The 130,939-nt window shown below is 43.1% G+C and overlaps 1 protein-coding gene across 1 annotated transcript; it reads left to right on the top strand.

Annotated features, from left to right (window-relative positions):
* Positions 1–16,579: 16,579 nt before the first annotated feature.
* FOXO1 (forkhead box O1) lies at positions 16,580–81,543 on the top strand. The gene is made up of 3 exons (XM_048295186.1): positions 16,580–17,467; positions 75,519–76,875; positions 77,266–81,543. Exons 1-2 carry the CDS (start codon positions 16,862–16,864, stop codon positions 76,860–76,862), a joined length of 1,950 nt encoding a protein of 649 aa, XP_048151143.1. The 5' UTR covers positions 16,580–16,861; the 3' UTR covers positions 76,863–76,875; positions 77,266–81,543.
* The last annotated feature ends 49,396 nt before the right edge of the window (positions 81,544–130,939 follow it).

The raw sequence follows: 130,939 nt of genomic DNA, 5'->3' as shown, positions 1-130,939 counted from the left end.
CATCAGTCTGTCTGTTGTCGTTAGAGCTTTATTGCTGCTGGCTGTGATAACATTTTTATCTGTTAACTTCCAAGCTGCTACGAGTAACACCAGCTATTCACAAAATGAGTCAGCTAACTTTCCTTTTAACTGTTTCTTCTGCTCCCTGAAGGTGTTATGAATGTTGTGGTATGACAAGCTGGTCGACACTCATTCCTTTAAAGCTTACGTATCAATTTTACTGTCACAGTAGGCTTTCTAAAAAATGGGTTCAGAGTTTGCAGCAGCTGGGCAAGACGTATTTGCCAGTTCAGTGCAAAGACCTGAGTGAAAACAATTGTTTTGATTTATTTAAAAAGCATCTTATGATGGAAATTGGTGTTACAATATCCAGGCTTTTACTCCCACAGGAACAATTCTTACAGGCTATCTGAATTATCCACAAAGCGCCAAGGCAGATTTCTACTTAAACTGGATTATAAGGAAATACACTGCAAATCACTGCAACAAATCATTATTAATCACAATCAATCGGAGTGATTAAAGCTCTGGAATCTCTCCCGAAGTTGCGTTAATGGATGTGAAATTGCATGCAAATGGAACTGCAGTTCCCAGTACCAGCCCAACGCTGTGCCTCTCATCCCCCCTCTCATGCAGCATGTTGGAAGGTTTTCCCTTGCACCAATGTCCTGATAAACGGCTTTCCCATCCTGGATGATATTTTCACGGGAGGACTGAAGACCTTTATCCCAGAGAAAGAAGGAACACTGTAGATTGTTACACCCTAAAAAGATTTTAACTCCTATAGACTAGCCACACCCTTACTCAGGTAAAATATTTTCAGACTAGCTAACTTTTCGCAAGAAAAATGTCTGTGGTATTCTTCTTCACTTCCTGTGCTTAACTGCTGGGGCTATGGTTGCTACACATGTCAAGAAGCCACATTTTCCCACCCCCAGTGTGTACAGGGAACTCCAGGTTTATGTTTTTTTACACACCTTGCAGAAATATTTTGAAGTCTAAGAAGTCTCTTGGACTATGTTTGTTCAGTGTTTCAATAACCTTCTCGGAAAATACTTACAAAGGATAATTCTTCTTTCTAGTCCACAATATTTTACTTATTCCTCAAGTCAATATTTGCTTCATGCTGATTATAAGGGCCATAACTCCGTGGCACTGAAATGCTTAACTTCCAGAGATCACTTGCTCTCTTTGAGGAGAAAACAAGCAATTACACCTCAGAGGATGTTTCCCAGCTAGGGGGTGGAGACGGCTCTCCTGGGACTGCAGAGGGGGTGACAAGACGTGGCTGTGCCAGAAGCCCACTGTCACCAGCACGATCTGGGAGCAGAGGGTGATGGATGTCCCCTGGTATGTTGCTGACAAATGATGCTGACAGCATCTGAGGAAGGCCCCTAAAATGTAATCCTTAATCCGTCTCCTCAGTAGCCCAGAAAGGCTGGTGTAGTTGGTGGGATACAAGAGAAATTGAGCACTTCAAAACCAGAACAGGACATCTTCCATGCCCACTGGCGCTGGTGTGAATTTGGCCTGCACAATAGAAGCCTTTTACAATGTCCCTATGTCTTATCCTCATCCCACCCCAGCAAAAGAGAGAAAATTAAGTCCCAGATGACCCATCACCCACGTGTCCATGCCCCCTGGGAGATGGATGTGAATGTCTCCCACCCAGGGAGAAGATGTGCCTACAGACATCGGCGTGGGCTCCTGGGAGAGCAGCAGTGTAATTGCTGAGTGTTTGTCGTGTTCTGGAACCCTCCCCCTCCTACACCCACTTTGTGTGCCTCTTTCCTGTTTGGAGGGGAGATTATCTCGGCCCGTGAGCACCCCTGTAGCGAGACAGCTTTGTGTGGCTCTCCCCATGTGGCAGAGGTGATGGTGAGGACCACGGGCATTGTAAGGAAAGCTGTGCACCACAGGAGTGCCCCCCTCCCCCCCCACCCCGGGCTGTTCTGCTTCTAAATGCCCTTTTGAAGTCATCTTCTGCAGCTCCTGTGCTTCAATAAAGGGCATCCACGCTGTGTCTGTGGCACTGAGAGCACCATCAGCTTGGGTGGGGTTTGCAGCTGCTGAAGGAGACCGTGAAGAGGTGCCAACAGTTGCTTTAGGATGTTCCCGCATCCCAGCACAGCAGGAATGTACCTCAAAGGCTCGAGGAGGTGACCCAGATCCGGTGCACCATATCTCCCCAAAGGGTGTTGCTGCAGAGCAGAGCAGCAATTCTTGATGCAATTGCTCCTTCGTGACAGGAATTAGGGAGGTGTGTTTTAATGAAGAGTGGCTTTAGCTTCATCCTGAGTCCCAGCGTGGGAGGATTGCTCTGCTGTGGGTCAGCACTGGGGGTGGCTTCACCCTGCTCCTCTACACAGCCAGTGGCCCCAGGCACTACAAGACCACCCCTCTGGCTCTGGGCGAAAGTCACCTGAAATCTCTCCTTGCTGGTGGTGCTGATGAAGGAAGTGATGATGGTCTGGACTGATCGTCATGCCTCCTGTAGCACAATAGCTAAGCAAACATTTGAGAAGGAAGAAAGCAGTGAGGGCAGAAAAAACCCCTCTATTTCTGTCCTATTTTTGGCTAGGCATTTCTCATGGTATCAGGACACTTGTGCTGGGCTGACAGGCCAATACAAGCTGCAGCTGATTCAAGCCAGAAGATTTTAACAGGGCAAAAGGGTCAGCTGGCCATGGAGGCTGGTCATCTTCCTCCTATTGTAAGTCCTTGGGATGTCTCCCTAGTAGATCTGCTTTGATTTAACACTCTCTGAAAGCACTTGGGAGTGCCTCCACAAGCACTTAATGTACTTAATGCTTCTGGAGCCTACAGTCCATCCCTACAAATGTGCACAAGGTTCTGCATGTGCCAGAATTACAGCTCATGGGGTATCACAGAGCCTCTTCTGCTTCATTTTTTTTCACCGTTTTTGTAAGAATTCCCCATTTTTACCCTCAGCTGGCACTTATTAAGTTGCAGAGGAAACTTATCCCTGGCTTTCATCCCAGGTTACCTGATGGCTGCCTGAGATCCTTCAGGTTTGTTCTTACCTTCATGAGCCCTTGTCCCAGCATATACCTTCCCTAGGAGAAACCTGGCATCTGACCCTAGCACTGCTCCTCTGTCCCTGTGACCATTTCCACGGTTTGCACGTTCAAGGCTGTGTTCTGCTTTTCTATCAAAGAACTCACTGCTGGAATGATCCTCTAAGTCTCAGCTGACCACGAGATGCTCTGTTCAGCAAACGTAGGTCTGCTCTTCCAGACTTTTCATGCTGCCTCTCAGTGCAGCATCGCTTTCTGAATCAGTGTCTCACTTCTAATGGTGAGAGTCACGTTCCTAGTCAAGGTGATGTTTGTGGCACTGGTCACAGCTGTCTCCTGAAAAGTCTCTCCTGGTCCTGTGTAATATTTCTCTTTCTTACTGTGCAGGTTGTACATGCTCCTCTTCTCAGTAAGAACTTGAAGCCCTGGTCTGAAGACTCTTGTGAAAAGGTTTTGTTTCTGTTAAGCGAAACAGATCTTTTGTGAGCCAGACACTGATAGTGTGTGCTTCTTTCCATGCCTTTGACAGACTTCCATGCTGTTTTCTGTAAGTTCATCCTTGGTGCTTCCTGCTGATGTCTCCCTGGACTTTCATTTTGTATCCCCTTTCTGCACACATTACCTTAAAGTAATTCTTCCTACCTTCATGAAAAGACAAAAAATCCTCTCACATTCCCAAGGTGCTTCAACACGCTGGAATCCCTGGTTCCTGCTACAAGGTTCCATCTCTACTCGTTGCCCTGCCTCACCATTGCTCTTTGCCCTGCCTCCACTTCTGATATGAAATCAGCATTCTCTGCTGGTAGGTAAGGTGGGCCCTGCAGAAGAGTGGCTGATGGAAACAAGACTTTGTTAAAATAACAGGTTAGCGGGTGAAGGGAGCAATCTGAGATGGGGGAAACGTACCCCTTGTAGTGCCAGTACCAGCTTACTCCGTCCGCAGCCCTTCCAAACAAGAATATTCTGGTGTTCTAAAGGCCATTGATAATGCTGACTATAATCCATGCAGACTTTAAAGTCACTGTCAATCTTCTCTCCTTTTCCCAGCCCATTTTCAGGTCAACATACTCATTTTTAAATTGCTATTAGGACTGCAACACTGGCATGGCATTTTAAAGTAAATTCAGAGAGGTTGAACAACATTAACAGATTACTAATTTATGTAGCTTTTATCAAAGTGAGGTCCAAAGATGGTTTTGAATCATAGAATGGTTTGGATTGGAGGGGACCTTGAAGATCCTGCAAACTCATAGCTAAATATAAATCTGTGTGTTTGGTAGTACTGTGTAATAATAGTAACGATGGTATTAATAAAATACTACTATTAGTCTTTTATTGTAGGTCAAGGGAGGTGATTCTGCCCCTCTACTTCACTCTCATGAGATCCTACCTGGAGTGCTGCATCCAGCTCTGGGGTTCTCAGCACTAGTAGGATGTTGATCTGTGGGAGTGAGTCCAGAGGATGGTCATGAAGGCGATAAGAGGAGGAGCACCTCTCCTGTGAAGTCAGGCTAAGAGAGTTGGGGTTGTTCAGTCTGGAGAAGAGAAGGCTTCAGGGAGACCTTAGAGCACCTTCCAGTACCTAAAGGGGACTACAGAGGAGCTGGACAGGGACATTGAACAAGGGCATGTGGTGGTAAGAAAAGAGGTAATGGCTTTAAAATGAAATAGGGTAGATTTGGTTTGGATCTTAGAAATTCTTTACTGTGAAGGTAGTGAGGCACTGGAACAGGTTGTCCAGAGAAGCTGTGGATGCCTCATCCCTGGAAGTGTTCAAGACAAGGTTGGATGGGGGTTAGAGCAACCTGGTGTAGTGGAAGGTGTCCCTGCCCACAGCAGGAGGGTTGGAACTAGATGACCTCTAATGTCCTGACCAACCCAGACCATTCCATGATTCTGTGATGTCAAAACAGAGGACCACTCAGCCCTCATGTCTCTCAGGCCAGGCTTTGGGTAAGTGAATTTTCTCTGCCTGCTTTTCTTCCTCAGCTACTAATGGAGTTAAAGGTGATTGACAAGGACCAAAACAGTGAGTTTTAGATGCTTGAGTCATGGCAGGTGAATCTTGCCCAATGCTAAATAAAGCCACACACAGGTTCTTAAACGCTCATCTCCCCAGAAGCCTTGGACAGCAGAAAAAGTACTTGAAAGCTGCTCTTCCACCTTATGACTGGGAAGATTGCAGGTACTTTCCCATTTGCCTGGAGATATTGTTAGAAGGCAGCAGAGGCCCATTTTACTGCCATAACAAGTTAATTAACTCAATTTTCCCCCAACTTAGCTGAGCAAAGGTTTTGTGTAAGCCACATGCACTGTACTGAGAAACAGGGCTTTCCTCCCACATTCTTGCTGTGCCCACAGTGATATGGCTAACAAAAGCTGTTGTCTTCTCAAAAGGAAAATCATACTTCTGAATTGTTTCCAATGGCCTGGGTTGCTCTTTTGGTTTCTAGCTAAACTCACTGCATTAGAAGAAATCCCCATCACGAATTTCCTGCTTCCCCCACCAAACCCTTGTGAATCATCCACAAGGGAACGACACGGCACCGCTACCGTGCTGAGCGTAGCAGCTGCCAGGCTGCTCTCCTCATCTGCTGCAAGACGATGCCCAATGTGAGCATTCAACAGCTCTTGTGGGTCGATAATATGAAATCATATCCAAAATTTTTGACCTATTTGTCATCCCAGTTGATTCAAACAAGATATGCCACCATGGTGTTGCAGAAGAGGTTTCCAGAAACTTTCTCACAGCAGGGCTGCCTATGACAAGAAGTGTAAAAAGTCTCTGCAAATCAGGGAACTTATTCTGTGGTGCAATCTGTGTAGGAAAAAGTTCACTCGCCACTTTTTGCTTGGCTCTGCCAGTGCAGATTCAACATCTTGCAGCTTCGATTCCCATGAAGCACTCTCAAAATATTTGTCACAGTCTGCTTTTGCTTGAAACCTACGGAGCAGAGCAAGCTGTGCAGCACAGCATGCCAGCATGCTTGTGAAAAATCCCTTCTGGATGCCTGTCACTGCTCTGCTTAGCACTTTGCACTCTGTCTCTAGCCATTTTCTTGACCTTGTCTTTACCTCCATGGCACTTACCCACTTCCTTGCTCAGCTGCAGATCTTGTTGGCTGGCTCAGACATTGCTGCACACATGGCAATCTGTCAGCTAGGCCGTAACCCTGCTGAGGGAGAGATGTGCTGATTTCATCTGACATTGGCACACGAATTTGATTAAAATATCAAAGAAAGGATCTAGTGGTGTAGGTGTTTTTGTAGACCCGTTTGCATGACTTCACAGATGTTGCTCAAATAGATGTTTTTTTCTGACCACTGTAAGAAAATCCTGGTCATGGAGGAGGAGTACAACCCATGGTGTAACAATGGTGTGTGGGACGAGGAGTTGTGTAACCAATGTGCTGGTGATCCCCAGCTCATGTTTTGCAAACCACTTATCTAGCCACTGAGATATTCTGGCTGCTGATTTCACACCACCAGCAACCACTGAGTCTCCTTTCTCACCTGCAGCTGGATCAAGCTGAAGACAAAGAGGGGATGAAAATGATCTGGGTGACTCCTTCTGCAGAGGCTTTCTTCTGGGCTATGTTGGGCCACAGAATACTGTCTTGTCCCTGGAGAAACAAGAATTGAAGTGAAAGATTAAAATGCAAATCTGTAATGCTGCAAAACTGCAGGAGGACAAAGACACGTTCCTGAAGACCTGTCAGAAAAGCAAATAAAACCAAGAGATGTTCTGGTGAGTCAGAAATATTTGGTCATCACTGCCTTCAAACTACAACCCTTGATAACCAGTCAGATGCAGAGAAATTCAGTGTACTCAGTGGTGACTTTTACAATCTCTCTGCTCAGCTAACAGATTTTGATAGCTTTTTAGGAACATGATGACATTGTTTTGGGCTTCTTTGCCCTCTTTGTCCTCTCTCTTTCTTGTCTTCTCCTTTTCTTGTCCTTGCCACCCTTCACAGAGACGTCTACAAGATTACTGAAAACCATCTTCTTCACTCTTTCTCCAGCTCTTCAAACTGCCAGATATTCAGTATTGGTTGAAGTTGGTGCCCTGGAGGGGTCTGGATGATGTACCATTCTAGAAGAGGTGTAAAACTCAGTTACTGTCCATCTGTCAGTTTGCAGGGTGAAAAACCTGGACTGTTGGTGGCAATCCAAGTCATCTCCCAGCCTTGGGCTTCTACCTCTGCAGCTTCCTTCTCCACAGCTTTGGGGCTCTGGAGAGGGTAAGTCCTTTCCTCTCCTCTCTGCTTTTTAGCAGGCTCAGGCTTGGAGTCCGGATGGTTTGGAGAACTTTGAATGGGTTATACACTGCTGGGTGGGATTTTGGGTGTTTCTCTGGAGGAGGCTGAAGATCTGCTTCACATCCTGGGTGCCCCTCTGCTAACAGGGGCTTGGGGAGGAAGAGTCTAGACAGGGTCAGACTGGTGCCTGTATTTGCACTCCTGATTTAGTTCCGATGTCAAAAACCCCCCACTCATTCGATTCACATGATGGAGCGGCAAAGAAAGTGTCTATTTATGAAGGCTGAGGAAAATCCACAGAGATGTGGGTTGCAGTTATTTGTCTGAATGGCGCCTCCTGACATCACGAGTGGCTGGAAAGGCTTGCTCAGGAACAACAGAGAACGCAGCTCTGCCTGGCTCTGTTAAAGCCTAAACACTTTCAGCATCTAGAATCACATTTCTTCTTTTTCATTATAGAAGTCTTATTTTGCAGGAAGATGTGTAGAGAGGGTAATGCTTTTTGAGGCTTGTGAGAAAAGTGTGCTTCTTGCTTGTTTGCCAAGTGACTGCACCATAGACATTTTACAGAGAGTAAGATGAGGTGTGCAAGTAAAAAAATAGAAAAGGTTTCATTTAAAAAAAATTATAGAAATATATCAGCTGAAAGGAAAACACATCTGACAGGTCTGGGAAGTAAAAGAGGAGTCCTGCTTTTCTGCACTCAATTTCCTGTAATGTAAAAATGCAATTGTACGACAGAACTATGAAAGGCTCAAGTTTTTAACAAACCCATATATATTAAGGAGTTCTTTAAAATTCAATTTCATCCCTTGTCTATTTTATTTTGAGTCTTAAGTTCTTCTTCAAGTGTGAAACCACATTCAGTGGCCATCTCTGCTGGGTCCTCCTGGGTATATGGCTCGCAAGAATTGCTGAGGGTGCCTTGGCATTTATTCAGGTGGATCAAGGGGAGAGCAGCTGGCTGCCTGATACAACACCTCATCAAGAGCTGTCAGTCCCTGAGCCCCTCAGTCGATGTGCTGTGCCCCGTGCCCAGGATGGAGCATCGCTGGGCAAGGGATCCTTTGTCAGCTCCAGATCTTGCCTCTTCTTGCAGCACTGCCTGACTTTGCTGGAACACCACAGGGAATTGTAGCCTGGGGGTGCTTACTCCCGGCTTGTGAGTGCCGCAGGGACACGTCAGCCATGCCCCAGGATTAAAGGGAAAGGAAATGCTGACCAGATCACGCACGGCAGAAAGCGAGGCAGGACCAGCTGCCCAGCACACACTCAACCATGTGAACTTCACTGCAGTGTAGACTTTGGAAAAGCAAAATTGCTTCTGACTGCACCAAGGGCAGAAGCTGGATCCATTTGCCCACTAAATCACAGTGCACCCTGTGGTGGGCATGTGAATGTGGCCTGGGTGAGCCCTCTGGGGGACACCCATGCAGACCTTCCCTGGACACCTTGGGGAGGTTGCCTATTGTCCCTTGGAGCTCTGGAATTACAGCCCTTCAGCATATTTTAATTTTTTTAGTTTTGTTGGGTTTTTTTGTTTTGCAAAAGTTTCAATTCACGGTGCTCTGATACACATCTTCTTTCTTCATACAATGGACATTTCTCTCCTTGTTCCATGCTCATTTTCCTCCTTTCTGTTTTTTTTTTTTTCCTTTTATTTCTTGATGGTTTTTCCCTCATTGTGACTTATTTTTGTGACTTCCTTATTTCTCCTCCACCCTTTCCTTCTTCCCTTTTTTTCTCTGTTCTCACCCTTTCTCTTCACTATATTTCCCATTCTCCAGTGACTCTGGTACCTATTGGAGAGGACAGAGTATCCCCTGTGAATGCCTCAATGAACGGATCCCCACCCCAGCAAAGAAATACTAGAGAGTCCAGTTTCTGTCTTAGAGTCAGTTTTTATTTGCTTGTGTCTTCTTTTTTTTGAGGTTTTGGATTTTTTTTTTTTTTGTTGTTGCAAGATGCTTCATCAGCCAGCAAGGTTCATAGCCACAATGGGAGTGAAGAGTGAAAGTGGGTGGCTCTCAGGGAGCCACTGCTGAGTTCCATGCAGCTGCAGCAGCATTTCTGTAATGTGTGGGTGGATGGATCTGAATAGCCTCACCTTTTGGTCCTTTGCCCCCCATGCCTTTCTCTGTCTCAATCCCCTCCTAAATCTCATTGGAGATCCCCATCTCCTTTAGGGATAAAAAGAGAAGCCACCAAACTGCTGCCCAGCATGTGCCTTCCCATTACGGATCATGTGGCAGGAACTTGTCTGATGGTGGTTGAGGTTCACTCTTTGGGGCTTCGCATATGTAATTGTAAAATTGAAACTACGTTGCTCTTCTTATCTGTTTGCAGGCCGGCTCGTGGCGTGCCGCTGCCTCTAGGCAGAACCTGCCACTGGGACCGTGCTGCTTTCAGTTTCATCAGTATGTTCTCCTCCCTCACAGGCGAGGCACGAGCAAGGGTGATGCCCCTTCACCAGATCTCAAAGCGCTTACACAGCTAACCATCAGGGTTGCAATGGGTAGACATTTTTTTATACCCATTTTACAGCGAGGTGGAAGAGTGATGCTGTCTGGAGTTGTTGTCCATGGGCTATGGGCATTTACCCTATGGACAGTATTTGTTCTCTACAGACCTTACCCACTGAGTGTCCTGCCCTAGCACTGCCTTCTGGGGTGTGCTAGTCACCAGCAGTATAGGAACAGATGCATGTGTGTCAAAATACTGTCTTACTATTATTGTCTAGGCAAGTTTGCATCTATATAAATCTAGCACAAAATGCTTATAATGTTATCATGCGTATGTATTTGTGTAGCATGTACATAATCACCTCACTGTATGCAAATACAGTTATATCCATAAGTAAATACGCTTTTCAAGCATGAATTGCTTCAACAATGGAAAAAATATTTGCTTTTAAAAGGAAGCCTTTATTATGCCTTCATGCTGATTCTACCTGTGAATTATTTTTCATGTTGATAACAGGTAGCTATCAGTTTTTCAGGGAAACAAAGGAAAAGAAGATGAAATAGTTGTCAAGCATTGCATAGTACCATGCCATGAATTTTCCTTCCTACGGGCTGAAAAGAAACCACTGAATTATATTGTAACTGTCAAGCGTCCTGTTTTTAGTTTGTTGCTCAAACACAATAAAATTATTTAATATACAAAAGCTATCATATGGAGCCCGTCGGTTTTTCCTTCAGCAATATAGAGAGGAAAACAAGGTATGAGAAATGCACCAGAAAATGTTGAAACATTGCAGTAGAGTGTTGGAGAATATTGTAATAAATCATATTTACGACAAAACAGAAACTCAACACCTTGGAAAACACACTTGAACTGTGTTTACTTCCAGGCACATTGGCCTTTGCATAGGGGTGGGCCGGGTGATTCAGCTGAATCTGAAACCTGATAAACTCTTGCCTTCTGTTTTTACATCACAGCCAGTGATTGCACATGACACATTAGGAAGACGTACCGCTATGCAGACACTACCTTTGGTATTTATTGTATTGATCCTGCTACAGATCATTCCTTGGTCATGCTGTACTTCAGTCTTTCCCTTATAAGTGTGTGTATGTAGGTGCCAGAGGATGTATGTTTAAATGGGAGGTCTTGAGCCTGGATTGTGAGTTGAGAGAAGAGCTTGTGTGAAATATTTTCTTCTGTTTAGCTTCTGTTTACAAACTGTGACAGCAGACTCTGGTTCCCAGTAACTTATGCCTCATTTGAGCTCATTCAGTGAATATGCTTTTGTCCAAATGTTAAGAATCATGTTTAATAGAAATTTGAGCTGCTTTAATTGCACCAACCAGTAAAGTTTTCTTGTTATTTCTTCTCTTTGATTGGAAAAACATGCAAGCAATTCTGGCATAAGAGCTAGCATGACAGAATTTAAGTTCTGATTCCTTATAAAATTGCCGCTTAGAAATGGTTCCATGAAACCTTGCCCTCAAATCTTAATTGTTTACATTTTTGCAGATACTGAGAACAAATGAGGTATAAACAACATCAAAGGAAATGGCTCAAAAACACATAGTACATATTTTTGGTATCTATTTTTAGGAAAAAAAATTATTTTAAAAATTCATGTAAATAAATAATTATAGCAGCACTTCTTTTAAGCCAGGGTGGTCCAACGTCAGCAGCCATTAGGTCTGCCCCAAGATCTTGGTAGCCCAACACCCTGCAGCCCCATCTCCTAGCCTGGGAAGCACAACCCCACTTTTGTCCCACTTGACAACTCCTTCTCACCCTTCCTCTTGGCAAGCCCTCTGGCCGCTCTCTGCCACCAAAGCTGCTACAGAGAAACTGGGGGAGGAGGAAGGAGCTGGCTGCGGGTTGTTGCTGTCTGGTCTGAAGACTCACTGTCAACTGCTGGTGGTGAAGAAGAGGAAGAGGAGGAGGAGGAGAAGGAGGGTGAGGAGGAGGAGGGGGATGCAGCAGCAGCTGTGTGAACCTCGGCCACACCAGCCCAGCTCCCTGCAGCAGTCCATGGGGAGATTAAGGTTTGGCTGTTTGGGCAGCTCTGCCATCACCAACCACAGTTCCTCATCTCCTCTGAGAAGAAGGGGTGAGCTGCCTGAAGGCTTTCTGGAGGCTGGAGTTGCACCACATCATGTGAAGATCTGTCAGTTCTCAACGCTGAAATATGTCCAGTGAGGTGGGCAGCCAGTGCAGTCAGCACGTGGCCTCAGTTCCAGCCATGTGGATGTGAAACCAGAAGTGCCTTGCTGCCTCTATGGGAGCATTCAGGATTTTTCCCCGTGTGTAGAAGAAGATGGGCCTAAACCAAGACAACTTCAGACCCCTCACCAGTAAGTACCCTGACAACTCTGTGATGACATGAGGTTTTTTATTTTAAGGACCTGGACAAAAGTTGGTCCCTGCCTATGCATCCTCTGTGAAGTCCTCTGCACATTATGTGAATTCACAGTGAGCAGCTTTCCCCCCTGCAAAGCAGGATGAGTCATTTTGCCTTTGTTTTGCCATCTCTCCGCAGTGCCCTGTCACCCTGAAAGCCTTTGTGTGCACAGCCTTTTCCTCACTGTTGATGCAATGGCAGAGGGGTCAGAGACCATGTATTTTCCATGTACTGTAAAGTGGGATGAATGGGATTTGCTGGCCTAAAGTCATCTAGCTGAAAGCGTGAACAACCTGGAGTAAGAGCCTGGCATCTCAAAGTCTGATCAGCTCCACCATCTGGGGTGGTGAATCACCCACAGGGAGAACATGTTTCTCTCCACTGACCATGGAGTGACCCTAAATGTGACACCCATCTCTCCCTGGGTCAGACAGACCCTGACCTACCTGTGGGTGCTCCTGTCAGAGGCGGGAGGCAAAGGGCAAGTGGAAAGGGAGTGGGCTCACCATGTTGTGGTGAGGGATCGGCAGATCTTTAAATTCCATCTGTGGTTTGTGCTATTGGTGGGGAGAGATGTGCAGCCCCAGGAAGTCACTCACAGCAGTGAAGCTCCTGCTCTGAAATGCCGTGCAAGAAGGACTGCCTTTCTCCAGTGGCTCTGTAAGAAGCCTCAGATGGTTGGGAGAGCATCAGACCCTTTAAACTCGCTTGTCAGGGCAGTGTAAATGCCTTGTTCAGCCAGGACGTGTCCAAACTCTTCTGTGAGGCGCAGCCCTCAGCTGCCCTGGGCTGGGAGGGGATGTGAGTGAGGTGCCATGCCAGCTTTCTGGTAACTTGGGCTGCTCAGAAACACGCACTGCAAATCATGTCCCCTCTGAGGGACAGGGGAGGAAACTGAGGGTGCTGAACTTCCTTATACTTCCTCAGAAAATAAGATGATACCAGACACAACTTGGTATTTCATTGCTGCTTTTTATGCTGTTAAAACATTTGTACTCTCTCACCATGCACATATGTGTAGAAAAAAAGAGCAGTACATAGAGTACGAGTGCTTTCAACTTCATGTAATCTCCTGCTGAATTTGATCAAAACCTCGGAACGTGAATTATACAGACAGTAGTAAAAAGACAGCACAGATCCTTTATTTTGGCTGCTTCAAACCCAGAATATGAATAGAAGGCTCTGCTTTATTTCAGTGATGATAATAGGCAATCTTCAGGTCTTAAATCTGAAAAAAAAATACAAGTTGATGCTAAGGTTGATAGGAGATATTGTATTGTAGAGGAGTAGAAAATGGGAGCAGGAGTAGGAGTAGAGAAATGAAAAGGTGGAGTGTAGGAGGAGGAGGGCGGGAGTAGAAAATGAATTGTGGTGCATCCATCAGCATTTCAGCATTGTGGGAGATGAGATAAACCTAATGCCGTCGATTTTGTAGATGCAGTAAAATTTCTTGTACTGAAACATCACTGTGCTGAGCTGTTTTAGGAGCAGGGAGCTCCCCTCAGCAGCTGAATGGGTGGATTTGTTCACGTGGCATCGCCTAAGGGTGGTCAGCAGTGTTGGAGTGCACTAGGACAGCAGTGCAGACAGGGTTAGACACTTTTATTGTGCATGGCATGTGTTGCTTTGACTCTAAAATCTGTTGATTCAATCTAAATATTTGATGGAGAGAAGAAATTCTAAAAAGAAAAGTGGCAGAGTGCATATGTGTGGACTGGGGCCCTACAGAAGAACTCACTTACCTGGGTGGTTCTGCCAAAGTCAGAGTGAACTACCAAGATTACTCATCCCAGGAAAGTGCACAGCATTGTCTCACTAGCCTTTATCCTTCCTCCAACCCTTAGCAGACGTGGTCCCAGCTGTTGGCATGCAATAGTCAAAATCCCTGCAGCTCAGCTCTGCCTGTTGCGTTGTGAGTCACGGGGGCCCACTTGCTGAGCAAATGCAGCATTTGGAAGCTTCTGGTTTTATCCTCTCCACCTCCATGTCCCTCACAACTCATTGCAAACTGCTGTCTGCACTCTCTGTATACACTGCTAACTTTTGAGCTGCAAGAACATCAGTGACATGGGGCACAAAGGTGGCAGAGCCCTGCCAAGAAGGTGAGGGGAGCGACAGCAATGTCTAGTAGGGCCAAGAAAGGGGAATACAACCTCTATCCTGCAGAATGACCTGGACTGAACTACAAATGCACCAGGGCTTCCTAAAATCCCCCAACAGTAGCTTTCTTCCCCGTTTTCACAGTTGGCATCTGACAAAGAAAGCTTTTTTTTTTCAACATCTGTGTATACCAATAGAGTTCAGGGAATAGCATTTCTACTTCTGACAAAATAGAAGAGCAAGGACTGCAAGATTTAAAAAAACTCCTTAGAAGAAAGCCTGGGTAATAAATCCACTTCCTTTAGCAGAATGGGTGCCAGTCTGTCTCTTAGATCTCTCTTTTTTTTTTTTTTCTCAGACACCAAGGAAAGAAAATGTTTCTGTGTTCTCGAGCACTTCTTTTGTTTTGGCTCCCATTTAAACACATCCATTCGCTGCGCGTCCCTGGCTGCTTCTCACCATTATATAACCTCTGCTTCTCCAAGGCAGGGTGCTCTCCCTTATTGTAGGGCAACTACTGCAGCCGAGTTGTGTAACACTGCCACATAAAGCTGTTCCAAGCTGAAACGTGGCATGCAAGTTATTAGGTTGAACTGGGACTACTTTGCTTTCTTTTCTTTTCTTTTTCTTTCTTTTTAACTGAAAAAAAAACCAATTAAAAAAGGTATTTTCTAAGATCCATGGGCTAAACAATACAAATTTGTGGGTTGAATCCCTTAAAGGATTTACAAAACACAGAAATGACTTAAAGGCAAAGCAACTCTGAAATCTGATGAGCAGACAACCTTTAATAAGGTATATTCACCTTTGGCATTTGGTAAAATAAACATGACAAAACCGGTGCTTTAAAATGTGATCAGTTACTATGCACTTATGCATATTTTGCACAAACTATACAGTTAGGTGTCACCGCCTGTCTTAAAAAGTGTTTTCATAATAGTCAGCATGAGTATCTAGATGTATGATCTGACACCAAATTACATGCCATGGCCTAAATCCAGTCTTGTACTCTCTTGCCTTCATTAATGTTACTCATTTTCACAAAATATTTTTATAGGAACAACGAACTGCATTTAAACAACATTGTTGCAGAGAGGACGGAAGGGTAACAGTAACAGGTTTTCTGGCTCAGCTTTGACAGTTACCCAGCTCTGGTGGCTCTTTGACAGGCAATGTCAAATGCCATGGCTGGTTGTGAATTTTGTGACTTACGAAGCCATGTCTGAAGCATGTTTTTAAAAAGCTCTCCTCCTACTGAAAACAAAACAGATCTTCTAAAATGCAGGGTTTGCCAGTTTGAACAAGGTGTTGAAATGTGTCTCATCCTTGGAATGATTTCCCTTGCTTAAGCAAATGTCTTCTTTTTAAGTTTAAACGGAATAACACTTCTGTGTTAAGTCAAACATTTATCTATATGTATCTTTGTGTATTGATGGGCAGGGGAGGCAGAGGCGATGTGTCCTGTAACTGCTGTCTCTTTGGAAGGGAGGAATACAAGCCTTAATGAATTGAGCAGCCCTGGGGTTTGCCGGGAAAAATATAAAGTATGTCCAATAGTTGACTTAAAATGAAATTATCCCGTGCTTCGTGCCGGCTCACGGAATAAAACCAGCTCACGGAATAAAAACACGCTCAGCCGAAGGGGAGATTTATCACTTCGGGAGGTGCAGACACTTTTTGGCGAGGAGCCGGCCAGGGAAGGAGGGAGGGAGGGAGGGGGGGAGCGAGGCAGGGCAGCTGTCGCAGCCCCCGGTCCGATGTGCGGGGCTGCCAGGGCCCTGCGGGCCGGGCAGCCGGGCGGCAGCAGCGCTCCTCACGGAGCCAGCGATGCCGGGATGCTGGTGGGAACGGGGAGACGCCCCCCGCTCCCGCGCACTCCCCCAGCCGCCCCGCTGCAGCCGAGGGATGCTCCCAGGTCCCCGCTCATCCCCGGCGGCGACACGCACCGGGCCCGTCGATGCGGGCGGCAGGACCCCGCCGGTAGCGACTGAGGCAGAAACCCTCGCGGGGGCATTTTCCGTGGCCATCCCCCCGCGGATGGCCGTGAGAGCACTTACTGCCTTTGGGCAGCCCCGGCCGCGGCGGGCACCGCCGCCTGCCCGCTCGCCGCTTCTCTCCCCGCTGCGCCGCCGGGAAACAAAAACCACCCAGAAGCAGCACGGGGGCACCGGCACCCTCCTGCCAAACCGGCCCCGCGGCGGGAGGCGGGCGGCGGCGCGGCGCTGCCATTGGCGCGGCGCGGGCCGTCCCTCCCCACCGGGAGGAGGAGGAGGAGGAGGAGGGAGGCTGGAGGCGGGCCCGCGCGGGGCGGTCGCTCCAGTCGGTGCGCGCCGGGCGGCCGGGTGGCTGCTGTTGCAGTTGCCGCGCGGAGGGCAGGGATCCAGGAGCCGGGCAGGGGCAGGGTTTAGGGCGGCGGGGCCGGGAGGTCAGGCCGGAGGTTTAGGGCAGCGGGGCCAGGAGAGGTAGTGGTCGCGCCGTCGGGGCCGCGCCGATCCGCGCCCGGAGCCTGCATGGGGCGGCGGCGCTGAGCCCAAGCCGCCCCACTGCTGCCGCCGCCGCCGCCGCCGCCGCCGCCGCCGCGCTCCCGCCCCGGCCCCGCCATGGCCGAAGCACCGCAGCTGGTGGACATCGACCCCGACTTCGAGCCGCTGCCGCGGCCCCGCTCCTGCACCTGGCCTCTGCCGCGGCCGGAGTTCAACCCCCCCAGCTCGGCCACCTCCAGCCCGGCGCCGTCGTGCGGCGGGCAGCCCGATGGGGCGGCCGGAGCCGCGGCCGGGGCCGGGGCCGCTGCCTCGGGAGCGCTGAGCACCGACTTCATCAGCAACCTCAGCCTGCTAGAGGAGAGCGAGGACTTCGCGCCGCTGCCCCCCGCCGCCGCCCCCCCGGAGGCTGCCGCCTGCCGCTGCGGGGACTTCCCGGCGCCCGAGGCCGGCTGCCGCCTCCACCCGCCGGGACCGCCGCCGGTGCCGCCGGTGCCGCCCCCTGTGGCCGGTCTGTCACCGGGCCCCGTGGCCGGGCAGCCCCGCAAGAGCAGCTCGTCGCGGCGCAACGCGTGGGGCAACCTGTCCTACGCGGACCTCATCACCAAGGCCATCGAGAGCTCCCCCGAGAAGCGGCTCACCCTCTCCCAGATCTACGAGTGGATGGTCAAGAGCGTCCCCTACTTCAAGGATAAGGGCGACAGCAACAGCTCAGCCGGCTGGAAGGTAAGAGGCGGGTGGTCGGGGACGCCCCGTCGGAGCGGGGTCCCGGGAGGCTCCGCCGCCCCCGGGCAGGAGCCGCGGCGCTGCAGGCGGCTGGCCACGCCACCCTCCCCGGCTGCATGATGCCCGCCGCGCAGCCTGCAGTGCTCCGGCTCCGCGCTTGCAGTTTAACCTCACATTTCTACTTTTTTTCACCTTTCCAAAGGGAGAACCTCTAAGGCAGAAAAGCGTTCTAGCCCTCCCGCCGGTGGGGCGCTGGAGGAACCGGGGCCGCCCCCCCGCTCTCCGCCCCCCCAGCCCTGCCCCGCCGAAAGCAAAAGTTCACGCGGTGTCACGGCGCCGTCCCTGGGCAAAGCCGGCGGGAGCGCCGCGGCCTCTTGCTCCTACGGGGCGTCCGGCGGGGCCCGGGGTTAGCACCCGTGTGCTGGGAGTGCCGCGGGAGTACCGCGGGAGCTCCGACGCGGCCCCGGCGCTGCCCGGACCTGGGCTGGGAACGGGGGTGGTCCGTGCCGCCGTCCGCCCCGGCGCGGCGGGGCTTTGCCGTCGGGCGGCGGAGCGGGGACAGAGGCAAACAGGGGTGGGGAAAGAGCGGAGGCAGAACAAGGGTTGCAGAAATACGGTGTGTTTAATGAGTAAGCCGCAGTATTTGTCCTGATGGCTTTGTTAAACTTGAGTTGCGGGAGCGTCTTTCTCGTGTTACGTTGTGGGACGGAGCTCCCTCGTTCCCTGCCTCCCGCAGCGCAGTCCCTGCCGGCTCACCGGAGCGGTGGGAGCAACCTGTTGGCGGCCGGGATTTGTGCTCAGCCCCACGCCTGCGGCAGCCGCAGCCGGTGCTGCCCGGAGCCCCGCGGTGGGATCGGCTGCGGCGCTGCCACCCCAGCGCCCGGGGCATCCGCTCGCTTGGTCCCGGGGGACCCGCGGGCACCGGCTGCCTCCCAGACAGCTGCGGGGCGAGCCAGGCGAAGCTGCGCTTGGGGCTGTGTGGCCGGGGTGGCAGCGCCAGGCCCATGGTACCCTCCAGCTTTGCATCCCCGTGGGTGATAAAGGCTTAGCGCTGCTGCGAATAAATTCTCTCTCTCCGAGGCCTTTGTCCAGAAAGTGTCACCCACCCGTGTCCCCGTGCGCGGCGAAGGCTCCGCCGGGTTTCGTGACACTGTTGCGTGAGAGCATTGTCAGAAAGAGCTTGTGCCATCAGCGTGCAGGCAGAGCCTCCTCCGCCCTGTGAGGGATTAAATGATGGCAATAAATGTGTGCGGTGCGCGCACCTAGCGCGGCATCGGCGCGCTGTGGTGTGTTCGGGACTTAGTTCTAGTTAGGGCCAGTCAAAGTATTTGCTTCGCTTTCTAGTATTTGTATTATCTGTCTTTTTCTTTTTTTTTTTTTTTAAGTGTAAACCTAAATCCTGTATTTATGTATTTTTAATTGTACCGCTAGGAATGTTTGTTACATCGGATTTTTGTAAATTTCTGTTTTCCTAGAGGTAGGCAATATCCTGCTAAGGAAATGCAGATTAATCTGTAACGCATTTTCAGCTGAAAGCTTTTAGGGCTTTTAGCAGTAGTTTGTAAGTTTCTATTGATGTGTTGGACTAAAAAATTTAAAGGATAATTGTCTGAAGCCATCTGTCATGAAAAATTTCAATAGGAGTGAAGTAAGTGACTGATAGCTGACAACTTTTAAATAAGGTAACTTGTCACTTGAAAATGCTGGGTTTTTTTCCAGTGGTATTTTAGTCTCCTTAAGTGCCTTTTCAGAATGAGAAGAAGGGAACTAAAATCCAAACAAACCAAAATAAAATTAAAGAGCTCCCAAATTCAAGCGAGCAAATAAGAAACGCTGAAATAAGAAAACTGTGTAACTTACTAGGTGCTTCCTATTTTATTACTGCTCGTCCTGTGGTGCTTCAGCAAGGAAGAAGTCTCGCACACCTCCCTCTAACAGATTGAGCACATCCTATGCCCACATACCTCTGCTGTGACAGGAAGAACCGCTACTGGTGTATTTTTTGGCTGCAGTACTCTCTGGTAGAGTGCAGTGCATACCCTGCCACTGCCGGTGGGTGAATACACATGTACTCTCCTTCCATAATTAAACAGTCACTGTGTTGTGCATCAGGCACGTGTTGCCCCCGTCCCTTTGGCTGCATAACTGCCGCGCTGCTCTGGAAGTAGCAGGCTTGCAGGTTTTACCTTGGCTTGAGCCAAGGAAGAGCAGAGTTTCTTAAGCACACTTTCAAGTTTAGTTAGAGCAGCCACTGGGTGTCAACCCTGTAGCTGACCCGGCTGAGGCGTGCAGCCCGTTTGCCTTGTTTATCACCGATTCTCCGCGGCTCAGCTTGAGTAAGATTACTTTTATTTTTTTCCAGATTGGGAGCTGTTGGTTTGCCCGTGGTCTGGGGACCTGCTGTAGGTGCAGGCGTAGGGCTGGGAGCGAAGCCTGAGTCAGCCGAGGGCCCCGCAGAGGAGGAACATCGCTCCAGAGATGAGCACAGATTAGCGACCGACTTTTCTGCTGACAGAGGCAGTGTGGGTTCGCCTCAGAGCCTGGCACTGGCTTAGGGTTTGGGAGTACATTCGGCACTGCTGACGCAGGCTGAGAAACAGGGGGTAATTTTTTTTCCCCTTAAGTAAAACTTCGAGACACTTGGTCTTGTTGGGGTTTACAAGTGCAATAAAGCACCTTTCAGATTCTTCACAAAGTGTATGAAACACACAAGAACTGAAAAAGAACGTGCACTTTCTGCATAGTGGCAAGGCTGTGTTTCTCAGCCAGAAGTTGAGGGCTAACTGCTCTAATGCTTGTGAATATGTACTGCCCTGATTTAATATGTGATGTCGAGCTGCTTTTTCATTTTTCACTGAAGAAAGTTCAGAGGTGTCAGCATTATCTGTTAGGAGCTCAAAACGGCATGCAAGCTCTTCTGAATAAAAACAGTAAAATAAAAATGGCTTGTAAAATAAGGGTATAAGCCAAAGGTATTAACATTAAATTATCAGTAACATAAAATTATTTAAGTAGATAAAATTGTTCTCAGTTATACATACATAGTAGTTTATTCCAGACTTTCTTGTCACAAACTCTGCTTTATGAACAAATACTGTGTTGAACTCTAAGGGAGCAAAGTCCCCATGACCCCCCATGGGGTGGCTGCCTTGAAAGAAGCCCTTGGGATGTGCTCTGCCAGACTTGCTGCATTGTTGGTTGTGAATGAGTGCTGATAGTGACCGGTGTTGCTCAGAGAAAGTCGAAGCAAGAACAAGATCTGCTTCAGAGATAACAAATTGTTGTGAAGGTTGCAGGGAAGAATGAAACTTCTCTCGTAGTATAGCAGTCAAGTAAAAGCAACATTTTTCCTTACCTGTGATAGTGGAAGACACAAGGCTTAAGACAGAAGAGACAAGAACTCCACCGCAGCTGTAGATAACAATTTTTTGACACAAATATGATTGCTTTTTGGCTAATCATCATATATAAAATAGAAAACATCTCTGTGATGTGCATATTTCATGATGTCTTTGCGTTATGGCAAGTGTTGAGATTTATTGTAAAGGAGCTGTCACAGTTAAGCTTCCTTGAATGGTCTCATCCTTTCAGTCTGCTTTTGAAAATGGGTTCAAATAAAACCCTGTAACTTTCTTGAACAGGAGACATGGAGTTTTGGTGTTACTCATCTGGAGGTGGATGTGTTGTTGATTTTTCTTAGTGGCAAGTGTTAAGGTCCCATGGGCACATATACCTCCTGGACTTCTAGTCCCAAGGAAACTTGTTCGCCTAAATTTACTTGCTACCATTGTAGAAGGAATGAGAATAGATATCTAGCTGGAGAAGGATGAATGGATGTAAGCCTGAAAGCCTGAGGACAAAACAGGCATAGGACAGGTGCTTTGGGTGGCCTTATCATAGGAGTTCTCTGTGGTCAGCACTATTTTGTAATGAATCGGTCTCCATGCCTGAAATGAAATTCTGGGTTGTTCTGATTCTGTTGTATTTGGTTTGAAAATCACAGGTAGTAAAAAATATTAGAAGGACTGAAAAATCAAGAATAATCTTCACAGAAGTTGTTTAAAGCTTTTGAATCTAGATCAGCGAACAGTTTAAGTTGTGGAAATTTAAATTATTTATTTAAAGTGGAATGAGTATATAGAATCACAGAATCATGAAACAGTTTGGATTGGAAGGGGTCTTAAAGATCATCTTTGTGAGGTTTCTATTATGCATTTTTTTAACTTTTTTTTTAGATGGAAAGATCTCAATTGAAGATCGCCTTTAACTCAGAGTGTGTATTCCCTCAGTACTGGTTACATACCTGTGGGCATTTACCTCTGTCCCTTAAGATGCTTCCCCAGGTGATTTGTGGACCCCCAGCATCATGCATTATGTTACACTTTCATACAGCACACACACATGCATATGCAGGTAGAAGTGTGTGTGTTTGGCTTTCTGTCTGTGGATTCTGTCAGGGTAAATGCTGTACAGTCATACCTTTTTACATGTGGCAGATAACCTCAAGAGCTGCAGTAGAGTCTGCTCTGCCATGACACCTGGCTTCAACCCACCCTGTTGTGAGAAAACTATTTAGTGTCTTGCATACCTGCTCACTGCCACCAAAATGCATCTTGTAGCAGTCTACGTTGTCTGTGAGTCACCTTGCATTTTGCTTAGTTTCAGGTGTGAAAGTTCAGCTTAATCTTTGCAGGTGCAAGGTGCTCTCCTCACCTGTGCCTGAATAACTCATGGCGAAGCTGTGTCAGTGGTTTTGAGCTTCCCATCAGGGCCTTGAATTATGTTTTAATTTTATCTTAATTTTCTTTGCCCATTTTCTATTTGCTGTGGTATCTGTTCAGCTACTCGCATGATTATTGTTGCAGTGGGGATACTGCAACATGCATATATCAAACCAGGAGTCCCGTGGAAAGGAAATATATACGGACAGACAGATTCTTGCTAGCTGTTTCAGAGAGATGTTTATTTCTCCAGCTGCATGGCCGGGGCTCTGCCGAGGAACTGTTCCAGTCATGGGACCAAGGGTCCTTCTGCCCGCGCAGGGAACACAAACCAACCAATGGGAACGAGGCTGAGCAGGGGCAGGGAAACCCGGTGTCTGTGCCCTCAGGGCCCCTCTCCCAGGGCTACATGGCAGGGGAGGGACCCCAACACCTCACCCGTTTTATTTTAATAAAAGGAGAATGAAAACAACTGGATAAACATAACAAGAACAGTTTCAAAACAAAACAAGCCACCCTCCTGAGTCTTTAAATGTCCAAACAGATTCTGTGGAACATCTTAGGGCTGACAGAAGGGAGACAGAACTCTCTGAGCATGCTTTGTGGGGAAACTGAGGCAGGAGAGGGTTTAACTTCTTCCCTCCCCCTTTTCATCCCCCACTCGGCATTGGAAAGGGATTTTTGGGGAAACAATTGGCAAAAGCATGGTTTTGTGAGGGAAACCATGGATGAAAAAACGGATTGGGAATACACTGGGGGTAATAGGACATAGGGTAAAAGGGAAAGGTGGGATTAGGAAAGGGAGACTGTAGGGGGGGCTTACAATGGAGATACTGTCTAACATAACTACGATTTTTTGCATATATACTGCCTTTTACAGGAACACCATCAGGCCCAGTGACCTGTGATGCTTGTAACCCTTTTCTACCTTGTATAATTTTGAATTCCACCACCTCTCCATCTCCCAAGCTTGGGATGCATTTTTCAGGGTTATTCTTTTTAATAGCAGTTCTATGCACGAATATGTCTTGCTGGTTGTCACACCTTGTTATAAAACCATAATTTTGCTTAACATTATACCATTTTACTATCCCTAAGATCTTAGTTACTATGATCTTTTCCTTTTTCCGAGTGGCTGCTGTTTTCTGTCTCGCTGCGTCTTTGCTCTCTCTTTCGGTCGCTCCCGTGTTGGAATTGTCGGGGCTGCTCGTGCCTGCGCGCTCTTCCCGGGGTCGCGTTCGGGGCTGCGCGGTCCGGGCCGGGCCGTGCCGCTCAGTTCTCCGTGCGTCGCCTCCTCTGGTCGCAGCTTCGCTGCCGCTGCCAGGCGCTGCACCCACATCTCGGCCGCGCCCCCGAGCGACGACTCCCCCGCGCCCCGCTCCAGCGCGCGTCTCGGCTGGGCACGGCTCCGTTCCACCGCCATCGCCGCCAGCCGCCGCCCGCGCGCCGCCCCTCTCAGTCGGGCGTTCACGGGGCTCGCTCCACCACGCGCTGCGCGGGGCCGGGCGGGCACCGCCGGGTCCTGCTGCTCCTCGCTCTGCCACCGACACTGCGGCTCGCATGGCTCCACCCGCATGCGGGAACTGCCTCGCTGCTGCTTGCAGAGCGCTCGGTGCACGTGGCCTGGGCCGCATGGTCCCTGCACCAGGCTTCCCTTCGCCAGGACACAGCTGACATTGCTCAACAGTCTCGGTAATTAAATAATATTCACGAAAATATTCTTCCATCGGCATATATTTTGACTCCAGTATTAACTGTGTCCAAACGGTTTTCCAAAAGCCCTTGGTAAGAATTAAATCCCAAGAAACATAGAAAAAGTTCTTAAACAACCATGCCAGGAAGTGTTTCAGTTCTTTTTGAGCTTGAATCAAGCTAAAATTTACAAATCGTTGTTCAAGAATCATTTTAAGTTTAAGATAAATGTCCATATGCGGCTCTGAGAGCCAACAGTCTTCCCACGGTTCCTCCATAGTTTAGATATGGAATAGCAAAGCAAAACCAAGAAGAGGAATCCAAAGTTTCCAGGGTTTACTCACACAAATCAGTCACTTAGGGATCGGGGATCGTTCTACTCACAATTCTCCACCGTTATGTTGCAGTGGGGATACTGCAACACGCATATATCAAACCAGGAGTCCCGTGGAAAGGAAATATATACGGACAGACAGATTCTTGCTAGCTGTTTCAGAGAGATGTTTATTTCTCCAGCCTCATGGCCGGGGCTCTGCCGAGGAACTGTTCCAGTCATGGGACCAAGGGTCCTTCTGCCCGCGCAGGGAACACAAACCAACCAATGGGAACGAGGCTGAGCAGGGGCAGGGAAACCCGGTGTCTGTGCCCTCAGGGCCCCTCTCCCAGGGCTACATGGCAGGGGAGGGACCCCAACAGATTATAGGTAAGACTAAACAACAAAACAAAATGTGTGAGTGGCTTTGTATACTGACATAATGAACTAAATTTTCCCGAAGTGCCTGACTTTAAAGAACTTCACTACAAAGACGAGCTAACTGCTCTCTGCTGCCGTATTTTTTATGGCACGCTCAGCTGCCTCCTTATTATCATTATTTTCCTATCACATGGTTTTACAAGTTGTTGGTGAAGTTGGTCATTTGGGGAACTGGAGCTTTTTGCTGCCTGTGATGGAAAGGGGAAGCAGTATGGTGCAAGGAGATAAAGATGTTTGGATAAGGTATGTGAGATTGTTTTCTTTTTCTCTTTTTCCTTTTTTCTTTTTAATACAATGGTCAACAATAATATAGGAAATACTTTTGGTGGTTTGGGTTTTTCAATAAGGCTCCAGAAATTATGTAGTATTGAGTTGTCTGCTGAGATCTTTTCGATTTCCAAAGCATGATGCTGCCTAAATTCGTGTGTCTCTGTTTACCCAACTGGAGAATCATTTTGTAGAATAAGTGCTTGGCTTCTGGAATAAAAATGCAGATTTTGCAGCCACACATTTGTGAAATATGTAGGGCTGTGGCTAGAGAGATTCAACCCTCAACCCCTTCTGTTTTGGGAAAAAGTTCATATATGAAACAAGGATTTCTAATGGAAATGTTTTTAATAACCTTGAGTAATGAATAATAAAGTAAGACATAGTAAAGATAACCTGATGAATAGTTTATTGTTTTCCTCTTTCAGAAATATGTAAAAGATGGATATATTTACTTAATTGTCAGCTCTTGTGAGGAAGGAACTTCAAATCACTGATGCTGGCTGCAGCTAGTCATATTTAAGCATATGGTAGTGCATACTAATATTTTAATGAATTTTGTAGCATTTTGTTTGTCATTCTGGTTGCTAAAATGGGTCTTAAGTATTGGGGAAACACTGCTCTTGGTGATATAGGTTGCACTTCAGAAATTAAGTGCACTGGAAAGAGTCACATTTTGAAGAACAGCATCTCTGCTGTTCCATAGAGAGCTTCAGCATGAATTGAATTGATCTGTGCCGATAAGTGCTATTCACATTTAAGTATTATTTCTAAATCTACTCAGTAAACATTAATCATGTGTGTTCATCAAACAAAGGTGCATCATTCCTGCGCTGTAGTTTGTGATATGCAGATGTCTGAAGTGAGCAGTGCAGCAGCATGAGGTTTCTTGGTTGGTCTCCTTTCCTAACGGAGAAGGAATAAGAACTAAGATGCTTTTACTGGATTGATTTTTATTTTCTAAGAACTTCATTAAGCCTCATGCTTGTTCTGGGTTTCAGTAGTGGGTACCGGTCTTTACTAGATTGCTTAAAATGATACCTAAGGAGGCACATGTGATGAGTTTTGAAGCACTTCTGTAATGAATGGTGAAGGCTTAGCAATGCTTTGTTTTGTGGTACATGGGACCAGAAGTGGCTCTAGCTTTAAAAATATAGTCACTCAAAACCTCCTGGGACTCTTACAGCTGCTGCATCAGACAGAGATTAGGAATTGCTGGAGGAGTGGAGGGCAGCACTCGGTTTGCTTGGACAACTTACTGCGTTGTTAAAGGCATCTTGCATCACTGCACAGTATCAATGATGTTACAGTTCTGTCTGAAAATATGTCTTACTGCAGAGTTAGTTAAAGGTACAAGTCTTCTCTTACTCTAGTCTTAGAAACCCAGTTTATGGGGATGCTAGGAATCCATGCAGCTGGAAGTGCATTCAGTCTTGTTGCTGCTTTAAGACAGCATGCCAGGGATGGCTGTGACTGCATTTCTAAGTAGCCCATGTTTCTCCAAGTGCTTTACTGGTGTGTGCAATGTAGGCTTATGTTGGTGTGAGCATGTGGGACTCCTTGTTAGTTTTGTCAAGGCTGTTGCTACATAGGTCTACAGAGTGTAGATTCTGGGGCCTGGCACATGCATACTTGAGAGACTGTACTGGGGTCATAGTCTCTGAAATAGTACATATTCAGATTTAAATTTGGACTGATTACTAGAAAAGTGCTTGCAAGCAGAGGTGCCTTTAACCATAATATTTGCTGGCTAAGTGATATCTTCTAGCTGTGCTCTGTAATATGCAAGAATTCTTATTTTATTAGCATCTTAATTATTTTTTGGTATCTTTCTCAGAGGCCACTTAGTGCCAGGCCTCCTTGCTGCTTCTGCACCAGGATGTGAAATGATGAAGTGGGCTGCACTCTGCTTGTTGCATGCTGGTGTCTCTCTTAGAAAATGTTACAGATGCCCCTCCTTTAATTCAGTTGCTACCAGAATGAGGTTTTTATCATGCACGGAAATGAGGAAATTAAAACCTTTTTTTAATGAAATGAGCGGTGTATATACATGTCGGAGTGATACGTGTGAGCAGCCTTTGTGCTGTCCATGGAAACTGTGGTTCTGGGGAAAGTTGAAAGTGTATGAGGCAGGAGATGCAGAGGCGGCTGCTTGCTGGTGAGGCTGACCTGCAACTTCCGTAGCCAAGCAGTATTGGTGCCGCTCTCATTCCTCTGTTGATGCTGCAGAAGAGGGTGACAAGTGAGCAAAAGTGCTGTATCTGGGAGAGCCCTACACCACTCCTGCTCACCTGGAGGTGGTTGTAAATTTCCATGCTGGAGCTGGCCCTGTGTGGATGGGCAGCAGCTCCTGGGCAGCCCCACTTGCCAATTCTGCTGGCAGAACCCCCTGCTGATGGTCTCTGCTTTGTGCCCCCCAGCATAGGCAGGACATTGGGCCCTTTAGTCTATATGTGACCTATTGGAATTTATACAGCAAAGGAGGGTCGTTGCTTTTGCTTTTTTTTTTTTTTTTTTTTAAAGGGGAGCTCTGGGGCGTTGGAGTATGGCCATTAATTTTGTAGGAGAAACTCAGAAGTGTGAAGTGCGTGCTTTTTTCCCTTCCTGCATAAGGGGTGTACACATAATTCAGAATGGGGACTCTGTCAATATACTGTTGGCGGTCTCACTTGCCGTGGCAAGGTGGCAACTCCTTCAGTTTTCTTGTGCTTAACTCCTGAAACTGGGACGTGGGTGGGGTTTCACTTACCCATCACTGACTTTTCAAACTGTGCAGTTAGATAAGACTGAAGCAACTTGCTATAAATGTGGTGACTTGTTAAACCGCATTTATTGTGCAAATGAGCTTACATCCTGCAAGATCAGCAGAAATGCTTGGTGTTTGCCTGGATGAAAATTAATTAAAATTTGGCGACTGAAATTAAAGGAATGGATTTGTTGCCCATTGTGTTACACGAATCTGCCTTTCAGTTCCCACAGTGGGAATTAGCACAGTTGCAAGTGGTTTTTTGGCACATGTGAGTTTTAAGTCGGTGCTAAGTTCTGGCATCCGTAGCCGCCTTAGATTTTTACTGCCCTTTAATATGTGTTAAATATATGTGAAGTCACTAATGGGAGTAAGGATACTAACAATCCAAAAATATACTGTTGTGGTGGTGGTGTAGGCTCATTTGCCTGTAGCTTGCATTTGCTTAAAACTGATATGAGTTAATCTGCTAATTTGATTGTAATTGTTAGAATTTAAAAAAAAAAAAAACTACCGGTACCATACATATCTTGGGTATATATCCAGATTTGAATTTTGATTGCCTAAAGCATACTTACAGACTGAGATCTTTAGTGTTTGCCAACTAAATTATATCTTATAGCAATGCTTTGCAATATATAGAAACTCCTAATTAGATATTCAAAAAATGAAGATGCTGTTATTCAGACATGCTTCATAGCAGGCCTCCGCAGTTCTATGCTGTCACGATGTGAAAGGATTATGTACGCTGTGCTCCTGCTCACTGTTAAACGTGTTGATTTCTCTTTCCAAAAATATTCTCTTTAAATCTGAACCTTCAAGTTCAATGTAATTATTTGCCACCCCCCAACCTCTTCTCCCAGAAAACCTGGCTCTCTTAAGGCATCATGGTGGTGCTCTGAGGCAAGAGGGATTCTATGTGCTGTTGTTGTGTACGCCTGGGAAGCCACAATTAGCAGGTGTAATTTGTAAGTGTTTGGTTAGATCTTCTCTTCTTTCCTTGCCCCTTCACACCGTTCCCCTGCAGGACTGCCCTACGAGGCTCCAGTGTCTGAGCACTGTGGGGCTGAGGGCTGCTCCCAAGTGCCCCTGGCCGCCGTCCTCACGGGTGCCAGCTTTGGAAGGTGTAGAGAGGCATGAGCACAAGGCTGCATGGGGAAGCTTGGAGCCTGGCTTCTGCCCCAGTGCTGGCAGGGTGCTGCTGTGCAGATTTCAGGGAGTGTTTGAGCCGTGACCTGGCAGCTGCCTCGCCAGGAGCAGAGCCCACCAGTTGCGTCCTGCTGAAACGCTTCCGTCTCCCAGGCCTGTTTGTGGGTACTTTTCTGCTTACTGCTCAGGTGTGAAGAGGAGGTCAGGGAAAGTAATTATATTTCCTCTTTGCAGTTACCAGAGAAGTTTGTAGTGATTCACTGAATAGATTTCTCACTACTTAGATCAGTTAAGGTACATCCCTTTCCCACTCCAGAGGATACCATGCTGCTGCCTTTGCTCCTCAGTAAGATCTTTCAATGTCTCTGGAGGTTTAGGTGAGGACAGCAATGCTTGTGCTAACATGCAAGATTTAAACTGAAAGAGAGTAGATTTAGATTAGATATTAGGAAGAAATTTTTTACTGTTAGGGTGGTGAAGCACTGGCACAGTTTGCCCAGAGAAGTTGTGGATGTCCTGTCCCTGGGAGTATTCAAGGCCAGGGACTTTGGCCTGGTCTAGTGGAAAGTGTTCCTGCCTGGGGTGGTAGGGTTGGAACATGATTATTTTTAAGGTCCCTTCCATCCCAAACCATTTCATGATTCTACGAAGTGTTGTTTTAAGGTAAATAATGTTTATTGATTGAATTCATTATTATTACTACTCATTATTTTTAGATTGATTATTATTACTACTAATTTTTTAAAACGATGTGGTCTTAAGGAAGGTTAAATTGTCAGAGCCAGGTCAGGCTCATATATTTGCAGCTGCTCCTATGCTTGCCATGCTTCTTTGAGCTGAGCTGATGGGTCTGCAGCTCTAACCAGAAGCTATTTGAAATTCAGGACGAGGATGCAGCCTCATGTGTGATCTGATCAAATTGTGTTACATAAATTAAACATAATTAAAAATGCACTACACATTTCTATCTATCCAGATATATTTAGATTTTGATTAATATCTAGAAATATATAGTGGAGGAAGATATACCAAAAAAACCCCAATTTATTTACTTTTTTTTTTTTTTGGATGTGAAAACCCAGAGTGTGGCTGAATGTTTAACTTAGAGCAGCTTTACTTTTTTATAGTTGTTATGGTATCTTGGTCCTGCCATCATTGGGATGGTGTTAAGGCAGAGCTGGAAGCCACTTCAGTGTTTTAGATGCTTGGAAACCTCAGAGATAGATGGAGATGGCTGAACCAGGAGCTTTCTCTTTTCACTTAGTTTGGGGGATTAATTTTATTGCTTTTTTCTCCTTTTTCCTTGATGAGTATGTGCAGCCTCTGACTGAAACTATGGTGTCAGGTTTTTATGGCTGAGGGTCTACCTTTGTGGTGAGAGCTGAGCATCTCTCCTGGCATTATGTGAGTGTATATTCTGGCTGGTGGGGTTTTAATGCTGATCTAGGGTCTGGTCCCTGGTACTGTTTGTGTTTTGTGTCCTCCTTATGCACAGGTGTGATAAATCCACTAAATGCGGCCTTGAAATACAAACGAGGATGGGAGTTCAGAGCAGTATTTTAAAGTGCAGCCTGTTGCAATTGATTTTGGGAAAAATCAAGAGATGCTATCTTAATGCAGGCTTCTCCATGCTTGTTAGGAAACTTGAGTCACTCTTGAATAATCCAGTTTGTACAGTCTATGAAAACCTGATACTGTGCTCTTGCCTATTTCTTCTTTACAGTTCTGTGGCAATGACATAGTCATAAGCATTAAGAGGAGAAACCATAATCTTCTCTGCTTGCAGCCCAAGCCAACGCTAGTCATCCCCTGATGCTATGAAGTCATTCTTTGCTTTGAGGTTTCTAACTAAAACTCTGTTCCAAATGTCTGCTCTGGGTGAGCAATAGAGGCATTAGGGAAGGAGTCCTGGTGCCCTCCCCACTGCCTTCGACCTCTCTTCAGACCATCCTCCTGTGGCCAAGGAGACCACTCCTGCAAAATCCACGTTTTCCCTTGACAGTGATCCCTCTTTCCCACTTCTGGAGCTCTGGAACAGAAGATGTAAATGAATGTGCAATGATTGCACAACCTGGTTATGCAACGAGGCTGACGTGGTAGCACATACATGTGTAGAAAATGCCTTTTTGAAGAGATGACATTAAGCACAGTTTCACCACCTTCTCCCCAAAGATGAGGGCAACTGCATTACTGGCTTCACCTGGTTAACTTGCATATTAAAGCACACCAAATACTCAGCTTCTGTTGACTGAGGATTATTGTTGATGGAGCAGAAAAATAAATCAGTTCTTGTGAACTGTTTATTTGGGAAAGAGTTTTTTAGCTTGGGGCCCAGAGCCCAGGCGATCAAGACTACTCAGTCCTGGGGCAGTGTGCTGCACTGTAGTGTTTTTTACTGTCAGCATAATCTGAACCACCTAAGAGTGTGGTTTTTTTCCTTTTTTTCAAATGAGTGATGGCATTTCAGTTGGAGGCATCATGTGCTACTCCAATAGGTCGTTGAGCAAGTGCTCAGCATTCCTTGCATCTGGGAACCCAATTCCTTGCTTCCTATAGTTTTTAATTTCTCTGGAAGAAGACATGCAGCACTGCTGACTCTTGTCTTTTGTGTGAAGCAGGGGGACTCATGGCATGGTGCTTTTATTGCATTTTTGAGGCAGGCTGCTTAGTAAGGCTGCCCTAACGCTGAATGTGATGCAGCCATTTGTTTTGTCACTTCCCTGGCAAGTTACTCTGTGTGCCATGTCGGCTGATGGGCATAATTACTGATACCTTGGGGCAAGGACAGACTTCCTGAGGTCCCGTCTTCTGTGTTTTCCACTGAGCAGATTTGCATTCAGCTACTGGGCATGTGGAAAGTTGTTCTCCTAGCTAAGATGTGCGGTCTCTAGAAACCGAATCTCTCCCATCTCACCTGAAATGGCTGAGGCTGTTAACATGATGTCCTGTCACTCTTAGCCTGACTGTGGCTAATACATTTTTACTTATGTGTGGGAAAACAATCCTTCTTGTGCCCCAGTTGCTTCCCTTGCTTCTGCAATAATTCCTGCTAGGTAGAACCAGTAAGTGATGTTATCTTCATGTGTAGTGCTTGTTGCTGATTGAAAGGAAAATTCTGCAAACTAAGCAAGTAGACTGACCTGACGACTCCTCATGACAACTGCCTACTTTTAGTTAACATTCAGAATATTTTTATCCTAGTTTACTCCTTAGAGGCTAATAGAGTGCTGCTAGAGTAATTTTCAGATGAATCATGCCATCTGCCATGCATGCTTTGCTGTTTCAGCAGTAGGGGAGGAGAGAGAAGATATACATACAGTAGTTTGAAACAGTATGTTTGCATTCTCTCTAAAACCAATTTAAGTTTCAAAGGTGTTTTTTTGTTGTTGTTGTGCTTTTTTTTGCTTGTTTGGATTTTTTTTGGGTGTGTGTTTTTGTTTTTGTTTTTTTCCTACCAGGCACTTTATATTTCTTGCTTTGGCTGTGAGTTTAACAGGGGGTTCCAGCACTGATACTGATCTGTTGAGTGGTCAGTGCCAAACTTTGCAGAAGCACTCTAGACATGCTTGATCTGAGTTGCTAGTGAGTTAATGAGGACCATTGCAAAGTCCTTTTTTGAAAATACAGTTCAAATGTTGAGCATTTGGGTTTCCAAATTGAGCCAGCTAGAATTTGCACCCTGCTAAAAACAAAAGATAATAATAAAAAAAATTAGTAAAGCAGTAGAACTTGTGGGTTTAGCCTGGGAGTTTGGAAGGAAAGGTTGCTTGTGGAATAAGTTCTGTGGGGCTCATGTTCTCCTGAGCCAGGGGAGGAGTGTCCCCAGCATGCAGCCATCCTACCTGAGAGAAAGTGCAAACTGGTGCTTGGAACTGAAAGTTCATAACCACATTGGATGTGTCGCGTTCCATGTTGTGTTTTGTCCAGAGGCAATTATTTGGGAGACTAGCCAATCTGTTACTAAGTTTCATGGGTTTGGGTTTGGAGAGGGCTAGAATCATAATCTTGAGGAGTTTGTATGTCAACCCTATGTCATCTTTGAGAACCAGGCTGTGATATTAGATAATGCTTTAACTATAACCAAGCAGAGTAAATTCTTCTGTTCTAATATATTAAAAATCTTCCCTTGCTGGCTGTCCCAAAGATCTTATTTTTTCATAAAATAATTTGGCTGATGAACCATTTGCACTGAAAAGTACTAATAGATTGTGTGCTTTGTTCATGTCTTTAAGATTTTTCCAACTGTTTCAACTCATGTGCTTGGTTTTAGTGCTCTGACAACTGTATTTAAAGAAATTGAGAGCAGAATACTGAAATGTGGAGCAATTAAACTGTTTTCTTCTCTATTCATGAGTTTCACCCCTGCTCCTCAAGGGATTGATACATCTGGTAAACTCCACTTAATTATGTGAGGTCAGTTGAAGGCTTGAGCAATAGCATGCTCTCTTTTTCAGGCGAGAGGGACAATTTTTAAATGCCAGGAATCAAAAGCAAGGACTGCTTGCCAATGGAGAGGAGTTGTTGCACCGAATATCGAGCTGACATGCAAGCAGATCTCTGCTACCCTTAGATGAGGATTAGTTTATGCCCTGAAGCAAACAGATTATTAACTCTTGTAATTTTATTTTAGCATGTTTAACAACAGATACCGTTGCTTATAAAACCCATTTAATCCTTTTTTAATCACTGCAAGTCATTTTTCCAGCAGTTATCCTGCAGCCATGGGTTCCAATGGTTAGTTATTTACTGAGCAAAACATAGTGAATATCTGTTTGCCTGTGTATATTTTAAGTCATTCTTTAATGCCTTGGATTCAAGTTTAAAATAAAAAAGTCAAAGATAAAGAAAAAAAGTTGGGCCTCTATTTCTCTTGCCTTTCCTCCATCTTTATTCCCCAACTCTTCAAATACCTGCATCATCCCCTTTTTTTCCTCTTTACTCTTTGTATGCTCTCTGCTGCATCTTCAATTCCCCTTCAGTTTTCCCTGGCCATTGCTGTTGCTGATGTGAAACAGCAGCATGATGTGAATCAGCAGATAATCCCAGCAGATTTCTATTAGCTTGGGCTTTGCTCTGTGCCTCAAGGCAGTTATTGATAAATAGCAGCCTTGTATTAGGGGATGTCTAAACAGGAGCACGTGACTGCCCTCTGCACTGGATTTGAGAACATAGGAAATAGCAGTGGTGGCGGTGGCATCATGATGCTCTTAAAGGAGGCAGTGCCTTCTCTTAGAGCTAAGGGTGCCATGGGGGAAAGACTGGCAAGCTTTCAGGTGTGCAGGAGGTTCTTCCTGTGTGAAATAAAAGCTGTCAACATCAAAAACTATATGGCCAAGAAGAAATACTTCCATTTCCAAAGATGATGAGAGCAAGAACATCATTGGCAGGTGTAGAGAAGGGACACCAGGGGAGGCAGAAGCCTGAATGGCTTTCCTAAGTGAGAGGGATGAAAGCTGTTGGAGTTTAGAGAGGTTGGTAGGAGCAGAGGAAAAGAAAAACCTGCACAGTTATTGCTATCATTGCTTATCTTTTACCCCTGTTTCCTGCCTACTCCTGGGGCAAGAGCTGGTATTTCCTGTACTTTCCATTGCCAACTAGCTACCGTGCCGTGCAGTGCAGGTGCTCAGCAAAAAAACTGATGCTGCAGCCTGTCCTTCAGTAACCAGGCTGGAGTGAAAGTGCACCAAACCTCTTAATTATCAAGTTATCATACAGGGTGAGACAGAGGTAAGAAGTAACTGACACCAAAAATCGCTTACCAGGTTAGGCGTCTTTAGCTAGGCATGATGTGTAAAAGTACCAGCACATGATGGACGCACGAAATACAATGCGCCCAGAACGAGGGGTGGAGAGCCTCAAGCTTTTTCAGGTTTGTTGCTCAGTCCTGGGATCTTTCAGCATCTTGCAAAAATCTGTCCTCTCCGTGCCAGCCACTGGCATGCAATGTAGCAGTGCTGCCTTGTGTGTGAGGGTAATTTCGTGTTCTGTCTGGTGTGTGTCTGAAATGAGGGTGCGTGTCATAGAAACACAGAATTGTTCAGGCTGGAAAAGACCTTTATGTATATGTATAAAAACCACTTCCTAGTGCAGTGTGAAAGGTTAGGAGTGAGAATGAGACAGTGGTAACATTTATGTGTTTCTGACTGTAGGAGCTTTGTCTCTTGGCTCTGATTAAGCCAGTGTTTAGCCCGTGAAGATATTTTTTCCTTTAACATTGGGAGATCTGCTATTACAAGCGATTTTGCCATCGGGGCCTTGAATACCTGACTGACTTGAAATAATTTGATTAGTCTGTCTTCTGCTGGGAGAATCCCTTGCTCAGGCCTATCCCAGGGATAAATGAATCATGCACAGCAGAAATTGAAATTGCCAATAAAGGCTTTAAGTTTGTTGCTAGTAAGTGACTGTTAAATGAGCTTTGCTGTGGGATATGTGCCTTTTCCTAGAAATGTCTTTAACATGGACTGAATTATACAGAACTATTAAACTTCTTTCCAAATTTAAGGAAAAATCCCAGAGGCTGGAATGCTTTTATAGTCAGAAACTTCTGACCAAGTTTATTGGTAGTGCTGCTGATCTGCTAGACTACCACCTACACTAAATTTTATTATGTGAGGAATAAAGCATATGTCTACTGAATATTCCCTCTCTGCCGTGTAAACCATGTGTTAATGTTCACATAGGCAACACCAATAAGAAAAATAGATTTTGCTTACTGTTTAAGGTTTGACTTCATCTCGTACTGGCAGCCTGGGGGTCACGTGTGTAACTGCTGATGTGAACCAGTTGTGGGAGAGTACAGTAAGGTTCTGAGGTTCCTCTGCAGCAGCAAAGCTTCCCCAACTGATTAGTTGGTGTGGACACCACAGTCCCTTTCTGAACAATGTGTGAGGCTTCCTGCAGGTTCCTTCCAGTTAGGAAGGAACCTTTATTCAAGCGTAGTGCTTCCTATCCATTTGTTGACTTTTGTGATTCGAAGTACCTGTTGGTGTTTCAAGGAAAGCCCTTGGGTAGCTGTAGAAGGGAAAGAAGATAGCTGGGTGTGAAGAGGGTTATGTAGTCTTGCTTTTAGCTTAGAAGGCTGGTCTGTGTGGGATTGGTAGTTGGTGGAGGGGAATAGGTTCCTGTTCTAAGTGTTCACAAGGACGAACTTCATCAGGCAGAGTAATTCCTGAGAAAGGAGGCAGCCCTTGTGACCTTCCATACATAGAGGTCTTTTTAGACTCAAATTTTGAGACACCATTAGCTTAGGGAAGAGGCCAAGGGACAACTTCAAGTGTTGACAAAATAATGTCATCAGATTCAGGCCTGTAGTCCCAAGTGCATGGGACTAAGATGGTATCTTGGACCATGTTGTTTCCAGCTCATGTGCAGATTTTGCGTTTTGACTCCAGAGGGGACTGGCCCAATTTGACATGTTGTCCAGACACTGAGAGTTTAGGAACCTCTGGGTTTTTCTCTGTACAGGCTATAGTTTGGCAAACTGATTTGGAAACCAAGATCTGAGTATCTTCTTGCTCATACCACAGTGGCCACTAAAGGACTGGAAAGAAGGTTCTGTAAGAAGGATTAAAAAAGCAAGTATCTTCTAGTCTGTAGAGAAATCCCAGGTTTCACTTAGGATAGTAACAGTATGCTCCTCCAAGGAGGTAGAAAGGTGACAGCCATACATGGGGTTTAACCCACACCTAACTCCCTGCTTGCCAGCACGGAAGCCTTAACTCTGGTCTCCTAAATACTGAGCACAACCACACAATTCACACACAGCAGAGGTGGTTTTTTTTTCCCAGATAAATGGCGTAACTTCCATGCATATGCGGTCCAAGAGGTTTGTCACCCTTTTCCCTTTTGAAAGCAAGACCAGGGGTACACAGCAGTATGATGTGTCCCAGTTGCATATGATGAGTTACGTTCTTTGAGCCAGAGATGGCCATGACATCCATCAGTCTTGGGCCTGCCTCCTTCCAGGACGGATGTAGGGCATATCCGAACTGCAAGTAGTTCTGTGCTTTCTAGAAAGTCTGCAAAGGCTGGATGGTCTTGATATAGGAACAAAAACTGTAACGTGCTGGTAACCTCAGAGGGTTGCAGAGACATTTTCTCGTGTTTGGGAGTAGTAGAGTTTTGAAAATCAAAGCAAACAAATGTGTTCTGATTGTGGTGTTTGTAAGAAAAGGCAAGAGAGGAAATGAGAAAGACTTTGAAATGAGTTAAATCACGAGTGCCATGAGTTGTTACGTTTTTCTGTTTTTTTTCCTCTGTAAAATCCTGCTTTCTGTCATTGAGGCTTAGTTAGGAAAGTTTTACTTTCTAAAGAGAAGACAATATGTGTCACAAAGAAAAGGAATATCTTAAAGGTATGTAATCTGCAACGTAATGGAAGGGTTTGTTATGGAGAAGATCTGCAACCGTAAGACCTTATAGGATTTCCTATCAGTTCAAAAAAACAATCATTGCCTGGAAGCATGAACTCTTCATTAACATTGTAAATGTTAAAGAATAAAAAAGAACAAAAGAAAAAGATACAGAATTAAATGCATGTCAAAAAGAAGCTGCGATTAATAAGAAAGATAACTTGCTATGAGTTGTATTTCAGGAAGTAAATATACCCATTTAGAAAATTAATAAAAAGAGTTAAAGGAAAAGCTTGTGTAATTCAAAGCTTGTGTGCTTTTTCCAACTTTGTTGTTCAGTACAAGGTATGACAACTGTCTGCAAATCTTGTCTTTAGATAAATATATTCTTTTCTGTGATCTTTGGGTCAGAAGGAAGGATTTTTTTTCTCTTACTGGTACAGGATAGAAAAGAGCAGACTTTTGCTTTCAGAAACAGCGCTGTGTAATGTCACTGAACATATCTGTTCACATCACAAGCCAAAATGGAAATAAAATTTAAAAAGTCCAGAAGCTTAAAATGAACCATTCTTCCTGCATTTTTAAGGGTTGAAGTCCAAAGTGTGAAAGGGATTAAAAATTCTAAATGTATCTGGGGGATATTTATAAACCCCAGTTTCTTACCATTCCAATTGCTGAGCATTTTGTTCTTCTCTGTAGTGTTGTCATCGAAGTTGTTTTGATTTGTAACACTTCCTTGAAGTGTAGCTCTGATGTGAGATGTGGCCCAAAAAATATGGAAACTTTGCTCAGTTTAGAAAAAACCCTTAATGAGTCACAAGGCAGTAACGAATCCAGCTTCTGTGCTCATCACTGGAGTATTCATTATTATGGATGTCATAAAACATCATAAAAAAGAAAAGGTTTGGTTCAAGAGTTAAGTAACCATGCTTGGGTTTGCCTGTTTACTTCCTGGTGGGTAGCAGCTTGCTGGCCAGTCCAAGCTCTTTTATGGACCTGGCGGATGCCCCAAGGAACATTGTTTAGGAGGGGCTGAAGGATGCTGTGGAGTTTGGAGGCCTTTCAGTTGGGGCTTGCAGTATTTGGGGGCTGCTAAAGATAAAGGAGTGAAAGTAGCGAAGTTGGGGATGGGGTACAGATTGTGGGATTGAGGTTATACCCATGGGAAGCTGTGGGTTACATGTTGTGGGGGGGTGATGGTGTGGGTTGATCTGCAGGAGACCATGACATGGTTTGTTGTGCTTGCATAGGTTCACATGCCAATATTTTTACTTATTTTGGCATGCATTTCTGTTGAATGGCAATGGAGAGGAGCAATTGCAAGGGGGACACCTTGAATGTGTCAGAAACCATCACAGAATGGTGTGAAGCCTAGGGACAGGCCCAGGAGGAGAGGGGTTTCAGTGTCCCTGCTGGTGGTGGTGGGGCAGCTGAGGAGGAGCACAGGCCTGGAGCAGTGTGGGGACTGGTGGTGGAACCTGGAACTGAATCTGGGACCATGAGTCAAAGTCCCATGACTCCATTGCAAGATCATTAGCCCTTTTAAGTAGCTGCCAAGAATTAGGGCTGATGGATAGCACCAGAACAGAACTCAAATTATTCGGGGTTTTCAGCTAGAAAACAGCATGGAGTGGAAACCAGCACTGCAGTGTCTCACAGGCAAACTCTGGTGGGGCAAAACGTGCCTAGGATGAAAATGCCTGTCCTGCTGCAGTTGTAGCTCTGCGCCCTGGCCACTGCTACCCACAGGATGTTGGTGTTTTAAAGGTCATAATAAAATTGAGCTACCAAAGCATTCATAAGAAGCTGCAGAAAGGATATGCAAGAAGTGAAAATAGTTCATTTGTACGTTAAAACTGTACATTTAAAAAAATTTCATTCAAGAGACACCACTCTAAAAGTAATTTTATGCTTTAATCTGCAATTTTGGTATAGGATTGGTCATAAATAACTTAGTTATTGATTACCAGTTCATTAGCAGTAGTACTCTGGGAATTAACATTTGTTTTTCCTACTCCAGTCTAAATTATTAATTTATAATTCGTTGTTCTACATATAAAGCAGAAAGATGGGAGGATTTTTTTTCCCCTACGATAAAATGTTGGAGAAATTTTATTTTCTTAGAGCATGTTATTTTAATTCAAAGAATTTTGTGTTCTTTGTGAGTCTAATGTCAATTACTGTGTCTTTCAAATATGCAGAGTCATAGAACTTGCAATCCTTTTGGACAGATATTTCTCTGAAAACAATGAGGGCTGTGTTTGTGATATTCACTCCCATTTTTTTTTCCTTAATAATTTCTGCAAATACTCTCTATTTGTATTTTCTACTATTTTAGGTACTTTTATTTATTTTTTGAGAATGGGTATTACTTAAAAATTTAATAGTTTGCTTATAGATTTTCCTTTATTTTTCTGGTTTTTATATATTATTCTGTTGTTTTAAGTATTCTACATATGTAGGCCACTCTTGTGTGTATAAAAATACATGTGCTCCAAATTTGAGCTTGAAATAATCATCTTAGTGTATCGGTACTTTTTGTCTAAGTCTGTAAAATAAGATGCTTATTTTCTTCCACTTGTTACTGTCCATCCAGTTTGCAAAAAGCTTAAAGGCCTGATTGCACCTTGCTTACAATACTCCTGCTGTTATATATTTCTGTGCTAAGTAAAGGATGAGTTTTTTTGAGTTGCTAGTGTCTCATGGGTCTCTTAACAGCTTTCAAGGGGACGTTTTGTGTGGTTTGTGTGTAGTGTTGGGGCAGACCTGACAGAAGTAGGGCACTGTTTGCTTGCCAACAATGTGCGAAGCAAGAGATGGCATCTTTCCCCTGGAGTTCACAGCTAGAGGTCTTGAGTGTGCAAACACGCCACTTGAGTTGTCAGCATGTTGTGAACACTGGGACCTGACTAAAGACAGCTTTTTGGGAGCAAAAGTGCCTCAAGGTTAGAGCCTAGACCTTTACCTCAGCTCAGGCAACCTGTTGTTTACAGGAGCCAAGTGTTGGAATCACTTTGGCAGAGAGACTATTTGTCACAAATTTTGTGTTCTTCAGCTGTTTGTGCAGTATTTTTTCTTCTGTATTTTTTCCTAAGGTATTGTTTTTGTAGGCCATGTTGAAAACATGCTGTTTTTTCTTTTCTAATTTGATTGTAATAAGGGCTTTGTTAATCAAAAATAAGTGCAATAAGGCAGAATGAGTTGGTTATTTTTACATTTTCCTGTTTAAAAAAAAAGCCTCAGTAAGTGAGCCACAATGAGCCGTGATGTATTTCCTCCATCAGGATGGAGAATAAGCCATTTATTATTTCAGCTCTGACTCACAGTGAACCTGCTGACACCGAGACATTTTATAATCATAAGGAACAGGTTAGGGCAGTAACTTGGACGCCAGGCTGGGGATTACCTACTTATTACACTGTTTTACAACCTGGATACTTTAGGTTTTCTGGCAGAATGTCCTAAACCTCACACTAAACATCACGTTGCTATTGTACAATTACTGCTTGCAGGTCTTGGCTGTAGGTGGTGCCAGCTAGACAGATGCCTTCATTATAATTATCCTTTTTGCTATATATAAAGATTTCATCCCTTTAATCCATGTAAAATTTACTGCTCTTGAAAGTAACACTAATAGTTATACTTCTCACCCTTCCTCCTTGTCCTATGTTGTTCCCAAACTGACTGGGGCTGGGCTTGCTCAATCCAGAAATGGAAGATTTCCAAGGAGAGCCTGGGTTCTGCGGGAAGCAGCGTTGATGATAACAGACGGTGCTGGTGGTCACTGCACAGTCCCCTGACACAGTCTTTGAGAACAGCAGTGCTAACTCCAGTGTCCTGGCCAAACTCCAGCTGAATAATTACTTTCTGGCTGCCTTGAATTCCTCTACAGCTTCAGCTGGAGAAGTTGAGCTTCATTTCCCTTCTTGTAAACAATCCTGTGGTGTTGAAGCGAAGTCGCTGCTTCACCGCACCTCAGAGGTAACTGTTTTGCCATTGGGTGAGTGGCTTTGACCTTGCACTTGTGCATAGCCTGAGAAATGCTTGGGTGCATTTTTGGATGATAAGTCCTGGCTTTCGTTCTTTGCATTCATAAAGGCATCTATCCCATCATCTTCGATGCTTGTGTATGTCCTGGGAATAAAAATAACCAGAATTTGGGTGTTTGATTGGCCAAGCCAGCTCCTAAAATGCTCCTTTTACTGTGACATGTGTGACATCATCTTGTACTCTACTTTTTCAGTAAGAGCCTATTTATTGCATTTACTGATGAATGAGGGCATCTGTGAAGTTTAGAGCCATGTGATAGCTAGGTGTTGAAAGATGACTGGGGAGGGAATACTGAGATCCTCTTTAGCAGATGAGCTAAGACTCCTCCCATGTAGCTATTTAAGCACAGTAGGTGGTCTCTTGCTCTTTGATAAGCAGCACAGTAGGCAACTGGTGGCTGGATGTCTCTAGTCTGCTCAAACCCACAGAGTAAATCAGAGAAGTAGGAAGGTAGGTCAGAAAATCATGTCTACTTTGACAGTCTTCAAAAATAAGAGCGTAGCCAGTGCTCTGCTCTGGGTATTGGTGTTCAGACAGCCTCCTCTCCCCATGCTGGGAGGAAGGCTGGCTTGCTCAGTGAGAGGGACCAGTCCTGCTTGCAGGGGAGTACTGCAGCTCCTTCCACACCCAGGAGCTCTGCCAGTATTTCATTGCTCTTTCCTCAAACAGCAGAGACTTGAGGTCTTGTGCTCCTGAGAGCGGAGGTCACTGGTGATTATATAGGTTGGTTTATGCTGGTGATTTGGTTTAATCTGAAATGTGGCTACATGTTCCCTGAGCTGCGAACTGATAGACCCTTGTGTTGACTTGAGTTTTGTCAGTGAATGACAAATGGAGTGTGATTCAGATACGCCCTTCCACATTTAACACATGTAAAAGTTACTTGCAAGAGACAAACCGCAGGCAGAATGGCTGAAGATCTTGGCCTCTTGTCTCGATTTTCTGTGGGGTGCACAAGAGTTGAATGGGTTTTTTGTGAGGAAGATGGAGAAGTTAACCTCAGAGTTGAGCTTATGATGAGGTTTGCTGTTGAGTTAATCTTTTGTATAATATGTATAATCTTTTTGTTGCCAAATACCGAGTACATGTTTGAGTACAAATACTAAGTCAAGATTCCATGACTCTTACTATACATATAAGAGCTAACTTTTTGCCATTTGTTCTCCCAAAGAAGTTAGGCTTTGCATGATCCACTCTTGAACTGCCCTTTCGATGCGTATTCCCACCTCTTCTTGATGAGGGGACTACTCATCATTGTCTTCTTGAAACCTACTCCTCTGTTCAACGCATATTATGACTGTTTTGTCTCTTCCCTCCCTGGTTGCTCAGAAAGTGCACTGGTGTTGCAGCATTTCTGTCTTGCAATATCACATCTATTCAAAATCTGATACTTGGAGAGTCGGAATAATTGGTTTCTTTACCAATGCAGGTTGCCCATTTAGCTGTGCAGAGTGATTTGAGCAAGGGATCGCAAAAACTGCTTCCAAAAACTGTTTGCATAGCAAATTTTGCTTGGTGTTTTGTTTTTAAATCATGTTTAGGGAGTATGTGTTACTTCATGTGTTGTCACAATCAGGGTGTAAGAAAGCACATGGTTTAAAACTTAGAATCGAGAGTCTGATGGCTTCAGGCTCCTTGGAAATGGCAAAATTGGGTTTACAAGCAGTTCATTGTAGGAGCTCAGGAATTTTACCAGCTGTGCTGAAGCTCCAGTGTGTGTAAAGAATGTATGAGGGCTGAAGGCATAGACCTTCTGGGAAAAAACTCTGATGGTGAACATGCAGTTTTCTTGATAAGTAAATGTTAATGCCAGGCTTCATGACTTGCTGTGTATATATTAAGCTGCATCTTCATAAATCTTTGCATATTTGCATGTAGAAAAACGTAAAGTACTCAACCAGTGTGGTCCTCCTTAAATCATCCAAGGTTCCAAAATTTTACCTGGTTTCCTGTAGGCTTGTCAGCTCTCATGGGTCTGTACAGGTCTTCCAAGACGCAGAGGAAATACAAGATTCTAGGCTAAAATACCAACATATCTAATCTGAAAAGTAACAGTATGTAAAGATGTTGTGCAGAGTACAGAAGTTGTAAGACAATGTAAGGGAGAATTTGCATTATAAACCCCTTATTTATATAGACCATGTTCCTTTAATACTGGTTTTTGTTTTGTTTTTGTTTTTCGTTTCAATCTGGCCTGAACTTGTGTTCAAGGGAAAACTGGAAGGCACAGGTTTTGAACAGACTTTGACTATGTTGTTTGCAGAACCAGAGAGCTCCTCCCAGAACAGGCTTAACATGTGAATGGCCCTGGAGCTCCTGTGGAGAGACAGGTAGCAGGTTTGGAGATAGGATTGTAGTCAATCCGTGCTTTCATTGGGGTCATGTGACTGTGTAAGTAGGAAGAGCTGCCTGATAATTTAAAGTAAGGAATTACCTTTGTATGTCTATCAACAGAGAAAGTACGAGTAGCTGTTCCTTGGGAGTTACAAGGTGGCTTTTTTTAGTGAGATTTTTGTGTTGACAAAATACTTTGTATTTTCTGTGCTGTTGTTGCTTGGTCTGGCGGTAGCACTGCATTAGGTGTTAGTTAACACAAGTCTTTTTCTAGGCAAGCCAGGTCTCCAGCTGAGAGAGTTTTCTGCTTCATACTTTCCTTTAAACTTAAAAAGACTCAGGCAAATAATTATTTATGAAATAGAAAAGATGTTACTGCACATGGGAGAACAAGTGATGAAATAAAAATGAGAGTTGCAGGACTAAAGTCTAGGTACTTACCTCCAGGTTAGTAAAGAAACATATAGTGGTTACATGTCCCCTTAGATGCACAATGCTGAATAATGAGCATCTTAGTAATCATAAACCAGGAATGTACAGATGGTTAACTCTACACATGCCAAGCATCTTTCTGCTACAGTTACTTAGTATTATTAGCTTCACACTTAATATCAAAAACTGGTTTAAGGCTAAGAATGAATTAAATCCTATTAACCCCGTATTTTCATCACTTTATCAAGCTGGATTTGTATTAAGCCCAAGTATGTGTGTCTCCCTTGTCATTTGCTTTATGATAAGAGTTTTTGTTGAAAAAGTCTAACTGGATATATGTGTATATTTTATTCTAAATTTCTGAAGAAAACTTGAGAACATGCACTAGTAAAAATTTGAATTTTTCACGAGCAATATTTGAAGAGCAAGTACTTATAACTGGACGACTTCTAAATTTGCTCTACATACCTAGACGCTAAAAAACTTCTGTGAGAAGTATTAGAGCCTATTTGTGGTAGTTATCCCAAATATTTAATAGCAAGGGTCTTTCTAGGAAGCATGCTATTTCATTTAAAAGATGATAGTAAACTCACACTGCAGAGAAAACCCATTCCCTAGCATGTCAGAAACCATGGTGTGATCCTTACTGCCTTTTGGTCTCCACTCATCTCATTTCTTTGAGTCATTGCCTCCTTTGTGAACCTACCACTACGTATCTGGCCAAGAAACCCCTGCTTCCCAAGGTACTAACCGTGAAAAGTCAGAGAAGGCAGCAAAGAATTTTTAAGCTGTTGCATTGTAGGAAGTAATTAGGTGTGGTTTTGAGTCTTCTTCCTTTCTGGGAGATGGAAAGAATCCTTTTTTTGAAGTGCGTTACCTGCACACAGAGCTTTTCTTGCTCTCCATTGCTTTGTACAACTAGGTCCCATCCTTTTTGTTTTTTTAAATTTTAGAATGGTTTATTCTTCCTTGTTACAGTATTCCTTTTACCTTTCCTCTGTTACAAAATAGCTGCTCCCAGAAAGAGGTTCTGCATGGCATCTAGTGGCTTTTTCTTTACACATACTGGGAATGGACCTTCTAATGATGGTTTCTGCAGAGCTGGGGTGAAAACACCTTCCTGCATCCTTGAACTCCAGCCCTTGTGCATGATCACATGAGGGTGTCGGGGAATGTTATGGTGTGTGTGAAGCTGGCAGGGTGACGGCAGCCAGTGCTGCTTGGACCAGAGGCTGAGATGACTGATGTGGTGCCCAGATGGCTTATTTTAATTCCCCTTCACACAGCCCTCTGCTGCACTGGGAGGAGCAGTCCACACTTTTGTGGGAGGGAAGCTCTCTTCAGCAGCATCAGTCATCATTCTAGCCTTGTAGGACTGTGGGAAAAGAAGAAAGCCCGAGCCTCAGTCCATGTCGTTTTGCCCCATTCCATAGCCTCCTTTCCCCAAGGTGAAGAAACCCCCTGCCTGGTGCTTCCTTCCCTTCTGCAGCAGCCTGAAATTTGCCTGACCACGATTCAGGATCGCGGCTCAACAAGGTGGAGGATTGAGCTTTTGTAGAAGGAATGAGGCTTGGATGGATCTGGTTAGTTGAGTCTGGGTTTGAGAAGATAGAGGATGGGCATGCTGCAGTGGGAGTGTGTGTGAGGTAGAAGGATGGAGGAGGTCATGCTGCAGGGAGTGGAAAACACCTTTTTGGGACTGTTCTCAGCTTCCCACTTACAAACCTGGTAATGCCACCAGATTCAGTTTTGCCTACGCTGTTGAGAAACCTTGAGCTGGTCCTAGGCAAGTATCAGTCACACGTATTTTGTCTGGGTGAGGATTTGATGCCAGAATTGCTAATCGGATCAGGACGTCTGGGTATGCTTTTTTCTACAGCAGTGTGTGGGCAGAATGCTGTGCCTCATGCTCCCGTGGGTGATTGAACTTGCCGGGTTTTATAGCTTTGAGACTTTGGCCTCTATCACATGCATCAGCATGAAATTGGTGCCAGGCTAGAGCTTCTAAAAGAGGCATTTATGTGGGGAGGCCGAGTTCAAAAAACAGCTTTGGAGTCACTGGCTGCAGTAACACACTGGTGGGGCTGTGAAATATAAGGGAAGCTGTTACCAGAAGTATGAGAATATGCACAGCCAAAGCCCAGTCTTTCTGCTGTGAATGCCCAAATGGGAATTTTGACTGAAATGGGGTAGAGAAACACAAGTGAAAGTTGTATTTTTATTCAGTATATATATCTAGGTAAACAAATTAGAAACTCTGCTATTGCCGGAAAGGGCAGCTTTTAGGGGATCTTAAACTTATGTTTATATTGGAATTTCAAAACATATAAATAAATGGCATGAAGTTACAAACATGGAAAACAGGATAGACACATGACCAAGTGTTTATGAACATCTATCCTGTCCCAGACCTGCAGCACAGCATGTGATGTTGTTGTTTCTCCTCCAGCAGAAGGTGAGGGGGGAGTCACTAGAAAGAAGGGAGTATAACTTGGTTTAGAGTAATCTGAAATCCTTTCACAGGGAGTTTTTTAACTTAGAGCACAGAGTACTCTGAATCATCTAAAAGAAACTTATTTATTTTTCAAAGACACTTTCTAGTTCCTTAGTGTGTGATTTCTGTTGTAGTCAGTGTTTAATGGTGTTGGAAGCTGCAGCAGCTCTCAAATGCGCCCAAGTCCCTTGGAAGCCACAAGTCTGTGTTTTCGTTTGGCAGATGCTTTTCTGTAACGGACTAACTTGTTGCTGCTATTAGAAGACATCTTGGGAGCCAGAGAAGTCCTTCTTCTCTGGGAGGAGGTGCTGAAATTTTTCCTGAGTCAAGTGAGAGAGATGCTTGAATTCCTTGCATGATGCTCCAGTGCTGCGGAGCATGCTGCGAGCTGTGCTGCAGTGCAGAGCCACTCACAGTGGGCTTTCCTAAGTGCAAATCCTTGAGATCTTCTGTAAATGCAAGCATCCTGCAGCCTGTACTGTGCAGTGTCTCTTTAAAATGGTAAAGAGCAAAATACATTTCCTCCTCCCAAACCTTGTAGCCCTGAGAGGTCTGTTGCCAGCCCGGGCAGGGTCCTGGTCTCGGCATCGTTTCCTGCATGAACCTTTGCCCTCCCATCTCGGGGCACCATAACTCTGCGGCCAGGCTGCCACAAACTCTCTTCCTGTGATTGTTATCCTGACATCTCCCTTCCAGTTTGTTTTACAGCACAATGAGTGAAGGCAGGGAGGAAGGAGTGGGAAGGAGCTCCAGTTGTAAAAGGATTTCTCCCCTCTTGGTATTGCTGTCTGTCCGCAGAAAGCTGTGCCTGGCTTTCTCCCCTGCTGGGGAAGGAGGATGTACATGGAGGAGGCAGGCAGTACCCCATGGCAGGGGATCCATGAGGTGTAGCTGGAAGAACAGGGGATATTTGACCTATCAGGCCTACTGTCAGGATTAAAACCAATTAATATGAATGCATTTAGCACTGCCTGCAGGCTCTATTCATTACCTGACCGCAGTCAAATGATGTTTTAAAAGTGAATTTCAGAATATAAAACTGGCCTTTGGGAAACTAGGCCTAAGATCCTTGTACTCCAGTCTTTTCTCTGCCTGGGATCTACTCTAATTAGATGAAGGCATACATCCATCTAGTGAAACACCTTCATGTTCAAGCAAGGGCTTTGAATTTATTTTGTTGAAAGCATGTACCTGTGACTTAAAGTAGATAGATAACTGGGACACTGAATTTTCAATTTCTGCATATATACTCATAAATACTACATATTCATTTTTTAAATTGGTCATGTTAAATCAAATTAATAAGAAATAATGCTCTTGCTGTCACATCAGGCTCCTAAAATATGATGTTGCATTACTGTTATCTGTGTGCATAAAATACTTACTAAGTTTTGCAAGCTGAGAATCTTCATCAAGAAGGTACTTGGTGCTGTTGAAGCTTTTGGTCATATTTCTTGCTAAGAGGCAGAAAAAAAAAGTTATTAAATAAAAGTGTGAATCCTGTTGACTACCTCAAAAAATGCAGTAAGGGTCTCTGGTCTTTTAGAATAACTTTCACTAAAACCATTACAAGCCACCTTAGAAATGATGTGTTTTGCATACTACCCCAAGTCCTAGAAGAAGACAGAGTGAGGCTAACTTGCATGTGCAGACATGTCTGCAAATAGCAGTAAGGACAGAGTTCACTGTCAGCTCTGAACGGGGCTTTTAAAGGCACATTAAAATACTAGGGGTTATTTAAGTTAAACCTCTGGTTAAATATGAAGTCAGGGCAAATGTGATACACAAAAAGCAATTGAAAACACATACTAGGCAAAAATATTCAAGAATTTGTGTGTTGGTATGAGCATTGGATGAAAGTATGTTATGTGAACCTGCCTCTGCTTATTCCTTTGGGAGTGGAGCTATGGAAAAGGAGGTGTTACCAGCTGTTGTGCAGTGTAAGACTGCCTCATTTTAACATCTAAGGATTATATATACACACACATATATAAGGAAATACATATATATATATTGTACACACCTGTAAACGTAAATATTTAAAAAATAGTGTTTCTGTTGCTAATTTGTGTATGATGTGTCTATGTTTAAAAAACCAGAACCATGTAAAATGGCCAATTCCCAAATAATGGTGCTGCTGCAAAGGAAGATGCACCTATGTACTCAAATCCTATTTCTGCAGCAGTTATTTTCATGCTGTGGTTTTCAAGCTGGAGCAAAAGTGTTGTGCCATTGTCCAAAGATTTAGGTGAATCAGACGTGAGACATTTCTACTTGTAATGAGGTCTTCCATTGTTGTAGTCTTACTGCTTAGTTTCCATATATACAGTTTCTTTTTAAATAGAAACGTCTGTTTCTCTCATTTTCTCTGTACTACGGGTCATAGTTATTTTGATTCTCCCAGCACATGGTTTAATAAAGCCCATTTTTAATAGGAAGTAACTGAGTAGGAAATACTGGTTGAAGGATAAGACTTAGACAGCTGCGGCATACAGGGGATTGTTTTCTGTTTTTACAGGGTTGCCACTAGATTTAATGTGTAGCCTGGGGAAACTTCTGGTAATGTTTACGTAAATTATCTCGGCTTTAGCAGTGTGGATGAAGGTATCCCAAGACCTGATTTCATGCATAATCCGTTTCGTCTATTTGCTTTTGGTTTGTTTGTTAAGGATAGAAGATATTCTGAAAACAACAAAAAAAGCATTCATGGAATTGTAGGTAAGAAGAGGGAGTTTTGCTGGATCACAGGTAAGAGTAAGCTATAAATTTTGCAGATGGAATGATCTGCGATGGGAGAGCAGTGTTTACATGCAGCTCTTCAAAGGAAGCTGTGTGGGGAGCTTCAACATGTGGTGCTGTTAATGAAGCCTTTAGCTGTTATATCCAGAAAACTAATGCACACTTGGATTTTGCCTCAAAATCCTGGTTTTCAGAGATGAACAAATCCTCTCCTCCATGAATGTCACTGCGGTTTCTCAGTGTGGTGGGAAGTTGGTGCAGAGTAGATCCTCCCAGTTTGTCTGCGGACCAATTGTGACTTGTAGGAGAAGCCTTAAGAAATAGGTGTAGGTGAATTTAGGAGGAAGACTTGTTTCCAGTGTAGTACATGTGGTACGTACTCTGCTCAGTCTTTTTTTGTAGCCCGATTGTCCAGGGTTGTCAGCTCTGTGGGTCACTGACTCGGCTACCCTCTGCTCCTGGCACAGTGAGGCCCTTTCTGCTCAAGGTCTCTGGGTGCTACTGCAGTACAAATATTTAATGATAAAACATGCTTATCTCCCGCCAAAAATCTGGCAGCATCCTTATCAAGATATTATTAAATTGTCAGTTCAACCATATGCCGAGCATTTTAGGCGAACAAATGTTCACACTGGCTCTTGCGCAGTACGTGAAGGCTCTAGAGAGAGACAGGTGGCCGTGTTTACACCATCGAGCACTGCCCGGTTCCTTACAAACAGAAACTTGCATTAAGTGCCTCTTGCTTTATAGCAGATTCAAAATTTATGGACTTGATATGCTTGAGACCATGTTAATTTGATTACACTTAAAAACGTTTATTGTAGGTTGGTTAAACCTACATAGTTTGCATATTAAAGATGTCTCTGCATTGTCCATGGGAAAAAGGAAATATGGGAGAAGTAAATTTGTCAGACCCTCCCCACAAGAAAAAATAAATGCTTGGCAATGAAACAGTGGTTTAAAGTTTATCAGTACTTTTTCTTTCTGAGTAATTAACAGAAAAATGCCTTTACCAATAAATTTGATTACCTCTAGTGTTTGCTGTTGCTAAACACTCAGGAAGATCCTGGTGCTTTCGTAGGCACTCTTTTTCATCTTTTCATCCCCTTTCTCCAGATGACATCACTTATTATTGCACCTTGGTTCTTGGAATACTTGAGCTTTAAGATCCACCAAGTAGTTGTCAACCTTTTCATTTTATCTTCAGATTGTCTCTTTTTTAGGAATGAGAAGTAAGGATGTTGTTCTGTCACTGTACTAACATTTTTTCCCACACTTTTATTCTTGGAAGGTAGCCTGTTTGGCAAAAAATCAAAATAGTCTGATTTTTGTGTACGTGCTTGGAATTTTCTTTCAGAAATCTGTAGCAATACTGCGCAGTCTTAGTTGCGGGTCATCAAAATGATACATAGATGCATTTCACTGTTGAATTTTTTTTCTCTCCTATGCTCTTGTTTTAAAAATAAATTAATAAATTAGTCCACTGTGAAAGCTGTCTACTAGGACAGCTGTTTGCCTCCTTTAAATTAAGAATTGTATTATCTTCTGGGGGACTGCTACAGTTTGTGGTGTTTGATTGCCCTTCCTTTTTTCTTCTCCTCTCCTTTTTTTTTTTTTTTTCTGTAAGGGCAGACTTTGTACCAAACTTCCATAATGAGGAATGAGAGAAGAGGGAGATGATATTTCTTCTCTTGTCTTTATTTGTCGATGGCATTTGAATGCATCAGGAGGTAATGAGCTGAAAATGAATTAGAATTTATACTGAACATTTTCTTCAGAAACAGAAATGCTTTCAGAATGCTTAATGCAAATTAATTTCAAGGAAACTGCTTAGCTGTCTTTATTGATGGGTATTACTTTGTACTAATTCTGTTTGTTGTGCCTGTGTAATTTCTTCAGGAGAGAGAATTTCACAGGCCAATAAGAGTTTAAAAGTAGAGACATCAAGAAGATTAGTACTTTCAATCTTTGATACAGTTTTAAGTAACCTTCCCTTACTCAAAGCACTAGTTGCTTTGCCAGTGACTTAATTATCTTTTTGACCTGTGTATTCCTTTCTCTGCAGCCTTTCTTTTGCCAGCCTGAGAGCCTGACCATAAAGCTGTCCCGCAGCTCCAGAGTACCATGAACATTGTTATCCTGCCTCCAGATGCCTCCCAACAGTGTCCTTGCACGTTGAAGCTGGAAGAGTCGGACACCACAGATCCTTTCAGAGTAGCCTTATGGCTGATGGATGTCCCTGAGGGTACAGAGGGAGTGAGGAGAGGCTTCCTGCTGTTTTGAGCAGACCTCCTCAGATGCATGCTCTGGGGATGCTCTGGGCCTGTTAAGGGTGATTTAAACATACAGTAGCTGAACTACAGCTTGCAGTGACTGCATCTGAACATTGTTTTCCAAAGTAGAGAAACAGTAATATCTCCTTAACCCATCTGTTCTAGGGAGAAGTCATTGTTTGATGACTCTATTCTGCAGGGAAATTCCACTGTCTCACCAAAACCTGCTCCAGAGCGGTGTAAACCAAAGTTGTGTTGGGCCAGCTCTGTTTCAAGGGGTGGATAGAGTACATTGGAGCAGCACTGACATGGTTTTGGAAAGCTCTGACAGTGATGAATCAGTGTCCAAGGTAGTTTGGGAACATGAGGCCCCCTGTAATCTTCTGTTTAAATATTTGAAAATATTTTATGCTTTTCATAAAATACAGTGCAATTCCTTTGGCATTGCTGTGGGCCAAGTTGTCAAAAGAGCAGAAAGGCAGTGTGGATCAAAGTGATGTTTAAAACAGGGTAAATGGCCATCCCTCCCATGGCCGTGTAGGGCCTCCAGGCTATATAAGATGACCAGCAGTGGAGACAGGCTAAGGGAGACACCACAGAATTAAAGGGTAATGGAGGCAGGAAAGTACCTCTGGGAGATTGTCGGGTTCAGCCCCTTGCCCACAGCTGGATCTGCTGAGGCTGTGCTCAGGACCAGATCCAGCTGGGTTCTGAATATCTCCAAGGGTAGAGACTCCACAGCCTCTCTGAGCAACTTTTGCCACTGCTTGACCACCATGACAGTAAAGGTGTTTCTTTTGTCAAAACACAGAAATGGTGATCCCCTAGGGAAAAGTGGAGATAGTGCCAGAGACCTGGTGAGGCAGGTTACGAAAGCAGATGACTGCTTTCTATTTTGCTGAAGGATCTGAAGCACATTTCAAACAAATTGGAGATCATTGTTGAGAAGTCAGAAGCTTCTTTGTGTTTGAACTCTGCCTCTAGCCATGAGAAAAGTGCCATGCTTGTATCCATTCACAGTGTGGTTGCAGAGTCAACACCCCATGTTCCTAACTGGGCCATGCTGCATCCTTCCTAACCACCTCCTCCACCCTCCCCTCTCTGTCACATCTGATGTGAATGTCTCATACTCATTTCAGGGCCTCATTAAACCTGTTGTTGTTTTCCCTTCCACCTATACTCACTCCTGTGATGTTCCCACCAGCCTCTAGTGTGCCTGCAATATCTGTCTCCATTGCCTACTTGATGCACCTGTACAAAACCTATTTCGTGGTCTCTTGTTGGAGAGAAACCTTCCACAAAACTGCTTAATTTTCCTCATTCAAAAGCCTATTTCAGCTCTTTGTAGTGTTTTAAAGACTTTGGTGACAGGGTGGGCTGCTTGTGTGCTCAAGCTACGCTCCTGCAGATGCACGTTCCCTCATTGGTTCAACATTATACTGCCCCCATATCACTGGTTGTCTGTTCCTGTATTCTTCTATGTCAGATTGTAGCATCTTGACTGAGAGGCTGCTGGTTTTCCTCCTCTGCAGAAGGCCTGCTAGAATGGGATGAAGTCCCTGAATTGACAGGATAATCCACAACACAAGAAAATTATGGTGGATCTATGATGTTGAGATCTGATTTGTTCTGTAGGTGGACTTGGATGAACAGCTCCCTTGTACAGGGAGCCCCGTGGTCCAAAGGGTGCAATCAGGTTTAAGTACTAAAGTGAAAACATATAAAAGGAGATAGCAGAAAAATCTTATGCAGTCTTGTAAGCTGACCTTTGTTAGATGAAGAGACCTGAACTCTTACATAGCCTGGGCTTGGTTTGTGTGGGGGGTAACAGTTGTGGGATGATTTGTTTTTTGCAAAGGTGCTCTGCATCAGTTTAGGCAGGGTTATCAAGAAAGATCATGCAGATGAAGCCCACAGAAAATAAACTGGAGCAAGTTTGGTTGCTGCAAATTTTGGCATAACTCTCTGTGTCTCTACTCCAGTGTACTCCATCCCTGGCTTTTGGGGAATACACTGCCCAAATCATCCTTGTGCTTGTGGTGGCAAGAAGCTGCTGGTGGCTGGGTTGGAGGCAGGGAGAAGTGATGTAGTTGCTGGTGGGTTGGTGTGGTCCTGTTGGCTTTGGTGACATGACCAGCCTAATCTGGGCACCACTGGTGTTACCCTGTCTTGTCTGTGGTTGTGTTTGTAATCTAAAGCAACCATCAGCTGGCAAAATTTGGTGGCTGTGAGTGCAGTGATTCCTGTTACAAAGTTTCTAGAACATGCTTTTTTCCCCCCTTTTGAGAGGTGTAATATAGGTAACATCACTATATAGAAAAAAATGAAAGGTCTTCTTGCATTAATAGAGAAAATTAATTTTTCTTTCTTCCTTCTTCTCCATCTGTCTGTGGCCTAAAGCAGAAGCATCTTCCTGCCACAACTGAGATACTACAGAAGTAAATGACACTGAAGTTAAATGAATCCATTTAAAAATAAGAATATCTTTATAACTGGATACAGAAAGATCTCTCATCACAACTGTGCTTAAGAGTTTTACTAGTGGTAAATCAAACTTTGGGATACGTTAGCAGTCGTTGGGACACAGCGACAGTTAAATGCTGGCTTTGAATATCTGAGCCCTGTTTTTAAGGGTGCTCTCCATTATGGAATAACTGAATTGAGGATTAATAGTGTTTCATCCCTGAGATTACTGTTACACTGATGGCTCTGAAATTCTAGTTTTAATATACCTAGTATTTTTAAAAGGCTGGAATTTCTAATAACTGTATTTGTTCTTGTTAGTTTTTTATTCTTATTGCAATGCCCAGATGCCCTGTGATTTGACCTGCTCAAAACAAATTTCTATTGGATGAGCATTAATGCAGGCTTTCTTGTGTGTGTCTTTTTTTAAAGATACATTTGCACTGTGGCTTAAAAATGTCTTAAATGTGTTGAAGCAACAAAAATGACACGACTGTCCAACACAATTAAACGTATTTGGTCGAAGATGAACATGATGGAGAGCCAGTTAAATGCTGGAAAGTGGTTGAATTTCTAAAGTCATCAGCTTGATGACTTGTTGGCTTTTTGGGGTTCAGAAAGTAAGTTTTGGTGTAATTGCCATTTGAACTAATTATATGTTGAGAATTGTGTATACTCTGCATGGCTGCTCTGGTAACACAAACAGCTTGGATTTTTCTGGAAAACTCAAGATTGTAAATTGGAAATTTATGCTATGTTAAAGAATGAACAAACTTCAGTGTGTGGCTTTTTAATTACTATAACCAAAAATATAGATGTGTACTGTATCTGCTGATGAGGTGCTGAGTTTGTTTTCTATTCCTCTTATCATATTCCTTTGGACTGTTGTGTACGACTGAGCTTTAAGTTTAAGCCCTGATTTCTATGCTTAGAAAAAGTTTTGTTGACTTCATATACAGGGAGAAATGCGGAGAGGAAGAAAGGAAAGGGAGGACACTGTTTTCTTATGTGCACCAGACTGTAATGCTCTCTGTTATCATAAAGTGTCATTATCCCATTCTTGTTTCACTTCTCCTTCCCCCATATCCATATTACATTTTTTAAGTCTTTTATGCAAATCAGTTCAAGCCAGTTGTTTAGTCATCTTAACGGAAAAGTTTGGTCTTGAATGGGTTCCAAATTAAAAAAAAATTTTATTAGCTTTTTTGTCTCAGGCTAGAACTGTTCATGTGTGCCTGTCTCCTGCCAAACACCACTAGCTTTGCATAGCCTTTATGAACAGTACTTACCTGTATGAAGTTGGCCATTGCTAAGGAGGACAAGCTAATGGTGAAAAGTTTGTTGAAGGCCCTAGATCCCAGGGATCAGAAATATATTGACCAAATATGTCTTTTAAATCAGGGATCTATTTTCTTCCTCTTATTGCAGAATATCCTGGAATTCTGTATCAGGTCAGTAGGTATTGACCATAAAAACAACAAAAAAATAGAGTGAACATGGTTGTCTGGCTGAGTAAGGTTCTCAAAACCAAAAAAAAGCAGTGTGGAAGCACTGTGTCCCAATGCCCAGGAATCACTTAAAGGAAGGTCACTACCCTCCAATGAACTTTGCTTTTGATTCCCCGTATAAAAGGGGAGGTGGAGCAATAATGTGCGGGTTTTAAGTTTCTCCATCCCTGTTTATGAGAGTAGTCTCAGACATCTGTTTCTGCTGTGGTGCAGTCATGCTCTGGTGCCCCCCGCCGAAGCGTGACGTGTCTCTGTGCTCCACGCACACGGTGCCTGCCCCGCTGCTTCGGGGAGGGAGAGTGTTTTGGAGGCCATCTGAGCTGTGCCTGGGCAGGCTGAGAGACCTGACCAGCATGCCCGTATTCCAGCTGCAGGCAAAGATGTTCCTGGCCCTGCATGATAGAATGATCCCCCTCCTGCCGCAGCTCAGATCCCTGCAGATGGTGGGCATGGATTTTGGGGCTGCCTTGAATCTCAGGTGTGAGTCCATTGGTAGTGGGATGGCTGACCACCTCCCCATAGCATGCCGTTTCTGGGTTATGCAGCCAGGACGTTGGCCTTGGTTGCATTTCCCCAGCCTCGTGTGTTTAGCTGAAGCTCAGACTTCAGAGGCTTGTGGTTAGCGGGTGTCTTGTGTGTGGCGAGGGTGGGACCCTGGGAAGGGCCTGCAGTACCCTGCAAAGTGAACAACCAGTTTTTGTTTGAATTTAACTCTTATTTTTGGAACCATGGGTGACTTATTCTTGGAACCCCATTTTTCAGAAAACCCATCTGCATGCAACATTGCCAGGATTTCTGGTACAAATATTTTGTCATTTGCTCTTGAGACAATCTGTTGTTTCAGTCCTGGATGAAGTTTTGTAATATGTTGCTTGAGATATCATGGAAAAATATCTAAGTGGTGGTGTAATCTTCTAAGTGAAAACACAAGGTTAAGAATTCTTTTCATTTTTTAAGGAAAAAATTGATTATTCAGGTTTATCAATTAATAAAGTCTGTAAATTAAACAACAAAACAAAATACAACCCAAGAGATCAGTGCATCTATTTTTTCTGTCCTTGAAGCAATTGAGTTAGAAGTGAGCTGCCTTTACTTTTCTGAGAAGTATTTGGAGTTCTCACATTTGGTGCTCATTTTACTCCATTCCTTCTCACCTATTTTACATGCTCAGAGCACTCATTGTGCTTGGAAGCCTGTGTGTTTTCATTTGACTTCTTTTCCTCTAGCAACAGAGCTCATTCCCTTTGCTAGTACCTCCCTTAGTGTGTGTTCAAAATCCTGCCTTTGCTTGAGCAGTGAGGTAGCAGAAGAGTTGCTGAGAACTTTTAGAAGTTGGAGATTTAAAACCAAGGTTTGATCTTTACTTTTGAATGGCAATTTTTATTGTTCATCAGATTTGTGTGATGCTGCACAAATCTCTTCATGTATACAGAGATAGATGGTACTTTGGTGTGCTGTTTCAGTAACAAATGGCATATATGTATACTACATATACCTTTCCTAGGGTACCCATTCAGAATCTTAGAATGGTTTGGGTTGGAAGGGACCATAAAGATCATCTATTTCCAAAGCCCCTGCTGTGGTCAGGGACACCTTCCACTACATCAGGTTGCTCAGAGCCCCATCCAACCTGGCCTTGAACACTGCCATGGATGAGATATCCACAACTTCTCTGGGCAACATGTTCCAGTGCCCCACCACCTTCACAGTAAAGATTTTCTTCCTAATATCTTTTTATTGAGTTTGAAGTTGTTCCCCTTTGTCCTGTCACTACATAGCCTTGTAAATCATCTTTCTCCATCTTTATTGTAGGCTCCCATGAATACTGAGTCTTACAATCAAGTGTTTGTTGTAAATGTTGCCCCTTCTGGTGTTGCCAGCACTATGGTCTCCCCTTGGGTGATCATGTAGGGGCACAGGAGGATGCTGTAGGCTGGTTGCTCATGCTACCACCGTGAATAGTTACATCAAAGGGGTAACGGCTGTAATTCTGCTTACTGGAATGACTTTTTTTCTTACTTTTCAGTCTTTGGTGAATCTCATGAACCCTGAAGACAGACAGAGCCAAACACTCAGGAAGCAGCTCCAAGATGCTGTGGAAGAAAACTCTAATTTGAGTTAGGTCAGCTTTGTGCATCTGGGACAGCTGTTGCAGATGAGGTTTCTAACCGTAAAGAGAGAATGATCTCCTCCCACTCCAAAACTGGAGCATGAGTCGTGTGGTTGCCAGGTTTATTTTGGCAAAATAAGCATTGTAGGTGGTGGCTGATGCTAAAGGTGCGCTAAGAAAAGCACACCTTTAGCATCAGCTAAAAGCTGCTTTTCTGGGATGAGCAACTTTGAGTTTGAGAAGGCTTTGCATACCCAAAAAATTCACGTAGAGGCCTTATGAATACTGCTCCTTTCGGCACTTGCCCCTCTTCCCATTCCTATATCTGGACCTAGGAGCACACAAGTGGTGCTCCTTGCTCACTCATAGGCAAGGAATTCATTCTCCTAGTGCTCTGCTTCCTCTTGTTTTGCTCTCTGGATACCTCGCTCCTGGCAAACTTTCAAGCAGTGCTAGCTCCTTTGTGCAGGAGAGGTGGGCAGGTCTGACAGCACGTAGCTGTGCTGGTGTACTTAACTTTCACTTGTCTTCTCCCTGCAAAATAAATAAATAATTGACGTGTGAAGGGGAAAAGCGTGGGAGGAAAAATGTCAGGAAATTCAAAGGTGAAGCTATTTCCTCCCTCAGTAATATTTTTCTTCTACGTGTTGTTTCTTTTCTTCAAACAATGGGGTGAGTTAAGAATGGATTCAAACTATCAGCCTTGCCATTGTTTATTTAAATCCTTTCATGTGTGTGACGGACCTCAGGAAAAGCCCACACTTCCACTGCGAGCCCTCTGGGCAGCCTCTCTGTAGTGCAGTGCCAGTACAACAGGGCTTCAGTGTCCTTTGGGTCCCAAAGTGCCAATGAGTTAAAATAAATGGTGAAACGTATAAGGTGTGTGATTTAAAGGTGTTGGCTGTAAAATCTGATAGCTCTGGCAAGGCCTAATTTTTTTTTTTTAAAAGCAATTATGTAGCCCACACACTCAGAACAAGGATTTCAGATGTTAATTACTTAAGCAGAAGGTGTTTGTGAACTTCTCGTGTGTGTTCGTGTGTGTGTGTGCACACTTCCATTTGGGGGAAGGGGTGTTTTGCTGAAACAGGTGAAAGTTGGTTCTGTAGTGTAAAACAGGAAGCAGATGGGTACTAATTAAAGCCCTGTTGATAAAACCGTGACTGAGCTTTTGAAGCAGCTGCTTTCCTTATTTTATATATAGCCGGTGTGTGCTTCATATAAGAGCCAGGCTCCCCACACTGCATTGTTTTTGTGAAGCCGGAGGAAATGCGTGTGCATGTGCGTGCGTGCTGCCATGGCTGAGTGATGCCGCTTGCTGTTTGCTTCCTTCTGTGCCCAAGAGAAAACGGTGTTTTCCGAACGTCTAACAAAGGTGCCAGGCACCTCTTCATCTCCCTCATCTTCTCCTTCCAGCTTTCCACCCTCAAGCAGGCACCAGGCTGGTGGGAGTGCCTGTTTCCAATGGTGCTGTAGATACGGGAGGGCAGCTTACTGTGTGTCACAGGTTTTGTGTCCCAACTCATTGTGGAGAGCTGCATCTGGGAGGGAAACCAAAACATCAGTGAGGATGTCAGCCTCTGTGTGTGTGACTTGCCATTGTCATGATGGTCTTTAATCTTCACAGGTACTCTTTATATTGCTTTTACTGCCTTTTCTCTTACCTTGGGGCTTGTAGAATGAATAATAAACTAATCTTCAGGAAAAGAAAAAAAAAGGGAACAACGAGATTTAAGCATAATGTAGGCAAAGGAAAAATTGCACCGAAGCAGAGCAAATCTTCATATGGTAGAATCATAGAAGGGTTGGAAAGGACCTTAATGCTCCTCTAGTCCCAACCACCCCTGCCCTCAGCATGGATGCTACCCACTAGATCAGGTTGCCCAGGGCACCATCCAGTCTGGCCTTGAATGCTTCAGGGATGGGGCATCCACAATTTTCCTGAGCAACCTGTTCTAGAGCCTAACCACCCTCTGGGTAAAGAATTTCTTCCTGACATCTAATCTAAATCTCTCCTCTTAGTTTAAAACTGTTCCCCTTGTTTTACCACTATCTGCTTGCGTAAAATGTCACTCTCCACCTTTTTTAAAAGCTCCCTTTAGGTACTGAAAGGCTGCAGTGATGCCTCCCTGGAGCCTTTTCTAACTAGCAGCATTAATTTTAGTATTTTAATGCCATCAATAGAAGAATGTGTTTTGAACACAGAGAAATAAATGTTAGGTTTCTGTTGACTTGAGTCGGTAAGTTTTGTCTGTAAATTGAGTCATTGAAACCTGTTTACTGGCAGCATTTTGGTGTGGGGGAATTTATTCTTTCACTGAGGAAAGTGCCAATGTTCAATCTTGATGTTGGGGATGTCTTCATTCCAGTAGAAATAAGCTAAATTTGGTATGGGCAGGAGGAGAAAGAGGAGGAAAATTTTGGTCAGTGATGGGCTTGAGTCCAGTAGCGGGCAGATTGAGGGGATGGCAACTGAGGTGTGGAGCAGTGTCTTCTGTATGGGGAAACTGTCGTTGCATTGGCCAAGGTTCTTAGGGGGTGGTGCTTGGGAATTGGGACTGTGTTCGGCTGAAGCTCTCATGGGGTGCTCTCTGGTTGTCTGTTTGAAGCTGCAGCTTTCCTATTTTCAAGCTGCTGCTGAGGTTGCAAGTTCTTCATTTCATCTGGAGCAGAAACAGCTTGATTGGCAGACTCCCTACCAGAAGCAGGTGTTTCTACCACCCCATAAGCCTATGACTGCCTGCCTCAGAGGACCTGGACAGCCCAGAGTGTTCAGGGAAGCATTTCCTGGTTTGGCAGCCAATACTCTTTCCCTCTAAGTGACTGGCATCTACAGTGGCTTATCAAGCAGTTGTGATAAAATTGCTGTAGAATACAAGCCACGGTCTTTAAAGCTCTGTTAACAGTGTTAGTTGGGGCTATTCCCATTATGTCTTTTCACTCTCTTGGGAGGACAGCCACAAACTGGTAGAGCTTCTTGACCTGTGATCTGTTCTTGTTTGGTCCCTCAGTGTGAGGAGCTGATAGGTTTTTCATAGGAATAATTCCAAGAGCCTTTTGCTCCTCATAGCAGGAGTGAGAGGAGGCAGCCAAAGCATCCATCTCATTCCCTGTACCTTGCTAACATTGCTGATGGATGAACTGTGCACTTCTTTGCTACTGCATCTCTCCCTGACTGCTGTCAGATGAAAGGAAAACTGGCTGGTCCCATAGTGCATGGAAGAATGGCAATGCCACCTTCTGCTTTGGACAGCGTGTCTCGTGGAGGATTTTTTTACTCCGCTGTCACCTGGATTGTCTGCATTTCTGGTTATGGGCTCAGTGAGTTGTGCTGCATCACTACAGCCAGAACTATTTGCTGGCGTTTACCAGGTGCCAGAACCTGGGTTGGGAGAGCTTTCCTTCAGGCACAGACTGCAGGGTTATGAATCCTCCTCTTAAATGTTGTGGTTTTTAGAACCCCTCAGTGTTTGTCAAGAAGCTATTGCTGTTTGAGTGTACTTTGGCATCGTACTTGAGTTAATCTTCTCTGGCCTTATTCTTTAAGTCAGCCTTTTGACAAAGTGTGGGGGCCAGGTTTAATTGTAGATGGTTCTTGCTCTTTTTCTAGAGTCAGCAACTTAAAATTGTCTAGTTTCTTCCTGTGGTGCACGTGTGTTTAAGCCCGGATTACAGGAAAGCCAGTGCAAACAGACAGAGGACGTTTGACTGCCACTACCTCCCCTGGCTGCCTTCTGAAGGATTTTAAAAGTATTTTGGAGCCCTGAGGAACATGTGGGCTACAAACTGCGAACAGCTACAGCAGAAAGGATGTGAGCTTGTCAATAGACTTGATTAAAAAAATTGGAAATCCACATGGTCTGGGCTGTTTGAGAAGCAGGCAGCCTCTAAGGCAGTGTAGAGAAGTCAAGCAAGCTGATGCAAAAGTTGTGGTGTGCCTTTAGCTGTGACAGGAAGCAAGTGCCTTGTCACTGCTGCTCTCTGGCAAGTTCTTTCTTAAGGTAAAAAGGCCTTTAAACAGCATTTCTGTGGTGTTTGTTAGCCAACCACACTGCACAGAAATCACTGCCAGGGGATTTGTACAAATCACAGGCTTCTCTCCAGTTCTCCTTAGAGGTGAATATGTATCTTAATATTTTGGTTGATTACACTCAGTCTTGAATGTTCTCACTTGAAAAATTTAACACAAAAGTAGACAGAAATAGGTAAGAATTAGAAAAAAACCCCAATCTTTTCAGTTTAAAATATTACTTAATTTTTAAAAAGAGATGTGGAACACAGAGAATTGTATTTTTTCCTTGTCGAAATTACTCAGCTACTACTCGCCTTGGAAAATCAGTCAAACGTGTTAAATATATATATGTGTGTGTGTGTGTGTGTGTGTGGGATGGTTGCTGTTGTTACGAAAACTTTGAGCAAGATAACTCTGCACTTCCTTATCAGATGCCCCAGAAATGCTTGGCATTGAAGGAAGTAGACAGCAGTGGATGAGTGAATGTGGGGTCCTTGAATAATTGACAGAGGAGGAAAAAGGAGGATTGAGCCCATGGCTGCTTTGCCAGTTTCCATTATTTGAGGAATGTGTTTTAAAGTGGTAGGTCCTAAACATCTCTGTTGCCTTGAGAATTTCATTAAAAAGACTGTCTAAGAGCTATTTAACTTCCTTAAAATTGCAAGTACCTTTTTTACAAAGCCAGTCTTGGAAGAAATGTTCTTTTCTTCATCTCCCTCTCCTTCCTAGGTAAATGAGGAATTCCTAAGACTTCACTAACAGAGGAGAGGTGGAAATCCTTCTCCATGATAATTGAATGCTTGAAATACAATGTTTAAGTTAAACCTATAGAAAAAAAAGCTTTGAGGAACTTTTGAAATGTAGTTCTGTAATTTCTACTTTGTCACAGGGACGTTTTGTATGAATTGTGTGGTGTTTGGAATGATTGCTCTCTTTTTTCTAATCCAGAGGGCATTTTCTTAGGGGTCATGATGGGTTTAGTAATCACATCCACTGCAGACTGTGATCCTGCTGAGCAGCAGTGATGGCACGTAGTTCAAAGTCTCTTTCCTAACTCTCTGCTGTGGTGTCAGGGTGAATGTAGGCAAACAGTACCTTGCTGGGGCTCTGCCTCATCCAACTGTGTCACCTGCAATGCCTGGGTGCATGTGAGCCGACTTCAGAAGAGCTTTGTTGGCTTACCTATGATTTCAAAACCAGCCTTCAGCAAATATGTTTACTTTATATTTGGCCCCTCTTTTTCTTTTTTCTTTTTTTTTTTTTTTTGACGTCCTATTTCTTGCTCCTTTTTGTGTTTTGTTCTGAGCATGCTTGTAAGTCTGTGTTTTACAGGTTGCAAAACTGTAAAATTGTGAATTATCTTGCTGGTGTAAGCCAGCAGCGGACAGGAAGAAAGTGGAAAATACTGAATAGGCAGCATATTGCTGCGTAGGCATTTAATGTTGTTACAGTGTGATATAAGTTAAAATATTGCTTATTTCCTCTTTGCTGTTCAAAACAACCTGGAGCATGTTATGACCAGGATCTAAACAATAACTGAAAAAGTAAAAAAAAAATGTTTTAACAGAGAAAGGCATGGCCTGCCAAATACGCTGCGTAATTTATGATTACATGAATAATCAACAAACAAAATACTTGAAAACACCTGAATTTCCAGGGGAAGACTATAATTTCTTTTTAAAACCAAACGAAAATGTGGGAAAATTCCCTGCAATATCTTCAAAACTGAAAATAATCCAAAAAATTGAGCACTAGCTGTGAAGGCTTCAGTGTCTCCTGCAGTTCCCAGCAGTTTAACAGATCTGTGGACATAAACCCAAATATGTAGCAATGACAAATTATTATAAAATTTCATAAACAAAATTGGTTAGATAAATAATATTGGAAAACATGCTTCAGTAAACATGCTTTCTTTTTTCTGTTTCATCCCTGTTTTAAAGAGGGCTTTATGTGACCCACAGAATAAGTAACTTCCTGTGTCTTGATAGCTGTTGCAAATGACAGCTCCTACTGCTATTTTTAATCTGACGTAAATTAATGTCCTGTACATTTTATTTTTTTTTTTATTTTTTTGAAACGGGTGCCCCATTCTGACCAGCTCAGTTAAAGAGTTTGCACATCTTTGGACCTGCACAGGGGGCTGTGTTGCTTCTGTCTCTCACTGTCTGCAGGAGGAAGAACTAAACTGCAGTACTTGAAAGAAGCAAAAGCTGTCAGGAGACAAATACTGAGCAAATCCCTGTAGAGGGACTTCCTTGTTGCACCCCTTTGACTTGATTTAGGGCATTTTATCTCCCAGTGTCAGCTGTGCTTTTGCCTTAATGTGCTTTAATGCATATCTAGGGAAAGCTGAGGGAAGATCCTTCCTCATCTTTGGGCAAAAGTGTGGGAGGGATGGGAGGCCTGTGGCAGGCTTCGTGATTGGGAATCTGACTATTGCAGTCCTTAAATCTGAATGTTGAGGCTGGCAGGCTCGGGCTGCCCAGTTACACATGGGCTTCTCCTTGAGGGGGATTGGGGTGATGATGGTGAAGTTTGCACCATGTGAAGACTGTGACCTCCAGGAGGAGGGAGCCTAATCTGGAAGCTGATAAGAGCTTTTTGGGGTTAAGGAATTAGCACAGAGGAGCGGAGGCTTTTCAAAAACAGTGTTTTCTTTTCTGAACTGATAAGAGTGATATGATGTCCTTCCTGGGACACCTCCTGTTCCACCTGATAAAAGCCAGCTTGTGCCCAGGGCAGTGGGAGAATGAATGAAGTCTGATCTCTGAGCAGCCATGGTAAGGCCAGTTTCCTTGTGTATATCAAATGGAAAGAAATAGTAATGAGGGGTGATTAATTAGACCTAGTTGGCAGGAGAAATCTAGCACCCAAAATGTCTAGCAAAGCTCATTTTTGCACTGGTGTCCCACTCTGGAAGCTGTGTTATTTTGTGCCCAGTGTGGTCCTGCACCTCTAGCAGCAGGTATGTATGTAAAAGATCTCAAGCCACAATGGTGCTGCTAATTTTTCTTTTCATTGACCTTATTGTAATATTTTACTGCATAAAAAGACCCCTATGTTTGGGTATTGCAATGAGTGCTGGTGCATCAGAGCTCTTGGGCTTTACTCTGTTAATTCTTGTCATTAAAAACATGGCTTTTTCTTGTCCTTTTTACTTTTCTTGTTTGTGAAGGAGGAAAGCAAATAAATACAGAGCCGATGGTTTAAGTCACTGTTGCCAGATGACATTCTATGGGAATGTGGACTTGCCAGTATGTAGATTGTAAATAGTTCTTTGATTTAATAAGGGTCTGTTAAGTACAGAGCACAGCCTACAGTAGTGAGGGACTAGGAATGCTTCCAAAATGATGTGAGGGAAGAAATTGCCCTTTAGATTTCCCTCCTCTGGGTGCCCATCTTGCTCTGAGAAATGGTACTCTGCCTCCCATAGCCTAATGAAAATTGTGAGCGTGTCTGGGGGTAACTGTTCAGAGTTGGTGCTACATGTTTTGCAAGATTGGACTACTCTGGCTTTATAATATTGAACAGATGTCATAAAAACCAGTGATGAGTGCCAACGTTTCTGGAACTGCAGCCTGAAGAACATCACAGAATACAGACTCTGAGAGGAAGATGCTGGCATGAACAGTGCAACCACCCATCAGGAGTTCTCTGAGTCCCAAGAAAATCAATTAAAATCCCTTTTAAGTATAAACCTCACCTTTTGAAAGAAGGTGACTGCAACTGGCAGTTGGGGAGGGGCAGTGCACACTCGAATATAGCCAAAGGCTATAATGAAATTTGGATGAGGGTTTTTTGCTGGCTTTGGAGTAGTAAATTGTGTTACACAAAATCTGCTAGGCTGTGGGAGCAAACCCGAATTGGAAAGAGCTCTCCTGAAGAGAGTGTGCTGGTGGTCTGACCTGCTTCTGTGGTGGAGGAGAGTAAGTACCAAGGCAAACTGTGTTTAAGAAGCTGGAGAGAAACATAATACCTAGTTTATGTGGTGCCTCTTTGGGATGTACAAAGAGGGATAATTGAAAATATATAATTGCTTCTTGTGAATTTGGAGTATAAAAACAGAACACAAAGAAAAATTAACAAATATTGACTGTATAAAGCAATACCTTTACATATTTTTAGATATGCAGGAGTTTAAAGAGAACTTAAGTATGATCCCATTTAAGCTACTTTTTATTAAAAATATAAGAAAACAATTCTTTTCTGCTACTACTTTGTTAACAGGAAAATTGTATTTTATTTTCTTTTTATGTATGAGACAGATAAGGGTAAATTGGATAGAGGAAACATAAATAGTAAAACAGTGACTGTGTGTACTGGACTGTACTCAGATGCAAAAGAAACTAAGGGAAAGAGAAATGTCCCTTTCTTCTTTCCTCAGTTTCTCTTGTTTACCACATCAACATTAGATATTTACAACACTAGGTGAAATCCATAGGGTGGTTGTTACTTTTAAGCTGACGCTGTCCCCTTACAAATATGAAACATTCAGCATCTTAACCACTAGATGCACTAAATAGTTTCTAAAGATGCCCTAAACAAAAAAAAAAAAATCCACTTAACTCTTGTTTTAGTTTTCTTTTTGTAGTTTTGGGGACTGTGCTAAAATTTTGCTAGTATATCCTTAAACTTGCTATAGTCAAAATAAAGATCAAATGCATATTGAGATGTAGCCTAAGAGATCCTGCAGCTTGTAAATAAAAGGTTTTACCCTTCTTTTCACAAGACTTGCAGTTTCCTCAAGTCAGGGATTTCCTGTGGGGCACAGCTAACCCTGCTGCAAAGGAAGCTTGCTGCTTTCATTGACTCTTTGTTTCTGAAAAACTGGTATTCAGTGACATGCATGACCACAGAATGTGAGTTCTTCAGTCCTTCCTTGCTAAATGGAAAGACTGCCTCTGCTATGCTAATACAAGTGTAATAAGGAGATGTATTTAATTTTTTTTTTTTTATATTCTATGCAAAGGCTCAGTCAACACAACTTTTTATGCTGTTGGATCTGTACATCCCCTTTGGTATGTTGCTTCCCAAGGTAAGAAATACAGACAGCCCTCGAGCTTCTCCAGGCATGGCCAGCCCATGGGCAGCACAGTGGATGGGGCAAGTGTCATGGACTTAGCCCCTGTCTCCAGTACATCCTGCTTTGCTTTACCTGCCTCAGTTTTAACTCATTTTCAACTGTTGTGGGCTGCACATTGCTTGTAAATCCATCAGGTGCTGATGATCATTCCAACCCTTTAAGTTATTGGTGGTTTTGTGGAAGCAAGTAGTCTTAATTCATGAAAATGAAGATCTGTGGCTTCCTAGTAAAGTATCCAGCTGAAACCAAACATATAGGTCTACGTTTGCTTGTGCCTTTACCTAGACAAGTGGCAAAGGTCTGCTTTGGTCATTATGCAGGGATTTTATTCTGTAAAATTTATGTGGCTTCTCAGGCAGGGATCTTTACAATTGTTTCACTTAACCAGTTAAAGCTTTTTCAGTAATCATATCTGGGATTTTTGATTTTGGAAGTTTTCTGGAAGTTTTTTGTGTGGACTCAAAGGCCAATGCAAAAAATCAACCCTATTTTCAGACTACAGTGTGTTTCACCTCTGCAATTTGCACTTAAACACTTGGCCTACTTTTGACCTTATTGCTTCTAATTGGTAAGAATATATTTCCAGTGTTCCTTTTAAGATGATCTGCTGGTCTAATTAGCATTGATGTATTTAGCATGTATGCACATTTGTACCTCTTCATTAGAGCTAACAAATGTCAATAAAAGGCAGCTTAGTTTTAGGAAGAAAAAAAGCTGGGGGGGAAAGCTTTCTATAAAGTGCTGTAGTCTGTGATGAATTGGGTGTACCAGTGGAGAGTGGCAGAGGTGAAGCAGGCGGTCTGTTAAACAGGAAACGAGTGATTAACATTTTTTGTCCTACTGATCGTAATTATTCCCACTGGCTGAAAAAAAAATAAACACCCCTTAGTCTCTCTTTACTATAGCTGCAGAATGAAATTTTGAGCTATTAGTCATTCTGGCATTGTATGGATGAACTGCTACTTTATTACTCCAAATTTTGGGGCTTTTTCAGTTTAATAAACTTTGCCTATAATTGTGATTCATGTTTTCCTTGCAATAACCTGCTCTTGCTCTGCATTTGAGGACAGCTTTTCCTCAGACTTTTATGGCTGTGTGGTGCCTGTGTCCCTGCAGAGTTGCATTCCTGGTCACTGCATTAGAGCCCACAGTGAATAATTGTGAAAGGGCTACCTGCCCGCCACAAATCACAGCAGCTTTCCTCAGGGCTTGCTGCGCTACAGGTGATTCCAGTGCTTTTCATCCCTTTGATGAGCACACCGTAGCAGTGGTACATGGTGCTCACCTTGGCTGCACTGTCATTCATTCGGTCTGGCAGTGGCATAATGCAGGTGTTCCCTCACCTTCAGTGAACAAAATACGTAGGCTTTTGTACGTGCAATATTTTATGGGACTGGTTTGAAAGACTGATTATTTCCCTGACCTCTGCTGTTTTATTAATTGCAACCTTTACCATCTCTTCTGTGATAGCAGCTGGGTCTGCAGTTAGGTTACTCAGATTTTCACGAGTCCTCCTGCTTTGCTGGTTTTGCGTTACTGATGTGATTGCACAGGCTTCTTGTGAAGGCCAGAGGTCTGAGAGTGCTTAAGGAGAGCAGAGAAGAAGCCCTAGTTTTAAGGGCATCCTGACTTTGAAACATTCCTCTTCAGTGAGGCCTCTCTGTTGGCCTCCTGTGTGTCCCTGGTGAACTTGGGAAATGCTTGTTCATCATGAGCTGTATATGTGCATATGCATATATATGTTTCATATTTGTGGAAAACAGAAATGTTTATTTACAAATATGGAACCCTTATATTTGTCAAACACTTGTTTTCCATCTGTTGGAATAGAAAGCTTGCAGCATCAGTTTTGTAAAGCAGTATTAGAATTTGTCTGGATCACCAAAAATAGCTATCCTAGCTATCTCTGAATTTTTTGATCTGATATTTGTTTCTTCCCTTATTTTCTACACTTCACAACTTTTAACATTGTGATAAATGAAGTTGATAAATGAAGCTATCATTTATCCTGATGGCTATTTGCCTTTTTTTTTTTGAAAACATTGTGGTAAAATGGATAGATTTTAGACGAACCTGCTGGCTGTCTTGGTTTCCCAGATGATTTTACCAGAGGGACGAAGATCCATTCAACAAACTTCATTTAAAAGTCTCATGTTTTTCATGTACATTTTTGTCTCTTTGTTTTTCCTAGCCAGTGTCACATAGTTTCTTCGGCTTTGAAATCCTAGCAAATGTCTATATATTTGATGTTGACGGTACATCATGCCTGTATTGTGCTCATAGAAATAAATGTTATTATAAAACACAGTATTGGCACTGATAAAGGTGATAGTTAACCTGGCTGTGGCCCTCTGTGGCCTTGTGGTCTTGCTCTTGGAGGTATAGAAAACCTAAGAGTGGTTAAAAGTTTTGGTTGGGGTCATCATATGTGGAACAGTATCTAGGTGTGTGCAGGATGCAACCTGGAGGGTGGCCAAGCACCTTCAGTGTTCAAAATTTTTTAGCATTTGACAGCTATGAGAAGGAAGCACAGGATAGTATAAATCTGTGAACCTGAATGCAGAATGTACAGGACTTAGATTAATGCCACTGATATAAGGCCACAGGAAGCCCTTCTGTGTTCAAGAGACGTGTATAGCAACCATATAGCAATAACATGCAGTCCATCCTGTTCTTGTACATTCATGCATGGAAAAAGGGATGTATTGCTGAAATCTTGCCACATGGAACAGTTTATGGAAGTGTCTCCTCCGTGTTTGGAGGTGGTGTTTCATGGGTGGTGGTCTGGAGAAGACTCTCACTGTGCCACCCCGTGTAATGGAAAGCACAGAGAAACAGTGCAAAGTCCCTCTAGGAAGAGAGAAGTATTTCTTCACTTTTTCCAGCTGATACTTCTTAACTGTTTAACAGTAAAGGAGAAAAAATGAAGTAAAAAAAAAAAGCACCTCCCCAGGAACAAAGGACCCAAAAAAGCATGACCTGTTTGGGAGGAAATCCTGCCCTTCCACCTTCATGCAGCTGCAGGTGGCAAATTTCCAGCATCTTCTAAATATGACTCTGACGTGAGGCTAAGTGACATGATTTTTGTCCATACTCTTATTGGACAACAGAGAAGGTTTCTGAGCTGTAATAAAAAAATACCACAACTGGGTGGTGAAATTAGCTGTTTCATTAGTGTTTGAGGCCTCTGACACTGCAGCCTGATGTGTGGTTGTGTTAGTGAATATCGTAGTGTCAGGAACCTTTTTGAGAGAGAAATGTGTGCTGTCTGTAGACCAAATGCTTATGACTGTCCAGCACTAGCTCTGAGGCAAATCCAAGCTCCAGGTGCAGCATTCGCATCTGAATTTTTTGTATTTCATAGTTATTAGGTAAGGCAAACAGGATTGCCTTACACCAGACTGTTGTACCAAAGGAAATTCTGGTAGGTCTGGAGTTAACAATGTTTTCTTTCCTCCTCGGCCTCTTGATCTAGCCCATGCAAACTTGGCAGCATGGTTGGAAACCACAGCAAAACGGGTGCAGGCGGTGTAGCTGTTGCAGGCAAACCTGCCTGTTTTGCCAGGCACGATCTAACTTAGCCTTGGATAGATGCCAGATGATGCCACTTGCCCTGGATAGCCCCTGCTGCTGCTGTCCGGCTGTTAATGCTGAACGAGCCGTGAGCAAATGTGCTGGAGAACGTCTTGGCCTCTGCACACTTTCCTAGGAGTGTTAATGACTTCTTTTTAGAGTGGTGCTTGCCACTGAGGCTCCAAGAGGAGGATGATATGAACATCTGGACCTGCTGTAGAGTCCCTATACAAAGACCTGGAGAGACAGGTCGAATGTCTTCTCTAAGAGCATATGGAAATCCTGGGGTCTTCACTTCTCTGCTGCAAAACTTTTGCCTTGGTGTTGTTGCCACAAGGAGATTGTGCTGGTTCAGAATGCTGCTGTTAGCTGTCAGTAACAGGACATGCTACCACAGCTGGCTCATGTGCCAGCCACCACTGATCACAGCAGACATCTCCCAACAGCAGTGATGTTAGCTGTATGACCTTTTCTCCTACCAGTCCTCAACCCTGACTTTCTTTTCCTGAGCATGTTCCTGTTGCAGTGTCCTCCCAACTATGAGATAAAATTAATAAATAAGAAGCTTCCCCTCTTCTGCAAAAGCAATCTTGAGTATTGTATTCCCTCAAAGTTTCTTTCCAGCTTCCAAATCTGTTTCAGATACTGTTTGAAGAGATCTGAGAACTTCAGTCAATGTATTGTGCCTCAATCTGTATTTGCAGTCATTTCAGCTGATGGTAGAACAAGCCGGCAACTTGTGTAGAGCATCCCCTTGGATGAGGTGTAGAAAGCAGTGGACTCCTGGGATGTCTGAATGGAAACTTAGCGGGCAGTCATTAGATTGTAAATTTTAATGGCAGTCCTTGACCTGTGTGTTACGGCAGCATTGTTGCTCCTGTGGCCACCCAGTTTGTTACAACTGTATCTGCTTCCAGAGGCCAACTCCTTCCTACCTTTGTTACTAGTTACTTGTGAATCTCCCTGAGATGCCGTGGCATGCTTTATTGCAATCCTGTCAGCATATGCACCTTGATAGCAAATACACGTGTTTTTGTAAAGTGCATTGACTGTCACATCCATTCCTCACTCTCCCTTTTGGTGGCTGTCATGGCACTGTGGCTGCATAAATGCTGCCTGTGCCCATGGATGTATTAAGGCAGGAGAGACCATGAGTACTTCTAGGTGCTTTTACAAATTTGGGGTCTTGCAGCTCCCCAGACAATCACAGATCCACAGTTAGGTCCTTCTTGGAGAGGTTTGCAGTTGGATTAAAGAGCTCTGCTTCTCTCTGCTTTTGGTGCTCCAGGGGCTGGGTTAGAAGAAAGACAGCCAGTGTCCCTGGTCTCACTTCAGTAAGTACAATTTTGTCAAGTTGAACAGAGCAACTGTGTCTTCAGTTGTTCAGTAAAACACCATTTTACTAAAAAAATAATTAAATACCTCAACTTCAATTGGGATAGGGATATAATTTTTTTCAGCAATTAGTCAAGTTGAACTTAAGTTGTGTGTTTTGCTATTTATATCTTGGGTTTAAATGCAGTATTGGGTATCAGTGGAGCTGTTGGAGATCTTAGAAATACAGCTGAATGATATAAATATGTAGATTCAAAGGAATAATTTTCTTGGCTTCATGAATTTTATTAGCTGGGATGTGCTCTTCACATTGCATGTAGCTGATACTGGTTTTGCATATTTTGAGTCTTAAATCAGAAAGTAGCAACTAGCATATCCACAGTTTGTGGTCTGAATGCCGAAGTAAGTTTACTTATCTCAGAGGCAAAAACTCAATCCCAGGAAGCACTCCGCAGGTGGCAGCAGCCCTGCTGCCATCCTGACCCAGATTTTGATAAAATTCCAGTGCAGTTACGCGCAGTGCGATCTGTCATGAACTGCCACTGCGTGAAGACCTGCCTCAAAATGCAGATGCTTGCTTTTGGAGTCATTCAGGCCAGGTTTTGGGAGGCTTTGCTTCGAAGTCCAGGTGAAACCTGTGGCTGAAGGCATCTCTGCAGCGTGCTGGGGCTGGTGGTGCCGCTGCGTGCCCCAGCCACGGACAGCTGCGCCATTCCTCTGGCTGCCAAGATCCACTGCTGAAACTATACTTTTTTATCAGGTCATGTTTGCATCTGGCAAGGATTTGTAGACACAACATCATTAACAGCAGTGCATATTTTCACAAGATTTACCTCTTCAACACTTTTTCCAAGTTAGTAAATCATAGCTTCTTTAATGTCCTGCTGGCTGCGTGAAAAACAGGAATTTATGTAACAAGCTCTGGGCCGCAAACCTTTTCCTGTTAGGAAAATTTTTTTTCATTGCTGGCAGAGTTAGGAGACAGCTCTGTTACTCAAAGAGCGACCTCAAATGTCCTCGGTACAATAATACCAGATTATAACATTTTTGATGACTAAGGAATAGCAGTGATTCTTAAATATTTAACGCTTGTGTAGCAGAGAAGAGGGAGCTGAGCCTCATCATGGTGTTTTCCCTGACCGATGTTTTGTATGTTTGATATGCCTATTTTGATAGTAAACAGTGATCCTGAGCCAACTGAGTATGTTTACAAAATACAGTAAAAAAACGAACTGGCGCAGGAGGTCTTTTAATCAACAGCCATGCAGAGCAACTTTCTTGCGACATTTCTAGAGCTGGACTTGTGTCAGCCACAGATTCGGCTGTGGCCCTTGAGTGAAAACAACAGGCTGCGCCAGGCTGGCCTCACGAGGCTTCTCAGCCAGCCCCTGGGGCTGTGGGCAAGTCCAAAGATGGATTTCCAGGCTTACCCTCCCTATGTGTTAGCTGCACCTGGTGCAAATAAAATTCCAAGGCCTTCCTTAGCACCCTGTTGATAGATCAAAGATGGTATTTTGATTGTAGGAAATCAAAAGTGAAGAGATACAGTCCTGCTTTACAGTTTCTAGGAGAATGACTTCCTTTTGAAATTGAGTAAGGAAATACTCAAATCACAGAGTCAACACAGAATCATAGAATTCTTTGGGTTGAAAGACACCTTAAAGATCATCTAGTTCCAATCCTTCCTGCTGTGGGCAGGGACGCGTTCCACTAGACCAGGTGGCTCCAAGCCCCATCAAGCTTGGCCTTGAAAACTGCCAGGGATGAGGAATTGTTGATGGTGTTTGTTTAACTGGGATAACTTGTAAAGATGGTTCTTTGGAGGAGAGGTTGGAAAGGCTTCTGAGTTTAGGCTCATGGTTTGACTCATTGCTGTGCTGGTTGCACAGCCAGTGCCTTGAGGCCATGCTCTGCCATCTTCTGGTGTTAGGGAGTGTCTTGTGCCCCTGTTCGGGGTGCAGCTGCCGTTCTGGGGGCATAGTCTCAAGTCAGTAGCTCCTGTAAGGTGTTGCAGGACTGTAACACCTCTTGCTGCCCTCACCTTCTTGAAGGTCTCCTCTTATATCCCAGAGTAGCCATTTGTATTGAGCTCTGCAGGTGGCCAATGCTGCTTTGTCTTTTGGACTTTCCATGGTCCAAAACGTATCATGGCTCTTGCAGGGAATTTGAGCCCGTTGTCTCTGGTTTAAGCCATGAGATGACTGCTTGCGCCTGGCATGCCTACTTACGATCTTTGCTCCTTTTCTTCTGTCTGTCAGATGTATAGGGAATGGGGAAAGACGTGCGTTTTAGAAAGCAGATGTAGAGAAGTGAAGGTGGAGAAGGACATTTTTGAAGCTGCTGCTGTCACAGGCAGCACTCTGGGCTGGGAAATTCAGCAAGAGCAGCCAGAGACCAGAGCAGTGACTGTGTCCATCATCCTCTGTTTTACCTCACAAAGCATGCTCCATGAACTGTACCATCCTCATGGTTTGGTGCTGTAGTGGGTGTTGGGTGTCAGGTTAAAAACTTGAGAGAAGATAGATGGGAGTTAAAAGATAGGAAGACAGGAAATAAAGAAGAATGCTTTTGTAGGTCAGGCTGCCATTTAGTGTTTTGAAATAACTGGTCTGCTGGCATTTGGGTGAAGATCAGCCTTACTCTAGTGCTTTCTAGGAACAACCTTTTAATTTTGGCTCCCCCAGAAGTTTCTTCAGACAAGTTGCTAAAAATTACTGTGAATGGAAGGCAGGTAGTGAATTACTGATTTCTCTGCCACCGAGGTTTAATTTCTGGTTTACACATTTATTTCATGTGTTGTTTTTGTGGTTCCCTCCTCCTTGTTCTGCTTGAATTGGAATCCCAGCATAGACCATGGTACTGTCTCACCCTTCTATTAACATCCATGGCTGCCTGTTGCAGCGCTGTTTGAACATGTGGCCTTTTGTTAGCAATTGTGTCAAGATACAGGAAAACTTTTCTGTTGATACAATGTTTTTTACATGTGCTCAGCAGAAAATTATATGAAGAAAAATAGGTTTATCTACAGCTTGGTAATGCAAAGATTAGTCTCTTATTAACAGGTCAGCCTGTGGTCTTCCATTTTAAATTTTTTTTTATTCTTTGTCTGTATTTAAGAACAAAACATGAAACATTACTCATGGCTGAGGAATTAAAAAAAAAAGCTCCAGTACCTCTGATCAGTCTTGGCACAAGGAATCTGGTGCCCTCAGGTACCTGAAGAGTCAATTTTGCATATTAAAATGTTGATTTTGAAAGAGAAAGAAAGATGATTTTAAGACCGAGGGTTTCATTACAATTTTGTCTATGCTGTTTACATTCCTTTGTCTTCCATGATTTCTTAGGCAATTTTTGTGTTTATTTATAAAAATTAGAACTTAATCCTCAACTGGTTTTCTGTATGTATTTTCTCATATAACACAAGTGATATAAACCTCACTAATGCTCAGTGGCAATAGTGACAGTTTGTGAGTCGCATGTCTGTAGGGTTTTGGGATGTGCAGGATGAGAATCCTTTGAAGACCATAGAACAGCATCTACCATTCCTGAACTTTGCATAAAATAATAATAAAAAAAATCCGTAAATACAGTCAGGTTCACTCATTAGAGTGAAACTGATAATGAGGTCTTCAGGCATCTTCTTGATCTTCTGACTTATTTTGTCTCCTTTATGTGGAATTTTTATTTCAGAACAGTCTGCAGTTTTATTTAACTTTTTATAATGTCAGATGTGATCGAGGCAGGTGACAGACAAATTGGCCTGGCGACTCTTTTCAAGCTTGTTTTAGCCAGTTCAGGGCAGCGAGCTGATAAAAGATGTTTCCAGGCTGGCATGTTCTCTTATTTAATGATTACCTCTGTGTTTTCTAACAAAATGAGAGTATGCTTACAGAAACAGGTATTAGGTATGCCATAAAAGATGCATGTCTTCTCCATTTCTTACATGCTATTCTGTTTTTCAGAACTCAATCCGTCACAACCTGTCTCTGCACAGCAAGTTCATCAGAGTGCAGAACGAGGGAACGGGGAAGAGTTCCTGGTGGATGCTCAATCCTGAAGGGGGGAAGAGTGGCAAATCTCCTAGGAGGCGAGCAGCATCCATGGATAACAATAGCAAGTTTGCCAAAAGCAGAGGCAGAGCTGCCAAGAAAAAAGCAGCCCTTCAGTCTGGTCAAGAGGGAAGTGGTGACAGCCCGGGATCACAGTTCTCAAAGTGGCCTGCAAGTCCCAGCTCTCACAGTAATGATGACTTTGATAACTGGAGTACATTTCGACCTAGAACAAGCTCTAATGCTAGCACAATTAGTGGAAGACTTTCTCCTATTTTGCCAGAGCAAGATGATCTTGGAGATGGGGATGTGCACTCCATGGTATACCCATCATCAGCCACCAAAATGACTTCTACTCTACCCAGCCTTTCAGAGATGAGTAATTCTGAGAACATGGAAAATCTTTTGGATAATCTCAATCTCTTGTCACCTAATACATCAATGACTGTGTCAACCCAGTCTTCATCTGCCACCCTGATGCAGCAAACACCAGGTTACTCATTTGCATCCTCGACCACAAGTATAGGTTCACCAAATCCTGACTACAGGAAATTCACTTATGCTCAAGCTAGCATGAACTCTTTGTCCCAGATTCCTATGCAGACTCTCCAAGACAGTAAATCAAGCTATGGATCGATGAGCCAATATAACTGTCCTGCGGGACTTCTGAAGGAGTTACTGACTTCTGATTCTCCGCCACACAACGATATCTTGGCATCAGTGGACACTGGTGTTTCCCAGGCTGGCGGCAGGGCGCTGGGCCAAAGTGTGCTGATGGTCGCCAACTCGGTGATGCCGAATTACGGCAGCCAGCCACCCCACAACAAAATGATGAACCCTAATGCCCGCCCTCACCAGGGACATAACCAGCCAGCACCTGCAGTCAATGGCCGTGCCTTGTCACACACAGTGAACACCATGTCACACACATCAGGGCTAAATCGCCTGTCAACAGTGAAGACTTCGCTACAAGTGCCTATGAGTCACCCAATGCAGATGAATGCCATGAATCCGTACGCCCCTGTTAACAGTTGCAATGGCTACGGGAGGGTGGGCATTGTTTCCCTCCACCAGGAGAAGCTTCCCAGTGACTTAGATGACATGTTAATTGAACGGTTGGACTGTGACATGGAGTCGATTATCCGTAATGACCTTATGGATGGAGAAACATTAGATTTTAACTTTGACAGTGTATTGCCTAACCAAAGTTTTCAGCACAGCGTAAAGACAACCACACACAGTTGGGTGTCAGGCTAGGATGTAGTAGGAGGTAAGCTGTGCTTTTTATAATAAATCTGCAAAACAACTAAAGGGAAAAGAAAGAAATGTCAAGATGCTTAAAATCTGGGAGTTATTCTGTGTTGGCATGTGAACTCCCTCAGTAACAGTCAGTCACTTTCCAGTCCTTTGTTAGTTTGAGAATCAGGTTTGCACTGGTGCATTAGGACTGTCAAGTATCGGCTTCTCTTACTTCATGTGGAGCACTAATGTTTTGTCATTGATGTTTTAAACAAAAAACTTGATGGTTACTAGCCAGTAATGAATACATTTTTTTCCCCATTTAAGGTATCTTAAAGCTAGCTTGAGCATATTTTAATAGATTTATTCATCTGTTGTGAATGTTAATTTGTTCTTTTTGTTGTTTTTTCTTTCTTCCTAGGCTATGGTTAAATTCTCCAGACTTGTCTGACAGCAGGAGCTGAGAAAAGCAGTACAAAGATGTCCTTCACCTTTCTTTTTCATTTTCTTGACAAAGCTGTGCACATGCACTAACTTTTTTTGGGGTCTTTTTTTTTTTTTTTTTTTTTCTTTTCTTTTTTCTTCCTTTTGTCAGAGTTGGCAGCAGAGAGTATTTTCCTGTACAGGATGTTTGCCCAAGGTTTGCAGGTTATGTGCTGCTGTAGATAAGAACTGTGCCATTGGAAATTTCATTACTCTGAAGTGCCAAATTCACTACACCATATAATCACAGCAAAGACTCTTACTTACATCATGTTGTGCTTTCAGTTTTGTACAGTATGATCTCTAGAAGAAGAATTGTTTTTTAAGACTATCTGTTTTGGTCCAAGAAAAGTTTATAAACTTTTGTAAGAATACTGTGATGATCTCATGCCCTAAGTTTAACCTTTGTTGATGTTACCTGTGTTTTGATGAATTGAGATAACTGTGGACTTGCCTTGCAGCAGTATGAACTGCATTATTTTACTCAAAATTGCCACACATTTCATATGAGAATAGAATAGCCTGTTAAATATGATCCTACGAAACTCACTGACTATTCAAAGCAAACAGTAGGTTAAATGCCATTTGATAAGTTACCTGTATTCGTGTAAATTTATGCAAGAATATATCTGGATTTCATTGTCAAATTAATCACTTTGTTGTTGGGCTTAAGATAATTTTTGGAATACTTTCCAAGCTATTTTTCTTATAATTAAAATCTACTTTTGTTACATAGGCAACTTTAAAAAAGAATAAATCTGAGATCTGGCAGCATTCATAACCTCCTCATTTTGTACAGTATTTTAACTGGATTAAGTACATGTTTTTATAAATTTCCCTAGCACTTGGAAGTGCTAATAAAGGAAAAGCTTAATAAGGATCTTGAATACAAAACATTTCTGTCCCTTTTTTTGTTGTGTGATGTATAAATATAGACAACTTTATGTTTAGAAATATTTAATCAATTTTATATATGCATTTTTAGAAATGTCATCTGCTTCTATTATCATTTTAACTTTGACTACCACGAAGTGTTAAGTATTCATTGTTAAGATGCTTGTACAATGCTTCACATTTATATTTATTTCATGGAGGTCTCATAATGTTTGTGCACTCAGGAGCAGGACCTTTTGCGGAAAATTTGTAATTGTAGTAAAATTAATGATAAAATTGTCATTTGTCTTAATTAGCACTAGTTTTAGGGTTCATCAGTGTTTCTGTTGTAAAGCAGTAGATTCGAAGAGGCAAAAATGCTACTTTTGAGTGGGAGACTAAAACTTTGACCTTATTGCAGGACAAAATATTACTTTTTTTTTCCAAAAGAAAGATAAAGTAAGTGGTGAAGTTATACAAATGCATGAGGTTTAGGGTAGGGGAGAGCATTAATAACAGAGATCTTGTTTCTGTGGAAAAACCTGCTCTTTTTGGAGTAGGCATACTGACAGCAACCTGAGCATTTTCAGGAGTGGCTCTTGGAATAAATGATTTCTGATTTTTTTGTAATTGCATGATGCAGTTTTCATGGATGTGTGAATAACAGGCCTCACCTGTCTTTTCACTGGTTGCTACACAACATTTGTGTTACAGAAATTCTTGGAGCTTTTTTATGCACTGACAGAATTAACAGCTTTTTTGCTAGAGCTGGCTGTTGTGAGGAAGGGGGGGAAACAAATATTTTTACACTGATTTTTCTTTTGTCTAAACAGCTCACAACTGCAAAATGTCTTAATTGAAACTCATCTTCCCTGTAGTGATGGCGTGTGGTGGAGAAGGAAACGGGATTTGCCAAGTAAATGAAGTTTAGTAACAAGCCATATATTTAATGATCCTGTTATGACTTTCCTAAGGCTCTGCAATGTATTTATTGATGTGCTAGCATTTAGCTCCCTGTTGGGCTTAAATCACTACTAATTACTGCTGGTCCTACTTTTTTAGATATGCTATTGTGGTTGTCAGGCAGTTCCAGAGGCGGATGTGATGCAGGATCTTCCCCAGCATGAAATTGGTCTTTGAACTTGTTCTGAGCAAAATCAAATGTTCTTAAGTGCCAAAGCCTCAATGGAGCCACCTGCTTTTACAGGCAAATATATCTAGTAGCATCTTCACCATCAAATACATAGTTTCTGAAACGTGATAGTAAATCCTGGCAGTGGAGCAAGTGGAGGGCTCATATAGGGGTTTCTGAAGATCATTCTGTCTGCTGCATGTGCAAAAATGTTTGCTCCCAAGTAGGCACTGATACACATAGGCCAAAGTAGTCATAAAATCCACCTCTGCATGCAAAGAAAGCAGTAATCAATGTTACACTCGATGGGGATGCAGCTGAACATGCTATATTTAACAATATACCTCCTGTTTATTATTTACTGCTACTGTATAACTTCCTGTAAACAGATATTTTATTCATTTCCTTTTATAACTATGAATAACATAAATGTAGCCTTTCCTTAATTACTACAGTCTGTAAAAAGCCCTTTTAATTATTATGAGAAAACGGTTGTAAGTAATCAGAGATTTGGGCTGCATGGTCAATTTGGCATTTTTTAGGGTTTGGGGTTTTTTTTAGTTTTGAGGTTTTTTGGGGTTTTTTTCAGTTGTTTGGGGTTTTTTTTGTGTTCGGGGTTTTTTTGTGGTGCCATTCTAATGTTTTGCAATTTTAATTCTGGAATACTGTGAATTGGTGAAGGAGCATGTTGTCTGCCTTGAAAACAAGCATTATGTGACCTCTAGTTATAAATCCTTTTTCAGTAAAAGTACCAAGTTTTTGGAGTAACTTAGTTTGTCAGAATTGTTGTAAATGATTGGTTTGTGAATTGTGCAGATGAACTTACCTATGCAGCCTTGTTTTTGACTTTTCTCTGGTTTGTACTGTTATTAAAAGTTTATTGTATTATAGAGCTGTTCAGATATTTTAAATATAAAGATGTATTGTTTCCATAATATAGCTATATGATATATGTTTAGGTAGTAGATGCATTAATTGGAAAGCTCTGCTTTGATAAACTGACAGTTTGCCTACACTTATAAGCAAAAATGATATTGCTTATTATTGGCTTAAGTCAACAGAGCATCCCTGAGAAGTTAAAATTGGACCAATTATAAAACAGTATAAAATTTGCACTTGTTAAACCACTGGATGTATGTTAGTATTTTTTTATTTTTTTACTGATTTGAAATTCCTATTTTCATTATGAAATTGCTAGGATTCTTAATTTATGACTGATTTTAAATAAGGTATTCTCATTATTATTATTATTATTATTGTTATTATTTTGGTAATCGTAATGTAAGATGCAGCATGGTTTATGCAAGCAAAAAAAGCAAATTATTCGACATGAAAACTGGCCTCTTTTTTGAAGGTGTTCCACAAACCAGCAATATCTGAGAGATTGGCATGTACATACTGCTAGTTCTATTTGCGAGTGGTGTGACAGCTCTTCAACGCTTCACTGCTCTGACTTAGTCACATTGCAAAATTAAAATTCATACGTGGATATTTTCAGAAAAAGTGCCTGATGTACTTCTACAGACACATGAGAACAATCCCTGACAGTTTGTTGTATAAAGCCATAAATGTATATAAATTATGTTAAAAAGGTTTTGTGTCCTTTCTTGTATACAGAGAATGAGATTTGTACCAGGATTCTACTTGTGATTAGTAATCCTTCTACTGAGATGTTGTTGTAATCACTTTCCTCACCGTGTAACCTTTTTAATGGTGATGATCCCGTTTGGACAATCCTGATGGCATTAGCAATTTTATACAGAAAAATACCTCATGGTACCAAGTCTTGCCTGGCGAGATGATAAGATATTAATGAGCAAACACTAACTGCAGAATAGTTAACAAATTTTCGATTACTTGGTATAAAGGAATTTTTCTCTCTTGACATTGCTTCTGGATTTGGAACTGTAGCAGGTACAGGAACCTAATAGGGCTGTGTTACCAGTGTTTAATCACAACCTAGTGTGCTAAAAGTAACTTGTTTACAAGTCTTTGAGACTAAACGCAAGAAGAATCCGTGCCTGACTCCCAGGGCTCACGAGACATCTTTGTGTAGAGATGTGTTGTTACTGGAAGCTGCATGAAGCAGCATCAGACCATGTTGCCAGTGCTTCAACAAGCGTAGTTCAGAGAAAATGACAAAAAGTCATGAAATCATTTCAGAATGGGTATTTGTAAGTATAAGCTCTTAATAAAATTGCTATGACATGAGATGGTAATTAGTGTATCAGAATGTTATGTAATACATTATTAAAGAATAATAAAAAAAAAGGGGGATGTTAACATCCATCAAACCGCAGGAAAGAATTAGACTTTTAGTCCAAATTACTTGTTAGAACCTAGTGCTATTAAATGTGGGAGAGAGTGGGTCCAAGCCCTCTTGGCCCTCTTTCCCCTGTTTTTTGCCTCTGCCCCTCCTGAAGTCTGTACCTTTTCTCAGAGTAACTTTTTTCCTTGCTGAACATTTGCCAGCCTGCCTGGTACTGCTCCTTTTGCAGCCATGCTTTAGGCTGTGGCAACGGGAGCGCTGCTGATGTGAGCAGGGAGAGCAGGAATGTCTAATTTTTTTTTTTTTTAATTTTTTTAAAAATTTAGATTGTGTTTCAAAACAGAGCTGGAAGAAAGGATGGGAGGCTGCCAAAGCAGACAGCCAATAACACCCACGCCACAGTTGTCTTATGAGGCCCAGATCCCTGCTTGCCTGCAGGTGGGGAGGGAGAGGGGTGGCAGAGAGCAGGCTCTAAATGAATTGCTGGCAAAAAAAATCCAGTTTGATCTTAAAGTGAGCAGAGGTAGACGTAAAGAACATGAAAGAACTAATTGCATGTAAAAATAGAAATATTTAAAGATAGCTAAAATATAATTTCTGCTTGTACTTTGCAGTTCCATCTTTATTTTAGGTTTGCCCTTTTTTCTTCAGTGTACGTTTTGGAAGGGTTTTTTGCATGTCAGGGGAAGCTGAGGGTGTCTTTCCTGACATTTTCAAAAGCCTGACTTCTGGAATGAGAGGGTTGTAAGATCCAAAGATACTCTATTTGGGTGTTCATGATGCTGTTTTTTGGAAAGGATGCACATCTACTTGGTACATGACTAGTTACTGCTGTCAGGAGAGATAGTCAAAGCTTGTCTCTTGGGAAGGGACTGGCTAGCAATTTATGCCAATCTGGCAACAAGGGATTTGAATCTGCTGATCAAGAAGGAAAACCTCAAAGCATCTTTGTGCTCTGAGTCAGTTGTACATCATTGTAATAAACATGTTTTTGTGCAGAAGCATCAACTACTATGTCACCTCAGTTGATAATCCAGTTAAAGCTACAAATGACATTAGGTCTTGCAGCCATTTACTGTGCAGCTGGTGTGCAAAGATGGGATCTGTGAAGATCCTTGGAAGGAATAACTTGCAGTGATCAGTGCCTGTGGTCATGCCCACTGCTGCAATTGCACGCAAATCCCTGTTCATTACCTGATTATGTTTTGCTTGGGGTAATGTTCTGGCATGTGCCAAAATGACAGCTAGAATGAGGAGGCAGGGACAGCGCCCCATCTTATTTTATGTTCTTCTACTTGCTGTTGGACCCTGGGGCATGCAGAAATTTTGCATGTATTTTTTGCAAGTAAACTTCTTGTGGGGGTGTTTATTACTGAGATGATGGGAAAAGGGATGAGGGCTTTGTGCAGTACAACTGGAGGAGCATTGCAGGAAGCTACTGGTGGGTATAATAGGGCTGTGGAGGGAAGAATCAGACAATGAGCTCTTTCATAACTTGGAACATTTTGCATCCTTCCTGTCTGCTCATCTGCAGTTGCTCATACCATCCTTAAATGAAGAGGCTTTTCCAAGCAAGATGAGTTGAGTGTTGGTCTCTTCTCCTAAGTAACAAGAAAAAAAGAGGAAATGGCTTTATGTTGCCCCAGGAGAGATTTAGTTTGGATATTAGGAAAAATTTCTTCACAAAAAGGTTGTCAAGCATTGGAACAGGCTGTCCAGGGAAGTGGTTGAGTCACTATCCCTGGAGGTATGTAAAAGCCGTGTAGATGAGTTACTTAGGGACGTGGTTTAGTGGTCGACTTGGCAGTGCTGAGTTAATGGTTGGGCTTGATGATCTTAAAGCTCTCTTCCAACCTAAATGATTCTATGGTTGTGTTTCTTTCTCAGTACCCTAGAGTGACACAACCTGAGCAGGCAGCAGCCCAGACCTTGCACAAGAGCCTTGCTGGGTTTCCAGGGAACTGCGTTTGGCAGGAATGTCTAAATTGTTTCTGAAATATTCTGTCAACATCAGTCAAGTCAGCAGAGTTCATGGACAAGCCCATTCTGAAAGTGTATATGCATTGGAAAGAGTGGGGAGAGATGAGAAATTCTGGGATGGTGAAGCATGTTAAGTGGTTGCTTTAAAGGACAAAGAAGAGTGGATTTCTCTGGGGAAAGGGCTAATGTTGCAAATAAAAGAGGATTTCTTTTTGTTGAATTTTGAAGTTGTGTCCAGTAGCAACCACAGACAGGACAAAATCCTGGCCTGAGTTGTTGCTTCAGTTTTTTTGATCAGGTGAAAACAAGTGGTGAGCTGTGAAACCCTGTGAGTACTGGAGTTTCATTTCAGGAGTCCAAATAAGTTACCACTTCCTGCTCCTCCCTTTTGTCCTCCTTCCCCCCACCAACTTACAGCAGTTGAGTGTTCCTGTTTGGTTGGGGTTTTTTTATTCACCCTGCTCAGAGAAGTTGGACTAGGCAAGACTCTGTGTCCTTCTTTCATTCCCCACAGTGATGGCTGAGCTGTGCTAAGGAAGTTCTTTTCCTCCTCCTTTCTCAGCCCATTAAACAGATCTCTCAATTTAACACCCAAATGACCCCCAAAGCCAAAGTTAATTCCCAGGAGCCATCATCCATTCCTGGATGACTCCAGGAGCCCTTTGAGGTGGCAAGTTTTGTCTGCTTGTGGCTCTCCTACTGGGGGGCTTCTGAATTGAAAATAGCCTGGAGATGGCAGGGGAGTCCCTAGGAAGGTGGCTTGTCTTGGAACCATTCACTGTTTCACTGCTGGCCCTGTCTCACCCAGCCTCAGCATCCTGTAACCCTGTCACTGACCCTTGTTGGTCTGCAAGGTAAGGCTTTCACAAGAGGGCTTTCTGAGTAGGGTTTCCACATCTTGTTCTGCTATGGCCAAATCCTTCTGGTATAAGCACATCTGTCTGGAAGTTTATTTTCAGTATAGAATAAGAAATAGAGCACTCTTTCCTACAGACTCCTTGAGCAGCTGTCTCCATCTCCATGGTCCTGGTGTGGTAGGTAGAGAAGGGCAAGAGCCTGCTGGTGACTGAGAAGAATGCCAGGCAGATGGGGCTAGTAGTGACTAATTATATTGAATATGCTGGACTCTAGCTGCTGGGGTCCTGCTGCTCAAATAGGTCCAGACGTATTAAGTTAAAAAAATGATGATGCTGGTCTTTGCAAGAGGTTTTCAGCATATTTTGTGACTAGCTGACAAGCCAGCAGATATGATTAAGTGTTGATAAATGTGGAATAGTGCACTGGGAGAAGGGGAAAGTGAGTCTAGCACATATGGATCCATAGTGAACTGTGGATGAGGCGTGAGAAGGATCTTAGAGTCATTGAAAGGATTTCTTGCAAGTGTCAGCTCACAATTAGCTATGGACAAAAAAACCTGCAGGAGAAATAATAGTAGGACTTGCACAGTCCATAGCAGAGATTAAATAGCAGAAAGGATGAGTGAGGGTGGGTATAGATGAGGTGATAGGGGTTTGTAAAACTGAGTGCTGTGGAGAAGGTGAATGGGAAGTGATTAATCAGTATTTCTTGTGACACAGTTGGAGACACGCAATGAAATGATCAGGCAGCAGGTTCAAAACAAACAAGAGGAAGTACTTCTTCACACAGTACATTATTAAAATTTGGAACTCATTGCCATGGGATGTGGTGGAGGCCAAAAGTATAAATGGATTCAAAAAAAGATTATACAGATTAATAGAAGATATGTCCATGCGTGGCTACTAAACACAATGGTCCGGATGCGGCCTCTAGCTCAGGAAGTCTCTAAATGGCCAGTTGCTGGAAGCTTGGAGCATGTACCAGGGAAGGGACTACTCAGTCTGTGGCCCATCCATTATGCTATTTTCTCCTCTGCATCTGCTGCTGGCCACTATTAGTGACTGGATATTGTTGTAAGGTCAGATTTGATCTGATCTTACAAGGATTGTCTTCAGAGTCTTAATTGTGCTGGGAATAAGTACAGCCAGAAACAGATGCCTGACCCTTCTGTGAGGAGGTTTCAAACATCCGCGAGTCCCTTTCCAATTCTCTTGTCAGTGGTCATGGACATTGTGTTGGGTGTCTTGCTCGATACCTCTCACCGGGAGGCATCAACTGAGATTACGTTCTCAACATAATAATCTGTGATGTAATAAATGCAAAATATCTAGTTAGATTTTTAAACTTTTAGGGCAGAAAAAATTGCACAGATATTTTTCAGAGGAAGACATAGCAGGGGGAAACAAAATCTCTGTTCATCCCAAGCAGCTCTTCCCTAGCAACTCTATGGAGGCTGTTCTAAGGGCAGGGATAAGACTGTGTGTTTCAAATCCATCCTCTCTCCCACACCCATGACTAGAGCACTACTTTTTTTACTTTGTTGGCCAGTAAGGGGTTAAAGTCATCCATGTGGGCATTTGAAAGCCTTTCAAATGTACTCAACAGTGATGCTGGACAATGAGCCAAGCAGCACTGCTCTAGAAGTAGTCATGTGGCAGTGGCAGGAGGTTCTCCAGTGCTGATAGCCCCAGTCAGCCAGAAGAGAAATGTGTGTGAAATGTGCAGTTTTGCTGCTGTTTAAAGATCTAAATGATGTAGAATGGAATTCCAGTGGAGGACAGAACAGCATTTTCTTGCCAGATCCATAGTTTGAGCTCTTTCTTTTGGATGTTAAGAGAATGACACCAGACTTGTTAACTGACAGTGAGTGATTAAGAAATGCTGAACTAAAGATGAAGGGAAGGTAAGTCTTACCCTGCCCGGAGCCAAACCAGCCCATTATATGACTTCATGTGAAGAGACACTGAGTAGACATTGCAACTGAGTCTTGAATGCCAGCAGCTATAAATACTGTGTGAGGGTGAATTTATGCTGTAGCTCACCAGTCAACATGCAGGAAATCACAGACTTCACTCAAGTGTTGAAAATATAATGCTAATGGACTACCATATGCATTGCAAACGTAGCTTTCTTTCCTTAGATCTGTGTCCAAAGCTGCTTCCTCTGTGAAGCTTTGAAATGTGAAGTCTGATCAATGCTGACTGTTCTCAAAACATTCAAAAAGAATTTTTAAGAAAGCTGTCACCTCTGTATGTTCCTCTTCAAGACTGAGTGTTTATTTTCTCTAAATTTCCACTTTTAAAAGAAAAGGGAGATACCTAAACCTCCATTAAGGCAAACTGTAAGGTGTTTAAATTAACTTAATGTTTGGTACCTCAATCGACTGAAATCTGGACTTTTTAATGTATTTCAAATTGAATAATACAGAACCATGCATTTTATAAAGCACTGTTAGGCTTTATTATCAAGCAGATCCATTCCCTCTTCCCTGTCTTTTCTCCCTCTTCCCTGTCTTTTCTCCCTCACCTTCTCCTTGGTGATAGGTTTGGCAACGGTTTAGGGACACGCAAATCATGGGTGCAATGTCAGCATCTGGGCATCCAGAGTTCCTTCCTGTTTGTATTGGCACCGGCTCTTATTTAGCAGCTCTTCTTTTGTGTGCTTTGATTAGCAGTGTTTGCAAGGTGTGGAGCACTTTCCAAACAGGATGAAAACAATCCTGTTTCTGAAGAAGCTTGTAACTGACAATTTGTAGTAAGCAAGAGTTTTGTATGACTGGTTCTGAAGGCTTCTATGTCTCTCCTAAAATTTTCCTAGTTTGTCCTGAGCCCTGTTTTGACTGCATTAGCCACTGGCAACGTTAAGATGTGTTGAGGTCATTATGAGAACTTCAGGAAGTTCTCTGCCGCCCACTCCAGAAGCTGCGCAGATACTCTGTGGCTGCAAATGCAAAGTGAAACATGTGAGCCTACTACCTCCGAATAAAGTTAATTAGGAGGTGATGTGTGTCAACTACTTTTTTTTAAATTTATTCTTATTTTTTTTTCCCCCTCATATGCAATGATCTGCTGGTATTTACTCAGTCACTTACTGCAGCTTTGTGGAGGAGTTATGACTTCTTGCACCTTTGGTGGGGGGGTAAAGGGAACCCAGAACACAGCTGACCATGACAGCTCCCGTATTCACTGTTACTGTGCATCCTCATAATTTGAGGAAGGCCTCGTAATTCCATAATTTAAGAGGTAATTGTATACCAACAACACAGTTGCCTTTTGCGCATTAGTTAACTGAGTGATGATACAAAGCTGTTTCTGGCAGCCAAGGGATAAAATCCAGCTGGCAGATCTGCTGGCGCAGGGTCTCAGTCAGCCCTGCACGCTCTGCGTTCCTGGGGCTGCTGTGCTAATTGCTGGAATGTGACTCCTACCCACTGCGCAAGGGGAGAGCACGAACCCTGGCCAGCCAAGGCTTGCCTATCCCATTGCCAAACCCATGGCTGCCCCCAGCTCCGAAGGCTGCTGTGCTTTAGGTAAGTTGCTGCTGCTTCACAAGCACCCGTGAGCTGCCCACGGAGAGCCCTGAGCCCTCCCTGCTGATAGCTGCCTGTGGGGCTCACAGTGGCACTGGTTTTATGGGGGTTTTTTAAGGGTTTGGTTTACCCACTTGGAAAATACTCATAAAAGGGAGGATGTAGGGAGGATGATCTCTGATTCTGTGTGTTCAGGTTCTTAGAGGCTTTAGTGGTGCAGACATAATAAATTGTGCTCAGCAGCTGCAAGAGCAACCTCTAACTCCAGTGGTACTGGAAACCATAGGAAGACAGCATCTGTGTTTACTAGGGGTGTTCTCTATCTGTTGAAAAGATGATCCAGTTCTCTAGGGGATTGTCATGTTTTTTACAGCAGTAGTGTTTTAAAAATTCCTAAGTGTGGTTTCTTTTAAGGTCAAGATACATTAACCATATTTGAAAATTATTTGCTAATTTCTCACTTGAGAAGGGATTCTGATATACCAATAGGAACATACATAATGACATATTTTGACTTTTTTTTTCAAGGCAAGAGAAAAATATTGCTCTGATCAGTGAATTTAAATTTAAAAAATATAATCTCTATTCCTTCATGCTCTTTTAGCTTATTGAAAACTCTGAAACACATTTTATCTATACATTTGAACAAGGCACATCTTAGTCCCTAGGTTTGTGTGGAGAAATACTTGACTTGCTTTTAATACGACACAATCCTAAAGAAATCAAATGTTGTAGAGCATAGATGTAAACATACTCCTTGACAGATGATGGAAACGAAGGAGGGCTGGGCTTCTGGGTACCTGTTTTTTAGTACATTCCTATGGTCCTTGACTCTTTGAAGAGTTTTATACTCCTGCTTATCAGCATTGTATGTGGCAGAATGGGGTCCCACCTGACTGAATGTTGGAAAAAGCTTCTCCAGGAAGTCATTTCTGCTTTGCACTCTCTATGGTCTTTGTTGTGAAAAGGGAAACAGGCTGGGAAAAGGGGAAACAAATAAATGGATGGAATAGCATACTGGCAATCAGTGTTACGATCCAAGCCTTTCATATTTGATTTTGATGGGTTTAGTAAGAAATAAGCTAAGGGGAAGGAAAACCAAAAGGACATGAGTTGCAGAAAGGAAGGAAAGTAAATGAAAGGAGATAGGGAGAGGAGGGGTAAGGGCCAGGTGGAGAAAGAAATGGCAAAGGACAGACTCAGTTGCTGGTCAGTGCACAACAGAGAGACAGGGAGAGTTATCAGTCATTTGAACCAGTGGCTGGGCAAGAGGTACCTGGTCTGAGAGTCTCTATAGTGCAGAGAGCCAGCAAAAATTGCTGGGAGAGCATGTTCTCAGTCACACGTCCAGGCAAAGCAGCTTCCCGGCCCCTTTGTGCAATGTGACAGTGTGTGGTCTTTCTGCCAAAGCTGATAAAGCCAAAGCAATGAGCTTGATTGAGGTATTCATAGCTAAATGAATAACTGTGTAATACTGTGGAGTGTATTTAAGGTCTTGTATAAAATGAATTGTCTGGACTACATATGGAGAGTATTTGGCCACCAGGCTGCTGGGAAACAGCTCCTTGAGGAGTCATCAATGGAATTTGTGTAGCTGATCAGGTGTGAACCATAAACGTGAGCACATTGTCAGTCACTGTGAGAGTCTGACATCAGGTAGAGACATTGTCTGTGCAAGCTTGGAACCAGTGGAATCGAAACGAGGCGGATGGCAATGGAGATGGAGGTTTTTCAGAACGAAAAGCAATGTTCAAAAGACAAAATGTTTCCTGAATCCCTAGGGCTACAAGCAGGCATATACCCTGGGCTTTGTTTCTAAGACATCAAATCTGTTCTCAGTTTCTGCTGAATACATCTTTGCTTGCTATATCAGCTTCTAAATCTATCACCTATTTGTGCACAGGGTTGGGGTGGGGCAGATGAATTTGTGGTGTCTAGGTAGACAGTCTCAAGAAAATGGTGGGTGCATGCACACCTCAAAGACCTGTTGTCAAGGCTGGTTTTCTTTAGGGAAACTGGAAATGGGATTCATCTAGCCAAGGGCTGAGTTTTCAGAGAAGGCTGTTAGTTGTCTGCTAACCAGCAGTCACCTGCAAAAGCAAACTGCTGAGACACACCTTTCAGCTCCAGCCAAACCCAATACTGTCCGTGGCTCCACATGTTAGTGACTACAGAGCCTCAGAGACTCTGGCTACTTGTCCTGACCCTTTTGCTGACCATGCAGGGGAGCTGCTCAGGAACCAGCCCAGGGAGCTGATTCAGCCAAAACATAACATGCCAGAAAAGAGGTCTTGGAAATGACAGAGTTAGCAGCTGTGGCTAAGAGACGGAGCTGTGCTAGGTCAGTTCCCTCCAAAGAAAGGCACAGGGAAACCCAGGCATTACTATCCAGCCTAAAAGACAGATGTTGAGACCTACACCACTGACTGCCTGTGAACACAAGTGATAGCACTGGCCAAGCAAGAAAGTTTTCACTTTTGTGAAAGCCCTGAAGGATCATGCTTTAAATATTATTTCTTCCATGTCAGTTCAATATTTTTTCTCTGCAAAGCCAGGTCCATTTGATTTACAGAACTACAAACAATGCTCCTGCACTAGAAACTTTGGAATAATTTCATCTTTTTATCCTGTTGCCAACCTATTTCTTTTGAGAGTGACCTGGCTGCAGCTAAACAAATGCTGAAGACAAAACCTTAAAACTGGAACATGGTTGTGGATTTAGCAGCTTAAATTTTCCAACAAATGCAGTAAGGCATGTCTGACTTGGGGTCTAAACTTACTCCTGGCATGGAAAGTCCCCAGTGCTTCTTTTTTCAATTCTGGTCTGAGAGGTCTAGCCCCATTTATGATTCTAGCCACCACATTCCCATTTATTTGATAGAGTTCTTGACAATTGACATATCCTCTCTACCCACTCTCCCACCCTCTGGTAGCTCTGCTTCTCAGTTTAGGCCCCTACAGAAACTAGCAGAAACCAACATATGCCTAATTTGCAGTATAGGAGGATTTCTAGGAGGCCCTTTACTTTTAGACATGGATGGATCCGTGCAAAGTAAGGCTGTCTGTACCACAGACTGATGCTCTTTAGCTCCTTGTAATACTTTTGAAGAAAAAAGTCTGTTTGGAGGAGAAGGTTGAGACTTTTTCCTTCTCCCATTATTTTCCTTTGGTTTTGGTCTGTGCAGTGTTGTTAGAATTTTTTGAGCCTGTGGTTGGTATACTGAGGATTTCACTGGCAGAGAGTTGGGGCTTCTCCTTGTAATGGACAAGGGCTTCACAGCCAGGTGTAGCAAGCTGCTGTTTCCAGTCCAACATCCTGTCCAAACTTTGGCTTTCATGGCTTTGTGATAAGGCATGAGCATGCCCATAACACATGATACTTGAAATAGGTCACAGTTGAGATATTTTGCTGTGTTTTTATTAAACTGGCTGATGTCCCCAGTTTGAACTGTCTGGTTCTAGCAATAAAACTCAGCAGCTGCGAAGACTATCAGGTGCTGAGGGACCTTTAAGCATAGGTTAAGCCTGATGTCTTTAAGGCTGAGATGTTCAGCTTTGGAGACTTAATGCTATAAAACTGCATTTGTTGGAAAATTTAAGCTGCTAAATCCAGAAATGTGTTCCAGTTTTAAGATCTCAGCTTCCAGCCACCTCACTTTTAACTGAAACGGGGTGGTAAAAAAAAAAAAAAAAAAAAAAAAAAAAAAAAAAAAAAATTACTCCAGAACTTCTATACCATGTCTCCAAACCTGTGGGGCTGCCTACCTATTTCACAGGAGATGTTAGGAGGTCAGTTAATGACAGCTTATAAATATTTTGAGTTTTTCAGAGGAAAATACATATGAATGCCTAAATGTAGTTTCTACAGAGGGTTGTGGAACAGGCAGCAACAGAGGGTGTTTACTTAGGCCAGAGCTTCCCTGTCACCTCTGTGCACACCATAAAATGGAGGTCTGTATGTACAAGAGCCTTGCATGGGAAAACTGGAGGAGCCCTTTGGCCATCCCCTGATACTTTTGAGGAACTGGGCTGGTAAACACAGCAGGTGCTTAAGCTAACTTGGAGTTTTGGAATCAGAGCAAACACAGGGTTAGAAAAGTACCTAAAAAACTCCTTGTCTTGCAATGTTTTTTTTTTGGTTTTGTTTTGTCACCTGGCACGACAGAAAGTGACCAGATGTCCTCTGAGCAACTTTTCTTCGTAACACTATCCTCTCTCCGTGTGTCAGCTTGGCCATTTGTCAGTGGATGGGATTCTTGTTAGGCAGCTGTTCTTATTTGGTTTAACAGTGACCCAACAAATCTGAGTTTTCTGCTGGACTGAAGAACAGATTTCACTTGATAGTCTGAAAATAGCCATGTCACTTTCTATTTCTTTTCCCATTGCTCTATTATCTTTGTTCCTAGGGCTGCCAGGATAGTGAGAGTCCCAGACCCAAACTAGCATGGACAGGTTAAGCTGATTGTTTACTTCTTGGTCACATATGGGACTGTAATAGCCCTTGGCTGGATTTCAGAAAGCAGAGGTGTGCAATTCAGTGGCAACTCCACCCCAGACAGAGATGAGGGAATTATTCTCCCTAATTTACAGTAGCGAGAGCAAGCGTTCCCTCCCATAAAGTTGCAACACAAGATGTGAACTGGCCCAGGTAACTCCTGCCTTTCATTTGGCCTCTGCTTCTCACCAAGGTGGAAGAGCAGAAAAACAAGCAGCAGGTGTGAATGTTTTCATTAGAGATGCTAGGCCAGCATTTTTATGTATCTTCTTAAAAAATCTCCATTTCTGCCAGGGGCATGGACAAACCAAGAAGAACTGTTGGCAAGACCTTATGTCTAGTTACTGAGAAAAACAATTGAAATGGTATTTTTTGATGTGTTTCTGCTGTTGCTCCTGTCCCTCTAGGTTGAGGAAAATGGTCAACTGCTTCACTGGGGATCAGTAAAGAGTATCAGCTAACTTTGCGAATTTTTTTAATACTATGTCAACAAACTGGTGACTCTTCACCACTTTAAGTGTCTTGATGTAAACTGCTGCTGTGCTAAAGCAAGGATCTACTTGGTGACTCATAGAATCACCAAGCCATGGAATGGTTTGGGTTGGAAAGGACCTTAAAGATTGTCAGGTTCCAACTCCTCTGCCATGGGCAGGGACACCTTCCGTAAGACCAGATTTCTCAGAGCCCCATCCAGTCTGGCCTTGAAAACTTCCAGGGATGGGGCATGCACAACTTCTCGGGGCAACTCGTGCCAGTGTCTCACCACCTTCACAAGAATTTCTTCCTAACATCTAATCCAAACCTATCCTCTTTCAGTTTAAAGCCATTCTCCCTTGTTCTATCACTGCATGCCTTTGTCAGAAGTCCCTCTCCAACCTTCTTCTAGCCCCTCTATAAGATCTCTCCTGAGTTTTTTCAAGGCTGAATAGCCCAAAGTGTTGTCCCAAACATGGGTGTCTGTTACCTGGTGCATGGCACCAACTCACACACCAAGGCAAGCTATTTTCACTTTTTATTCTAGTTTGTGCAAAGTAGGGGGCTGGGTGGTAACCCACAAAGCATTGGCTCCCCAGTCATCAAAACTTTACACTATTTATACATTTAAACAAGTGCATCAGCATTCATTGGTTACAGATTACATAACTTTTTTATTAATTATTACTCAACTCCCCTGTTTGTAGTTATATCCCTCACTTCTCAAGCTAATTAGTTCGTGTTCGTAGTTCTTCCCTCCATCACTCTGATTGATCATCTTCATGGCCCTCCTCTGGACTTGCTCCAGCAGGCCCATATTCTTCTTTTGTTGATGGCCCCAGAGCTGGATGTAGCAGTCCAGATGGGATCTCACTAGAGCAGGGCAGCAGGGTAGAATCGCCTCCCTTGATCTGCTGGTCATCAAAGAAACCGTCAGAAAGACACCGACAGCCTCGATCCAAGTACACTGTAGTGAACAGGTATCTCCTGCTTGCTCGTTTCTGGATCAAGATCCAGTCATAAATGTAGAAACTCTATATTTGTATATCATACACGTGTTATATATTTACATATGTGTACCCAAGCACCGTACAGTGCTCATTTAAGCCTGCGTAGTATAGCCATTGTTACTTGACAGTAGTCAGTGAACCCAGACTGATGGTGTAAATATATGGGATTGCTCATGTGAAGAATTCAAGCCACCTTGCAAGAAATTTAGCCAAGCATTTATTGATGGAAATCCAGAAGGAAGCACTGCAGCAGCACTGCCTGACCACCTGCATGATGCAGGCCATGGGACAACAGCAACGCACCTTCTGCCCCCGATTTAGAAGCCTTTTCTGGAGGAAATCTACTCTGAGTCTTGGTGCGTTGTCCCAGTGCTGTCAAAAGTGAACTTGACCTCCAGTTAGGCTGGGTGGGTTATCTCCCTCCCAGCTTCAGATCTCTGCATGAGAGGTATTCAAGCTTGTTTCCCTCCACCCCAGATTCTCTCTCTGGTAAGGAAAGAACCATGGGCACTTTTGGGCCATGACTAATCTCATCCAAAGTTAGATATCTAAAATGGGTGTAGATAAACTGCATCCTGCAAGACCCTATTTTTGTCTGTGGGCTATAATGGGAGTCCAAAGTAACCACCCCTGCTGAAGGTGCTGCATCACATGCCTCTGCCTTCAGCCTGTGAATCTTGTCCTTGTGTTTTCTGACAGTGGATAAATTCCTGTTCCTTGGTAAAGTTTTCTTTATCTTTTTGAGGAAAAAATTGGAGTGATTGGTTGTAATCTTCATAAAGCACACCTTTAAAGCCCCTTGGCCATTCTTTGAGGTCCTCTCTGATTTCCAGTGTTCCCCTCAATATCAGAAGTAGGTGCACTGAAGCAGCATTAGTCCTATGATTCCCACAATGGATTTAGTACAGATCTATTCATAGATCCAAAGTTTGCATTTGTGTTTTGGCTGAAGTGCAGCACTGCAAGTTTGCTATCAAATCGTGACCCATGATGGGTCAGAGCCATGGATGCCTGAGGGCATCCTCTGCCTGTGGAGCGTCCCTTAAGACTGTTGCTTGATGGCTATTGCCATTGACATTTTGACAATATTTTTTGATTAAACTTACCACACATTTTATTGACCTCTTCATCTTCTGTCTTTCCAGTGCAAATGTTGGTGCCCATCAAAATCCTTTATATGTATTTAAGCTGTTCTACCACCCCTATCACTGCTATAAAAAAACTGTCATGATAGGACATCCATTTATTTCATAGGAGTTATTTTCCATAAATATATGTTGTTTATCATTATCTATATGTAATTCTACATAGTTCTCATCCTTTTGTCAATTGGGTTGATATTTTACTAGGACCAGCATTAGACTGATAGGATGGGGTTGACCTATTTATTTATCCATTAGCCTGGGGTACTAATTTGACATTACAATTTGTCCATGCTCTTCCTCTTTACCAATTTTCTTTCACCCTTGAGTGCTGAGGGTTTTTGAAATCCTGATGCACGTCTGTCTTTACTTGCCTAGTAGCTTGCCTAGCACAGCACTAATATTCTGAGTGGAGTCACATAGAAGTTACGGTACAAATGGATCAGAAATATAAGCATTTGGACTGTCTTGATTATCCTACTCAAAAGACATGTTTATTGCTTAAGAGCAATAGCGTAGACTATAATAGGTTCACTGTAGTGTTAGAGGTTTTCTTCCTCTGGTAACCTAAAAATGCTGGGTGGGAAGCTTGGAAATCTGGCTTTAGAATGTGAGCAGTGATTGTGAGAAAAGTTGGTGTTTGTCTGCAGATCCATATAAATGAAAAGTTGAGACAAATTTTTTTAAGCCATATATGGACTGTCTGTATTATTAAAGCCTAAGTTAGCAGTTCTTAAATTGCAGTTTGTGGATCTCAATGATCTGTGCGGCCATGGTAAGTATCCTTTGTATTTCACTGGCACATCAGATTTGCCACTTGCAATGTGGCATCTTCCCTTCTGTGAACTGCGAGTAGTCCACCTTCTTCAACCCCTTTGATCACAATCTCCCACTGTTAACAGGATCACAGCATACTAATTTCTTTTCTGAAATACTCCTCAGACCACCATATATGATGGACTCTGCTGCTACACTCCTCATGACTCTGAAATAGTCCATGGGGGAAAAAAAACCATCCAGGGACCTAGGTTTGCTCTGTGGTTGTCTTATGACCTATGGATGAACTAGAACAAGTTGAGTGTCCTTAGCTGTTTGCAGCCCAGAGACTCCTGCAAAACAGGCTTAATTATTGCAGTCACTCAGAGGCATTGAAAGGCATTGCTTTTTGCTGTAAAAAAAGGTTGTGGACCAAGATGTGCTGCTAGATTTTTGTAGAGGTAATTAAGGGGCCATCTACAATGTAAACAGTCCAAATAAATTTGGCAGAGTCTCTGCCAGAAGCTAGATAGTGAAAACTAACCTAGCTTATGTTAGCCCACTGACTACATTAGTTTATTGTCTTGAATTTAAATCCTTTGCAAAGGATTTAATGATGTTGAGGATATTGGCTTTCAGTTGTGCCTTTGGGTTATAAGGATGTATCCGGCTAAAAAAAAATTTAGAGAAAGGAATAAACCTATAGACCTGTCTGACTGGTTGATCTTGGAGACAGCACAACTATCTAAATGAAAAATATCCTTCTAAGGATATTTTTTGATGGAAATGGAGTTGTTTAGTAGGAGGAAATGGATATTATCCGGTGGAAGCTATTGCCAAGGTCCTTCTATTATTCACACAATCAACATATTCCTAGCTCTAGGGAAAGGTGCTCCACCAAGCAGGGCTATAATCCAGGAGTTACTTCTCTGGGAACAATAGGAAATTCAAAAATGTCGAGAAACCTGTAGAGGGAATGGAACATTTGCTCTCCAGGATAGTTGTTTGTGAACAGCTTGGGTGCTCTCTGTGGGAGGATCCAGGCGTGTCTCTGCTGGCAGGAGCTAAAGCTCATGTCACCCTGAACACCTACACAGCAGGATGTTCTTGCCAGCCAGGGACTCCAAGTCTGGAGTGAAGCCACTGAAGTTGGACTTGTGTTGTGTACGTGAATCAGGTGGACTCTTCCCATGGTTTGGCAGAAAGATCGAGGGATCAGGGAGAACCTTTGGGTTTAGAGTGAGAACTTGCACCGTCTGGGTCTCTTCCAGCTCACAATGTAGAATATTGATTGTCACATCAACATCCCAAAGCAGATTTTAGCTCTGGTGAAGAGGTGATGGAAAAAGCAAACCAGGCAACAGAAAGGTCATACAGGGCCTCCAAGAATCTCCTTTGAAGTGTGTGTTGGTGTCTGGCAGGTAATACTTTGAAAGTCTACCTTCGCCCGAAGAAAAGCTTAAGACCACCTTGATGCTGATTTTCAAATAGAATATCAGCCAATAGTTCCACATTGGGAGAGGCAAAATGAAAAAAAAGCCAACTCTAAAGCACAGAAACACTTTTGAAACGGAGAGCTTGCTGGTGCACATATTGCTCTGCTGTAAATTTTATGTCTGCCTGTAGATCAGAACAGGAAGCAAGGCTTTGAGAGCTTCTGTAAGAAAACCTCAAAGCTTTTGATGGTAGTATAAATGTCAAGTATGTTATAAAAAAGAGGAAAGTACCAGACTCTGTTCTGTTCAAGACAATAGGGACTTTATAACATTACAGGAAGCTGCATGTAAGAATTACAGAGAAGTTAAAGTCTGTGGTGTTAATGCACTGTAATAATGGAGGTCTCCTAGCATTCAGTTTATCCCTCTTTCAGTATATTCCCAGGCACAAGCAGTATCACACTGGTTGAACTGTGGAGTGTAGACTTGTCGTTTTCAAAAGCACTTAAAGAGAATTTTTCCCCAAGCTCCAGTCCTCCTAAGTAAAGAGGTTGAATGAAAGTAGTGAAAACCAAGCTCTTATGCTTAATTTTTCACCAGATAAGTTGGTCAGTAGAAAGCATTGTCTGTAGCATCTGATCTTGAAAAAAGAACAGAACCAGTGATATTAGAAAGATCGTGGGAAGGCAGGCTATATCTGGACCCTGCACAAGCAATGAGCTGGTAATTATTCACATCTCAAAGATGTTTGAATTAAGCAGGAAAGTAAAAACTTCTGCCTCAGACCTGAATATGTGCTGAACATAAAAGGTAAGATTACTTTATGCTTGGACACACTGTAGGAAGGTTAGAATAAGAAGTGACCCTGAAAATAGTTCAGCAGTCTTCTACTCCTTTGCTGCTAGCCTTGTACCAACCATCTGTGATTCTGTCTTGGCTGAGCTGAAGCAGAACCTATTATAGTCTACCCAAGACTAAATTGTCTGTTGATAATTAGACAGTGGAGAAACTGAATTATAAAGTACAAATATATCCATGGGAGAGTATATTAAGGAGTCCCGAATGACTGTTCTATCTCATTCAGCAGCCTTTTTGTGTTTTTCTTCTGCCTTTTTTACCATAGGTTGTTGTTGGGGATTTCTGAGTTGATCATATGTATGGACCAAATGCACTATATTTAACATTTCAGGGTTTTTGTTCCCTATTTTATACCAGTAGACCAATGCTGACTATGTATAAAGATGGATATGTGAAATTTTAAAAACAATCAAGTTGTATTTGCAAGCTGACAGAGTAACATGTGATACGGACTACCAGAGCCCACTGGGGCAATTTCTAGACTTTATTTTGTTGCTGGGAAATGTTTATCCAGTCTAATGAGTAGTAGGGGGAGAAGTTATCCTGTAAACTTAAGTAACATCTTGCCTTTCTAAAAACATATATTTATGAGCCCAAGAAGAAAACCCCCTTTTTCACCTTTTTCTAGCATTATCCCTTTCCACTAGCCTTGCTAGAACATGCCAGCTCTCCCACACCAGTAAATATGAGAACAGTAGATGTGGTGAATATGAAATTTCCTGAATTACTGGTGAGCACTAGGCTAAGCTGTTGCTTACAGCTGTCTTGTGTTCTCACCACAGGAACAAGTGCCAATCTGCGTGGCAGGCTGCACAGGGTTCTGGATCCCCAGAGCTCCTTTTCTTTGTATAAAGATTCTTCCTGATTATTGACTTCTTTCTGACCACATCCCTCTTTGTCATGGGAGATGTCTCCTTGGTGGAGACAGTTACCTGCTTTGTGCTGCTTCTTGGTCACATCTCTGTCCCTCTTGCTACTCCCTAGTGACCAAAACGATGCTCAGAAGGGGAGTCGCTGACAGCTCTCTCAAAGCTTGCTTGTCTCTGCCTGCACTCATGGTAATTAATAGTATCACAGAATTGCAGAATATTCTGAGTAGGAAGAGACCCACAAGGATCATCAAATCCAACTGCCGGCCCTGCACAACACCATCCCCAAGAGTCACACCATGTGCCTGACAGAATTGTCCAAATGCTCTTGAACCCTGTCAGGATGGTGCTGTGACCACTTCCCTGGGGAGCCTGTTCCAGTGCCCAACCACCCTCTGGGTGAAGAACCTTTTCCTAATATCCAACCTAAACCTCCCCTGACACAACCTCAGGCCATTCCCTCGGGTCCTGTCACTGGTCACCAGAGTGAAGAGATCCATGTCTGCCCCTCCTCTTCCCCTCACAAGGAAGTTGTACACTGTGGTGAGGTATCCCCCCAGTCTCCTCTTCTCCAGGCTGAGCAGATCAAGTGACCGTGGCTGCTCCTCACACGGCTTCCTCTCAAGGCCCATCACCATCTTTGTTGCCCTCCTTTGAACACTGTCTAATAGTTTAATGTCTTGTTTATATTGTGTCACCCAAAACTGCCCCCAGGACTTGAGCTGAGGCCACCCCAGTGCAGAGCAGAGTGGGACAATCCCCTCCCTTGCCTGGCTGGCGATGCTCTTCCCAGGTCTAAACCCAAACAGTCAAAGGGGTAATTTAGGGTGGTGAAAATTCCAATGCAGTTCCCAGCTGACACTAGTGGGACTTGATAGTGGGACTTGGTAGTGTCTTGTACACGTGTAAGTGATTCTCTGAACTGTGTCTCTTGTTGGTAGGGAAGGAAGACCAGAGAGTAGAAAAAGGAGTATAGTTTTCAAAAACTATTTTGAAGCCTTATAAAGCTAGCCTCCTTTTAAGTCCAAGAAATTTAACTTCACAGAAATATGATGATTTACACTTGTGAATTGAGATTTGTCATGTCAGCAACTTGCACTTGCTTCGTATTGCTTTCCTAACTGTGCTGAATCTCTGTGTCTTTAGTTTTTATTAGTTAGATCAAAATCCTTGTGCCTGGAGTAGGATTTGTGTAGCCAAAGAGTTAGGAAGATTGAAGTCTGGATAATCATTATTATTTCAGCTCTGCTTTCAAGCCTTCAGAGGTCATAAAAATCATTCCTTGCCACAGATATTACTTTTCACACACTAAAAGAAAAGATTAAAGTAGGGCTTCTTTGTTTTTTTTTTTTTTTCTTTTTTTTGGTCCTGGACTTAGCCAAAGATTTTCAGGAAGTATGTTTCCCTTTCTTAAAACATAAACATGGGGTGATTGAAATGCAGGGTATCATTTTCATATTTTTAATTTCCTACTGCAGCTCACACTGCAGCAATCATACTTTGGAGCTCCTCAGGTCATAGAGATTTTGATAACTTTAGAGATATGCTCAAGATCTAGTCACCCTTGAGTTAAAAGGATGCAAACTGCGTCTAGCAAACATGGCATTTCCATAGAAGATTTGAATTAGTTTGCTTTTATAGTGCTGTTGCAAAACAGGCACACAGAACCACCTCACAAGCAAAACAGGGGCATCAAAAAGACAATATACCTTCCTTCCTGAGGCAGATATTTCAGGAGTTGGGGAAACACAGCTTCCTGTGTTCTCACATGGATTTAGATAATGAAACCCTTGACTGATTCAGAAAGAATGGAGCATTACACAGTTTATTACGATGTTACTGTACAATGTGCTGTAGCATTAAATAGCCAGACGTAGTGAAGCCTTCCGTGTACATGTCCTAGTAAACAATCATAGCCCTCAGGCTGTGACTGGTCTTTTCACATTGTACTCAGGCTGGGATGGGAGGAGCTGGAGATGAGTGGCAGGTAGGAAAAAAATAAAGGCATAGTAATCATGAGCATAAAGAATTTAGAAACAGCTGGTTCATTTCTGTTCTTTCAAAGATGTGATTATAGATGGGGCTGGTAACTTTGGTTATCATTAAAGTCATGTGATACCTGGCAGCTCAATATTATGCTTTTAATTATTACTCACGTTCTCAAGGCTCAACCAGGCAGGCTGAAGTTTCCAATGCAGTGTGCTGCCATAAGGTAAATGTAACAGGCAAATGAGGCCAGAATGGCTTCCCTCCCCACCCCCCCCCCCAAAGAAGAGTTCAAGGTAAAATTAAAAACAAATTGAAATTTATTATCACTCTAGTGTTTTTTTTTTTTTAATGCTCTCATTTTCATTCTTCCCTCTGCTTTGTAGGAGAGATTCAAAATACTGTAGGAAATTGTTGCTTTTCTATAAAAAATGGCTCTTTTCCATCCCTCTGAAAATCTCTCCATGTATATTCAAGTTACAGTCATGTGAAATATGCATTTTGCACAAATTTGCACGGTAGAAGCTTGCAGGTCTTTTTAGAATTCAAATCTCCTGAAGACACCTTCCTGACTGGCCAACTTCCAGCCCTGGCAATGTCCTTGTGTGCAGACTCCATCCCTGCAGAGCATCTGTGTCGGTGGTGGGCTGGAAAGCATCTCCTGTGATGGTGTCTTGAACTGCTATGGACAGCTGCTGGAAGTGAGAACAGAATGGAGAGAACAGCTCTGCTGTGCATGATCTTTTCCTGATGCCACAGTAGTATGGAGGAGAAAGCTGTCTTCGAAATATGGGGAGGTTTATATGGAGCTCAGCAGGTCAAGGTGGCAAGAGGGGAGAGAAACAGTGTTGGGAGGCTGAGAAATTCAGTGTAAGTGGACGAAGGATTTAGCAAAGAGAAAGGTGGTGGGAAGACAGCTAGCATCACCTCTGTGGCGGTAGAGAAGGAGAGGGGCTGACTGAACAAGGAAAACTGTAATCAGTGAAGTCCAGTGTCCGAGGCTGGGTATGTTCTTCCCCATGTGAATGAGAAGGGTGAGAGGCTTTTCTCTTCAGACAGGATCCTGACCTGGGAAATGTTTGCTCCTTCTCAGGGTCCTGATGAAAAATGCCCTAAGCAGGCATACTGTGCTGCTTCTACTTCAATGTAACCAACTTGTTTTTCCCAAGCACGTGGGAACATGGAGAACCATAACCACTCATACTAATGTGGATTTTGCTGTATGATCTCTGAACACCTGAGGGTTTCTCAGTGCAAGATGGCAGCATTACAGTACTTGGGGAAAAGAGCAGAAAAGAAAAGGCAGTCTTTGACTGGAAATGAATTTCTAGACCTCTTGAAATATTTTCATTACTGCTGATGCATCTGTGTAAGAGAATTGGGAATTTTTGTCTTTCACTTGATTCACGTCAGAGTCTTGCTGGAAAGCAAAACACAACACAGCTGTTATCAAGAGACTGGAGTTCATATTCAGTTGGAACATTTGGTGTGCACGGGGGTGAGCAGTGCTGAGACAGCATTGCATCAATGGCACTGCTTGTCAGGCTCGCACGTTGCCTCTCGGCATCAGGCCTGAGACAGCTTTCGGATAAACAATTTGTCCTGTCTTTGAGGGCATTGCCGTGTCATGTTTCTACCTGAACAGAAGCACGACCATGCTGAAAAACAGCTACTAAACTTGGGTTAATGGCAAAATCATGGAACTTTAAAGCAACTGCAATCAAAAAATTGACTCCGAACAAGTCAGCCAAGGTGAAGTAAGGCTGCAGCAGTGATTTTCTGGTGGGAAAGTGAGTTAATTGAGAACGGGGTACCTCTAATTTTAATGGGTGGTCCCTGTTTAAATTTTCTTCTCCCATTTCCTTTTTCCCAATTTAACAGAATTAGAACTGATGTGTAAAGTGCTTATATTACTAGGAACAACAGTAGGAAACCCTTTGTTAACCTTAATTTCCCATCTAATATTTCTCTGCAGCGTCAGCCAGTCTCCAAGGCGATAGGGTTGTTGACAATAACTCCACATTGCTATGTAACTGTGCAGCTTCTAAAGAGCAATTTGTTTATTTTGCCCCTGCTCATTTGTTGATAGTTGGTGGGTTTTTTTCTTCTTTTCCCCAGAAATTGTGGAATATACTTCTCATATTTCTCAAATGTTAAGTAAATGCCAGACCTGAGTTTCCTACTTAAGAAACAGCCCATTTTTATCAAGGGGTAAATCCAGTTGCTTAGGATCTACTGTAAAACACTGAGAATCCTGCACTTTTTAGGAAGCCATGAGAATGGGAGAACACTCAGTACCACAGGAGTTACAGTTACCTGAAGAATCTAGACTTTGCCATTTAAAATGAAATAATAAGTAGAAACCCTACATAGGAGCACAAACCCCTGAAAATGTCCAGCATGATACAATGGATCCATTTCTGGACAGTGTGACGGTGGGTTTGAGAGCCCATGTGGCTCTACGGAATGTACCCAGAAGCAACACAAGTGTCTGTGTCTGTAGAACTCCCTTGGTAATTACAAGACTCCAAAATGTTTGTTCAGTTTTGTTATTTTACACAGACATTTTGATGAAAGAACCACAACAGTTCATGATGGAAATGTTCAACTCAGTGAAATGTCAGCTTTTCTAAATGTATCTGGTTCATCAATTGTAGTCTTCCAACAGAGCCTGTGTCATTTTCCTCACCACCTACCTATGGCACCTGCTCTGCAGGGTTGTTGGTGTGATTTTTATTCTCCTGGCAGTGGGAAGTGTCAAGACTTTGAAACTATCATATTTATTTTTCCTTCAGGAATGGTAAGAAGGTGGTCTGCTCAAGATGTTTCACCCATTGCTAATGTATGAAAGCAAAGCAGAACAGGTTCTATCTCTGTGTCAGAAGAGCTCTTCCACCCCCTGGAAAAGTAGCAGGTGAAAGAGGAGTAAAGCATCTAAATTAAAAGTCTATATTGTAATTCAAGCTCCATCCAACTCCATGAAAAGAGTGTAGATCCACAGGAGGGACATTTGGATGAAAGAAAACACAGCATTTTGGTATTTTACCTCTTCTTATCCATTAAATAGATTTAGGAAAGCTGGAAAATTCAAGTGTAGGTTTTGCAACATCAACAAGCTCTTGTCAAGGAGAAATAAAATAAATAACCTTAAAAGAAAAAGATTCAAGGTAATAAACATGACAAGGTTGAAATATCCCTTTGCTTCATTCCTGAAGGAAAAGTGAGGCAATTCATAGAAACAGTGACTCAGAGTAGTAACAATTAGTGAAAGAAGTAATTAGCTTATGATTAGTCTTTTTTTCCTGTGTGTTCTCATGTTTAGGTAAAGTATATTGTTCTTACAAATGTTGAACGGACATTTATCACATCCTCTGTCATAATTACTAGTGACAAGTCAAGCCTGAATGAAAACAAATGGAAGAAGTAAGTGTTTATCTCACTGTGAATTCTTTCTGATAATGTCTCATGAAATTCTTTCCATCTTGTACGTGCGGAAACTGGAGGAGCATTTTAACCCTGGGACATACTGACTGTACTACTGTCATTAATTGGAAAGAGCATCCCCTTTAATTCCCTCAACAGTAGATGAAAGAGGTCAGTTTCATTCCCAGGAACTTTGCACTTCTATTGTTTTCACACATTTTTTAAACCTGAATTGCACTTAGTTGAATTGTACAAAGCACACAGTCAGTCCCTCTGATCTGCTCATAGAACACCCAAAAAGTCATCAACTTTTATACTGGGGGAACTAAGCCTGGATGAATTTCCTCCCAGTATGAACTGTTTTGTTTCAGAAGAGAAGTACAAGAGGAGGTCAGATTCCCTCTGATGGGCATTCAAACTGAGAGGTGCAGAACCATGTTTTGAGGATTACTCAGTGCCCTAAAAGGTGAAACGAGCTGAAACCTCTGGAACTCCTGCTCATTCACAGCCTTTCCTTCTAGTGGTGAATTGGTGCTGTGAATTGTACTGGATATCGGCAGAGGAAGGAAACAAACCTGTTTGGCAGAAAAGGGTATTAATGATATTACCATGTGTTTGCTTCTGGAGACTAGACTGGATTAAGAAAAGGAGGTTTTAAAGGGGAGACCTTCAGAATAGCCTTACAGTGGTCACTCCTTTTGGCCCTTGAGAAAAAATGCCTGTGGATTTCAGTTACAGCTTTATCCTAAAGATCCTGAACTGAGCCTTCATTTCTGAAGCCAACTGGCCCTGTGGGGCAACCCGAATCTCAAAGAAAAGGACCCCAAAATTGCCTGAAATAGTTTTCTTAATTATTAGATGACATGGTTGAGGATTTTTTTTTTAATATTCTAAGAAATTTTACATTAAGTACAGGCTGAAGCCACATTTCCCACAGGTTTAAGAAACATGAGCATGAGCACTAGGTAGTGTGTCTAAAAACAAGGCTATTGTGTGAGAGCCGCTGGAGACCACTGTATGGAGCACTGGGACACTGTAGGTGTTTCACTGTGGGGAGATTGAGTGTGTTCATGTGGATCCTGTGAGCCCTCCAGGGCTTTCATTAACTCTTTGTTGCAGGGCTACTCTCCAGAACATGCCTGTTGGACTGGGGGAATGCAGAGACCAGGGAGAAGAAGCAGCTTCAGGGGGACAGCTGATGGTTTGGGCAAGGCACCCCAGTGACTGGATGTTAAAGGCAGTCAGTTTGAAAGGGGAAGGACAAACTCACAGGCAGGCTTTTCACCTACGAAAGGTGCCAAAAAGGTGTGTTACTTCCATCTGCTTTGAAATCTACCAATCAATACAAAACAAATCACCAAATTAACAGATTTCTTTGGCAATTGATCTAAAGCCAAGTGCCTTAAACCCTCTGCAGTTTTAAAAGTCCCAGGAGCTTGGTTTGGGCTCCTAAATGTTGAGAATATCAATAGTAAAAAAAGGTCTCTTCTCTCCTCAGCATGTTAAGAAACGTACTTGATGTCCTTTTAGCATCTAGAAATACTTGCCTTGTTATGGGATGGAGTGGTTGAGATGGGGATGAGGGAGTTGGGAGCCTGACTGTAGTCTGAAACTTCAAGGAAACCAAGCCAACAAGGCAAATGTGATTTAGATGCCAGTTTGAGCAGGTTAGGTGGAGATTCTATAACCATAGCATGAACATAAAATCTGAGTCATATCCAGCACAGTGGGCTATTGTGAGCAGCAGGATCAGGTAGGTCAGATGGTCTGTGGGTGATTGTGGTTGGACCCCCTAGTGTGTCTGTGGTAAAAGGAACCACCTCTGGGACTCAGTTGCTTGTCTTGCTGTTTGGGATCTCTGTGTAACACTACCCTGTTTTGATGGGATCACTGGTTTACAGAAATTTTGTGCCATTAGTATACAAAGGTGGTGTGAACATTGTTGGAGCTGGTTCTAATATTTTTTCTTGCATGCTTTTTTATTTTTCTGCCTCTTCTTTCTTCGGCCTTGCTTGAGAGCAACTCAGAGATTCCTCCCCTGGCATCCATTTGCTCTTGTACTCAGCATCTTGAAGGTGTGTTTATGCGATTGGTCATGAAGCTTTACCAAGTCAAGGCCAGCACCTGCTTCTGGCCCATACATAGACATGGGGAGGAAATGTATGGATGAATCTCTGGATGCTGGTGTGGAAAGGGGCCCTCAAGGCTGGTAGCCAGCAGTTAGAAAGAGGTTCCAACCAAACTCCCAAGCAGTCATGTGCACCTGGAGACAGAGACTGAGCATGAAAGTCTCATCTTTAAAAGCCAGCTGCTATTTAGTTTGCTTGCTTTTTGGAGAGGTTTCCTCAGCAGATGAATTTCATTGGGAAAAGAAAACAGTCTTCTGGTTTAGGGCACAGCCACTCTGGAAAAAAGAGAAGAGAGAACTATTTGATGGTGGACTATGTGAGGCGGAACTCAAAGTAATTTGGGGAGCAACAAGTTTGGCAGTACCACTGAGTGACCTTAGGCGAGTCTGTGGAATCACACCACTTTGAAATGGACAGATCCATATTTCAGATAATTTATTACATAACAGCCCTTAGACAACTTCCCTGAGGTGAATGAACAGAGATTACTTTCAGGCCACACTGCTTTCTCATTAATTTTCCAGTCCTTGCTGAGCTGAAAATACAGTAAAAAGTAGGGTTTTTTTTCATGCAGTATTTCAGTATTTCCCTCCCAGTCTGAACAGAGGAAGCAAAGAAGAATGGGAAAATAAATAAAATCAAGTATGTTATTCTGGAGGATCAAAAGACTTTAATTTGAGTTTTGGGGTAGAAGTTTGAATTGCTTTTTATTTTCTATGAGTTTATTTTCCTTTCACCCTGGCTCTGAACACAGTGTACTTTCAAGATAACATTGTTCAAAACCTCATGAAATTTACACATAAAGTCTCTTAAATGAAAGGGAATATTTAAGTTTGGAGATAGTTGTAGAGTGTCATGATCTAATTACAATAGCATTTTTGAAGGATAACAAATGTCAAAAGAAATAAACTGGATGTTATGGAAAATAAAAGTAGGGCCAAGAATCTAAGGCTAACCAGAGAAATTAAACACTGAGGCTTTTCCTTTGGAAGGTTTTAAATCAATTTAGTGTTGGTGCAAAGTGCCAGATTCATAGCAGAGGAAAATGATGCCTTTTATTTATTTACAGGCAAGGCTGGCCTGCGCCTGTGACAGCATCTCTGCTTTAGACTATTGCTGTACTTTGACACTCAGCTGAACTGACCACCAGGAAAAGCAGCTGAAAAGTCCTTCTGTCTCTCTTTCCTTCTGTCCTCTAATCTTGCCAGCAGCCTGACTATACTTTGCTTTTGAAAGGTTTTGATCATGTGGATCTATCCATCAGGAGTTACACTGGGACAAATGACTCCTCGCATTCAAGTCCAGGAACAGCTGTCAGACAGTCAAAAAAAACCCCAAGGTTTTTATTTTTTATTTGCACACAAGTTTGAATGCCTGTGGATCAAAAAATGGACTTAGGACAGAGTTTCACTTTTTGGAGCACACAGTTCATGCTGAAGCTTATTCATGATGTATTTCCACCATGCTAAATACCAGACAAGGAGAACCTCCACAAATATTAGCTGCTCTCCAGTGAGGCAACATGGTGAGGGGCTAGCGAAAGAAAGTGTTGGTTTTCAAACTGATTGTGAAGAGTGTAGGTTTCTGACAGCAGTAAATTCACCTTTTCTTAGCTCTTTAGAGCAGCTTTCTCTCATGAGCCTTAGAAATTGGCTTATAAAGTAAGATATGTAAAGTTTGTACTGTGGGACTCCCTTGTGGGAGTCCTCAGGTGCTAAGTTAAGAAGTCAAATTGGAAGATCAGGAACTATTCCATAAAATACAATTTTTTATGAGGTTTTATTTCCTACTGAATGTAGAACTGAGGCTAAATAATTTTTTTTTTTTGGATATTCCATGAGTAGCTGAAAAGAGAGTCCTTTCATAGGGCCCTGGTTTCCGTGGTGGGGCTTGATCACACAGTGAGCAATGGCTAGGTACCTGGAAGCCTCTCTAAAATACACAGTTCAAAGCATTCTACAGCTCATGCAGAAGGTGTTAAGACATCAAGCACATCTTTTTTTTGAAGAGGATGCTGCAGCCTTGTAGTCTTAGGCTCCACATTGCTGGCTGCTAAGAAATCAGGTCAGAGATGCTAAATACCTTCATGCCATCCGGACAGTTGCACACAGTAGAAAGGACAGGCAGTGCCTGTCTGCAGCTGCAGATTACACAACTTTGAATCACCAGGGCTAATGGGATCCACTGACTAACTGGGTGTTTCCAAGAGGCAGCTATTTGCCAAGGAAGTGATGGAAGGGAAGGTGTCTATAAGAATCTCTCTCTCTGTGGCATGTGGTGCCACAGATGCTGTGAAATTTGGCCTGGGATAAGACAGAAGTTGCACAGAGCCAGTCTCATGTCTGGTTGTCTAGGGCCTGGTTGTTAAAACAAAGGCTGAAAAGAAATTAGTGATCTGGTCTGAAAATGAGATACAATAAGGCATGGCAAGGAAAGTCTGGAGGGAAAACTAGTACTCAGAAGGCTATTCTCAGGCATCTGAAATCAAATTCATAGGAAAGAGACAAAAATAAATGGCAGGGTGAGGAATCTCTGGGACATGTTGTGGATGAGGGGAGAGAGGTTGGCGTCAGGTTTTGTGCTGCCCACTGTAATCAGTGGAGGGGGGGAATCCATGCTCCCCATGTGAGCAGCCCCCTTGGGTCACAGGCCCTTTCCAGAGAGTTTCTGTGCTGCAGCAACCCTGGTGAATTCCCTGTAACTTGCAGCTTTGGGGAATTGCTTTGCTCTCTTGAGCAGGGAGGAAGGTTTGCTGTGGGCAGCATTGTCTGCTTGGGATGGTGTTCCAGGGTGGCCAGCTACTCAGGGCTGCTGCTGGGAGCAGAAAGGGCTGACCAGCCAGCAGCCTCCCATGGGGAAAGAGTTTTCATGCAGAAATGTCACAACTGGGTCTTTCAGGAGAGACAGATGTCTCCCTGCAGAATTCAAGAGGAAAACATGAAATTACTCCTCCCGTATATGATAATAAACTTGAAATGGCCAAAGGAAAAAGTACTTAGTGCTCACAAAAACGTTTGGCTCACTGAAAAGCCCCAGAGACAGCAGCACTTCACTGGTTTGTATAGAGGCTCTGCACTGGCAAAAGAACTTGCCAGCTTTTATGCACTGCCCCACCAATCTAAATTAATTTGAGATCTTTGGGACTGACTCCAAAGGTGATAAAGTCGGTCAACTTTCATTTCCTCTTATTCTTTGATCTCTCTCCTGAGGCTGCCTTCAATGGAACGTAATGAATTGATTTTATTGTTATTCTTGATGATGAGATGACACAACCCCATTGGGAATAGAACAGAAATTGTGAGGGGTTTTTTGTTGTTGTTGTTGTTTGTTTTTTTATCCAAACAAGAGTTCAAGAATTTTAATATACTGGGACTGTGTTTTAGAGAGGTTGCATTGTGCTCTGCTGATCTTCATGCCATGTGCATTTGGGAGGTGTCTATAGGTGGGTGGTGTGAATCTTTACCTCTGCAACTCTGCAGCTGCCTTTGTGATACACTCCTCCTTTAGCCTTGAAAGAAAAATTACAGAGTGATTATCAGACCCACATTTGTGTGCTTCTGTGATAGGAAAAGTATATTTTTGTTGAGAAAAGGATGATTTGTCCATGGCCTATATGCACAAAAGTAAAAATAATTTTAAACAACCTTTACATACATTTTTTCCATGCACCTTATAGAAAACCGACATTATTTTTTCATATTTCATATTTTCATGTTGTAAGGTTATTTAACAAGATCTACCTGTTCTAATCTTTGTCCTTCTTGTCGCTAGGCTGAATCTTTTGGCATTAAAGAGCCTGGTGGCTGTTTGGCAGCAGAGGTAAAGAGAGTTTCACTGCACTAGTCTTACTCTTTTGAATCAGGGTTGCCACCTTTAGTGGCAATTTAGTAAAGAAGACTTTTATTTTCCCTGCCTGTGAGACAGGATGTCTTTGAGCATATGGAAATGATCCTCCCAGTTTTCTGACTTCCCAAGAGAAAAGAAATGTCTTAAAGTTGCTTTACACCTCTCTGAAATGTGCCTGTGTTATGCCACTGTATACAATAATACCTTTGGCTAGTTAGCTTTCCAGCATGTATCCTCTAGTGTTTTAGTGATAAATCCAGTGATAAGGCAGTGATCCTGAAGAGTTCTGGCAGCTCTGTCTTTTTTTTTTTTTCTCATTAGTGTGCTAGTAGTCTGAGGTTTTATAAATACTGAGACTAGTGAAAAAAAAGCACCTGAAAACTAACAAAAAAGCCCCTTATTCCAAACCAAACCAGTTTTTTTTTGTCTATGTGGTGCCTAGTTACACACTTCTGTTATCCGACCTATTACAAGCTCCAGTATTTGCAGTAATGGTTACTCCAAGATTGTCTACACAAGGAACAATAAATGAGAGGATGAGTCAATCCATAAATAATTGCTTAAATTATTTAACTATTTAATAAGTATTGAATTATTTAAATGGTTAGGGATTATGTAGCCTGATCCTCCCACCACACTGCTCTGCAGCAGGATTAATGTGGGTTTCTTACTCCCATATATCTGCTCAAGCTAATTCTTCATCTCAAAATGCCTTGTAACACTAACCAGCAGCAAGCTTTACAGTCTTCCATGCTTTCTCTGCCTTTACTTCTCTGTGAATGCTTTTGGCAGATCTCTGGATGTCTATATGCAAAGAATTGTACTCTGTCTTAAAAGGAAAGCAAGCAGCATCACCCTTGGGAAGGCCTAAATACAGCCGCAGAGGGAGCTGGTGTGAAGCACCTCATATGTTATTAAATGCATACCTAGGTGGGGCCTTCCTGTGTTATGAATCTCCCAGCACTGCAGGTAACCAACCTTCCACAAACTGACTCTGCCTCATCCTGAAACTAATTTTATTTTTTACCCTCTTTTCTGTTGAGAGGCTGTTTCAGAGTCTCCAGGCTTTGTTCTAATCAACAGTCTGATTATATCGAAGCCTCATTTACATCCAAACCAAATTTACATCTTTGTCCCAACACTGCCTTTCATTTTCAATAACTCTGCTCCTTTCCTGGTGTTTTCAGTGCTTTGTACAGAGAAGAATCATAACTTTTCTTTTAAACTCAACTCATACAACAGACTCTTCATGTCACTCATTATCTTCGTTTGATTTTGTACTTCAGTTTCTCTTCAAGGTGAAGCTAATATTTCTTGGGCATGGATGACTGGATTAGGCATATTAACACTAGATTTATAGCCATCAGAAAGCAAAATAAAAATACCCATACACATCAAATACAGGAACTAATAGGAACAGAAAGAGGACATATCTTCATGACTTAACCTGTGACTTAACCAACCTTGAAAGCTGTCCTGCTCTCCTTAGCTTAGAAATGGTCTGCTTAGTCTGAGAGCAGGGCAGCAGGAATGATCAGGGATATGAGCTGACTGAATGCATGGGACCTGTTTGGCCTGAAAGAGAGAAGAGTCTTGGGAACTTATGACAGGAAGATTATAAAATTTGGGAAAAGGTTGATGGGGATTGACTGCTCTGTGTTACATCCTGCAGAAGAATTAGGGGAAACATTATGAAATTATTTGAAAGTAGGCTCAAAACATAAAAAAAGGGAGTGATTATTCGATAAGCAGTAAATGTAAGGAAGTCCTTGCAGAAGGACAAAGTGGATTCAAGAAATTTACACTGGCTCATGAGTAGATTGAGAATCATTTAGCAGAAAAATCCATTGTGGATTGCTTAATAGTCAAATGACAATTAACAAAGGAAATCCCCTTAGCTGAAAATGTTTCAAGGCTGTGAGAGTATTAGAAGGAAGTCTTAGATGCACTGGTCTTATTCTTCCTGTTCTTACTCTGGCCACAGCTGAAGAAAGGGCAATGGGCTAGGAGAAGTCTTGGCCTGAGCTAGTACAGCCATTTTTATGTTATTGCCATTCCTTGTTGCACCACTGCTCTATGTCATGACAACCACTACCTGTCTTCTCTGGGAATATCTTGGCTGACATATCCTAGGATCACATTTGCTTTTTCTCATAGTTGCGTCACCTGGTAGTTTGTCATCCTGTAATTAACTAATGCTCCCTGCTTCTTCTCCTCAGTCATCTCTAGTTAATGAGCTCTCAGCTTATGGTAGCAGTTCTCACTATTACTCCACAAATACATGATCTTGTGTTGAGTAGCTTTGAATTTCATCCCGTTTTAGTTTCTCCTGTCACCTTGCTCCTCCAGTTCCTGGCTTTGCAAGCCTCTCCTAGAAAAATGGGGCCTGTCTCCTTTATGCTATGAGAAAATATCAGCAGCATGCTTGCTTTGCATATCAAGGTCACTTGCAAAAACATTAAAGAAGACAGACCCAGGGCTGCTCCCTGAGTATTTCTGTTAGTAGCTTCTCCACAGACTGATAGTTCCCCTTTCATCAAAATTCACTTCAGTCTCTTCTTCACCTACTTCCTTCCTGCTTGAAGTTCTGCTATTTGGGCCCTGATTTTGCCCAGCCTCTGCATGTGGAGGACCGTCTGGGCAGGGTCTGGGTCTTTAAAGGCAGACAGTACAAGTTTAACCTCGTGCTACTGAAATCAGCTGCTGTCTCCCCATACCTTTGACTTCAATGATGATGGTGATGGGCCAGAATAATATCACAAAAAATGCCATTCATATATTTTTTTTGAAAGAGCAGATCTACTTTTATAGCCAAATATTTGTTTCCTTTCATGAAAAACAAACATGGAAAATTGCATTAGTTTAGGATTTTGATGTTCGCTTCTCTCCCATTTAGAAAAATGACACAGTGACACTCATCACCTTTGATTAAAACTTCATTTGCCTCTGAACTATGTTTGCCTATGTAATATTGACTGGTGGGCTCTGGTTAAAACCAGAATGTTTTGCTATCTCATTGCTACGGTTCCATATAATGTGAAGTAAGTTACAGGGATGGTGCTATATTCCTGCAAGATAAGAGGTCTTTAGGACATCTAACCCTCAAAAAAAGAGTGACCAGATTCTGATTATTTTGCAGATGAAGATGAGGACGACACTTGTGAAGATGTCATTCCCCAGCAACTGAAGTTTGTTTAGGATCAGAGTTGCAGAAGTATCTGGTGCCTGAAGGTGCACTTGAGTACTGGAGATGATGGTTCCAAGGACCTGATTTCACTGAGCAGGGAGCCCCTCCTGTGCTTTGATACCCACTTCCTTCCTTCCAACGTTTTGGGTGCTTCTTTGTGTGGTGAGAGACATTTGAAATTGTCTAAGAGGTCTGTGTGTAGGTCTTACGCAGTTATTTTTGTGCATATGGAGTAGTGTTACTTGGGCACTGGTGTTTTATGGGTTTGTGTCAGAGGAACTGTAGACACTTCCAGATTCTGAGCCAGTATTTTCTAGAAGCTTATATCCATGTACCTCTCCTTCAGGCTTCCTCCTAGCTAAATTGCAATCCACCTTTAAGACTGTTTCTTAATCACCAAGACTGGGCTAAGAAGTAGTTTTAATATAAAGAAGTCTGTCAGTGTCTCTCTTTGTCTCAGCAGAACGTTCCCTGTTTCTTGAAAATCAGTGCTCTAAAAGAAGAAAGTTGGCAGACCTGGGATTTGCCATCCAGGTGCTCACTCCCCAAATCTTTATTTATGGGAACTGAATGCCTTTCTATGAAGTTGTCAAGAAAAATAATGTGGGGCAGGACAGGTGCTGTAGTCAGAGAGGAAATAGAATCCTTTAAAATTTCATCACGTGTCAGCTGCTTTTTTGGCAGGAGTGTGTAACATAATTGTAGCTTTAAAAAGTGAGCTCAATAGACCTCAGTAAGGAGGTGAATGTCCCAGAAACTCTGTTTGCATGCACGAGCAGAGCTGCAGGATGGCTTCCCTCCCAGCCAGACCTTCACTGTCTTGCTGGCACTGCTCTCTCTATGGACTCAACGGTGTGGCTCCAGGGAAAACTAAATTACTTGGAACTTATCAAGAGGTTGCTCGGTTACTTAATCATTATAATGGCTCACTTGTAATTTCCTCCAACCCGTGGTATGTGTGTGTGTGTGTTTTACAGAGCCTCCAACAATGATAAGCACACTGATTATAATTGGATAGACTTCCCATTGGCATAAATGGACAGAACACCACAGGTCTTAGGATGTGCACCTTCTAGTAGCAGTACAGGGTCTATAGGTTGAAACCACCTGCTTGCAGAGAAAAGAAATTTTTCTAATGTATACACTTGGTAATCAATTGCCTGTGGCTATTCATTGAATGAGTATAAACCCATCCCTTTGAGAGTACTTGCATTTAATTTTGCATTTAATTTGCAGAATAGAAGCTGTTTAGTTACATTATCTGTCACTGCTGGTGTGCATGACAGGGACTGTAATTTTACTGTCCCCAGTTAAAAAACAACTGTTGGGAGCAGTCAGTGCTAGCGACACTGATTTGTAAGCAACTTTAGGAACAGCATTTCTTCTTCTCATGTCATCTGGTCAAGGCTGACTTACAATTATGCATTCAATGAGTGAACAAGAAGGAATTCTATTTTCTTCCTCTACTCTATGCAATGTCTTTTCTTCATGGCTAAGGAAATTCCATCATGGTGGCAACGTCTCTTTGAAGTGTTACAATCCCTCAGCTAATACTTAGCACTTATCTCATGCTTTTGTGTTTGTAGATTTCCAAAGAGGCTAAATATTTTCACCTCTGTAAATGAGGCTGACAGAGACCTAGCCAAGTGAAGTGATTTGTGCTGGAAAGAAGACACACTCTTCCTGATGTTTATGCGGTTACCATCACCTCCATCTCATTGTGAATTGCAGCTCAACTCCTAAATGGATTAAAGGAGATGAAGCTCAGCACCTCAGAGGGAAGCAACATCTAACGGAAACAAACTTTGCAAGCCAGCGCAAAAATAAATCTTGCACGTAAGGTAATACATAAGGTTTACACATCAAGATCATTTCAATTAGGAAATAAATAGAGAACTTTAGAACAGACATAGTCTCTCAACATGGTTGAGCCATAATCAGAGAAACAATGGCCACACATGAACTGCCCTCAAGGGCTGCCCCGCCCCACCCCTCCCCGCCCCGCCCCGCCCCGCCCCGCCCCGCCCTGCCCCACCCCGCCCCTCCCCTCCCCTCTCCTCTCCTCTCAATTCCTGCTATTTATTGCCTGCTGAAATGGAAGGGCTGAGATCCTGCTTGTTAGTGGGCTGCTGTGTAATAAATGTCCCTTAGCATTTCCCTTTATTTGGCACAGTCTTCTCTTCCCTTTGTACTCCACTGTGACACAAAGAAAATTCTATCTGCAACACCCTGGTGTCTGTAAAGGGCTTTCCCAACACTGTGATTCTCATGTATATCTCTTTCAGATGAAGAAGAGGGTATGGGATTTCTTGCAGCCCTTGGTGGGCTGCCTTGGCATGGTCAGAGCAGCTCACTAAGGGTGTGACACTAGAGAGAAAGTTGTGCATCGTGGAAAACACCCTAGGAGTGTCTGCAGGGGTAAGACTGAAAGCAGGTAGGTAATTCTCCCCAGCAGGTTTAGAATGGATACCTAAGGATAAGGCTACAAAAGGCAAGTCGACACTTTACTGGGAAAATTTTCCTGACTCCCAACAGTTATCTGTCTAGGTACTTCCTCAGCTGATAAAGAGGAGAATCACCTTGTACTTAATAGCTATCAATAGATCATTTCTTTTTGCCAGGCTCTAAAAGTTTTCACAAGCTGTAAAATTGTTCAGTTACCTTTTAAAGTATTTAATATCCACAGTAGTCAGTCGTGAGTAGCACAGCTAAACCCTGTGTGTGAATTATGTCTTTTCATTTGTTTGGAATCTGCCATCTGCTAGTTTAATAAAAGGCTCCCTAATTCTTTGCGTGTGAGGGTACAAATGCAGGAAAGCTCCTTGTTTCCTACATAACTCTCAAGATTTGAAACATGTGTATTTGATAAATGTATACATTGTATACATGTGTGTTTGATACATATGTGATGTCATGTTTCCCCTCAGTCCCTGTTTTCCATACAGTCAGAGGATAGTTTGTCTTGGTAGGGCCTGAAGGATGCTGAGGGCATTGTAACAGGAGAGTACAACACAGCCAGGGACACCTTCTTGCTCTGAATGATCACATTTGATATCATCATCAGTCTGTAGAACACTGTGGATTCTGCTCCTTTACGTCCATTTAATCTGTTGTCTAAACCAGATGAAAACTGTGCTTAGAAGTAGATAAAAGGATTTAATCATCTCCACTGATAGTGTTGTAAAAAAGCCAAATTCTCTGTCCCTGGGTGAAATATGGTGCCCATTTGATTGATGTGTCCCACTATGGAACAACTTCCTTATTCTTTCAGCTAGTTAGAAGAGCATGCTGTGTTTGCTTTTCTTTTGAAAAAGGCAGGATAAGAGAAAGAAAGTGTCCCATGCCCATTCACAATGCTGCCAAAGCATCTTGCTAGTTTAGATTCTGTTTAATAAAAGAGACATTACTGTGCTCTTCAGCTCTGGCCTTGGAGGCGGGAACCTGACCCACTGTGCCTTGATCCTATTAAAGCTCCATTTTAATAAATTCTTGCAGTAATAACACAAATTAGGCACGCCATCTTTTCTGCAAAGTATAGGATTATCTGGAGAAAAAAAGATTAGCAATTGAAAGTCAAGAATGAGCTTTGTAATGAATCAGTTGGAACTATTCAAGGAAGTTGCAAGAATTATTGTTCCAGATTAGGTCTATGGCAAGTAATTTTCAACACTAGGATTGTTGATGCCTACTGGACCTATGCAGCAAGAGGCCTATGTATGCAGAAGAGAACATGCCCTTCACATTTCCTAGTTATGCAAAGGAAGTATTTTATGGAACAATCAATCTATTCAAAATTGTATTTGACAGAGTATTTCAGATCACTTATCAGAGCTCATTTGGTAGAAAATCTGCACTTTCAGGTACTGAAAGAGAATAGCTCCTGGCTGGTGCTATTAATATTGATTCTGCTGGTGTGTTCCCTTGAACAGAAAGTCTTGAATCACAGGAACAGACGGTGCAAGCTCTTTGCCATTTCAGATGGGTCCTAGGCCCAACTTCAGGTCAGGTGAATCAGCCCTTTTCTGTTTCTTTGTTTCTTAAATGTAAAATGGGACAAATAAATTTTTGTGCCAGAAAGAGTCAGTGCTGTTGCTCATACCAGCAGGAAGCGCCTGTTTTCTTGTCAGTTAAATCCACCCAGCTGAGGTCGTTCTTGGGTGATTCTCACAGAGCTTCTATGGCACGCAGATGGCTGAGGTGGAAAGTCTCCCTCTCAGCCCTGGGGTCTCTGCTTTCTGGTCAGTCATGCAAAGGCACTGCAGACACATCCTCAGGTGTTTGAAACAGGCCTGTCCATTTTATCACTGCAAAGAGTGGGGTTTTGTGTGCATGCAGCTGCAATTGCACTCTGCCTGTCGGAAATAATATGGTACTTCTTTTTTCTACTATCACATATGTTCTCTAGACATTTATATTTCCATTTAAATACAGTTCGGTTTCTCTCACTAACAAAGACCTTGAAAGCCAAAGCAGTAACTAGGGATAAGTCATTGGGAGCTGTACTTTATTTTTCACCTCAGATGACACCTGCTGACCATGCCCTTCCTGGGTAAGAGGCAGGAAGTCTTCAGAACCCGGCACACCAGCTACACACTTATCTGCTCTGCACACTATTAGTATGACTTTCCTAAAATAACATTTTTTGGTTGTTTAGTGCGGAGACATGGGGAGGGTCTGGCTGTAGGCTGCAAGCAGCAGCCATGAGATGAGTTTTCCCACAGTATTGAGGTTTGTGATGGTGTTCTTAGCAGTCTTGCAACCTCACCTCTAGGTTACGAAAGGTTTTGCACAGTAACTTATTACAGGAGCTGGCATCAGATGTGCTGATGTTCACACAGATAGTACACCACACGTAGAAGCAGGTCCTTCACCAGACACACTTCTTTTGTAACCAGCTCATCTCTACTGCTTTTCCCAAGCATGGGTTTGGCCTCTCAAAGCAGTTTTGTTTCAGTATCATGCTGTTCTCTGACTAGACCTTTTAATTTAGCAACATCAAACAGCTGATTCCTTAATAGGGCCATTTTCTAATTTTCTCTTATTGCTGCATCTTTTGTTCCTGACAGCTGCAAAGGTGCTTCCCTTGTGTATTTCTTCTAACAGAAGTGGCTTATTCGTAGTCTCAAGAGATACAGACCCTTAACATCTCATGGCAACACATCTTTTAAGTGTCCCATATGGTGCTTCTCTCAATGTCCTGTGCAGGAATTTCTGTCTCTGCTCTGACCCGGATAGCAAAATTTGCTACAGCAGGCCACTGCCTTGCCCCCATTGCCTGAAGTGCTAAGGCAGCTGCTGGCAATTTGATGGGCAGGAGCACAGAACTGCAGACCAGGAGCTGCGCTAGGCTTCCTCTCTTGTTATTTCATGGGGATACAAAGCAGGAATAAAATCTCAGGGGAGTGAGCCCAGTGCTATCAAAGCTACAAGAGGGAAGAACACTCCGGCAGAAACCTTTTGGATAGTACAGAGCACTCTGGCAGAAACCTTTTGGATAGTACAATCTCTCACAGGAGGCTCTTGTGTCAAGTGTGGGTGCTAGATCAGTGAAGAGGTTGCTCTCACAGTCCCTCCCAGCCCCACAATTTGTGGTTTTTCAGGTTTGCTGGCAGCAAGGGAGGAAATGCTCTTGCTGCCCTGTCTGCTGCTTTTCCGGACCTTGCAGACCTGCTCCTCAGACATAAAAAGAGTGTGTGTGCTCCAGAGAGCATGATAGGATCTGGGTCCTCCAAAACTGGCCAAAGGATCACCCCAGGGCCTCGGCAGCTGCTTCTGCTCACACAAGGGCTGGGTTTCAGCTCCTAATAGTTCTCTATTAGCAGCATAGGTGTTTGTCAGAGACATGCCAATGGGAGTTCATGGTGGCAGGAGGAAAGCTTGTCTTTCCGGTAGCTGCCCTCTGTGAGATGAAACTGGTCTTGTCAAGCAGGGAAGGGTGAAAAATGTGGCACAGGCCATCTTGGGAACCAGCAGCATTTGCTCTTGGGCTCCTAGGATGCAATATCAGGAAGGGAAGGAGGAAGTCTGGACAGAACTCGAGGTCTATTATGTTGACTGTCCCAGTCATACTGAGGAAATCTGGCCCTTTTGTGACAAATGGTGACTTTAATCTGCCCTGGCAGAAGAATTTGGTCATTAATTTTTATCTAACAGTGTAAGCAGTGTGGGGTCTGGGACAAAATGAGTCTTCAAGCTGGCCTGCCTCATGGCAGCAGTAAGAGACAGTGTCACAAATCAGAGGCAATAAAGGATGCTTTCCACAAAACTGCTGATGTAAGGGACGGGCTGAGATCTCCTCTCTGAGCTCAGAATGAACACCTGCAGCTGATGGCATGGAAGAAAGGGAGGCGGTAGGTCATTTGACTAGCATGGTATCTTGTACTGAGCAGGCTGCTTCCACAGGGGTACTATTTGCCACGATCACTAGGCTTTACCATAATCTTGCTGTAGGAATGAATGAGTATGTTTATGCTAAGATGCTTAGCATATTCCAGCAGCTCTTTATAAAGATCATTATCTATAATTAGGTAAGTGTGTTTAACTGTTATTGCTCTTGTGCTAAAAATTGCTGCAAATGGAGCTGAGGAGGGAGAGGATTCTAATTTAGACATCAGATAATTGGACCTAATTTGCTTAAGAGAACTACTAGTTGTGGCCACTTGAAATAGTCTTAAGCTCAGAAATAAAATGCTTTTCTAAAAGTATTTAGTGCCACAGTTCATATTTGTGTCAATATTTCCACTAGAGATGTGGTTTTGTTACTGAAACTTAGCATATGAAAATATCAGTCAGTGCATTGCTGAACATGGTGGTTCTGATTTTGCCTTTTCTCACAGATGTCTGAAATGAGAAACAGGCTGCCATTTCCTAAGCTTTAGTCAGTTCTGCTGAACTATGCTGCAGTTCATTGGTCCTGTTCACACAGATCAGGTTTCCAGGCAGGGTTTAGAGGTACATGTGCTGCTCTTGCAGTCACAAGTGTGGTAGTGATGGATTCAGATGTAATTAATAAAGGTAGCTGTGAAGCTAATGCTGCTCCCTAAAGGCTGAGCTTCACCTCTTTGCACAAGCCTGGCCCTAGGTCTAGATTTCATGATCAGTTTTGTGAAAGACTGTGCTGTGCTTACATGCTTTTGGAAAAGAACTGCTGAGTGAATGTAACCATCCCCACTCTCCTCTGCTGCACTGCACTGGTACCCAGCTGCCCTTACATTTCCTGAGCCTGCCCTGGGACCAGCACTGTTCCTGGGTAGGGTGGCTGCCATAAGTGCAGAGTGCTTGTGTTACAATACGTGTGATGGACAGTACTCAGAACTATGTGGACTGTGGGCTTCAATGCAGCCCAAATTTACTGTAGACATCTCCACAGAGTCAACTTTGCCCTTACTCTCTCTCTATCCCAGCTCTGTAGCCTGTTCAATGCCTTTTGGAGGATTCTCATATACTTTTCACTTCCAGAAAGAATGGACCCAGCTCCCGTAACTTTGAAGCAATTACTTTTAAATACCTGTACTGCATTCTCAATTTTGTCACTGAAAATTTAACTGATTTTTTATGCTTTCTGTTTTATCTGACAAGTCTGCAGATGGAAATTGACTGCTTGTCTTAGTTGATACGTGAAATAAATAAAAAATTAGCGATGCTGCTTATACAGAGCTGTCAGTGTGCAATATTTGGGGCTCAGTGTTATTGTCGGAGTGTAAGGACCAAATAGTTGTACAGTTTCTTGGGTGTCTTTGCTGGAGCACGTGGGCAGTCCAGGCTGATGGCTTCATGGACAGGCCAGCAGTAGATGCCAGTGGCCCCCAGGGATATGGGCCTGCTGCAGACTGAATCCTCTGCAAGCTTTGTGGCAAGGGCACGTTTCCACGTGAGACTATTTCAAGGAAGAGACCTATAAGGACCTGAGCTCTGTCACTGAATAAGCAGGCAAGGCATGGCATGAAAGCTGTGGAGGTCAGAGAACTGTATTTGATGTGTGCCTTTCCCACCATTACCACAATTATGCATGAGGCCTTGAATCCAAAGGTATTTCAACAAAGTTCTCTTGGTGTCTTGACAATTATGGCGACTGAATCCAGAAAATCAAATGGTGAGCATGCACACAGGATGAGTGCTGCACTGGCTCCAGTCATTGGGGCAGATGGGCTCCAGTCAAACCTAAAGTGTGTGCTCAGACCATGTCTTGGTGAAGGCTACTTGTCCAACAGGCAGAAAGAGTGGAACCCTGACAGTCAAAAGCTTCCTCCATTAGGTTCAAATTCTCCTTGATAGCAAGGTGAACTTTTATCTGTGGAGAATTATGGTGTGAGGCTTTCTTAATCTTGGTTTTTGAATGCTGTACAAATGGGTTATGAGGAGGATCTGAGCCTCAATCTTTTGTACATCATATGAAAGCCCTGTTGATCAGATTATGAAGCCAATTACCAACTGACATGGATAAGGGAAGAAGTGATGTAACTCTAGATAGAAGCCCACCCCAGAATATCTGAAAGCTTAAGAGGAGATGAATCAGGTAGAACAATTTCTAGATTGCTACTTAGTCACCAGGTAAGTAACCACGGAGATTTATGTGCAAATGTAGTTTTTAAAATACTGTCTTCTGAGAAAATTACACAAAAGTCTTATGAGAATATATTCTGCATCATGTATATTTTTGCTGTCTCTTTTCCCCACCCAAGCCCCCCATAAATTTTAAATCCTTTATCTATTTTCAATCAAACTAAGCAAATGGAAAGAAATCTCAAGGATGCCAGATTTCTCCAATGGTCCTTTACACTGTATAGCCTGGATACCATGTGTGGCTCCTAGAGCCACTTTTTTGCTCCGCAAGGGCAGACTTACAGGCTTAGTGGAAGTCACAAGAGAGCAACTGCGTAGCTAGAGTGTGGGAATGCTAAGTGGCCAGGAGACACATGCTGCTGATCCATTCAGCGTTTTGGCTATGCCTGTCCTGCTATCACTGTGTTGATGTTTTATCTTGTTGAATTCTACAAAAGAGATTTTGGTGTGAAGAAATATAAATGTAGTGTGGGTGCAAGAGGACCAAGATACAGAGTAAGCATGGAAGCAGAGCTATTAGATAATGAAAACAACCCTTATATACTTTAAGCACCATCTCTTTCCTTTGTGTCTTTGCTAGCGTAAGTGAATCCCAGCCTGGCTGGTTTCCAGGATCTCTTTCTTTAGATAATCCATGCTCCCTGGGAATTGCATGCACTTGGGGATGAGGATTCCACCAGGGAGTGGGGAGCTGTAGGGTCAGACATTACAAAAATAAGAATTAAGTACCTTTGAGGACTTTGTCTGAAGTGAATGGTGGAATGAAGGATGTAAACACAAACATTTAATCTAGAAAAGATGCTGCATACTCTCTTTTTTGCAGCAATGATTTTGTTATGAGTCTTAACACCCTGATTAAGTGTGGCTGTGGCACTGATTGCTTCATCAGCCAGCCTGAGGTATTGCAACCTAGTAGAGAAATGACTGAAGAACAAGATGACCATCTGCTCTGGAACCACTGTGTATTACCATCATCTGTGGAGAAGAGAGATAGCACTGAGTATCCTTCTGCAACAGTCACTGTTGGCTTATTGACTTGCTTATTCTCCTTGGATATGTATTCACTCAACAGATCACAGCAACCCCAAAGAGATTAATTACATGTATTTTTAAATTCCCTAAGTGCACATTTGCATAACTAGCATTTTTAAATATTCATAAATACATATTTGCTTGATAGATTGTAGCGGCATCATTTGCAGCTTCAAAAGGGACCTTCACTTAATCAAACCAGAAATGTTAATCATTTCTCGAGGCTCAGACATATGATCAGCATATTGTAGCACAATAAATATATTGAGTATCAGCTGGGGCACAGTAACTGAGTGCATGCTCCTGCCCTTTGGCACATGGAAGGAAATCTGAACAGTTTAGCCCCCCGTTACTGTGGTTTAGACAGGGTCTCTTTGCATTTGTTACAGACAGAAAACAGACTTATACATAACTGCCATGGATCAGCTCATTTGGGTTAAGTGGATCCTACATCCTTGCTGGCTCCTGTTTTCCAGTGACAAAAGCCTTGCACGCAGGTCACTGTGGATATTCCCAGATAGGCTGTGTGCCTGCATGGCACTCCATGCCCTTGGCCACACAGGGTATGTCCATAGTGTTAAACAGAAAAGGCCACGAAAGGATCATGGGCACTGGAGCCATGACTGACTCTTCAGCTTGACTCATTCCCTGGCTCTCTTTTGAGATCTTTCAGGGAGCTGAGTCCAAGACACAGTCCCAGCTGAGCTCTGGGAACAGCTCCTGTTGTCCCCCAGGAGGGCAGCAGGTGTGTGTGCCTTCACCCTGCACAGTCACCCGGTGCTCTCAGAGGGCTGTGTGTCCTCAGCCATGCCCACACACCTCTTGTCGCCCCAGGAGTATGCAACATGGGCCCTCTCATAGTGCCATGACACTATACCTTGGGCTAGAGCCAAATCCCCATTACTTCAGAAATTTTCATTTAAGAAATGCATGAAAATTAATAATACTCAGTCACTGGAGCAGGCTCCCCAGGGAAGTCATCATGGCACCAAGCCTGTGAAGAGTTCAAGGACCATCTGGAAAATGCTTTTAGTCACATGCCTTAGGTAGTCCTGTGAGGATCAAGGATTTGGATCCTTATGGGTCCACTCCAAGTCGAAATATTCTATGATTCTATGGGTTTGATACTGTTATGAGGGACCACAGTGGAAGAGATCCAGGGCCATGTGCTGTAAAATATAGAGTGCCTCTGCCATCGAGGGCTAGTCCCAAAACATTGTGGCTGTGGGCTGGTCGGTACATGCCACACCTGCAGTGTACAGGCAGAGCTGCTGAAGCCAATAGCAACTTGCATGTCAGACACTGAACTGCAGTTTGCCATTCCCCACTCAGCCCGGCTGGATCCTTATTTAGTTCTGGTTGCAGGGAAATAGTCCTGATCACTCAAGAGAAAGAGGAGTGTAATTTTTATTCATGCAAGCAGATCGTGGCCAGGTGTTACAACAAGAGGGGCTTCCCCCCCTCCGCCTTTTCTTTCTCATTCTTTGCAGTATCAAAGCAGGAAACCTCAAAGCAGGGTGACAAGGAAGTTAACTCCTTCTGGGTCTGCCTGTGAGGTGGTGAGTCAGATGTGAAGGGTGGTCCCTCAGCAAGTAACTGAAAAGAAAAAAGAGAGGACAGCTGTTCCCACCAGCTGAGTTTTGAGCTCAAGTTCAAGAAGAGAGGAGCATGAATTCATAACAAACCAGAAATGTCAAAATTGGCACTCACACATTACAGATCATAGCTGGGAGCTGCAGGAAGTGGGGCTATGAGAAAGGATTAAGAAATGCCTCTTGTGATGTGGGTCTCGTGAGAGCAGGGTGCAGGGGGAAGGCAGGGGGACAGTGGGTTTGGGGGAGGGAAGGAATAACGCAGAAAGAGGGAAGGAGGATTATATGATTCACATGCATCAGCATCCCTGAGCTCACAAAGAGGTCTCTGGTGTCTGGGCTGTTGGTCCCATATCCACAGGTGCACTTTGGGGTCAGTAGTGACTGGGTGCTCCCAAATCTGCTGTGCTGCCCTGTCTGTAGGCTACATGACATACATGACATGCTGAGTAGCTGCCAGCTCGTGGACTGTTTGCCTAGGAGGAGAAAGGCCATGAAAGGGGAGCCAGTGACCTGAGCTTGTGCATGATCGTTCCTCATCAGACCACATCCGTGTAGCCCTGCTCTTCTGAGTCAGTGTGGGACACGTGCATTTTTGGGTGATATTGCATAAACTGTGACATCTACACCAAATCAGACCCTCCCTGGCTTGGTGAGTGGGAAGCAAGGCTTTGGAAGCAGAACCTGCTTGGCAGATTGCCCCAAAGCTGACCTTATGTCCCAGTGCTTGTATTTCGAAACATTTTCATAACATCCCATCTTAACGGAAGCGATTTTGTGACCTTAATTCTTCAGGGCAAATTCAGTCAGAGGTCCAAAGTTGTTTAGGGCTCAGTAGTTGATGGCTGAATATCTTATTGAGAATTATTGTGATTTGGTCCATTGTGAATAAGAGCCAAAGTACAATTACAAGTATATAATTTTATTTTAAAATGGATGCTCCTTTATGACTGGATACCAGCCTCCAACCATTAGACCATCCCCTATAGTCAGTCATTTATTTTGGAAACACACAAATTCCAGCCAATCACAACAGCAGTTTGATCACTGAGGAATAAAACTTTTTATAGCACCTGAAAGCCAATCTTAGCTTGAATATCATTTTGTCAGGAACCTACTGGCCTTTCAAACTTCACAGCAGGGAATGGTGGAAGATGCTGACACATCAAAGGTTTGGTTTTTTGTATTTCATTGCTGATAAGTCCTTCTCAGAAGGATAAAACCATCTCTATTTGTAATTTTAATGGTAAAGAAAAACTACCCCTACAGTTTTGGTTGAGTCAAGATTGTGATGGTAATGAATGCTTAATATGAATCCCTGATTCACGGGTACCAAAATAAGCCCCTTACATCAAACAGCAAAGCAGTCTGACATGGAACAAGCTTATCTGACCTGTGTTCATTGAGAAGCAAAGGGAGGATGGAATACTGAAGTGGATTTTTGATTTGTACAGATTTTGTATCTGCAGGAGAGGAATCTGGAGGCTGAGAGTTACCAGACCCATAAATGAATCTTTGAATTCCCACTTGTCGGGCTTCCCTTTGGATGTACATTTTATAATTTGGATATATCTTAATTCATAAGGGACCATAGAGCTCTGACCTACCTCAAAGTGTCAGACCAGCAGCTGGGCTAGTTTTCACCAAGAACTTAGGAAAATAACTTAATGTTAGTTGTTCAACATACCCTTTTGGGAAATTATGACTTTTTTTGGCCACTCTGAACCCTCCAAAGTTCCTGCCTGATCAGATTTATTTTTATCATTAGCAAGTAATCATGGCACAACATGAAAGTGTGCATACTTATTCTTTCTAAACTGAGTTACTAACTAGCCCATATTAGGATAATGCATGGCTCTTCATGACCTCATGGTGGAAAGGGAAAAGAGAGATGACTTGAGTGATTTATTTTTCTTCTTTTCACAGCCATTAGTACCAGGGCAATTTTTTCTGTTGCATGGAAAACAGACCAGTTGGTAGCTCTAGGCTAATGTATTAGTTATGTTATATTTAGCTAGAATTTTCAATCAATAAAATTTAAATATCTCTGTCAAAGCATAATTTCTAGTTCTTCACTGAGAAACTGAATCTCATGACACTGTACAGATAGGTAATAAAACACTTAATTACTAGTCATGCCCAAACTAGAATTAAAGAATTCTTATATTTTTTTTTTACAGACTTAATAGTTTTGGCAAATCTATCTGTGGAGAGGTGAGGACACCCTGCTTTCCCTACATTCACATCTAGTTTCTGTTCCTTTTTATGCTTCAGAGAGGTGACTGTTGTGGGATAAAGGATGGAGATGACAGGTAAGGTGATCCCAGACCTAGGGGTCCTGAGTGTGGAAAGCCCTTTGGCTCAGTCAGGTGCTTGCTCCCCAGCCAGGCAGGGGCAGCTCCTTCAGGGCTGCAGGAGCAAGTGGATCTCCTGCTTCCTCCCAGGCCACAGTGCTCCAGGGCAGGAGGAGCGCTGCCCTTCTGGCAGCCCTTCTGTGAGGTAAACACCAGGGATGCTGCAGCCGAAAATACCAGCCTCAGGCTGGGCACAGTGAAGAAGGGGTAGCCTAACATGCAACTGAAAAACCACAGGCTGAACCATAACCATCCCTGCTTGTTGTTGGTAGTCCGGAAGGGTTGAGTTTAAAGGATTAGGGGATGCTGCCACAGCCTCTCCAGGACACAGCCTCAGTGCTGCAAAATGAAGGGGTCTTACAGGGAGTCTGGGCTACAGAAAACCCTAAGCCTTTTTTAATGATCGTGTCTGCAATGTGCAAACCCTAACAATATACTAAGTTCCTACTGCCAGAAAATGAGATGTTTGATTTAAAACCTCGGATGCATTATTTTTGGACAATCTTGATTTCAGCTTTTTAGGCCCTTGGTTCTTGGTGAGGAATCCACAGGGAAAGTCACATGCAGACATGCCTATGTGCACAAACACAGAGAGACCCAGAAAGCAGACCTTCAGCTTGGTATATTCAGTTTTGCACTAGGACCTACGCTGTTGACATATTCTAATCACAGCTACAGAAATGAACTGATCCCTTGGCCTGCCGAAATGGGGACTTTATGACCAAAATCATCCAAAGTTCCTCTGGATGCTCCGTGCCTTTGTGATTACAGCTGTCTTGTAGGTGAAGTGGTCTGAAATGCCCTCAGACTGGAGGAGGGCTTGCTATGTGGTTCTGGTGTCCACGGGGAGTACTCGGGTTTCTTGCACTGCCTTTTTCCAACTGAGTCTCAAGGAGACAGGACTGCCATGTTGTCCATGTCATGGAGCATCTCAAAGGGATGAAAAGCCCTTTCTGCACTCTGGAGTCAAGCTCTAGATTTTCTCAGAGGTTATTTCTTAGAAAAACTTAAAGGCCTCCCTGCTCTTTCATAGGTTCACATGTCCCTCAGATGCCTGCACATATTGCACAAGGCATGAAGTTGCCTGGATAAGATGCCCCATTGGCATTCCACTGAACTGTAAACTCTGATGACATTCTTATCTAATTTTTGCCACTTAAAGGAAGCATCTAATACAGGAACCTGAATGCTTCAAATTTCTGCCATCAACAATGGTGGAAAAGTGAGATCTCTGAGAGCAACACAGGGCCTGAGTGGGCTGGAAACATTTGTCGCCTTCCACTGACTAATGAGGTGACCAAGGGTGAAGAGGCACTTCAATTATGTGCCTGAGCCAGAGGGGGTGAATTCATGTACAAGCCCCCTGGAAGTCCAGAGTGGGACCACTGAAAACCACTCCAGTGTTCATCTGCTCTCACATCTGCAGTGTTTCATGTGCCATCTGGTTCATTCTAGGGGTTGTAGGATTTTCTTCTACATCATAGCCTCTGCACGTGTTTGAGCCTCCACACAAGCACAAAGCTTGCAGATATTCTTGCCAGATAATGGAAGTAAAAAAGGAGGTGGCTCAGCCATCATTTGGATGGGGACCAAGTGAATGATAGGATCTGAATAGAATAAAATTTTAATGGAGGGTTTGTGATTGAGACTTGGAGATTCTGCTTGGCTTTTTTTCTATTTCTTTTTAGTTTTTAACTCTCATTATCTGGTTTCCATGGAAAGCCTTTTCAATGGAACAGGAGAACAGCTTCAATATTTTTCTTAAAAAATTTAATGAAGAAATAAGATTCATCTCTGTCGCTTTCTTTTTAAAGTCAAGAATCTCAGGCACTGAAAATTGGACTAGCCGAAATGGATTGGTTTCTCCTGGACTCCATTTTCCTTCTTGAAATGTAGAGAGCAAATAAGAGCTGCTAGCCAGAACACCATTGAAAATGCCCTTTCTCTTGTGTCATTAAACAACTGCTCTGTCTTTTTTTTTTTTTTTTTTTTGCTTTAGAACAGCCATGCATGAAATAAGCACACATCCACGAGTCTGCCTGTTGCTAAAGTGGTTTGATTATGTTGCAGGGAGTGCCAGTTTAAATTGCAAAGTCAGTAGGCCCTCTTGGAAGCTTCTTCTTTTTGCTCATTGGCAAAACAACTTGGAATATATATTTGGCCTAATCCAGCCTAATCTGATCTGTTTCACAATGTCATCTGGATCTCATTACAGGCTGGGTGCTTTCAGTATTTGATCCAGGCAATTTTTCCCCTCTTAATGTCTATTCTTCAAGAATTAAGTATTTTGGAGAAGTGTAGTTCCCATTTCTTTCTTATTCATTGTGTGGAAGATACCCAGGAGCAGCCACTGAGATATTTATTGCCACTAAGGAGCCAATGGCTAATCGAATCTGTTGCTATCAGTTGTTGTCTTGGGAGTGGCTCAAAAACATTTCTGTATCTTTCAAGGATGGCATATTCCTTACCAAATGTTAAGCCTGAGTAAGCACCTGGTGGATTTGGATGACAGCACAGCGTTATCTCAAAGCATTTCTCAGTGACTGATATGTCTTCCAGTAGATGATCCTACTTTCTGGGAAGAAAAACTTTCTAATGATAAGGATAGTTATGCTCTGGCACAGGTTGCCTAGGGAAATGATGAAATCTCCATCACTGGAGGTTTTTAAGAACCGGTTAGACAAGCAGCTGCCAAGAACAGTTGATGTATAGTCAATTCTGCCTTTGGGCACTACTAGATGACCTCCTGAAAACCTTCTAAATATTTTGATCACTGAGTTTATAGCTGAACAATTAATCAATCAGCAAGAAATTACAACCAGGGAATTGCAAACAATAGTTTGTTTGTGTAACATTAAAAGAACAAGTAGAATAAAATGCACTCTTTATATATGATGCTTTATTAAAAAAAAATCTGAATCATTAGAGAGACATCTACAAAGATACAGACCTAGGAAGTTAGGTGTGAATGTGGAGGATCCTCATTCCAGAAAAAGCAACCAAAAAAACCAACAAGAGAAAGCCTAATTACTGTCTAGAGATTTCATTTATAGTGCTTAAGGGACAGATATTCATTGGAGAATGTGTTTTGAGATAGTCTGTTGAAGTATATCTAAGTTACACAGAGGTACCTGCCCTTCACCTCTTACCCAGACCTTACAGATATAGAGCACTTTGTGTTCCAGAGGCTTAGACCCATGATTTAAGATACAGCATGATGGAGACAGAAATTTATTTCACACCTTCCTATATAGGAGCCCCTTATTCAAAATACGTGAAAGAAAGAAAACATTATATGGCATCCCAGCAGGTTCTGACAACTAAAGGGCACCAAAGTGTGATCTTGAAACAATAGAGCAGAGACTGTTTATGTGGCATTTGAAGTAATCTGGCATCAGGTTTGGGACATATGGGTGTAAATAATATAAAGACAAGACAAAGTGAAGGACAGACATTCAGTAAACACCACAGTTTGTGCTATGTGTGTAATACATGTGTCTTCACAGCTCAGGAGGAGATTTTCTTCATTTTTTAATTTTATGTAGTTGCTGCTGTTGCTTGTTTTGTGTGAAGGCCAAGAATGCTGAAGAGATGTATGGGTGACAGGGTGGCTGCACCCAAGCAAACCGGAATAGGGATGAAATTCAATGTCTGTGGCTGGGGGAGGAAGGTGGCAAAACTTCATGAGGAGAGAAAGGCAAAATCTGACTCCTTTCAAATATGTTCACATGCTCACTGAGGGGATCTCCATGGTTAATGCAAGGTAGTCCATGATACCTGTATGTTTCTGTTCAGTTACTAAATAGTTTTTGACATGCAG

Source organism: Corvus hawaiiensis, chromosome 2 (genome assembly GCF_020740725.1).
Source record: "Corvus hawaiiensis isolate bCorHaw1 chromosome 2, bCorHaw1.pri.cur, whole genome shotgun sequence".
Classification (NCBI taxonomy): Eukaryota; Metazoa; Chordata; class Aves; order Passeriformes; family Corvidae; genus Corvus; species Corvus hawaiiensis.
This window is presented reverse-complemented; position numbering and strand designations above follow the sequence as displayed.

Excerpts from the sequence above, each read along its gene's own strand:
- FOXO1 (XM_048295186.1), top strand. The coding sequence starts at position 16,862 with ATGGCCGAAGCACCGCAGCTGGTGGACATCGACCCCGACTTCGAGCCG. Across the intron at positions 17,468-75,518 it reads ACAGCTCAGCCGGCTGGAAG|AACTCAATCCGTCACAACCT; the intron begins GTAAGAGGCGGG and ends TCTGTTTTTCAG.